General features: G+C 40.0%; 1 protein-coding gene across 3 annotated transcripts; it reads left to right on the forward strand.

The window, feature by feature from the left end:
* Positions 1 to 1192: 1192 nt before the first annotated feature.
* LOC135775983 (protein spire homolog 2) lies at positions 1193 to 106688 on the forward strand. Of its 3 annotated transcripts, XM_065286602.2 has the most exons (16): positions 1194 to 1570; positions 60427 to 60458; positions 60540 to 60713; positions 60864 to 60989; positions 78127 to 78189; positions 78465 to 78632; positions 78726 to 78806; positions 79167 to 79293; positions 79400 to 79476; positions 79574 to 79622; positions 95521 to 95585; positions 96782 to 96898; positions 96975 to 97042; positions 97118 to 97145; positions 97809 to 97933; positions 106394 to 106688. In XM_065286602.2, the coding sequence occupies exons 1-16, from the start codon at positions 1312 to 1314 to the stop codon at positions 106560 to 106562; spliced, it is 1728 nt and encodes a 575-aa protein (XP_065142674.1). In that variant the 5' UTR covers positions 1194 to 1311; the 3' UTR covers positions 106563 to 106688. The 3 variants fall into 3 exon arrangements, with proteins under 3 accessions (XP_065142675.1, XP_065142676.1, XP_065142674.1); XM_065286603.2 differs by lacking the exon at positions 60864 to 60989 and having other exon boundaries at positions 1193 to 1570; XM_065286604.2 differs by lacking the exons at positions 60864 to 60989; positions 78127 to 78189 and having other exon boundaries at positions 1193 to 1570.
* The last annotated feature ends 13872 nt before the right edge of the window (positions 106689 to 120560 follow it).

Genomic DNA, 120560 nt, shown 5'->3' on the forward strand with positions numbered 1-120560 from the left:
TACCGCCACCTACTGGACTGGGTGTAGTGCATTTAAAAGTCAGTGGGGGAATTTTTTGTTATATACTGTGTTCTTTGGGCTATTAAAATTGAGCAAATGAAAATTAAAGTTCATTCAAATTTCACACGATTTTTTTCTATAACACTTTACATAATTATATGCAAGTTTGCTAGACAAACACTACTAAGAGATATAAAAGCAACAAAAATAATGTTAGGTTATTTATTTCATAACTTTACCAATCCCTGCAAAAAATAAAATGAAATAATAAAATAAAAGAATAAAATAAAAATTATAATGACATTGATTTGTGATTATTAATAATATCAGTTTTGACTTTAGATTGTTGTTTGTTAATATACACTTAGTTGGCAGTTTTCTGACGATGGTAAACTAAGGCATTTCTTTCTAAGGCATTTAAGTCATTTTTGTTAAACGTATTTAAAATAGCTGTTGATTCCCCAAAATGAACGTACATTTGAAATCTTCTTGAACACTCACATATTTAGAGATGATCTGACCAGATAATTTTTACTTGCTGTATAAAAGCAAAAAACTTGTCTGATGGTGGACCTGGCCCACTGCGCAAAGTGACGTCGGAATTAGGTCTTTTTCATGTAATTTTTGGACGTCCGAATCCAGGTCCATAAAAGGGGTTGTTTTGTAACGCCAGGCGACGTCTTTTTTCGACGTGTTCTGCACGTCTAAAAATGTTGACAACCGTAGGACCGCCGTGTAAGGAAAAGAGACATGAAAAAAGCAAAAAGACACGATTGCCTCTGCACTCACCCATCTGCCGCACCGAAACCTTTCAGACATTTCCTGCCGGCTGTGGGATTCGAACTCCCGATCTCCAGGTTACAAACAAGTCTCTCTAACCACTCGGCCTCTTAATATGAGAATATTTTCATGTTAAATTGTTAGTATGGTCATATACTTTTAATATAACGAACTACACATGTAATCACATATTTTTAATGGTACATTTAGATGAATTTTGTATGTAATAATATAGTAACAATGTGGATTAATTTAGCCTCCCTTCATGCAACCGAGTTAGGGCTAAATTAATTCAGCCAGGTTAACTGGAAAATCCCAGCTAAATCCTTATCTTGCTTTTGTGCAATTGCGCTGCCTGCTCGTTTTTGAACTGAACGTCTCGGTTCTCAGGTGCAGATAATTATGTAATCAGTGAGAAGAACAGCCGTATGGATTTAAAGCTGTTGTCACTGAAGCGATTTTTAAATATAAGCAGTATTTTAAATATTTTCACTGTTAATTAAAAGAGGTGTTTTGCATGCTTTAGAAAGGATGATGGAGCTGTGTTTATATGATATGAACACATGTAAGATGTCTTCATATGATCATATGTCTTTGGGTGAGATCCTCCGTATTCAGGATCAACCTGTGAGTGAAGAGCAGGCGTGGGCTTTGTGCTATCAACTTTGTACTTTACTATCACATCACTCCGGTCATCAAACATGGGACAGTGTTGTCTTACCTGCCGAAGATGGTGTTTTATTTTCCAGGGACGGAAACATCTCTCTTCGTGTGATAAATACAGACATCGGTAAGAAAATTAACCTGCATTGGATGTATAATATCCGAAATACTTTTAAAGAAATGCTGTTTTAATTTACATTTTACAGTTTCTTGCCACAATTTAAGATAAATCTGTTCATTAAAAAACGCTTTACTGGATGCGTAGCAGTGAAATTGATCTTTTAAAATGTAACCGTAAACTTGAAATCTTTAAAGACATGAAAGGATCGCGTCTTTTAATTAAAATGTTAATTAAAATTTAATTAAAATAAAAGACAAATTTTGTCTTCACTCAGTCAGTCATTCATCGTTATATCATTGTCTTTAGGCAAATAATCAACATAAATTGTAATTTAGTCTATACAATTCAAATGTAAGTGTTAGAATCTAATTCTAAGGAGTATGAGATTTTCTTTCAAGTTCGGTACTTAGGTTGTTAGGTGAGGATCTGAGGTGAGCAGCAGAGAAATCTGATATCAGAGGATCATGAAAGATACTGACACCAAATGCCGTTCAATCATAGACCAAATTTTATTAGACATCCTTCACTTTATATAGGATGCAAAAAGGAAACGTTAGTCACCTGGGTTATGTCTGGCACAATCTTGTGATCAACATATTGACGAATCCGTCTAGCCAATAATCGTATGATTAATTTACCAAACAACATAAGGGGAAGTGATACTAAAACCAGGGAAGTAGGGTCTGACACATACTCCTAAAATATCCAACCTGCAGTTAACCAAAGGATATTTTCCAAACATAGCAAATGTAAGATCATTAATCACTGGGGAAAACTTTAACTGAACAGGCCAGAAAACAAACAGTGTGTTATACAATAGAAAAACCAGACACATAGCATTTCTATAATATGCATTGTATATATTTAACCTTAAAGACAGGATGAGCTTGTCATCAAAATATATGATGAGAAAATGCCACTATGAAAAGGATAGACATGCAAACATAAATGTGAAACTAAACAGGATATATAGATATATATTGGGTTTGCTTACAAGTTAACTAGTGGGTGTGGGAAAGGTACATCTTTTAGATTCTTACAGTAAGCTAATTTATACAGGTTTGCAAAACTATTTGGTATAAAAAGCATTTTTAATTTTTTAATAAACTATAGGCTTTGCTGTTTAATTAAATTATCTTTTGTGTAGGCCTATATTCTTTAAATTTCTTGTATCGGAATCGTAGTGTAATATGACAGTCTTGTCTTTTTTTTTTTAAATATGACCGTCAATTACAATTTAAGTCTTAAATCGGAGAAAGCTAAAAGCCAGTGAAAAAAGCATTGACACCGTACTGTTAACTCCGATGCTTAATGTAATTAACAGGGCTCTCAAGTCTCACGCATTCACCGCGAGACACACGCATTTCATTCAGTTCTCATGCCACACATGTATTTCTCACGCTGAGAAGTAAGAGATAAATTGTCCTGTATATACAATTAATGGGCGAGGGGGGCGCAGGAATACGTAGGGCAGTTCTGCTTCGAGTTTTTTAAATGCACCCAGGCAATCAGAATGAAATAAGTTGTTTTTGGCTAAATGATATTGTCCTGCTGCAAGCACGTTCGTGGATTTAACGTAGTGGAAGTTGGATGAGCAAGATCCGATGAATGCGGTACGTAGGTAACCCATTTTTTTAAGCATTTTGATTTTACGATTCCTGAACGAAATCATTGCCTTTGATCAAAGACAATGAGAGCTAATATTGGGGAATAAAGCCAATCTCGTGCTAAATTATTATTGATTCGGTCAAAAACTCCAACAGCTTTACAACCAAAAGCAAGTTACCTGAAACTAAGAAAAGTACTAGAGGCTATGTAATAGGGATGCATTGTAATAGAGATGCATTTCATTATTATTGCCCTTTCATCATTAAATGTTCTGCAATACTGTATGTGTACAGTAAGTAGATTGTGGAATTGTACTCTATTTTCATGTAATAAATCTGTACTAATAGCCTACACTTTTTTTCTGTCTAAAATGTTTAGGTGAACTCGGATCAGTTTTATTATGCAAGTTTATAAAACATTTATCCGATCTGACTAATGACACTATGTCTACTTTTTGTTTATAGACAGATTTAATGACAAAAATGTGCATAATTAAAAGGGTAGTTAGTTTTAATGATTTGTTTGCCCCAAATAAAACTAAAAACACAATACACTTTTAACTATGTCTTAATTAAGTTAAATATTTTTTAAACATATTTTAATAAAAATCTTGCTATTTGTAACATCTGGGTGGACGTCCACTGGAGGTCTCTTCAGTCTGGGTCGTTAACGGTTTCATGCTGTGACCCTAGAATGAGTTTTGTCACTAGGTCTGCTCGGACGCTTTCATCAGAAGATCCTAATCTCCTGATAACACACATTTCCAGACCTATTGACTCTCTCTCTGGCTGTTTTATTGTGCCAATCTAAGCAAATTAACACCTCAAAGCAAACTTCAAACCGTGAGCAGAGACGAAGCAGCCATGACACAAACATGTGTCTGTCTCACAGCTAAGACCAAAATAAATTGGTTTAAATTGTATATATTATATATCCTTGTATTGCATGTTTGTATCTGTAATGAACCACTTTCTTGTAACACTATAGGGATGCTTTGTTCATCTTAGCATGTCTCATAATTCACATTCATGAGATTACTATTTGATGTGTGTTTCAAACCATACCTTGTTTACACTCTTAATAATCCCCTTTTCCTTTCCTGATCAATGATGTGCATCATCTGACCATGACTGATATCAAACTTGTTAAATATTAATCAAAATTATTATTTAACAAAAACTTTAGCATAGTCCATCTATGCAAATGAGTCTGGTAAAACAAAGACAAAGTTTTCCTACTCTATCAACACCCTTTTGGATTGGTCATCTGAACTTCAAGGGGTTGGTCTAAACTCAGGTTAAGAGGCCTGCACCCCAATTCATCAACGCTCACAGCACACAGTTCACGCACAGCACGCCACACGGCTGCTCAACAGCGAGGCAGCGGCGCCCAGCCGGGCTCGCTGTGAGACCTGTCCCTCTCTCGGATAGTTTTCACGGGCACCCTGACACTTGGACAAACTTTAACAAACTGGACAAATTAATCGCCACAGTAATCTATCAGTAAACCAGACCGACGGATTAACCCAAAAAGGAACAACTCCTACGGACACCTCCAAGGACTCCGTCACGTGACCACAAACTCAGGAACTCTCTTCCTCGCATACGCGCCCATACAGCTGGACGTACACACGTGCCTCACAAAAGCCAAACGCAAGTATCGCTTGTTCATTCGCTGTAAAAAGTTATTGCCCCTTTTAATTAAGGTGATTCTTAGAGTTCTGATGATTTGTGCAGAAGTTAAGTCTATAGTGATATTGCCCTTCCTTTACTCTCTCTCTTAATTTTCCATTCTTTCTCTTTCATATGTTTCTTGTTTGTTGTTTGTATGTATAGTTAGTCTTGTGTGTTTTTGTAGTGTAACGTAGTTTAATAAACCGGTTTTGCATTTCACAATTGAATTGTTTCTGTGTTCAATGCTCATGAAATAAATGTCACTTAATCTGCCGTTAAGATCTTAAAGCTACATGCTTAAAAATACTTTATAGCAGTAAGAATGTTATTTTCTAAAGGCCACAGAATTAACTTCTTAAATGAACAATTATGAGTATTTGCTGGACAAATACATTAATTAATTGTTATTATTATTCTGCTAAATCAGTTTAAAATCTTAATAATTTGTATAATTAATTAGTTAATTGTACTTATTATTCCATTTGAGCTAAATATGGGAATTACCCCAAATTCCCTTCAATTCCCGTAGTGTTTCGGTCGGAGGTTTATAGTGTTTTAAATAACACCGTTCTCCTCCTCCCGCTGATTCGCTACATATTAATGGTGGAGAATGCGCGGGCAGATTTAAACATTATTTCTGAGCAAAAACAGTTAACAGGTCAAATGTGTTTTGCATTGTGTGAATGAAAAGAACTATCAGCTATAACTGTGTTCTTTCTTATATTGGTATGAATGAAAATGTAATTTCCTGTATCATTTTCAGGACATAACAGACTCGCGCCCTATAGTTAACTGCAGTCTTTAAGGTAACCGCATTACCGTCTGATTCCGCCTGATAAAGAGTAGAATTCCTTTATTTAGAGCGAAGCGGTGGTGGAGTGAGTACTCCCATCTGATAAGGCCTTTTTGTTATCTCCAGGAAATTATTTACAATTTGAGAAGCTGTCTATTGTATTTTTCCATTTTATTCACGTACGTGGATTTTTTTTTTAATTGTAAGCACCGAGGGTAAGACTTTTCAATTTTAAAGGAGATAAACCTTGATCAAGTAACTTATGTCATCGGAGAAGAAAGCCCGTTAGACTTTTATTTATTGTGTGTCCCGGTAACGTAAGCCAAAACTGGCACCGGACGAACACAGCTCAAATTACATCCGTCGTCTTAGCAACGCAGCAGTCGCCGATGTAATTATTGTATGGAAGCGAATCTTTGTCAGTTTAAAGCGTACTACCTAGTTCTAACACTAGATGTCAGTCTTGAGTGTCTAACACTTCTCCTTCTCTCTCACTTTACGCCTGACTTCCGCTGTCTTTGTTTGTTGGGCGAAATATCGCCATCTGGTGGGGAAAGCTCGTTTGGTCCTCGCATAAACTCTTTTGGGAGTGTATGACAGGAGTCAAACTGGGATTTTTGACCTTACTTTGATAACTAGGTTATTCTACTACTTTGTAGTTTTATTTCCTACATATTGAATGTTATGGTCTTAAATTATAAATAATAATTAATATTGCTATGCCTTTATTAAGTTATTATTTCTTTATTTAATTTTTATTTTATTTTGATTTATTTTATTTCATTTTTGCTGTTCTCTCCCGCTCCTTACTTTCCTATTCTCTTTTCTATTGTAGAGATTGTATTTTAATTAAGTTTAAATTTAAATTTAATGCAGTTTGATTTATTTTAAATTTTAATTGAATTAATTCTTTACTGTGAATAGAATCTAGCCCCATAAGTCCCATTCTCAGTGAATTCATTTATGTTTTAACTGGTGCAATAGGATAAGCCCCCTGTCCCTCGCAAGTTGGGCCTAGCCCAGCCACTCTAGCTAAGCCACTCCCCTAGCTCGCATGACTACATAGTGCCCTCTCCCTGTAAGGCCCTGTCATTAAATCTAGGGTAGAGAACCTGCTAAGCTAAAACAGGGACTTCCTTCTCATAACTATTTTCATCTCTTATCCTTTTCATTTCTCAGCCTTTTTACTTTGTCTGTTTGGCTGTCTTATTTTATTTTCAGTTTTTTTATTTTTAATCTCTTTTTTCTTATTTTTATTTTATTTTTTATCCATTTTATTGTATTTGTTTTGTTTTATTTTCAGTAATTTATCTTTCTCACCTTCTATTTGCTTTTTATTTAATTTAATTTTATCATTATAATTAATTAATTTTAATTATTTTGATCTTATTTTATTTTGGGCTGAAAAACCATATCTGCACAAACCATGAGAAAATGTATTGGTAATGCGACCAATTAACCAAATGTCTGAAGCGACCAATAGGTTAAAACACATCGTCCATTCACTAATTTTTTTTTCCTTTTTACCCACACTTATTATCTGTGCCGCCGAAGCAAGGCCCCGATAATAGTTTTATTTGTGCCACTAGCTGATCACGTCAGTTAGACCCACATAGCCCATATTTTTTTATTCATTTTAGCTCGTTAAAATTCTGCGGACTTTTATTGGCTCTTTGTGTTTTGTCATCCACCAGTGCGCCAACGTGTCCAGATCACCCAGCCCTGCCAACCACTGTGACCAGCTGGAGGCATGGCTCAACGATCCGACATCTGACCTCCTGCCCAATGTCGCCAACGATCTGCAGCGCCGAGACCGAGAGCAACGGGATGGCAACCTGGACGAGATCATAGCCCGTGATTCAACACAGAGCTACAGCCACAAGGAGATGGCAAGGATCACAGGTGCCATCGCTCACAACCTCATCATCCAGCTAAAGCGGGACGAAAGGAACGTCGCCTACCTGGAACAGGATGCAGCAACGCTAAAGCTCCAAGCAAAGGAAGCCTGGAGGAATCAGGAGGACGCGCAGACTCGTCTAGATCGGCTGACACAGGAATCCAAGGATCAGCAGCAGCTAATTGAGGAGGAACACAAGAGGATAAAGAATGAGGCGGGACAACTTCACAAGGCCATCTCGCAACTCCACACAGACACCGAGCACAGAGGGCAGCAGGAAAAGAACGCCAAAGAGGAGCTGGGAAAGCTCCTGCAGGCCAAAAGTCTTCTGGTAAGAGCCAAGGCAGAACAGAAAAAACGTGATGCCAAGTCCAAGGCCTACGAAAACCACCTGCAAGCTGCTCAAGCTGAAATTCAAGTTCTTGTTCAGCAACATCACCAACCTAAGGACGAACGTGATTCCGTCCAAAAATAACTTTTATATGGTTTCAGAATGCAAGCTGAACCATTGAGAGAGAAAGCATCATTCTCCTCTCATCCAATCAGTGTCTCTGCACTCCCCCACCAAAGTTTCCTGCTGAAAAAGAGGGGGGTGAGAGCCCACTGTTAAGAACTTTGCCAGCCAGCGTCCACAACCCTCTCACAAGAACACAAGGGGGGTGGGGCCAACACCTTTCCCAATGATGTCTACAGACACATGGCGTGGCCCAAAGACCTTGACAAGCTGGCTAGAAACAGTCCAACATTTAGTCCAAACACTGCAGGTGTCCATGACATCCACGCTTACCTGCAAAACATTGACTTTTATGTGCACACGCTGCCGAATGTAACCACGAGAGACCAGCTGTATCTGCTATGGATTACTTCCAGCCATTAGGTGAGGAGCTTCCTGGACCGGCAGTCAGAAAGTGTCAAGTTGGATTATAAGGAGCTGCAAATGGCCTTGATAGAAGAGTTTTCAGATCCAGAATCACAATGAGGACTAATCGCTGCAATGGACTTAAAACAAAGCAGAAATGAAACTCCACAGGCCTACTACTACAACTGACTTTCAGTCTACTCCAGCTCACAAAACGAGCCAAGAATGGAGGAAACATCAAGATCCTCCCCCTGCAAAGCTTTATTTTACCGTAATGCAACACTTAGGATTTATGGCCTACCCTCACCTGACGACAACCAGACAGCCGCAGGACTTCGTCCATAAAGCCTACGGTAAACAAAAGCCACCTCTGAAAAGACTGTCATCCTTTCTTTCTCTGAAAATTACCAAAAACGGCAACTGGAGGTCGAACAACAGCGCCACAGTGAAGGACATTTCAGCAGAGAGCCAAGAGGATCGAAGGACTTCAAAGCCAAGATCATCAGACAGCCAGAGGACAACGTCCATGGAAACCATCCTGCACCTGTCAGAATGAGAAGTCCAAACAGTCAACAGATGGACCAGGTTCGACACACAGTGAACAAAGCTAAGTCTGAACTGTCACAAAAGCAAAGCGACACATACACATCTGAGTCAGCAGAGATTTTGAAAATAGTGAAGAAGTCAAATCCAAAAGGAGGCCTCACAAGGAGAACCGCGAGGATTAACCGAACTATTTATCACTAGCAGCAGCACTGGAATACAGCAAGAACTTTCCAGAAAACCCTCCTGCAAGCAACACTTAAATCTCTGCCACTCATCACGTTACCATCGATCCAGTCATCGCAAAAATCAGAGACTTTGGCACACAAACTGTATTTCAAACATCAACCAGTCAGATTCAGCAGGTACTAGAAAAGTGCTGTGTTAGACATCTGTTTCCCTACAGAATCACTGAAGACCAGCCTTAACTGCCTTCCAGTTACCACACAAAACCTGGTACTAAGGCCCTGGGAAACCTGAATGAGAGAGGAGTAGCTAAAAGACTCTATTTAGCAACCACCGTGAAACACAAGGTCAGATTGGAAACCCTCGCCAACACTGGAGCTGATCTAATGCTGATGTCATTCCAGCTTTTCACAAGACTCCAGAACAATGAAGCACAAGATCTGACCCTCAACCCACAAAGGTGTATGCTGAATATGCAGTCTCACAGCCAAACTGCAACAGGTGCTTTCCATCCACCTGACCATCGGTCCTATGAGACTTCTACACCCTGTGTAAATCTCACCAGTGGACACATATCCTCTTTTCATTGGCAAAGACTTGTTAGATAGTTTTGAGCCTTTAACAGACTTTAAAAAGTAAAAATTAGGGCTCAGGTAAGAGAACTTCTACCTTTTCACTCAGAAAATCATCTGAAGTACATTGCCAAGTCACAAAGTTATGGATTACCCAGCAGCCAGTCGCGAGAACATCGTTTCAGACCAAAAGTTCAAGTTCACTGTTGTGCACATTACAAACAGCCCACCCACCCGCCCAACTGTGATTGCACTGACCTGCGGCCAACACACGCCCACCACCACAGTGCCCATCACATAGCCACTTACACTGGCTCCACATATCTCAAACAGTGACATAGCTGCATTACATGCCTCCGACACCACCATACAAGCTATGTCAACCACCTCTCAGTCCCCTCCACCTGCCCTATCATGAACTCTGACCTCATTGCTACACCAGCCCTTAAATGTCTTAACGACATGTAACACCTGCTGCATATACAACACCGTATCCTCTTATATGTCCCTGACGACCGCACTACACCTAAGCATGTGGTTCTTCATTGACATAGGGGGGTCCTACAGATGTATGCGCATGACACAGCATGTGCCAGACACCAAGTCGCAAGAGCCACATGCAAACCACTGAAACAGCTGGCATACTGGCCCTGGATGCAGCAGGACTTAGCAGAATGCATCAAAGGATGCCTGGTTTGCTGCTAACTACAATCGGCTAACCCAAACCACAGAGCACCACTGCAAAGAACAGGTGCTAATTTTGGTCAGACTTTAAGACTTTTAGGCTGGGTAAACTGCTACCCAGGTCGACGAGGGGCAACAAACATTTACTCATGGTTATTTGCCAATTCACACAGTGGGTCGAGCCTCCCAGCACCCAATGACACTGCTCAAAACACAGCACCTCTACACATGATCCACATCTTCGCCAGGTTCGAACTGCCACTGAGAGTCAACTCAGATAGAGGTACCCATTTCACCGCTGAAATTATTAAAGATGTGTGGAAACCCCTAGGCGCACACGCCCAACTCCACATCAGCATCATCCCTCCTCATCGGACCAAGTGAAAGAACCAAGCAGACTGTGGCTAGCATGTCAAAGAAATGTGTCTCAGCAAATCAGATGGACTGGGATCAGAAACTCCCCTTTAGTGTTATGGCTATCAGATCGACCCCAAATTAATTTACTGGTATGTCTCCCTTCAAACCATTGACGGGACGGCAGATGACACTGCCAGTACACCTGTTGTACCAACCTTGAGATTCCAATATCATCACAGCCAACACCACTCACCAGAATCCCAATGAACTTCACAGGCATCTGGAACCCTTCACTTCTGCCCGGGAACAGCTACAGAAGATGGCTGAGGGCTAGAAGGCATACTACGACTGGAAGTCATCATGAGAGGAACTGGACGTGGATGACGATGTTTGGTACAACAGCTTTGCACAGCCACTTCACACAACTCACCAGTGACTGTCAAAGGAAGTTCTGCCACGCTGGACAGGACCCCATCAGATTGTGGACAAAATCTCTGCTGTTGCATACCAGACCAGGATGGACAGGGAGCAGAAAGAAACAATCTTCAGATGGGTCCATCATAACACAACCAACACACTAAACATTGAGGCATAACAGAAAAGGGGGGACTAGTTCCAACTAGACCAAATCGCCTCCTTACTGCCTCACCACCAAACAAGCAGCTGCATCTTGCATCAAACCCGCGCAGGTGCAGCCGCACTAAAACATTCACTATCTCAGCCCAAACATTCCTTCTCCTCGGGACAACACTGATGACATCTGTGGGCTGCAGCCCATGAATATCGACTCCCAGTGTTCCGCTTCGGTTAAACCACTAGCCGATGCCACTAACGCTCATAGGTGACTGATGGCTGTTCAACACCCCAGCCTACACAAACACGTTAACCTACAAACCACCCACATCAGTCTGCACAACCAGACAAAGTGGATTCAAACTCCAAAGGATGTGATTCTCCACATTGATGACCTGGCACTTGATCACCTTCCCAGTGAGTAGTACCACATCAAACTGGAAATCTCAACTTTCTTCAGGGACCACCACTTCATCGTAAACCCTGAACTGGAAATCAGGATATCGTAAGGGAGGACCCAAACTAATTGATGTCACAGACTTCAACACTGTCCTCCAGAGACTCGCTCGGATGCCCGCTACAGACAGCCTTTGTGTTGTCTGATCTTGGACCGCCCCTGACACGGTACTGTGCCTCTCCGCAGGAATAGGATACGTCCTTACTCTCAGCCTAGCCTTCATCCCATAACGAAGATTTAACGGGATGCAAGAGTTCAGTGAACAGGTGCACAGCTGTCCTCCTGTTGGACATTCAAATGGAACCGTGGAAGGCAGCACACCCAGGCAGAGCCAGAGCCCAATCTCATTCAAATCACCCTTTGCCTGTTTGACAGAATGCTGCAGACAATTAAGATACACCTGCCATCCAGACTTCATGACCTACCTGATCATCGCCCGCCAAAGTCTCCCTGGACTTTAACGGTCGTGAAGGGGGGAATATGTAACATCTGGGTGGACGTCCACTGGAGGTCTCTTCAGTCTGGGTCGTTAACGGTTTCATGCTGTGACCCTAGAATGAGTTTTGTCACTAGGTCTGCTCGGACGCTTTCATCAAAAGATCCTAATCTCCTGATAACACACATTTCCAGACCTATTGACTCTCTCTCTGGCTGTTTTATTGTGCCAATCTAAGCAAATTAACACCTCAAAGCAAACTTCAAACCGTGAGCAGAGACGAAGCAGCCATGACACAAACATGTGTCTGTCTCACAGCTAAGACCAAAATAAATTGGTTTAAATTGTATATATTATATATCCTTGTATTGCATGTTTGTATCTGTAATGAACCACTTTCTTGTAACACTATAGGGATGCTTTGTTCATCTTAGCATGTCTCATAATTCACATTCATGAGATTACTATTTGATGTGTGTTTCAAACCATACCTTGTTTACACTCTTAATAATCCCCTTTTCCTTTCCTGATCAATGATGTGCATCATCTGACCATGACTGATATCAAACTTGTTAAATATTAATCAAAATTATTATTTAACAAAAACTTTAGCATAGTCCATCTATGCAAATGAGTCTGGTAAAACAAAGACAAAGTTTTCCTACTCTATCAACACCCTTTTGGATTGGTCATCTGAACTTCAAGGGGTTGGTCTAAACTCAGGTTAAGAGGCCTGCACCCCAATTCATCAACGCTCACAGCACACAGTTCACGCACAGCACGCCACACGGCTGCTCAACAGCGAGGCAGCGGCGCCCAGCCGGGCTCGCTGTGAGACCTGTCCCTCTCTCGGATAGTTTTCACGGGCACCCTGACACTTGGACAAACTTTAACAAACTGGACAAATTAATCGCCACAGTAATCTATCAGTAAACCAGACCGACGGATTAACCCAAAAAGGAACAACTCCTACGGACACCTCCAAGGACTCCGTCACGTGACCACAAACTCAGGAACTCTCTTCCTCGCATACGCGCCCATACAGCTGGACGTACACACGTGCCTCACAAAAGCCAAACGCAAGTATCGCTTGTTCATTCGCTGTAAAAAGTTATTGCCCCTTTTAATTAAGGTGATTCTTAGAGTTCTGATGATTTGTGCAGAAGTTAAGTCTATAGTGATATTGCCCTTCCTTTACTCTCTCTCTTAATTTTCCATTCTTTCTCTTTCATATGTTTCTTGTTTGTTGTTTGTATGTATAGTTAGTCTTGTGTGTTTTTGTAGTGTAACGTAGTTTAATAAACCGGTTTTGCATTTCACAATCTGTGTTCAATGCTCATGAAATAAATGTCACTTAATCTGCCGTTAAGATCTTAAAGCTACATGCTTAAAAATACTTTATAGCAGTAAGAATGTTATTTTCTAAAGGCCACAGAATTAACTTCTTAAATGAACAATTATGAGTATTTGCTGGACAAATACATTAATTAATTGTTATTATTATTCTGCTAAATCAGTTTAAAATCTTAATAATTTGTATAATTAATTAGTTAATTGTACTTATTATTCCATTTGAGCTAAATATGGGAATTACCCCAAATTCCCTTCAATTCCCGTAGTGTTTCGGTCGGAGGTTTATAGTGTTTTAAATAACACCGTTCTCCTCCTCCCGCTGATTCGCTACATTTTGTAAAAAAAAAGTGTAAAATGTTTGGACATATCTGCTTTTACACCCTTTTGACCAGCAGGGGTCGCCAGCGTGTGTGGTGTTTCAAACTGCATTGAAAAACTGAATCAATTTTCGAAGCAATTCATTCAATTGATCCGAAGCTTCGAAAAGCTTCGTTTCTCCCATCACTATGCATACACGGACATCAAACGAAATATTTTAGAGCTTTCAGTCTTTTCCATGGCACTATTTTGAGCCTTCCTGCCTTGATGACAAAAAAATATTAGAGGAACGGATTTTTGCATTCAACTTTGCCTCATATGTGAACGTGTGATTCCGTGCCCCCGTGAACTCTGGCGAACTTTGGCGTTGTACCAAGAAGATGAATCTAGAAATCTCTACTTATATAACGTTGAGACGGTCACATTTTAAACCATACATTTTCTACACATAGGAGGTTAACTGCACATTACCGTACTGGGGTTTGGAAATGTTGTGAGCGTTTCTTACGTTTTAATTCCTCAGATAGCAAAATGCAGCAGCAAAGAGCTCGTGAGCACGCTCAGACGTTGATGATGCAAGCGACTGTGCCGAATGCAGCGCCTGCTGCCAGAAGTAATGTAACACGATCAAAACACTATCAAAATGGCGAAAATTACCGAAAAGTGACAAGGATGCAGCACAGAATTAATAATATTGTGCATAGTAAACAGATTAAAAGACAAATAACAGATTTTAATAACAGTATAACAGAATAACAGTGATTTTTGAGGCTCATAAAACCAAGGGGGCAACTGCCCCCTCAGTTTGAATGGGCATGACGCCTCTGTACATGTTTGTAATATGAGAGAGTATGTTAAATGCATTTCATTTCATATTCATGACATCTTAAAATAACACCGACTAGGACACCTATGTTTTTAAGATTATCTTAAAGCTCCACTGTGTAAGATCTACTCCCATCTAGCGGTGAAATTCTAATATGACAACCAACTGAATATTACTTTCTAGCCCCCCCATTCTGAACGCGTTTTAACTCGTACGGTGGCCGTGTCATGCCAAGGTTAACATGGCTTCCAGTAGCTACAAAACTAAAGCAATGAAAAAAATGAACAATTTGCAATGTCCTTTGCCTGTGATCCATCAAAGCACACAGATTTATGTAAAACACGGAAAAAGTCTGATTTTCATGATATGTCCGCTTAAAATCACATACATCCATAAACGTAGCTTAGACACTCCTTTTTCATCGAAGCGAGGAAGAATATCCCAGGGGCTGTTACACTTGGTATTAAGATGTGTTTTCGTTGATCGGATCACAAGTGGACAAGAGAGACGCATCACGTTTACACTTTGTGTTTAAATCCGTCTCTTTTTGTCCATTTTCGAATTTCGACCGCTTCTCTCCAGATTACTGAGGGGATGGTCTGTGGACGAGTCCCTCTCCTGTCATTTAATCATGAGCGGGAGTAATGACGGGTTTAAATGGACGCAAACTAATATTATGTCAGAGTCCAATGCTTATGTTTTAAGTAAACATGTTACATGTCCGTGTATATGTAAGAGCTTTCTCTGATATTGGTGAAATAAGATCGCTCAACTTTCACACGCTTGTAAGATGAAACGAAAGACGCGCAGATCACTTTTATCAATGAAAGGCTAAAAATAGGGCTGTCACCGTGTGTTTGTGCTAGAGGTCAGAGAAGATGAAAAACATTTCTCAGTACCTCAGATTACATAAATGGGCGGAGAGACGGCGTGTGGCTGTTTGAACACATTAAACCACATGCATGTTTACACTAACAGTCTTGTGCACATGGCCGGACTTACCATTGGGCTTGATTGGGCTTGAGCCCAGGGGCCCCGGCCAATAGGGGCCTCCGTGCTTGCTTGCTTGCGTTCATTTGATTTGTTCAGTCGTTTTCATTTTTTATTTTATAGCCTTAGCCTATTTGGTTGGTGCGGAATTGTTTGGTGCTGCATTTAATTCGTTAATAAATATATGTCAGTCATCTTGGTGCTGAATATGATGCGCTGAGTTTACCGCTTTTGAAAACCATAGAGGCTAGTATAATAGCGAATACGCGAAATGCGAGTCATGAATGAGCTTTACAGATAATGAGAAGGAGCAACGCAAAAATAAAGCGCTAAGTATGAATAAGATTACTAGAGTAGTCTATTGTCTTGTAACTCTGTTTTTCTTGTTTGTTTGTAATCTAACGTGATATGCCGTTATACGCAATTTACCCACTAATGGTCAAGGATTTCCTTATACCCATTTAAAAAAGCGTAAAAATACTTAACAGTGTGTGACAAACCTTTGACAGTTTCATTCATAAATTGACATCTGAATCACTCACCATTCGCATGCTCCACTTGCTACTTTGGGGGGTTTAACCTCCTATACAGTCGGGTATTTGGTATTTGGTGCATTTGACTTCATGCGGCACTGCGCGATCCGATCATCATATGAAATCAAATTAAAAGGGCGCAAAAGTGACTGTAAAGCAGACGGGTGTATTCATGTTGTTCAACAAAAGCCAAAAGAATGACATCAGAGTACCGCGAGAGCGATTCAGAAATCACACAGAGAAGTCTGCTTTCTAATCGCTCTCGCGGTACTTTGACATCACCAAGCGGTCTGCGTAGCGCCAAATGAAATCCAATCTGCAGCTCACACGACACCAAACAGTCCCTGTGGAGAAATAAACGAGTGAAGCAGAGCTACGAAACATAACAAAATCCGGAGAGTTAACAACGCACATGATTATGTCAACATTTATATCATCAGTCCAGTTTATTACTTCATCTGGAGGTGAGGATTCACTAAATTATGGCCATGTTGATGTCCTGATGGTTTTTGATATAATCCACTAGCTAGCCTAACTTTCCTGTAGTTTCTCTTTCAGCATGTTTGCTAACAGAATCAGTTTAAACTTCTGAAAAGTGTTCATTTTTATATCTACGTTCAAGGTTTTAATGTATTACGTTCATATCAGACGCAAAAATTAATTAATGATCATCTTCTCCACTTTGGTTTTTGGTGTCTAATATTACATGATGGTCTTGTCATTATTATTAAGTAACATCCTAAAATCTTTTGTTTTTCATTGTTAAACACTGCACCACTTAGGCTATATGCACAAAATACACTTGTTGATTATGTTTATAACATTATATGGTGTGTATTAAGGTGAATGTTTATCAAGACATTTCATTCTTTTCTTAAGCTAAGTCTTACACAATGATTTTAAATGTTGTTATAGGGTATTTTTTAATGTGCATGATTAATTTGGATTTGTGACATCCCTAAAAATACATGATTTAATTTTAGACTGGGCTTATGTTCTGCTATAGAGACATAGGGGCAGTTTCCTAGACAGGTCTTATCCTAGTCCCAGACTAAAATGCATGTTTGACGCACACCAGTAATATTTTTGTAAGGTTTGTTTGTAAAAACTACTTGAATGCCCTAATATAACCTATAGCAATAGGCCTAGTTCTGGATTAATCTAAACCCTGTCGGGAAACTTCCCTAAAATGTAGTTCTATGATATATTTTTTATTTTAGGTTGTTTACTGTATGTGCGCACTCTCAGAAGATAATTTACACAAGCTGTCACTGGGGTGATACCCTTCCAAGTAGTACACCTTTGTACCTAAAGAGTGCATATAATGGGTACAAATGTGCCTATATCTGTACCTAAATGGTCAATTTTAGGAACCATTTAAAGGGTACCGTCCCAGTGACAGCTTTTGTTCTGATAGTGTAGGGCCCAAAATTTATTCAAGCCCAGGGGCCTCCACCCTGTTAAGTCCTGCCCTGCTTGTGCATAATCATGCTATAGTTAGCCAAGGAACTATAAAACTTTAAGTTTACAACATAAACTGTATAGATGTAAACGAATATGCTGAATTTCCTGTGGAGAAGATATAAAGTGCAACTTCTGTCTCCCTTGAGTCCCATATTGGAAAACTAACATTACTCCAATATTGACTTTGGTCTTGTTGTTTTTCCTGTCGCGTTGTCGTTTTAAATCCCCTTTTCGCTTCCTTGGCGACGTGTTTTAATGTCCTCGAAAATAGGTCTTCAACAGGCTTTTAAATCAAAGCATTAGATCGCGGGATCATCACGGTTTGCAGCTGTTGCAGCCGAAGGATTAAAGGACAAGTTCGGTATTTTAGACTTAAAGCCCTGTTTTCAGATTGTTTATGGTGAAATAGAATGGTTTTGACTGAAATTTCGACATTTGCGGGTGCCCTGAGAATTTTCGCGTGTTTGTGTTTCAGCTCAGACCTCTGCAATGAGTTTAATAGTGCACTGGAACAATCCTTCCTAAAATGCATTAAACTTTCGTTTATAAAGATGTGAAACTCACCGAGTGGTCAGGGGTGTTCACTGATATGCTCACACAAAAATCGCTGCAAAAGATGCTTTCCAACAGCTGTTTTAGCATTCGTTGTTAACTTGTGGACCTATTTTTCCAAACGCCTCACACCCGTACATTCTTCCGCTTAGAGCTTGAATAATAAACACTCCAGCCCAGGTGGTGGCGCTAATCCGCCTTTGCCTATTGCAAGAATAGAAACAAAGTTCCCGGCTCGGAGTAATACCGTACCTCACAGGACATCTAATACAAGTCCATGGGGCTGGTAAAAACTACGATAAAACCTGTTGGAATGCGTCTTTTGGAGCGATTTTTGTGTGAGCATACCAGTGAACACCCCTGACCACTCGGTGAGTTTCACGTCTTTGTAAACGAAAGTTTAATGCATTTTAGGAAGGATTGTTCCAGTGCACCATTAAATCCATTATAGAGGTCTGAGCTGAAACACAAACACGCGAATATTCTCAGGGCAGCCGAAAATGTCGAAATTTCAGTCAAAACCATTCTATTTGACCATAAACAATCTGAAAACAGGGCTTTAAGTCTAAAATACCGAACTTGTCCTTTAAGTCTACACAGGTCGCATATGTGGGCTGCATACGTCATCAAACCTGGTTTATTTAAATTAACTGAGCATTACATTCACAAGTCATAAGAATATTACATAAAGTTACAATTAACTAACCGTGTGTCTCAATCAGCTCCCTTGTTCAGTAGTCAGGGCACTGATCAGGGAGTCGGCCATTTTAAGGGCTGTCTCAATCGCAAAATCCGTTCAGTGCACTGGAACGTTCGTTCCCTAAAAATTCCCACAATGCAACGCAAAAACCAGTGAGCATCGATGTTCCCTATGTTCCCTAACCGGAAATCACGTGACCTTTTTCTGACGCTCGCCACCCGAACATCACGTGATCCAACTCAATAAACTTTATGAAATGTTACAGAACTTTTATAAAGACAAACGTTTGTTTTAGTTGTAAATATAAACACACATTGCTACACAGTAAGGGACCACAATCTACTCAATATTTAAAATAATAATATTTATTTAAAATTGTAAATATATTTATTACATTTAAAATGTAATTATATGCCTCCAATTTTATGCACAGATATGTAAGAGAATAATGACAGCATTTTCCACAATGTACTGTTTTTTTTAAAATTAAGTCAGAGAGATGTTGGTTTTGCCGGTTGTTGATGAGTAACAGCTGTGAATAATCACAACGCGCTAAGCAGCCACGTGACAGAAAAATAAGTGAACATTGTCCCAATGTGAAGTGAGCTAGGGTCCTTACCAGTGCCCGAACCTGTGTACACGATATACTGATTCACGACCTCGGGAGCTAGGGAACGAATTGAGACACACGGCAAGAATAATTGTCAGCTTTATAATTGTTAATATTCTGAAATAAGACTGTCTTGATGACGTATACAGCCTACACATGCAACATGCAACAAAGTTTTTGCTAAGAATTAACTCAAAAAAGTACACAGTGGAGCTTTAAGTACTAAAAATAGTTTTTGGTTTATGTAGTGTATGAAAATAGGGCACTTTAAAGGGATAGTTCACCCAAAAATAAAAATTGTCATTTTCTCACTATCATGTTGTTACAAACCTGTATAAATGTATTTGTTCTGAAGAACATGAAGGATAATATTTTGAGGAATTTTTGTAACCAAACCTTTAAAGAGCCCTGTAAGGTGGTGCCAAACCCTGACAAAAGGTATTTCAAAAGCCAGCAGCAAATGGCTGAATCCACAGGGAACTAATTAGGGCCCGAGCACCAAGGAGCAGGCCAGAATGGCCTGCACCGAAAGGTGCGAAGCCCTATTGTTTTTGCTCGGATTTATTAGGGCTCGAGCACCGAGGAGCAGGCCAGAATGGCCTGGACCGAATGGTGCGAAGCCCTATTGTTTTCCTTAGGATTATTTTTTTTTTTTTTTAGGGCCCGAGCACCGAGGAGCAGGCCAGAATGGCCTGCACCGAAAGGTGCGAAGCCCTATTGTTTTTGCTCGGATTTATTAGGGCTCGAGCACCGAGGAGCAGGCCAGAATGGCCTGCACCGAAAGGTGCGAAGCCCTATTGTTTTTGCTCGGATTTATTATTATTTATTTTTTTTTTTTTTTACGTTTCAGGGCAATTTGGGGGCCTTAACATACTCAAAAACTCTTGAAAATTGGCAGAGATGTCAGAGTCGTCGGCCATTAGGATCCGGCAAAGGCTGTAATTCGGGCGTGGTAAGGGAGCTCTGTAGCGCCCCCTGTAATGCAAAAACAAAAATTGGGTCACAGATCGGGCAAAAATTTATGCACATGTACGAGAGTTGGTACGCATATAGATCTCATCGACCCGAACAACTTTCGCCCTCTAACATTTAAGCTCCGCCCAACAGGAAGTCGGCTATTTTGGATTGTTTAAAAAATGCATGCATTGAACTTTTAAATACTCCTCCTAGAGGATGCATGCACTGTAAAAAATTTCTGTAGAAATTACAGTATTACTGGGTATTACTGGCAACTAGCTGCCAGTAACCTACTGTAGATTTTACATTTATATTATTTACTACCATCAGTTTGTTCAAATTTAAATGAACATAAAACATTTTCAGTCTTTATTATCTACAGTAAGTTACTGGCAACCAGCTGCATAATTACAGCAAATTTTTTACAGTGTGCGATTGACACCAAACGTGGTGAACATGATGTCGAGACATTGGACTTGCTAAATTGCGAAGGGATTTTTGATATCTCGAACGGTGTTGCCATGGCGAGGCGACAAATTTATGGCGAATTCAGAGAAACAGGAAGTGTCTAATATCTAAGGCAAAAAATGTCTTATTGTGATGACACGCAAGGTGTTTGTTCGTCTGAAGATTCCGATCGCATCAATGTGCCTATTGTGACTCCCGGGTATAGCGCCACCACCAGGCGCCAGGAAGTGTGTCAGTCATAAAGCTGGATTTTTTTGACAGTTCCATGCGATGTTCTTTTAAATACTCCTCCTAGGATTTTCATGCGATTGACACGAGAATTGGTCAACATGATGCCAAGACATTGTAGATGATAAATTGCGAAGGGATTTTTGATATCTCAAACGCTGTTCCCATGGCAACCTGTCAAACTTTACTTTCATTTTGAAGGCATATTTAAACCTTACAGTTCCATGCGATGCTCTTTTAAATACTCCTTCTAGGATTTTCGTGCAATTGACTCCAGAAGTTGTCAACATGATGCTGAGACATTGTAGATGATAAATTGCGAAGGGATTTTTGATATCTCAAACGCTGTTCCCATGGCAACCTGTCAAACTTTACTTTCATTTTGAAGGCATATTTAAACCTTACATCTGCGTGTGGTAAACTTTTAAATACTCCTCCTGAGGAAATAATGTGATTGACTCCAGAAGTGGTCAACATAATGCTGAGACATTGTAGATGATGAATTGTGAAGGGATTTTTGATATCTCAAACACTGTTCCCATGGCAATGCGTCAAACTTTACTTTCATTTTAAAGGCATTTTTAAGCTTTTCAGTTGATGCCGATGTTCTTTTAAATACTCCTTCTAGAATAATCATGCAATTGACACCAAAAGTGGTCAACATAATGCCGAGACATAGTAGATGATAAATTGCGAAGGGATTTTTGATATCTCGAACGGTTCTGCCAAGGCGAGCTGACAAATTTATGGCGAAATCAGAGAAACAGGAAGTGTCTAATATCTAAGGCAAAAAATATCTTATTGTGATGCCATGCGGGGTGTTTGTTCGTCTGAAGATTCCGATCGCATCGATGTGCCTATTGTGACTCCCGGGTATAGCGCCACCACCAGGCGCCAGGAAGTGTGTCAGTCACAAAGCTGGATTTTTTTGACAGTTCCATGCAATGTTCTTTTAAATACTCCTTCTAGGATTTTCATGCGATTGACACAAGAAGTGGTCAACATGATGCAGAGACATTGTAGATGATAAATTGCGAAGAGATTTTTGATATCTCGAACGCTGTTCCCATGGCAACCTGTCAAACTTTACTTTCATTTTAAAGGCATATTTAAGCCTTACAGTTCCATGCGATGCTCTTTTAAATACTCCTTCTAGGATTTTCATGCAATTGACTCCAGAAGTTGTCAACATGATGCTGAGACATTGTAGATGATAAATTGCGAAGGGATTTTTGATATCTCAAACGCTGTTCCCATGGCAACCTGTCAAACTTTACTTTCATTTTGAAGGCATATTTAAACCTTACATCTGCGTGTGGTAAACTTTTAAATACTCCTTCTAGGATTTTCATGCAATTGACTCCAGAAGTTGTCAACATGATGTTGAGACATTGAAGATGTTAAATTGCAAAGGAATTTTTGACACATCGAACGCTGTTCCCATGGCAACGCGTCAAACTTACTTTTATTTCAGGCATATTTCAGGCTCTTGGCAGCGTAGATTAAGTTTAAATTTGGCACACACATCTGATTTGTCGGCTGTTAAGTGTTGACAAAAACGTCAGATAAAGGCGTGTCTATTTAGTGACTGACTAGCGCCCCCGTTTGCTTAAAAATTTTTTTTTTTTTTTAACCTACTGTACCTAAATGGGTCAGTAGCAACATGAAATAGTACACTGATATATACCCACTTGATGCACATGCCCACCGTGCATCGTTTTCTCGGAGGCACCGGGTAGCGGTAAACAAACGTGCGAGGGCCCGCCATCGCTGCTTGCAGCTATATTTATTATTATTATTTTTTTTTTTTTTTTTTTTACGTTTCAGGGCAATTTGGGGGCCTTAACATACTCAAAAACTCTTGAAAATTGGCAGAGATGTCAGAGTCGTCGGCCATTAGGACCCGGCAAAGGCTGGAATTCGGGCGTGGTAAGGGAGCTCTGTAGCGCCCCCTGTAATGCAAAAACAAACATTGGGGCACAGATCGGGCAAAAATTTACGCACATGTACGAGACTTGGTACGCATATAGATCTCATCGACCCGAACAACTTTCACCCTCTAACATTTAAGCTCCGCCCAACAGGAAGTCGGCTATTTTGGATTGTTTAAAAAATGCATGCATTGAACTTTTAAATACTCCTCCTAGAGGATGCATGCGATTGACACCAAACGTGGTAAACATGATGCTGAGACATTGTACTTGCTAAATTGCGAAGGGATTTTTGATATCTCGAACGGTTCTGCCATGGCGAGGCGACGAATTTATGGCGAATTCAGAGAAACAGGAAGTGTCTAATATCTAAGGCAAAAAATATCTTATTGTAATGCCATGCAGGGTGTTTGTTCGTCTGAAGATTCCGATCGCATCGATGTGTCCATTGTGACTCCCGGGTATAGCGCCACCACCAGGCGCCAGGAAGTGTGTCAGTCACAAAGCTGGATTTTTTTGACCGTTCCATGCGATGTTCTTTTAAATACTCCTTCTAGGATTTTCATGCGATTGACACCAAAAGTGGTCAACATGATGCCGAGACATTGTAGATGATAAATTGCGAAGGGATTTTTGATATCTCGAACGCTGTTCCCATGGCAACCTGTCAAACTTTACTTTCATTTTAAAGGCATATTTAAGCCTTACAGTTCCATGCGATGTTCTTTTAAATACTCCTTCTAGGATTTTCATGCGATTGACACCAAAAGTGGTCAACATGATGCCGAGACATTGTAGATGATAAATTGCGAAGGGATTTTTGATATCTCGAACGTTGTTTCTATGGCAACGCGTCAAATTTTACTTTCATTTTAAAGGCTTATTTAAACCTGACAGTTGCATGCGATGTTCTTTTATATACTCCTTCTAGGGAAATAATGTGATTCACCCCAGAAGTGGTCAACATGATGCCGAGATATTGTAGATGATAAATTGCGAAGGGATTTTTAAATCTCAGACGCTGTTCCCATGGCAACGCGTCAAACTTTACTTTCATTTTTAAGGCATATTTAAACCTTACAGCTGCATGCGGTAAACTTTTAAATACTCCTCCTGGGGAAATAATGTGATTGACTCCAGAAGTGGTCAACATAATGCTGAGACATTGTAGATGATAAATTGCGAAGGGATTTTTGATATCTCAAACGCTGTTCCCATGGCAACGCGTCTAACTTTACTTTCATTTTAAAGGCTTATTTAAGCCTTTAAGTTGACGCCGATGTTCTTTTAAATACTCCTTCTAGAATATTCATGCGATTGACTCCAGAAGTGGTCAACATGATGCCGAGACATTGTAGATGATAAATTGCGAAGGGATTTTTGATATCTCGAACGCTGTTCCCATGGCAACGCGTCAAACTTTACATTTATTTCAGGCATATTTAGGACTCTTGGCGTGCTTAGATTAACCTAAAAGTCGTCACAAACATCAGAGTTGTCGGCTGTTAAGTGTGCACAAACAGGTCACACATAGGCGTGTCTCTTAAGTGGCTCACTAGCGCCCCCGTTTGTCTAAAATGTGGGGTTTCTTTTACCTACAGTCCCCAAATGGCTCAGTAACAACATTAAATAGCCCACTGATATTTACCCACTTGATGCCCTTGCCCACCGTGCATAGTTTTCTCGGACGCACCGTGTAGCGGTAAAAAAACGTGCGAGGGCCCGCCATTGCTGCTTGCAGCTATATTTAGGGCTCGAGCACCGAGGAGCAGGCCAGAATGGCCTGCACCGTAGGTGCGAAGCCCTATTGTTTTTGCTCGGATTTATTATTAGGGCTCGAGCACCGAGGAGCAGGCCAGAATGGCCTGCACCGAATGGTGCGAAGCCCTATTGGTTTTGTTAGAATTTATTATTATTATTTTTTTTTTTTTTTTTAACACTTTTGGACTTTTTGGGGGCCTTAACATACTCGAAAACTCTTGAAAATTGGCACAGACGTCAGAGTCGTCCGTCATCGCAGAAATCCAAAGGCTGGAACACGGGCGTAGCACGGGGGCTCTGTAGCGCCCCCTGTAATGCAAAAAAAAACATTGATGCACAGATTGGGCAAAAATGTACGCACATGTACGAGACTTGGTACGCTTATAGATCTCATCGACCCGAACAACTTTCGCCCTCTAACATTTAAGCTCCGCCCAACAGGAAGTCGGCTATTTTGGACTGTTTAAAAAATGCATGCGTTGAACTTTTAAATACTCCTCCTAGGGGATTCGTGCGAATGACACCAAATGTGGTGATCATGATGTCGAGACATTGTACTTGCTAAATTGCGAAGGGATTTTTGATATCTCGAACGGTTCTGCCATGGCGAGGCGACAAAGTTGTGGCGAAATCAGAGAAACAGGAAGTGTTTAATATCTAAGGTAAAAAATGTCTTATTGTGATGCCATGCGGGGTGTTTGTTCGTCTGAAGATTCCGATCGCATCGATGTGCCTATTGTGACTCCCGGGTATAGCGCCACCACCAGGCGCCAGGAAGTGTGTCAGTCATGAACTTTTAAATACTTCTCCTAGGGAATTCATACGATTGACACCAAACGTGGTGAACATGATGCTGAGACATTGGACTTGCTAAATTGCGAAGGGATTTTTGATATCTCAAACGGTGTTGCCATGACGAGGCGACAAATTTATGGTGAATTCAATGAAACAGGAAGTGTCTAATATCTAAAGCAAAAAATGTCTTATTGGGATGAAACGCAGTGTGTATGTTCGGCCAAGGATTCCGATCGCATCGATGTGCCTATTTTGAGTCTCGGGTATAGCGCCACCACCAGGCGCCAGGAAGTGTGTCAGTCACAAAGCTGGATTTTTTTTGACAGTTCCATGCGATGTTCTTTTAAATACTCCTTCTAGGATTTTCATGCGATTGACTCCAGAAGTTGTCAACATGATGCTGAGACATTGTAGATGATAAATTGTGAAGGGATATTTGATATCTCAAACGTTGTTCCCATGGCAACGAGTCAAACTTTGCTTTCATTTTCCAGCATATTTAAGGCTGACATTTACATGCTGTGAACTTTTGAATACTCCTCGTATGGGATTCATGCGATTGACACCAGAAGTGGTCAACATGATGCTGAGACATTGAAGATGTTAAATTGCAAAGGAATTTTTGACACATCGAACGCTGTTCCCATGGCAACGCGTCAAACTTACTTTTATTTCAGGCATATTTCAGGCTCTTGGCAGCGTAGATTAAGTTTAAATTTGGCACACACATCTGATTTGTCGGCTGTTAAGTGTTGACAAAAACGTCAGATAAAGGCGTGTCTATTTAGTGACTGACTAGCGCCCCCGTTTGTCTAAAATATGGGGTTTCTTTTACCTACTGTACCTAAATGGGTCAGTAGCAACATGAAAGAGTACACTGATATATACCCACTTGATGCACATGCCCACCGTGCATCGTTTTCTCGGAGGCACCGTGTAGCGGTAAACAAACGTGCGAGGGCCCGCCATCGCTGCTTGCAGCTATATTTTTTATTATTATTTTTTTTTTATTTTTTTTTATTTTTTTTAACACTTTTGGACTTTTTGGGGGCCTTAACATACTCGAAAACTCTTGAAAATTGGCACAGACGTCAGAGTCGTCCGTCATCGCAGAAATCCAAAGGCTGGAACACGGGCGTGGCACAGGGGCTCTGTAGCGCCCCCTGTAATGCAAAAAAAAACATTGATGCACAGATCGGGCAAAAATGTACGCACATGTACGAGACTTGGTACGCTTATAGATCTCATCGACCCGAACAACTTTCGCCCTCTAACATTTAAGCTCCGCCCAACAGGAAGTCGGCTATTTTGGATTGTTTAAAAAATGCATGCGTTGAACTTTTATATACTCCTCCCAGGGGATTCATGCGATTGACACCAAACGTGGTGAACATGATGTCGAGACATTGGACTTGCTAAATTGCGAAGGGATTTTTGATATCTCGAACGGTTCTGCCATGGCGAGGCGACAAAGTTGTGGCGAAATCAGAGAAACAGGAAGTGTCTAATATCTAGGGCAAAAAATGTCTTATTGTGATGACACGCGGGGTGTTTGTTCGTCTGAAGATTCTGATCGCATTGATGTGCCTATTGTGACTCTCGGGTATAGCGCCACCACCAGGCGCCAGGAAGTGTGTCAGTCACAAAGCTGGATTTTTTTGACAGTTCCATGCAATGTTCTTTTAAATACTCCTTCTAGGATTTTCATGAGATTGACACCAGAAGTGGTCAACATGATGCCGAGACATTGTAGATGATAAATTGCGAAGGGATTTTTGATATCTCAAACGCTGTTCCCATGGCAACGCGTCAAACTTTACTTTCATTTTAAAGGCTTATTTAAGCCTTTCAGTTGACGCCGATATTCTTTTAAATACTCCTTCTAGAATATTAATGAGATTGACACCAAAAGCGGTCAACATGATGCCGAGACATAGTAGATGATAAATTGCGAAGGGATTTTTGATATCTCAAACGCTGTTCCCATGGCAACGCCCCAAACTTTACATTTATTTCAGGCATATTTAGGACTCTTGGCGTGCTTAGATTAACCTAAAAGTCGGTACAAACATCAGAGTTGTCGGCTGTTCAGAGTGGACAAATAGGTCAGACAAAGGCGTGTCTCTTTAGTGGCTCACTAGCGCCCCCGTTTGTCTAAAATGTGGGGTTTTTCTTTTACCTACAGTCCCCAAATGGCTCAGTAACAACATTAAATAGCCCACTGATGTTTACCCACTTGATGCCCTTGCCCGCCGTGCATCGTTTTCTCGGACGCATCGTGTAGCGGTAAAAAAACGTGCGAGGGCCCGCCATTGCTGCTTGCAGCTATATTTATTAGGGCCCGAGCACCGAGGAGCAGGCCAGAATGGCCTGCACCGAAAGGTGCGAAGCCCTATTGTTTTTGCTCGGATTTATTATTATTTTTTTTTTTTTTATTTTTTTTTTACGTTTCGGGGCAATTTGGGGGCCTTAACATACTCAAAAACTCTTGAAAATTGGCAGAGATGTCAGAGTCGTCGGCCATTAGGACCCGGCAAAGGCTGGAACTTGGGCGTGGTAAGGGAGCTCTGTAGCGCCCCCTGTAATGCAAAAACAAACATTGGGGCACAGATCGGGCAAAAATTTACGCACATGTACGAGACTTGGTACGCATATAGATCTCATCGACCCGAACAACTTTCACCCTCTAACATTTTAGCTCCGCCCAACAGGAAGTCGGCTATTTTGGATTGTTTAAAAAATGCATGCATTGAACTTTTAAATACTCCTCCTAGAGGATGCATGCGATTGACACCAAACGTGGTAAACATGATGCTGAGACATTGTAGATGATAAATTGCGAAGGGATTTTTGATATCTCCAACGCTGTTCCCATGGCAACCTGTCAAACTTTACTTTCATTTTAAAGGCATATTTAAGCCTTACAGTTCCATCCGATGTTCTTTTAAATACTCCTTCTAGGATTTTCATGCGATTGACACAAGAAGTGGTCAACATGATGCCGAGACATTGTAGATGATAAATTGCGAAGGGATTTTTGATATCTCGAACGCTGTTCCCATGGCAACCTGTCAAACTTTACTTTCATTTTAAAGGCATATTTAAGCCTTACAGTTCCATCCGATGTTCTTTTAAATACTCCTTCTAGGATTTTCATGCGATTGACACCAAAAGTGGTCAACATGATGCCGAGACATTGTAGATGATAAATTGCGAAGGGATTTTTGATATCTCGAACGGTGTTCCCATGGCAACCTGTCAAACTTTACTTTCATTTTAAAGGCATATTTAAGCCTTACAGTTCCATGCGATGTTCTTTTAAATACTCCTTCTAGGATTTTCATGCGATTGACACCAAAAGTGGTCAACATGATGCCGAGACATTGTAGATGATAAATTGCGAAGGGATTTTTGATATCTCAAACGTTGTTTCTATGGCAACGTGTCAAATTTTACTTTCATTTTAAAGGCTTATTTAAACCTGACAGTTGCATGCGATGTTCTTTTATATACTCCTTCTAGGGAAATAATGTGATTCACCCCAGAAGTGGTCAACATGATGCCGAGATATTGTAGATGATAAATTGCGAAGGGATTTTTGATATCTCAAACGCTGTTCCCATGGCAATGCGTCAAAGTTTACTTTCATTTTAAAGGCATATTTAAGCCTTTCAGTTGACGCCGATGTTCTTTTAAATACTCCTTCTAGGACATTCATGCGATTAACACCAGAAGTGGTCAACGTGATGCCGAGACATTGTAGATGATAAATTGCGAAGGGATTTTTGATATCTCGAACGCTGTTCCCATGGCAACGTGTCAAACTTTACTTTTATTTTGAAGGCATATTTAAGCCTTACAGTTGCATGCAGTTAACTTTTATATATTCCTTCTAGAATAATCATGCAATTGACACCAAAAGTGGTCAACATGATGCCGAGACATAGTAGATGATAAATTGCGAAGGGATTTTTTATATCTCAAACGCTGTTCCCATGGCAATGCGTCAAAGTTTACTTTCATTTTAAAGTCATATTTAAGCCTTTCAGTTGACGCCGATGTTCCTTTAAATACTCCTTCTAGGACATTCATGCGATTAACACCAGAAGTGGTCAACATGATGCCGAGACATTGTAGATGATAAATTGCGAAGGGATTTTCGATATCTCGAAAGCTGTTCCCATGGCAACGCCCCAAACTTTACATTTATTTCAGGCATATTTAGGGCTCTTGGCCTGCTTAGATTAACCTAAAAGTCGGCACACACATCAGAGTTGTCGGCTGTTAAGTGTGCACAAACAGGTCACACATAGGCGTGTCTCTTAAGTGGCTCACTAGCGCCCCCGTTTGTCTAAAATGTGGGGTTTCTTCTACCTACAGTCCCCAAATGGCTCAGTAACAACATTAAATAGCCCACTGATATTTACCCACTTGATGCCCTTGCCCACCGTGCATCAATTTCTCGGACGCACCGTGTAGCGGTAAAAAAACGTGCGAGGGCCCGCCATTGCTGCTTGCAGCTATATTTATTTATTTTTTTTTTTTTTTAACACTTTTGGACTTTTTGGGGGCCTTAACATACTCGAAAACTCTTGAAATTTGGCACAGACGTCAGAGTCGTCCGTCATCGCAGAAATCCAAAGGCTGGAACACGGGCGTGGCACGGGGGCTCTGTAGCGCCCCCTGTAATGCAAAAAAAAACATTGATGCACAGATCGGGCAAAAATGTACGCACATGTACGAGAATTGGTACGCTTATAGATCTCATCGACCCGAACAACTTTCGCCCTCTAACATTTAAGCTCCGCCCAACAGGAAGTCTGTTATTTTGGATTGTTTAAAAAATGCATGCGGTGAACTTTTAAATACTCCTCCTAGGGGATTCATGCGAATGACACCAAACGTGGTGATCATGATGTCGAGACATTGTACTTGCTAAATTGCGAAGGGATTTTTGATATCTCGAACGGTTCTGCCATGGCGAGGCGACAAATTTGTGGCGAAATCAGAGAAACAGGAAGTGTTTCATATCTAAGGTAAAAAATGTCTTATTGTGATGCCATGCGGGGTGTTTGTACGTCTGAAGATTCCGATCGCATCGATGTGCCTATTGTGACTCCCGGGTATAGCGCCACCACCAGGCGCCAAGAAGTGTGTCAGTCATGAACTTTTAAATACTACTCCTAGGTAATTCATACGATTGACACCAAACGTGGTGAACATGATACTGAGACATTGGACTTGCTAAATTGCGAAGGGATTTTTGATATCTCAAACGGTGTTGCCATGACGAGGCGACAAATTTATTGCGAATTCAATGAAACAGGAAGTGTCTAATATCTAAAGCAAAAAATGTCTTATTGGGATGAAACGCAGTGTGTATGTTCGGCCAAAGATTCCGATCGCATCGATGTGCCTATTTTGAGTCTCGAGTATAACGCCACCAACAGGCACCAGGAAGTGTGGCAGTCACAAAAGGTGGATTTCTTGACAGTTGCATGTGGTGAACTTTTAAATACTCCTCCTAGGATTTTCATGCGATTGACACCAAAAGTGGTCAACATGATGCTGAGACATTGTAGATGATAAATTGCGAAGGGATTTTTGATATCTCGAACGCTGTTCCCATGGCAACACGTCAAACTTTACTTTCATTTTCAGGCATATTTAAGCTCTTGGCGTGCACTTTGGGTGCCTTAGCATGCTCGAAAACAACGGACATTTGGCACAGATGTCAAAGTCACGTGCCACTAGGCTCATGCAAAGGCTGGAATATGGGCGTGGCAAGGGAGCTCTGTAGCGCCCCCTGTAATGCAAAAACAAACATTGGGGCACAGATCGAGCAAACATGTACGCACATGTACGAGAGTTGGTACGCATATAGATCGCATCGACCAAAACAACTTTCACACTCAAACATTTTAGCTCCGCCCAACAGGAAGTCGGCTATTTTGGATTGTTTAAAAAATGCATGCGGTGAACTTTTAAATACTCCTCCTAGGGGTTTCGTGCGAATGACACCTAACGTGGTGAACATGATGCCGAGACCTTGTAGATGATAAATTGTGAAGGGATTTTTGATATCTCGAACGGTTCTGCCATGGCATGGCGACAAAATTGTGGCGAAATCAGAAAAACAGGAAGTGTCTTATATCTAAGGCAAAAAATGTCGTCTTGTGATGACACGCGGGGTGTTTGTTCGTCTGAAGATTCCGATCGCATCGATGTGCCTATTGTGACTCCCGGGTATAACGCCACCACCAGGCGACAGGAAGTGTGTCAGTCACAAAGGTGGATTTTTTTGCCAGTTCCATGCGATGTTCTCTTAAATACTCCTCCTAGGATTTTCATACAATTGACACGAGAAGTGGTCAACATGATGCTGAGACATTGTAGATGATAAATTGCGAAGGGATTTTTGATATCTCAAACGCTGTTCCCATGGCAACCTGTCAAACTTTACTTTCATTTTTAAGGCATATTTAAGCCTTTCAGTTGACGCCGATGTTCTTTTAAATACTCCTTCTAGAATATTCATGCGATTGACTCCAGAAGTGGTGTACATGATGTCGAGACATTGTAGATGATAAATTGTGAAGGGATTTTTGATATCTCGAACGCTGTTCCCATGGCAACGCGTCAAACTTTACTTTCATATTAAAGGCATATTTAAGCCTTTCAGTTGACGCCGATGTTCTTTTAAATACTCCTCCTAGAATTTTCATGCGATTGACACGAGAAGTGGTCAACATGATGCCAAGACATTGTAGATGATAAATTGCGAAGGGATTTTTGATATCTCGAACGCTGTTCCCGTGGCAACGCGTCAAACTTTACTTTCATTTTAAAGGCATATTTAAGCCTTTCAGTTGACGCCGATGTTCTTTAAAATACTCCTTCTAGGATATTCATGCGATTGACACCAAACGTGGTGATTATGATGCCAAGACATTGTAGATGATAAATTAGGAAGGGATTTTTGATATCTCAAACGCTGTTCCCATGGCAACGCGTCAAACTTTACTTTCATTTTAAAGGCATATTTAAGCCTTTCAGTTGACGCCGATGTTCTTTTAAATACTCCTTCTAGAATATTCATGCGATTGACTCCAGAAGTGGGGTACATGATGCCGAGACATTGTAGATGATAAATTGCAAAGGGATTTTTGATATCTCGAACGCTGTTCCCATGGCAACGCGTCAAACTTTGCTTTCATTTTCCAGCATATTTAAGGCTGACAGTTACATTCTGTGAACTTTTGAATACTCCTCGTATGGGATTCATGCGATTGACACCAGAAGTGGTCAACATGATGCTGGGACATTGAAGACGTTAAATTGCAAAGGAATTTTTGACACATCGAACGCTGTTCCCATGGCAACGCGTCAAACTTACTTTTATTTCAGGCATATTTTAGGCTCTTGGCAGCGTAGATTAAGTTTAAATTTGGCACACACATCTGATTTGTCGGCTGTTAACTGTTGACAAAAAACGTCAGATAAAGGCGTGTCTATTTAGTGACTGACTAGCGCCCCCGTTTGTCTAAAATATGGGGTTTCTTTTACCTACTGTACCTAAATGGGTCAGTAGCAACATGAAATAGTACACTGATATATACCCACTTGATGCACATGCCCACCGTGCATCGTTTTCTCGGAGGCACCGTGTAGCGGTAAACAAACGTGCGAGGGCCCGCCATCGCTGCTTGCAGCTATATTTAGGGCCCGAGCACCGAGGAGCAGGCCAGAATGGCCTGCACCGAATGGTGCGAAGCCCTATTGTTTTTGCTCGGATTATTAGGGCCCGAGCACCGAGGAGCAGGCCAGAATGGCCTGCACCGTAGGTGCGAAGCCCTATTGTTTTTGCTCGGATTATTATTTTTATTTATTTATTTATTTATTTATTCATTTTTTTTATTTTTTTTAACACTTTTGGACTTTTTGGGAGCCTTAACATACTCGAAAACTCTTGAAATTTGGCACAGACGTCAGAGTCGCTCCTCATCGCAGAAATCCAAAGGCTGGAACACGGGCGTGGCACGGGGGCTCTATAGCGCCCCCTGTAATGCAAAAAAAAACATTGATGCACAGATCGGGCAAAAATTTACGCACATGTATGAGAGTTGGTACGCATATAGATCTCATCGACCCGAACAACTTTCGTCCTCTAACATTTAAGCTCCGCCCAACAGGAAGTCCGCTATTTTGGATTGTTTAAAAAATGCATTTGTTGAACTTTTAAATACTCCTCCTAGTGGATTCATGGGATTGACACCAAACGTGGTGATCATGATGCCGAGACATTGTACTTGTTAAATTGCGAAGGGATTTTTCATATCTCGAACGGTTCTGACATGGCGAGGCGAAGAATTTATGGCGAATTCAGAGAAACAGGAAGTGTCTAATATCTAAGGCAAAAAATATCTTATTGTGATGCCATGCGGGGGGTTTGTTTGTCTGAAGATTCCGATCGCATCGATGTGCCTATTGTGACTCCCGGATATAGCGCCACCACCAGGCGCCAGGAAGTGTGTCAGTCAAAAAGCTGGATTTTTTTGACAGTTCCATGCTATGTTCTTTTAAATACTCCTTCTAGAAAAATAATGCAATTGACACCAAAAGTGGTCAACATGATGCCGAGAGATTGTAGATGATAAATTGCAAAGGGATTTTTGATATCTCAAAAGTTGTTCCCATGGCAACGCGTCAAACTTTACTTTCATTTTAAAGGCATATTTAAGCCTTTCAGTTGACGCCAATGTTCTTTTAAATACTCCTTCTAGAATATTCATGCGATTGACACCAGAAGTGGTCAACATGATGCCGAGACATTGTAGATGATACATTGTGAAGGGATTTTTCATATCTCGAACGCTGTTCCCATGGCAACGCCCCAAACTTTACTTTTATTTCAGGCATATTTAGGACTCTTGGCGTGCTTAGATTAACCAAAACGTTGGCACACACATCAGAGTTGTCGGCTGTTCAGAGTGGACAAATAGGTCAGACAAAAGCGTGTCTCTTAAGTGGCTCACTAGCGCCCCCGTTTGTCTAAAATGTGGGGTTTCTTTTACCTACAGTCCCCAAATGGCTCAGTAACAACATTAAATAGCCCACTGATGTTTACCCACTTGATGCCCTTGCCCACCGTGCATCGTTTTCTCGGACGCATCATGTAGCGGTAAAAAAACGTGCGAGGGCCCGCCATTGCTGCTTGCAGCTATATTTATTATTTTTTTTTTTTTTTTTTTTTTTTTTTTAACACTTTTGGCCATTTTGGGTGCCTAAACATACTCGAAAACTCTTGCAATTTGGCACACACGTCAAAGTCGTCCGTCATTGCGACCGGGCAAAGGCTGGAACACGGGCGTGGCACGGGGGCTCTGTAGCGCCCCCTGTAATGCAAAAACAAACATTGTTGCGCAGTTCGGGCAAACATGTACGCACATGTACGAGAGTTGGTACGCATATAGATCTCATCGACCCGAACAACTTTCGCCCTCTAACATTTAAGCTCCGCCCAACAGGAAGTCGGCTATTTTGGATTGTTTAAAAAATGCATGCGTTGAACTTTTAAATACTCCTCCTAGAGGATGCATGCGATTGACACCAAACGTGGTGAACATGATGTCGAGACATTAGACTTGCTAAATTGCGAAGGGATTTTTGATATCTCGAACGGTGTTGCCATGGCGAGGCGACAAATTTATGGCGACATCAGAGAAACAGGAAGTGTCTAATATCAAAGGCAAAAAATGTCTTATTGTGATGACACGCGGTGTGTTTGTTCGTCTGAAGATTCCAATCGCATCGATGTGCCTATTGTGACTCCCGGGTATAGCGCCACCACCAGGCGCCAGGAAGTGTGTCAGTCACAAAGGTGGATTTTTTTTTACAGTTCCATGCGATGTTCTTTTAAATACTCCTCCTACAATGTTTATGCGATTGACACCAAAAGTGGTCAACATGATGCCAAGACATTGTAGATGATAAATTGCGAAGGGATTTTTGATATCTCGAACGCTGTTCCCATGGCCACCTGTCAAACTTTACTTTCATTTTTAAGGAATATTTAAACCTTACAGCTGCATGCGGTAAACTTTTAAATACTCCTCCTGGAGAAATAATGTGATTGACTCCAGAAGTGGTCAACATAATGCTGAGACATTGTAGATGATAAATTGCGAAGGGATTTTTGATATCTCGAACGCTGTTCCCATGGCAACGCGTCAGATTTTACTTTCATTTTAAAGGCATATTTAAGCCTTTCAGTTGACGCCAATGTTCTTTTAAATACTCCTTCTAGAATATTCATGCGATTGACGCCAGAAGTGGTCAACATGATGCCGAGACATTGTAGATGATAAATTGCGAAGGGATTTTTGATATCTCAAACGCTGTTCCCATGGCAACGCGTCAAACTTTACTTTCATTTGAAAGGCTTATTTAAGCCTTTAAGTTGATGCCGATGTTCTTTAAAATACTCCTTCTAGGATATTCATGCGATTAACACCAAAAGTGGTCAACATGATGCTGAGGCATAGTAGATGATAAATTGTGAAGGGATTTTTGATATCTCAAACGCTGTTCCCATGGCAACGTGTCAAACTTTACTTTCATTTTAAAGGCATATTTAAGCCTTACAGTTGTATGCAGTTAACTTTTAAATACTCCTTCTAGAATAATCATGCAATTGACACCAAAAGTGTTCAACATGAAACCGAGATATTGTAGATGATAAATTGCGAAGGGATTTTTGATATCTCGAACGCTGTTCCCATGGCAACGCCGCAAACTACTTTTATTTCAGGCATATTTAAGGCTCTTGGCGTGATTAGATTAACCTTAAAGTTGGCACACACATCAGAGTTGTCGGCTGTTAAGTGTGCACAAACAGGTCAGACATAGGTGTGTCTCTTAAGTGGCTCACTAGCGCCCCTGTTTGTCTAAAATGTGGGGTTTTTGTTTTACCTACAGTCCCCAAATGGCTCAGTAAAAACATTAAAAATAGCCCACTGATGTTTACCCACTTGATGCCCTTGCCCACCGGGCATCATTTTCTCGGACGCATCGTGTAGCGGTAAAAAAACGTGCGAGGGCCCGCCATTGCTGCTTGCAGCTATATTTAGGGCCCGAGCACCGAGGAGCAGGCCAGAATGGCCTGCACCGAAAGGTGCGAAGCCCTATTGTTTTTGCTCGGATTATTTTTTTTTTATTAGGGCCCGAGCACCGAGGAGCAGGCCAGAATGGCCTGCACCGAAAGGTGCGAAGCCCTATTGTTTTTGCTCGGATTTATTATTTTTTTTTTTTTTTTTTTTTACGTTTCAGGGCAATTTGGGGGCCTTAACATACTCAAAAACTCTTGAAAATTGGCAGAGATGTCAGAGTCGTCGGCCATTAGGACCCGGCAAAGGCTGTAATTCGGGCGTGGTAAGGGAGCTCTGTAGCGCCCCCTGTAATGCAAAAACAAAAATTGGGTCACAGATCGGGCAAAAATTTATGCACATGTACGAGAGTTGGTACGCATATAGATCTCATCGACCCGAACAACTTTCGCCCTCTAACATTTAAGCTCCGCCCAACAGGAAGTCGGCTATTTTGGATTGTTTAAAAAATGCATGCATTGAACTTTTAAATACTCCTCCTAGAGGATGCATGCGATTGACACCAAACGTGGTGAACATGATGTCGAGACATTGGACTTGCTAAATTGCGAAGGGATTTTTGATATCTCGAACGGTTCTGCCATGGCGAGGCGACAAAGTTGTGGCGAAATCAGAGAAACAGGAAGTGTTTAATATCTAAGGTAAAAAATGTCTTATTGTGATGCCATGCGGGGTGTTTGTTCGTCTGAAGATTCCGATCGCATCGATGTGCCTATTGTGACTCCCGGGTATAGCGCCACCACCAGGCGCCAGGAAGTGTATCAGTCATAAAGCTGGATTTTTTTGACAGTTCCATGCGATGTTCTTTAAAATACTCCTCCTAGGATTTTCATGCGATTGACACGAGAATTGGTCAACATGATGCCAAGACATTGTAGATGATAAATTGCGAAGGGATTTTTGATATCTCAAACGCTGTTCCCATGGCAACCTGTCAAACTTTACTTTCATTTTGAAGGCATATTTAAACCTTACATCTGCGTGTGGTAAACTTTTAAATACTCCTCCTGAGGAAATAATGTGATTGACTCCAGAAGTGGTCAACATAATGCTGAGACATTGTAGATGATGAATTGTGAAGGGATTTTTGATATCTCAAACGCTGTTCCCATGGCAATGCGTCAAACTTTACTTTCATATTTAAGGCATATTTAAGCCTTTCAGTTGATGCCGATGTTCTTTTAAATACTCCTTCTAGAATAATCATGCAATTGACACCAAAAGTGGTGTACATGATGCCGAGACATTGTAGATGATAAATTGCGAAGGGATTTTTGATATCTCGAACGGTTCTGCCAAGGCGAGCTGACAAATTTATGGCGAAATCAGAGAAACAGGAAGTGTCTAATATCTAAGGCAAAAAATATCTTATTGTGATGCCATGCGGGGTGTTTGTTCGTCTGAAGATTCCGATCGCATCGATGTGCCTATTGTGACTCCCGGGTATAGCGCCACCACCAGGCGCCAGGAAGTGTGTCAGTCACAAAGCTGGATTTTTTTGACAGTTCCATGCAATGTTCTTTTAAATACTCCTTCTAGGATTTTCATGCGATTGACACAAGAAGTGGTCAACATGATGCAGAGACATTGTAGATGATAAATTGCGAAGGGATTTTTGATATCTCGAACGCTGTTCCCATGGCAACCTGTCAAACTTTACTTTCATTTTAAAGGCATATTTAAGCCTTACAGTTCCATGCGATGCTCTTTTAAATACTCCTTCTAGGATTTTCATGCAATTGACTCCAGAAGTGGTCAACATGATGCCAAGACATTGTAGATGATAAATTGCGAAGGGATTTTTTATATCTCAAACGTTGTTCCCATGGCAACCTGTCAAACTTTACTTTCATTTTGAAGGCATATTTAAACCTTACATCTGCGTGTGGTAAACTTTTAAATACTCCTCCAGAGGAAATAATGTGATTGACTCCAGAAGTGGTCAACATAATGCTGAGACATTGTAGACGATGAATTGTGAAGGGATTTTTGATATCTCAAACGCTGTTCCCATGGCAATGCGTCAAACTTTACTTTCATATTAAAGGCATATTTAAGCCTTTCAGTTGATGCCGATGTTCTTTTAAATACTCCTTCTAGAATAATCATGCAATTGACACCAAAAGTGGTCAACATAATGCCGAGACATAGTAGATGATAAATTGCGAAGGGATTTTTGATATCTCGAACGGTTCTGCCAAGGCGAGCTGACAAATTTATGGCGAAATCAGAGAAACAGGAAGTGTCTAATATCTAAGGCAAAAAATATCTTATTGTGATGCCATGCGGGGTGTTTGTTCGTCTGAAGATTCCGATCGCATCGATGTGCCTATTGTGACTCCCGGGTATAGCGCCACCACCAGGCGCCAGGAAGTGTGTCAGTCACAAAGCTGGATTTTTTTGACAGTTCCATGCGATGCTCTTTTAAATACTCCTTCTAGGATTTTCATGCAATTGACTCCAGAAGTTGTCAACATGATGCTGAGACATTGTAGATGATAAATTGCGAAGGGATTTTTGATATCTCAAACGCTGTTCCCATGGCAATGCGTCAAACTTTGCTTTCATTTTCCAGCATATTTAAGGCTGACAGTTACATGCTGTGAACTTTTGAATACTCCTCGTATGGGATTCATGCGATTGACACCAGAAGTGGTCAACATGATGCTGAGACATTGAAGATGTTAAATTGCAAAGGAATTTTTGACACATCGAACGCTGTTCCCATGGCAACGCGTCAAACTTACTTTTATTTCAGGCATATTTCAGGCTCTTGGCAGCGTAGATTAAGTTTAAATTTGGCACACACATCTGATTTGTCGGCTGTTAAGTGTTGACAAAAACGTCAGATAAAGGCGTGTCTATTTAGTGACTGACTAGCGCCCCCGTTTGTCTAAAATATGGGGTTTCTTAAACCTACTGTACCTAAATGGGTCAGTAGCAACATGAAATAGTACACTGATATATACCCACTTGATGCACATGCCCACCGTGCATCGTTTTCTCGGAGGCACCGGGTAATGGTAAACAAACGTGCGAGGGCCCGCCATCGCTGCTTGCAGCTATATTTTTTTTTATTTTTTTAACACTTTTGGGCACTTTGGGTGCCTTAACATACTCGAAAACTCTTCAAACTTGGCACAGACGTCAGAGTCGTCGGCCATCAGGGCCGGGTAAAGGCTGGAACACGGGCGTGGCAAGGGAGCTCTGTAGCGCCCCCTGTAATGCAAAAACAAACATTGGGGCACAGATTCGACAAAAATTTACGCACATATACGGGAGTTGGTACGCATATAGATCTCATCGACCCAAACAACTTTCGCCCTCTAACATTTAAGCTCCGCCCAACAGGAAGTCGGCTATTTTGGATTGTTTAAAAAATGCATGCGTTGAACTTTTAAATACTCCTCCTAGAGGATGCATGCGATTGACACCAAACGTGGTGAACATGATGTCGAGTCATTGGACTTGCTAAATTGCGAAGGGATTTTTGATATCTCGAACGGTTCTGCCATGGCGAGCTGACAAATTTATGGCGAAATCAGAGAAACAGGAAGTGTCTAATATCTAAGGCAAAAAATGTCTTATTGTGATGACACGCGGGGTGTTTGTTCGTCTGAAGATTCCGATCGCATCGATGTGCCTATTGTGACTCCCGGGTATAGCGCCACCACCAGGCGCCAGGAAGTGTGTCAGTCACAAAGGTGGATTTTTTTGACAGTTCCATCCGATGTTCTTTTAAATACTCCTTCTAGAATATTCATGCGATTGACACCAAAAGCGGTCAACATGATGCCGAGACATTGTAGATGATAAATTGCGAAGGGATTTTTGATATCTCGAACGCTGTTCCCATGGCAACCTGTCAAACTTTACTTTCATTTTTAAGGCATATTTAAACCTTACAGCTGCATGCGGTAAACTTTTAAATACTCCTCCTGGGGAAATAATGTGATTGACTCCAGAAGTGGTCAACATAATGCTGAGACATTGTAGATGATAAATTGCGAAGGGATTTTTGATATCTCAAACGCTGTTCCCATGGCAACGCGTCAGATTTTACTTTCATTTTAAAGGCTTATTTAAGCCTTTAAGTTGACGCCGATGTTCTTTTAAATACTCCTTCTAGAATATTCATGCAATTGACACCAAAAGTGGTCACCATGATGCTGAGGCATAGTAGATGATAAATTGCAAAGGGATTTTTGATATCTCGAACGCTGTTCCCATGGCAACGCCGCAAACTTTACTTTTATTTCAGGCATATTTAAGGCTCTTGACGTGCTTAGATTAACCTTAAAGTTGGCACACACATCAGAGTTGTCGGCTTTTAAGTGTGCACAAAAAGATCAGACATAGGCGTGTCTCTTAAGTGGCTCACTAGTGCCCCCGTTTGTCTAAAATGTGGGGTTTCTTTTACCTACAGTCCCCAAATGGGTCAGTAACAACATTAAATAGCCCACTGATATTTACCCACTTGATGCCCTTGCCCACCGTGCATCGTTTTCTCGGACGCACCGTGTAGCGGTAAAAAAACGTGCGAGGGCCCGCCATTGCTGCTTGCAGCTATATTTATTTTTTATTTTAATTTTTTTTATTTTTTTTTACATTTTGGGGCATTTTGGGTGCCTTAACATACTCGAAAACTCTTGGAATTTGGCACAGACGTTAGAGTCGTCGGCCATTAGGACCTGGCAAAGGCTGGAACTCGGCGTGGCAGGGGGGCTCTGTAGCGCCCCCTGTAATGCAAAAACAAACATTGTTGCACAGATCGGGCAAACATGTACGCACATGTACGAGAATTGGGACGTTTATAGATCTCATCGACCCGAACAACTTTCGCCCTCTAACATTTAAGCTCCGCCCAACAGGAAGTTAGCTATTTTGGATTGTTTAAAAAATGCATGCGATGAACTTTTAAATACTCCTCCTAGTGGATTCATGTAAATGACACCAAACGTGGTGATCATGATGCCGAGACATTGTACTTGCTAAATTGCGAAGGGATTTTTGATATCTCAAACGGTTCTGCCATGGCGAGGCGACAAATTTATGGCGACATCAGAGAAACAGGAAGTGTCTAATATCAAAGGCAAAAAATGTCTTATTGTGATGACACGTGGTGTGTTTGTTCGTCTGAAGATTCCGATCGCATCGATGTGCCTATTGTGACTCCCGGGTATAGCGCCACCACGAGGCGCCAGGAAGTGTGTCAGTCACAAAGTTGGATTTTTTTACAGTTCCATGCGATGTTCTTTTAAATACTCCTCCTAGGATTTTCATGCGATTGACACGAGAAGTGGTCAACATGATGCCGAGACATTGTAGATGATAAATTGCGAAGGGATTTTTGATATCTCAAACGCTGTTCCCATGGCAACGCGTCAAACTTTACTTTCATTTTTAAGGCATATTTACACCTTACAGCTGCATGCGGAAAACTTTTAAATACTCCTCCAGAGGAAATAATGTGATTGACTCCAGAAGTGGTCAACATAATGCTGAGACATTGTAGATGATAAATTGCGAAGGGATTTTTGATATCTCAAACGCTGTTCCCATGGCAACGCGTCAGACTTCACTTTCAATTTAAAGGCATATTTAAGCCTTTCAGTTGACAACGATGTTCTTTTAAATACTCCTTCTAGAATATTCATGCGATTGACTTCAGAAGTGGTGTACATGATGCCGAGACATTGTAGATGATAAATTGCGAAGGGATTTTTGATATCTCAAACGTTGTTCCCATGGCAACGCGTCAAACTTTACTTTCATTTTGAAGGCATATTTAAGCCTTACAGTTGTATGCAGTTAACTTTTAAATACTCCTTCTAGAATAATCATGCAATTGACACCAAAAGTGGTCAAGATGATGCCGAGACATTGTAGATGATAAATTGCGAAGGGATTTTTGATATCTCAAACGCTGTTCCCATGGCAACGCGTCAAACTTTACTTTCATTTTGAAGGCATATTTAAGCCTTACAGTTGTATGCAGTTAACTTTTAAATACTCCTTCTAGAATAATCATGCAATTGACACCAAAAGTGGTCAACATGATGCTGAGACATTGTAGATGATAAATTGCGAAGGGATTTTTGATATCTCAAACGCTGTTCCCATGGCAACGTGTCAAACTTTACTTTCATTTTAAAGGCTTATTTAAGCCTTTAAGTTGACGCCGATGCTCTTTTAAATACTCCTTCTAGAATATTCATGTGATTGACACCAGAAGTGGTCAACATGATGCCGAGACATTGTAGATGATAAATTGCGAAGGGATTTTTGATATCTCAAACGCTGTTCCCATGGCAACGTGTCAAACTTTACTTTCATTTTAAAGGCTTGTTTAAGCCTTTAAGTTGACGCCGATGTTCTTTTAAATACTCCTTCTAGAATATTCATGAGATTGACACCAGAAGTGGTCAACATGATGCCGAAACATAGTAGATAATAAATTGCAAAGGGATTTTTGATATCTCGAACGCTGTTCCCATGGCAACGCCCCAAACTTTACATTTATTTCAGGCATATTTAGGACTCTTGGCGTGCTTAGATTAACCTAAAAGTCGGCACACACATCAGAGTTGTCGGCTATTAAGTGTGCACAAACAGGTCACACATAGGCGTGTCTCTTAAGTGGCTCACTAGCGCCCCGTTTGTCTAAAATGCGGGGTTTCTTTTACCTACAGTCCCCAAATGGCTAAGTAACAACATTAAATAGCCCACTGATATTTACCCACTTGATGCCCTTGCCCACCGTGCATCGTTTTCTCGGACGCACCGTGTAGCGGTAAAAAAACGTGCGAGGGCCCGCCATTGCTGCTTGCAGCTATATTTCCTATTGAATTATCATCTGAAACCTCTCTCAAAGAATTCACATCTACCCACCAAGACAGTTACCCCATGGGGTGATACAGAAGAGTCAAACACCTTACCACACTTTCTCGTCCCCCTCTCCTCATGTTCTAAAAGGAAATTGTATATGGAATGCTACATTCTACATGCACAAAGAATCTGAAACTGGTTTTGTTTGGTGTTATATGAAGTGTTTTAATGCAAGTGGTACATTTGGGTTTATTAATATGACAACAGGATTTAATGTTAATCTGTGACAATAAATAAGTAAATTTAACCAAATGTTGGGAGACAACTCCCACCTAAGACATGTTGACCAATCACCCACTGTATGTATATTAGGCAACACCCCTGGTCTTACAAGAACCAATCAGTATATCATATCACAATGCTTTGTTCTCTGGATATTTAAGGAAAATGTCAAAAGATTCAGGCGGGACTTTCAATATCGAGAAATCCACCCCCATGATGCTGTCCTGGCACAGCATCATGCATTTTTATTTTACTTTGAGGAATCTGTAACCAGATCTTCATCTCATTACCAGGTATGCAATGGTTTTTCGTTTGATTTTCGTATTCGAATTGGAATGTAAATTGGCTTCTGAATTATGTTTTACCTACCTGGTCAAATTCTCAAGTTTGTATTCTTTCTAATTTGCTCTGTGTTATTGACTCTCCTTTCCTTTGTTACCACATATCTTTGATCGGGGTTAATTCATGTTAATTAAGTTCTACCTCTAACTAAGTTGTTACGCAGTAGTGTTGATATGTGGGCCATCAAGGTGATGAGTCATAACCTCTAATCATTGCTTTTACGTTGATTAAGTTGTATATAGTAATATGATTTAACTATATTCGGCTAGATGGTGCTATGCCCGAACCTCTGATCATTGTTAGTTGTTGAATTAAGTTGTGTATATAACATATTGTGTGAGGCTATATGGATACGTTTTAATGAGAGTCCGTACACATGAAGCGGTATTGTTAAAATTGCTTTAGTCATGAACCTCTAGTTATTGCATGGTAGATTAATTATTTAACCTTCACTAAGTTGTTAATAATAACATCGTATTTGTATGTGGGCTATCGGAGTGATAAGTCATAACCGCTGGTCATTATTTCTGCTATAATTAAGTTGTATATAGTAATATGATTTAACTATATTCGGCTAGATGGTGCTAAGCCCGAACCTCTGGTTATAGTGTGAATTTTGTACTAAGTTGTATACAAACGATTGCATGAGGCTATTTTGGGACATTAGCAAGAGATCGCGGGAGCGGCATTGTTAAATTGTGTTAGTCATAACTTCTAGTACGGTCAAATATGTGTTCGGAATCTGCATAACGGCCGATGTGGACCGATACGACATGGGTAATCAAATGAATAAGTTCAATGTTAACATGAGTTAAATAGAATGATCAAACGTTTATCCAAATTCTATATTTACATCAATTTGATTCATATTACAATACGTTTCATATCTTTGGAGTCAGATACTAAGTTGCGTAATGTTAAAACATCATCTACAAGCACCGGAAAAGACAGAACACGCTATAATCCTCGGCCATGCCGTTTGAATTCTGTCGTTGGGCCAAACGGATGGATGGGGTCATATGTGGACCCCTTACAGCCCCATTTACTTCAATAGTAGGAAAAAGAATATTATGGAAGTCCATGGGGCTCATTAACGATTTGTTTACAAAACATTAGGTAAAATTAAACCGTTAGCAAAAACTTGAGAATTGGGTTTGGCTGAGGGGTCGCTGTCGCAAATACCCCCTTCCCTGACTGATGTAATCTCACTCCAAACTTTGGTAAAACTTGAGAGCCAGGTGTAATTATTACATTAAGTTTACATTATTAATCTATATAAAGAAAACTCAACTGTAACATTTTTGCCTTTAAGCTTTTAAAAACTGATTGTATTTAATTATTTTGAACTAAGTCAAAAAAGTTAATCAAAGTTGTCCTTAACAACTTTGAAGACAACTTTTATGTAAGCTAATGTTTACTAGTGTATTTGCTGGTTACACATGACTCGTGTGTGTGCTGGTTACACATGACGTATGTGTAATTTTACTGTACTTATTTCTGTTTGTTGCAAAAGAAATGTGCCACGATGTAAGACTGGCTCACGGCTCCCACGTGTGGTTGAAAAGCGCAACTGGCTGTTATCAGTGTTGTAAATACTGTTGTTGTATAGCTTCGCCGTGGGCAGGGCAATCCACGTAAATGCAAAAAGTCATTTGGAAACCATGTCAACTGAGCAGGTAAAGTAGCCCGTGGGTCTGTAGGAGGTTTAAAAAAAATTTAGGACCCTTGCTATGTTGAATGGTACCAAGACAGCATTGTATGCCACAACACCAGTTGTAGAAATTGTGTCACAGAGAATGAAGTCGCCTCCTCGTTGTCCAGGGACTTTGAATGTAGCCCGTTGGCAAATCACATTTCTCCCTCTTCTCCTTTTTTGTGACGATGCAATCAAGCCTGCTTCATCAATTTACAGGAACTCATTATGAGATGCACTGCTATCCAACTCCAAGATTCTCTAGAGTAAAAAGAACACAGCAAGTACAATACAGTAAGTTAGTGTTTTACAGTAATTGCATTGATTGCAGTCAATACTACTGAGAAACTATTGCTAAAGTTTGAGTTCACACTTTGAAGCAGCAGGATCCACCTTTTTCTCGAACACGAAATTAAAGGGGACATTCCATGAAAATCAGACTTTTTCCATGTTTAAGTGCTATAATCGGGTCCCCAGTGCTTCTACCAACCCAGAAAACATGAAAAATAGCAACCCTGTAACTTTGTTTTGGTAAGGCTCTCTCTGCAAGCATGTGAATAAATGGGTCATTTGAATTTCGCTCCCCCCATGACGTATTAAGGGGCTCTTGTTATAATGATACCACCCCTTCAACTGCGCTATCCAACCATGAACGGCCTCACAGGTGCGATAGACCGAGAGAAAGAATGACTGACAGCACGACGCGTTTGTATTCCCTCAAACAGGAGCCTACAATCTTATAACTTGTAGTTTTAATAATCTTTCTAAAGATTGAATTAACGTTCTAAAGGATTAACCGTACCTTAGTGCAACAGAGAGAGAGTGCGAGTGGGTGAGAGAGTGCGAGTGGGTGAGAGAGTGCGAGTGGGTGAGAGAGTGCGAGTGGGGGAGAGAGTGCGAGTGGGGGAGAGAGTGCGAGTGGGTGAGAGAGTGCGAGTGGGTGAGAGAGTGCGAGTGGGTGAGAGAGTGCGAGTGGGGGAGAGAGTGCGAGTGGGTGAGAGAGTGCGAGTGGGGGAGAGAGTGCGAGTGGGGGAGAGAGTGCGAGTGGGGGAGAGAGTGCGAGTGGGGGAGAGAGTGCGAGTGGGGGAGAGAGTGCGAGTGGGGGAGAGAGTGCGAGTGGGGGAGAGAGTGCGAGTGGGGGAGAGAGTGCGAGTGGGGGAGAGAGTGCGAGTGGGGGAGAGAGTGCGAGTGGGGGAGAGAGTGCGAGTGGGGGAGAGAGTGCGAGTAGGTGAGAGAGTGCGAGTGATCCCACGGTTTCTGCCTGCATCTCGGTATGCCTGAGGGACATCTCACTATGGATGAAGGATCACAATCTCCAGCTTAACCTCTACATTCAGCTAGGTTCCTCGACCAACACACCTTCCAGGATGGCCAAAAACCTGGGAGTGGTCATTAATGATCTGCTTAGCTTCACGGAGCATGTTGCCAGTACCGCTCGCTCTTGTAGATTCATCCTCTACAATATTAGGAAAATTAGACCTTTCCTAGATGAGCATGCTACGCTGGTCCTGGTCCAAGCTCTTGTCCTGTCCAGGCTGGACTACTGCAATGCGCTACTGGCAGGGCTTCCAGCCTGCACGTCCAAACCCCTACAGATGATTCAGAATGCAGTGGCAAGAGTGGTCTTCAATGAGCCAAAGAGGGCGCACGTGACTCCTCTCTTTGTCAAGTTACACTGGCTTCCTATAGCAGCTCGCATCAAATGTAAGGCTCTGCTCCTGGCCTTAAAACCACCACTGGGTCAGCACCCCCTTTACCTTCGCTTACTTATAGAGCCTTATTTACCCTCTCGATCACTGCGCTCTGCCACCGAGCGACGGCTTGTGGTGCCATCTCAAAAAGGGAAGAAAGCACTAGTATGTACCTTCTCAGGAACTGTTCCACAACTGTGGAATGATCTGCCGGTCGTGACAAGATCTGCTGACACTGTTGCTGTCTTTAAGACTCTGCTAAAAAACCATCTCTTCCGCCATTACCTCACTTCCTTATAACAGACTTACTATCTTTCTTTAGTTACCTTTCTCTATCTCTTTCTCTATTTACCTTCCTCTTTATCTATAAAAAAAATTACTAACAAACCCTTGGTTATGTATATTGTGTTGGACTTGATGAGACTATTTCCAGTGCACTTATGTATTGCTGTTCTTGTGTTGCCATAATTGCTTCTATTGCTTACCTCACTTGTAAGTAGCTTTAGACAGAATTTCTGCTAAATGACAAAATGTAAATGTAGTGACACGTCAAGCTTCACGGGGTTCAACACATTCAGCACAGTAGTATCTTTCTCATTCTACGCAATGCAACTTATTTGAACAAACTTTAACAAACACATTAAACTACTCCATGTATTAAGTATTGTTTTAGTTTTATGAAAATATTTTTACATTGCTTCTTACGCACTAGGGAAAGACATGAGCTTATGAAATTATTTGCTTGCTTTTTTTAAAGTATTTGCTTTTTCATTTTAAACAAAAGTACACGCAAACGCATTACGAACTATTATAAACATTAACTAAGCAGATTTTGTTGTATTCTGTACTGTAATCGCATTTTTGTTATATATATATATTTCCCGTGGAACTGCAAAAGTGTGCTTGCTCTGGTGCGGTCACTAATGTGATTTGTGAAATGTACAATTTTAAATGTTTTTTTATCTTGTGCATCCTCGCATTGGAGTCCCAAATAAGCATATTTTTTTCAGCATAATATTAGTTGTTTTTAAACAAATATTAAATTGTTTACTGACAGTTTCTATGAAAGGTTTTACTGGATGGATTTGTAAATACAGATATAGAATTAATGTGTGCCACATACACATTTAGTTCTTGTGCATGGTTTATTGGTTAAAACAAATGTTTTGTAGAGATTTACTGCGTTTGTATTAGCTATTATGGCAACCCCTAACTGCACAAATGATGTCGGTCTTCCTGGGTTTCATAATAAACCTTAAAAAGCCAGTCAAAACAGCACAATTGTGTCCTTCGCAGTCCCAACAAAAACTACAAAGCGTCAAATTTTACACATTGTCCAGTTTACTTAGTTGCACAAGTTAATTCAACCTTTTTATATTTTTTTGTCACTAACTTGAATAATTTGGGACTGAGTTGGGACTGCATAAATGATTTTTTTGCTATGTCCCAAATTATATAGCCCAGTGGTTCTTAACCTTATTTACTGGAGGCCCACTGCTCTGCACATTTTGTATGTCTCCCTTATTTAATGCACCTAATTCAAATCATCAGCTCATTAAAAGAGATCTCCATGAACTGAACTGAGTCTGTCAGATAAAAGAAACTTACAAAATGTGCAGAGCAGTGGGCCTCCAGGAATAACGTTAAGAACACTTAACATCCTTTTTATTGAATTTGATTAACAACAGACATCAATAAAAACTTGACAGTAACAATACAAATACCAAGTATGCTCGCGGAATTTATAATAAAATATTAAATAAAGTCCAGATTTTTAAAAGTTTTCAGTGCCTTTTGCTTTAAAGAGAGAATCTTATAGAGTCAATATAAAGTTCCATTTCTTTTTTTTTAAATGATATAACACAGTAGCCTGGGAAAACCCAGACAACTTCCAGCAAATTTAGTTTGGCAAAGAGCCCATTCAAGCCAATTTCTAATCCGTCGAAATCGCGGCACCAATCATAAACGTTTGTGTGGGCTTTATAGCGCAGCAACGGTGAAGCAGATTTTGTAGATGGAGACCGCCGTGGAACATCACTCTTTCGAATCAGCTATCCGGTCTGTTTTAAGCTTTTTTTTCATTAAAACCCAAGCAAAGAACAACACTAGAAGCCTTCATATCTAAAAAAAGATGTTATCGCTAGGTGTTTTTCAATGTCAAGGAAGGGTAATCGAAAGCCAGAATTTCGAGGATGCTACGTCATTGACTTCCGTCGAAGGATTGTTCCAATGTAGAGGATCCTCGGAACTTCAACCTTCATCCTTCGTTTGAAAAATATCCCATCTGCAGGACACGATGCATATATGTAGCCTTTACACTAGAGCTGGGCAAAATATCGCCTGCGATTCTCATGCGTGTCTCATCGGTAAAGCCATAAATCACTATCACCTGCTTCCAGATGGAGCTGCATTTACTACACAGAGCTGTGTTTTACCAAGAAGTTATGCAAAATCGAAGTTGTTTAATCGAAGGCGATCTTCCACGATTATGAACACGATTTGGCCTTGCTTTCGGTGAAATACTGCTCTGTGTAGTAAATGCAGCTACATCTGAAAGCAGGTGATAGTGGTTTACTACTAATCACTGAACCGGCTTTACTGATGAGACACGTATGAGAATCAGAGAATCACAGACGATTTTTTTCGCCAGCTCTACTTCGCGCACCCAAATCACCCACAATCCTATGTGCGCAGCACCAAATAGCACACCTTTTCACTGACGCAATGACATGCACTTGCTAGCCTGTTCCATTTAAAGGGACACTTCACCCATTTGCATAAAGCTTTGTATAGTTAGAACCCCAGTCATGTTTTTGAATGGTCATGCATAATTTTCTCAGTTGCCGCTGAGACAGGAGAAATACAGATTTCAGTGTTGCACTTCCTTCTTTCAATGATGTAAAAATCATCATATTGCATCATTGAAAGAAGGAAGTCCAATATCTTTGAGGGAGTGAGACTACAAACCCCTCTTTTTTTTCGGTCAAATAGGCACCAAATTCAAAATGTATGTTACATTTGGACTACAAATATGACACACTTTCAATAAAGATTAATGTTTCTACGGGTGAAATGCTCCTTTAAGTGTTCTCGGAATGCTTAAGAGGAGCCTCACCTAACCTCTGAAGGAAGTGACTTGGAAGGACCAGTCCTGCCAAGAAAGTGTCCTTGACATTGAGAAACACCTGCTGTCTTACTCTGCATACTTCATCGCTCTGATTGGTTTAAGATCCAATTGCGCCCAGAGGCATTTGTGCGACATCTGTTGGTGACACCCCTTTGGAAATGATTAGTCTATGAAGCTTTGCCAGACCGTAACTCAGTTACTACTGAGACTGGTCTGGTTTTAAACTGGCTAATAGCACAGGGTTTTTTTTCCAGAAAAATGTATATTTGTGAATAATATGGAATTTTGCTAACAGAAGAATCAGATTTATTTTTTAAATACTTTTGGTAGTATGGTCGTTTCTGATTCTTCAAAATACCAATATAAGTCAACAACAGTTAGAAACTGTTATTACAAAGAGTACAATGTGTCTATATCGCTATTAAATTTCACAAGAAAATGTTGTGCTGGGTAGGTCCTATTAATAAGTTTAAATTAAACTTCCTTTATTTTATTTGTAATTGAATACGGATTTGGAAGTAGCCAAACCTTTTTCCAAACAATATTATTTGTAAACCGGTCCCGGAATGAATTTTCATAAGGGAAAGATACAATATTTCAAAGGACAGTTAAAGGACAAACATATTCTACCATCATAGGTATTTACAATATAACGTAGGGACCAAAGTTGAGTATTTAAATATCTAACAAGAATAAATAGTCCAAATTTTATGCATCAAAAACTTTTGCATATTCCTTTGTGTTACAGGGATTTTGTAAAAAGCCCAAAATTTGCCAAAAATGAAAAGCTAACCATTTGAATTAAACAACTGATCTACCAGAATTATGCAATTTATAAACCAATACTCGAGAAAAAGAGATTTACGCTTATACACAATGTCCTTATTATTCCAGATTTGATACCTATGCGGTGAGAAATTGTACTTGTTTAAAAACCACGAAAGAAAAGCCTGGTGATGAACCATTCAGACCATTGCCTTGTTTCATACACTGTACTTCTAGATAGGATCACTTGGTCCACAACATGCTACAGACTAGCCAGGACAAAAATTTCCACCACTAAAGATAGCTTTATTAGCACTCTTCCAGACCTGTCCCAAATGAAACATGCAGCAGATAATCGTGAAGATCTTAATGTTGTAATAGAAAACCTGAACAACATTTGTCTAGCACGCTGGATGTCATTGCTCCAATTCGAAAAAGGAGAATCAAAGAAAAAACGCCAGCTCCATGGTATGACCATCATACTGCAACCCTTAAAAAGGCAGCTAGATAAATGGAACTACAGAATCACAAAGTTAGAGGTATGGCGTTCAGCATGGAAAGAGAGTGTTCAACACTACAGACAGGCTATAAAAACCGCCAGATCTACCTATCTCAGCAAGCTGATTAAAGAAAATCATAACCCTCATTTCCTCTTTAGAACAGTTGTGAAACTGACTAGAAACAAATAACAAACAGAAACCAATAGCAAACTCCAACACAATAGTAACGACTTCATGAACTTCTTTACTAACAAAATTACGGTTATTAGGGAAAACACCGAAGCTACGCAAGCAGCCACCACTCTACCCAATAGTACTTTTAACACTAGATTTCCTACTACAATAGAAAAGCTCTCTAAATTAGTAACATCATCCAAATCATCGTCCTGTGTATATTAGACCCCGTTCTCACAAAACTACTTGGAGGTATTCCCTGTAGTGTCAGACCCAGTACTAAATAAATATCTTTAACTCATCGCTAGAATTAGGATATGTTCCAAAAGCTTTCAAACCAGCAGTTATTAGACCGCTAATAAAAACACACATTGACCAGGGAGATCTTACAAAAAGTATCACTGCCATGAAAAATTCAAAAGCCCCCGATGTATTTGGTTTTAGTACCGTAAAACTTCAAATAATAGCCTGGGCTTTTATTTTCCCAAACCTATCGTCACACCAGGCGTCTAAAAGAGACAGGCGTCTATAAGAGAGAGGCTTTTCATTTAATTGTTCCAGCATGACAGCAGGAGGTTACCACATATTACATTTTATTTATAATTTAAATGTGTTTAACAAATTAGTTTGTGTAAGAATAACAGTCTTAAATTATTGGCAGCATAAATAAAGCAAACGAGGATTGTTGCGTAAAATCTTACCCAGATACAACAGTGCTATTTTCTGATTGGCTATTGTGTAAACTTTTTTTTTTTTTTTGCTCGCTCAACTAGAACTCCAGGGGAGACGGGCTTGATAGAGAGAGAAAGAGCAGTGCGGCCAGATACATTTTGGGCGCTGCAGCATATTAAATATGATTAAATAGTGTTTCCGCGTGAGAAATACAACGTGTGCCTGGAGTGCATGGATGACAAAAGACTGAAAGCCCGGCTATTATCAGCGGCCTCAAAACACTACCGGCCCACCGGGAAAGTCCTGACTCGCCCGATTGCCACTTCGCTACTGTCGTCTTCACTTCAATCCTGAACCTTGTTGTGTTGTCATAGTGGCGAGTAATGGAACGACTGCGTCTGTCATGTGACATCTACCGGTAATCACAGTGCCGCTGCTAGCCATTTTGGTGCCCTAAGCATAATTCCTTTATAATGCCCCGCGACCCTGAGAAAAAAAAAACTTTGTTTTTGCCAGTTTAATTTTTTATTGCCAAACATATAACTTAATAGCAGAAAGTAAAATCTTCACAGCTTTAGCCAACACACACTACACATTTGAAAGTGCAAACTTTTATAGAATAGCAAAACAGAAAAAATATTACCAAACTTAAATTATCAAAATAATCCAGACATGTTTTTCCCAAGTACAATGTCACTTTAAATAAATTACATTAAATAAACATCAATAAGTAAACAAGAATACTCAATATTCTTAAATAAAACAAAGATTCAGATAAGTGTCACGTAATGTTTGCTTCATATCATGACGTTTTATATTTATATATATGAGTCATGAATTGTTAGCCTAACATGTGCACTGACTGCTAATGTTAACTTTTACTGAGAAAATATTAACCACCGTCAGGTCAAAATAAACCACAAAATAAAACACTGCTCAATATCTAAAGAAACGTACTAAAGAAAGAAACAGCTGCGTCAGTTATTTGTAAAATGCATATGCATACCGTATGTAATGTTTCACAGTAATGTTTCTCAATTTAGCTTGCACTGAATAACAACATAGTTTGCTAAACATTAATATCAGCACAGCAAGTTCGAGGCGCATTACGATTAGCAGCAGCTGCAGCCCATGCGCATTTCCCTTATTCAGGAATGATTAAACATGATGGACTTACCTGCAAGTGATGCACGGGAATCATCCCGCAGTTTCTTCTTTTTTCCAATCCTGACTCCTTTTGTGTTTTCGGGGACATTTACAAAAGTTGCCTTCTGACTGGCCGTTTCTCAATCCGAAAGCTGCAGCCTGCGCGAGGTTGCATATGCAGGCTGCATACGTCATCAAGCCTGGTTTATTTCAGTTAACTGAACATTACATTAGCAAGTCATAAGCATATTACAACAATTTACGATTAACTAAGAATAATAGGCAACTTTATAATTGTTAATATTACGAAATAAGAAAGTTTTGATGACGTATGCAGCCTATAAATGCGACCTCTGGAGGCTGCAGCCTTCGGATTGAGAAACGGCCTCTGTCAAACTTCGTCAGGCGCCCGCGCGATCAACCGGCACGGACCATCAAAGGCTGGGGGGCATACTTTCTAGACTAGAGCAATTAAATTATCTCGTTCACCATTTTTTTTGTAACATACATGGATAAAAAGTGCCTAATAATATTTCTATAGGCTAATGAAATAATTTCAGCATTATAATTTTTTTTCATTAGGCTATTATTTTTGGTGCCCCCTCAGCACGTGGTGCCCTACGCACATTGCGTGATGCGCGTTATGGGAGCGGCGGGGCTGGGTAATCAAAACTTTAGCGTGTGCAATCTGCACCATAGAACTGGCTTAAACAGACGATCTGACGGGTTTTAGAAGATTAAATACAACCAGAAACTAAAAAACAGACCAGGCCTTTATTTGAGACAGGCGTTTATTTACCCAAACCTGTCATCACACCAGACGTCTAAAAGAGACAGGCGTCTATTTGGGACTCGGCTATTATATATTTGAAATTTTACGGTACATATCTTTTGAAAGAGTACAAGGATCCTCTCATACGTCCAATTACGGATCTTCTTAATATGTCCTTTAACCATTCTATAGTTCCAGCAGATTGGAAAGTGGCTGATTCAAGATTCAAATATCTTTATTAGTCCCCAAGGGGCAATTCAGTTTTACAGCCAACCCATCCAATAGGTCAATTATCACACAATACATATAAAATGTGTAAGTTAAAATGTATACAAAACAATCATACACACACACAACACAACACACACATTCACCTGCCATTGACAGAATAGAGCAGTGTGATACAACATCCAATTGTAATTCTTGTTTCTCATTTAACAGTCTTATAGCAGAGGGAATGAATGAGTTTGCATAGCGGTTCGTTTTTCGTATTGGCACATGATACCTCCGGCCGGACTGCATAAGAACGAATCCATTCCTGAGTACACGAGCTGGTTGACACAGTATTTTATCTGCTTTTTGGACCACTCTCTTATAGAACCGAGATCATATAATTGAGCACCAGTAATTTTTGAACATACTTTAACAATGTCATTCAGGCTCTCTTTGCCTTTCACACCTAGACCATTAAACCAACAAACAAAAGAAAAAGTTAATAGACTCTCAATAAATACCTGATAGAATGTGCATAGAATTCTTTTACATACCCCAAAAGAATTCAACTTCCTCAGTAGGTATATTCTTTGGTTTGCTCGCTTAATAATACTATCAGTGTTCTCTTTGAATTTCAGTTCTGAGTCGAACACTGTGCCCAAATACTTGTATATTTGTTCGACTTGAACACCTTCATTATGTATTACACTCTGTTTTGGTTCGTCACTGGACTTCCTAAAATCTATAATCAGTTCTTTAGTCTTTGACACATTTAAATCAAGGAAGCTGTCATCACAGCATCTAACAAACTCTTCAAGGGCACTACTTTGATCACATTGATTGCCCTGTAAAAGGGACAAGAGTGCCAAGAGTTCATCTGAAAACTTTACTAAGTGGCAGTTCTCCCAGGATGACCTGCAGTTGTTAGTATATAATATAAAATGCAGGGGGGAGAGCACACAGCCCTGAGGAGAGCCTGTGTTTGATACAATAACTGATGACATTTTTCCATTTACATACACCTGCTGCCTTCTATTTGTTAGAAAGTTTAAAATGAGCAATAGAATCTGTTCAGGTAAATTAAAATATGAGGCTAATCTTTCAATCAAAATGTGAGGCTGCATTTTATTAAAAGCTGAACTGAAGTCAGCAAATAAAATTCTCTCGTGATGCAGGTTTCTCAAGATGTTTATAGTGGCAACTCGCCATTGTCTGTATCATTAATTTTTATCAGTTGCCTTGTTCTACATACCGGCTGATTAATAGATGCCATCGTTTTAATGCCTTGCCAGGCTGCCTTTAAATCCCCACTGTTATATTGATTTTCAATTTTATTCTTATACTGAAAACCTCAGTATTTCGTTTTTGACTTCTCTTGAAACAGCTTTTTTCTCTACCAAGTCCCCTAAGTAAAATGTCTTTTTTTCCGGTTGATAACACTTTTCAATTCTTTTGTTACCCAAGGCTTATTGTTAGGATAAATGACCACTTTTTTAGATGGGATAATCATATCAACACCGTATTTGACATAGGCGGACGTTGTTTCCGTTAGTTCGCTAATGTCATTACACGTATCATGAAAACAAGACCAGTCAGTACATTCCAGACACCCCTGTAGAGAGGAAATACTGTCTTCTGTCCAGAGTTTTATAATTTTTTCCTCACGCTCAAGACGTCTGAATGCGGGCTTATACACAGGTATCAAATAAATACTTTTATGATAGGAGGCACCAAGTGGCGGCATAGCCATTGATCTATAGGCTCCATGTAATAAACCATAACATAAATCTAAAATGGGGTTCCTCTGCGTTGTAGAACAAGTTATATACTGTTCATGTGGTCTTGTTTAAAGTACAATGATTAAAATCTCCTATAAAAATCTTGGGGGGCCTCTGGGCAAATAGAGTCCAGTCTATGAGTGACATCAGCAATCACTTGCGCTGCAATTGAAGCATTAGCACGCGGGTGGATATACACAAGCGTATAGAACAGCTGTTGGAATTCTCGGGGTTAATAGAATGGCCTGTGGGACACAGATAACAGTTCAATATCCGAAGTGCATATTCTTTCTCTCACTACCACAGTATTACAGTACCTTTTATTTACGTAGAAGCACACTCCTCCTCCCTTCCTTTTACCAGATGTAATCGGGTCTCAGTCCAGGCGAATCAGGCTACCGAACCCGCTCATAATTAAGTCCTCGTCTCGGTCTGACTCCTTTAGCCAGGTTTCCGAAAAGGCGAGAAGACAAGTGTCTCTTATGCCGGGTTTAATCTTGATCCAGGCTTCCAGCTCATCTGTTTTATTTCTTAATGACTGCACGTTAGACAACAGGATAGTGGGGAGTGGTGGTAGCTTACGGCGATTATCGAGCCTGAGGTTTTTGAGTCTTCGATGCAGGCCTCCTCTTCTCCCTCTTTTCCGATGTTTACTCCGTGCATGCAATCTGCACAATTCCGTTGGAATTTCCGGTATAATACCCGCAGACGTTGTTTGTAGGGAGATAAGAAACAGATAAGAAACCTATAGCTTGTTTAGATTTTCTCTCTCTCTCACAGGAAACAGTACATGATAGTAGATCAGTAGATGTGTCAAATCTCCTTGTTTAGACACTGAAGTTGGTGTTCCACAGGGGTCTGTCCTTGGGCCAGTTCTGTTTTCACTTTTTATTAATAACTTGCCAAATTCATGTCCAAATGTCTTCTCGCAGATGTACGCGGATGACGCAGTAATTTACACCCACGCAAAAGCAATTCAACAAGCAGTTGGTGATCTTACAGCTGCCCTACTTCATCTGCAGGACTGGCTCAGGGACTCATGCCTCATGTTGAACACAAAAAAAAAACAGTGTGTATGTACTTCTCCAAACGTCAGGTCGAAGTAATTAGATCAAATGTTTTCCTGAATGGAGTGGAACTTGATGTGGTCTCAGAATTTTTATATCTCGGGGTAGTTCTTGATTCAACATTTAGTTTCAAAAGTCATGTTAAAAAAGAGCACAGATAGTTAAATTCAATATTCAAAATTTTTCGACATATTCGAAATAATTTAAACATGGATGCTGCCAAAACGTCTTTTTATTATATGATTATTTCTCACTTTGACTATTGCTTGACCACCTGATCTCTTGCTTGCCCCACAACTCTTGCAAAAATGAAAAGTCTTTATAAAAAGTCTTTAAAAATTCTAGATAAAAATGCTATCATATCACTATTGTCATGTTATAAAAAAACATAGACTATTGGATTTTGATAATGATCAAATAGAAAATGGCCTGCTTGAGATATATATATATATATATATATATATATATATGTATATGTATATATGTGTATGTGTATGTGTATGTGTATGTGTATGTGTATGTGTGTATATATATGTATGGTTTTAAACTCTTTAGCCCCACCACCATTTAGGGCGCACTCACATTATCCAAACCAAACCATGCCCCAGCACGATTGTCACCCCTCCCTACTCCCCCAGGTGCACGCACTCACACTGTACTTTTTTATCGATCCGAGTCCGGGCGCGCTTTCGTCATTTAAGATGCGATTGTTTAGAAAAAAGCAGGAAGTAAAGCGCTCTCTTAACACTGGAACCCACCGTAATAAGTCTGTTTTTTTTATTCGGAGTCGTTTGGTGCGCGATTACAGACAGCCCTCTCACAGGTCATCATATTGCTTAGTTGATCTGTCACGTGCGCAGCTCGGACATTCACGTAACCCCGCTGCGCGCATCAAAAGGTTCTTACGGAGGCAGATGAAGGTGAGCGGTCGCGCAACTGACGTCTTCACCTTTTGAATCGCGCCTGCGCTCACACCACAGCCTTCTGCGCCTGAGCCCAAGTGAACCGCGCTCCGGCCCACCTCTGCAACCCGGCCGCGGCGCGAGTTAATCAATCCACGCCCGGGCACGGATCAGAGCGATCACACTAGTCAATCAAACCAGGCTTTGGGGGTCAAACGTGCCCGAGCGCGGTTTGGTTTGGATAGTGTGAGTGCGCCCTAATAGACTTTATTAAGTCTAAAGACAATATGCAGAGAACCACTCGTGCTTCTACTAGAGGAGATTTGTTAATACCCCACAGGCGCACCACCTTTGGTCAGACGGTTCTGTCTGTCCGTGGTGGGAAGCTATGGAATAGTCTGCCATTAACACTGAGAGAATGCCCCACATATAGCTTGTTTAAGGCCCAGTTGAAAAAAATGGTTGTGGGAAAACCAAAGTTGTACACATTAGTGGGTATGATGTATATGTATTGAAGTCTCTATCTTTTTAATTTTTTCCTTTTTCTTATGTCTCTACAATCCGGCATGTTTACATGTATGATTGTCATGCTTGTTCATTAACATGCACTGTCCCAATCAAATAAATACATTTCTTATTACCATAGCACAGAGACAGCACTGCTTCGAGTTACAAATGCCCTCCTTTTAACATCCAATCGTGGTGAAATCTCAATTCTTATATTACTAGACTTTAGTGCAGCCTTTGACACAATAGACCACACAATCTTAATCCATAGACTAGAAAACTATGTTGGTATCAGTGGTCAGGCGTTAGCCTGGTTTAGATCGTATCTTACCAATCGCTACCACTTTTTTATGTAAATGAGGAAGGATCATATCACTCCCTGGTTAAATACTGTGTACCACAGGGTTCAGTTTAGGTCCAATCCTATTCTCATTATATGTTACCTCTAGGAGACATTATCAGTAAACATAACATAAGTTTTCACTGCTATGTGGACGATACCCAGCTTTAACTCTCGTCACATCCTAGCGAAATCCACCAGTTTTCTAAGCTAACAGACTGCATTAGCGATATTAGGGTCTGGATGGCACATAACTTATGCTAAACTCCAATAAGACAGAGATGCTAATTATTGAACCAAATCGCTCCAAACATAATATGACAGATTACAAGTTGCCCATAGATGGCTGCACGGTGGTGCCATCTTCCACGGTTAAGAACTTGGGTGTGGTGCTCGACAGCAATTTATCCTTCGACAGTCATATCTCAAACGTCTGGCGCACAGCATTCTTCCATCTTAGAAATATCTCAAAAATGCGCCATATGCTGTCGACATCTGACGCAGAGAAGCTTATCCACGCTTTTATGACCTCTAGAATAGACTATTGTAACTCGCTACTCGGGGGATGTCATGCAAATCAGGTAAACAAGCTTCAGCTAGTTCAAAACGCCGCTGCAAGAGTGCTTACTCGATCTAAAAAGTAAACTATATCATGAACTAGAATTAGGACTGCACAGTATTGTGTTAAAACTGACATTGCTATGACATTTCACTGTTATTAATACAATGGATACAATGCCTAGATTCTTTCTTTCTTTTATTCTTTCACTGTAGGTACAAATTTTATAATGGAGACAGAGGAACAGGTAGGCAACAGTTCATTTATATTTAATTTCTTTGTCACATTATTAAATACCATAATCTAAAATCTTTTAATGTTTCACTAGGCAGTAGAGTTTGTGGGGCGTCTTGTCTACTCATGTCTGGACTGGGGTCTGGAGACGCAGGTTGAGCGTGAATTGAGTGAGAGGTTAGAGATCCTAGTGTGTCAGATGACCAAAGTGAGCCATTGTGCTGGTGACTCCTTTCAGCCCATATGCACCATCTCTGATGTCATCCAGGTATTGATGTTATCACATATTTCAGATTGTTTCTCCGCTATACAGTTACTTAAACAGTGATTGTTGCATAAACCAAAAATACATTTGACAATGTATTAAACATAGCTTGAAGCTGGCATCTGTTTGATTGGTGGCGTTTGTGTCTGATAGGTTTGTAAGCTTCGCCTGTATGATCCCAGTCATGCATCACAGCATTACAAGAGTGTGTGTTCCACTCTGTTTTTGCACACCCTTGATTTGTGTCATTATCTCCAGATTGTTCAACAATCCAGGGAGGTGAGAATTTTAATCTCTCAATGCATCCTGATGCAGATCTACATACTGAATATTGATGTAAAGTAGCACTGCACAGCAAACTCACCAGTGTTAAAGGAACATGCCCATATTTTGGGAATTTAGTTATTCACCGTATCCCCCAGAGTTAGATAAGTCCATACATCCCTTTCTCATCTCTGTGCATGCTGTAACTCTGTCTGACGCAGCCCCCGCTAGCTTAGCTTAGCACAAAGACTGGAAGTGAATGGCTCCAGCTAGCAAACGGCTCCCAGTAAGTGACAAAATAATGCGGACATTTTTTCTATTTTTCCTATTTATGTGTTGTGATTTGTATAGTCACACCGTGTACAAATAACAAGGTCATATGAGACACAGCCATCTTTAAATCGTAAACATACTGGGAACTATATTCTCAGAAGGCGAAGCACTGCTACTTGGGTGGAGTGATTAGCAGTGTAGCAGTGCAGTGCTTCGCCTTCGAGAATATAGTTCCCAGTATTTATACTGTTAAAAGATGGCTGTGTCTCATATGACATTGTTATTTGTACACGGTGTGACTATACCAATCGCAACACAGAAATGGGAAAATGTCAGCGTTATTTTGTCACTTATTGGGAGCGGTTTGCTAGCTGAAGCCATTCACTTCCAGTCTTTTTTGGCGCAGCCCCCGCTAGCTTAGCACAAACTTTAACAATGCGACGTATTGGTTTAAAAACTGTGCATCGGATACATGTTAGCATTTGTATTGCGATGCATCATTTCTAACATATTTTGCATTGGTAAAAAACAGGTTTATGTAAAATTATTAGTAGATGCACAATACTTTTAATTTTAGTGACCAATATTGTAAGATTGCTTTCTCCTCTCTTAACTGTTGCTACGTCCTGCTGACTTATCACCTGCAGGTGTATCACAACACTACGAAAACAGAGGTGTGTCTTGAAAGTCACACAGAGCATAACATGGCAGAGGTAGAGCTATCCTTCACCAAGTAATTATAAACCCATCCCCGCTGGAAGCAAAAAAAATGTGGGTGGGTCCAAAGCATTTACTTGTAGTAGATGGTGCCTGGTGCCTTTTTAATTAAACAATTGCTTTTATAGCCTTATAGACGCAGGAGTATCTCGTTGGCAAAGGAGTGAAAACACTAAATGGTGTTTAATTTATATGGACTCTAAATGAGTCAAGTGGAATTGGATTTGAGGAACATAAGAAAGTCAAGGCTGTAGCAAAAATGCAGAACAGTTCAATTTATTAGGGCATTTCTCTAGAAGCTTATCAAGGTCTTCATGATCACTAGAAAATCACAGGTGGGTAATTTGGGGTTGGAGGTTAACAGGTTTGATTAGGGTTGGAGCTAAAGTCTGCAGTGCTTCGGACCTCCAGGGTAAGATTTGAGGAACCCTGCTGTAGTGGAATGGATTTGACTGACGGCACTCTGACAAGTGAACAGACATATGCCCTAAATTGGAGAGAAGTCCATATCAGATATCATTAATAGGGCTGTAACGATTCCTCTAAGTCGAGTAACTTAAATACAAAAATCATAAAGGCAAATTATTAGATAGGCTTTGAGGATTCAAAAATGTAGGCATAAGTTGTGATATGGATTAAAGTCTGCTTTTTAAAATGTCTCATCTGCTCGTGCTGCGTATTTCCTCAGTGAATACGTTTTGCGGTTTAACATGCTACATGTGTGACACTCAGGGATTTATCATATGAGCAGGTGAACATATAAACCTAATCTCCAGAGCTGGCTTTAGAAATCTGGCGTCTGTCCGGCAAAGTGTCAAAATAAAAAAAGTCTGTCTTTTTAAACATCAGAATGAAAAACATTATTTACCAAAGTAAACTATTAAAATCTAGTGTTAAGTAATAGCATACGGTCTATTTGTATAATGAACATAACCTCTGTAGTACCAGTGCAATGATTTAGATACATTTCTATTGACTGAAAAGAATGGGGTTGTGCTTAAGAGTTAAGCAGTCTGTATAAATGAAGTTTTAGCAATAAAAATATTGTTTAAAATAATTAAACACATTTGTTCATTTTAAGTATTATTTTCTCTTGTATAGTGAGGATTGTTCTTTATTAAAGACATTTTATTTTTATCCGATTACTCGATTTATGGAAAAATCTGTAGAATCCTTGATTACTAAAATAATAGATACCTGCAGCCCTAATTATTTAAAAAAGTGGTCTTATAAAGGTTCCGACGCCCATGTACAAATCCAACGTGTGGAAACTGTACCATATTAATAGAATCATATTTTTTGATTGCATTGGTAGCTGCTTCATATGTATCTTTAATGTATTGTACCGTAGGCTATGCATCGAGATGTGTATCGCATCAGACTCCGTTATAGAGGGGCTGTTTACACTTGGTATTAAGATGTGTTTTCATCAATCGGATCACAAGTGGACGAGAAAGACACATTACTGTACGTTTACACCTGGTATTATAATCCGTCTCTTTTGTCCACTTTCGACCACTTCTGTCCTGAATACTGTGAGGGGGTGGTCTGTGAGATGGTGGGGGAAGTCTCTCTGCTGTCATTCAAACGCGAGGGGGAATAATTATACGTTTATATGGACGCAAACTAATATTATTGTTGGAGCCATCTCGTTTTATGTTTTATTGTTTGTTTTTAATTGGGACAATAGGTGTCGCTCTAACCTTACTGGGTTCACACAATATAGGTAGGAACATTCATTTGGGTACCAGGTGTTGCTTGACGGAGGGGGAGCACACATAGCTTTTTGACCGCTTTTGATATATGTGACCCGTCACGGAAACCAGGGACTCAAGTCGGCAGCACAAGTTTCGAGAAAATGAGAAACAAAGTTTTTTTTTCGAAATTTGTGATTTTCGTTTTATTGCAGAATCTGTTAGTTGAGATCACGAAGAAGCCTCTCCATGTTTGAGATAGCAGTTTTTGTATATTTAAAAGCGTACATTTTGCGGTTAAAATAGGCTTGTTTTTCCGGAGATTCTAGCGTGCAGCGGGGGGCGTCATTGTCTGTGTGTATATTTACATACTGTATAAGCTTGTGTTTTCGCCTCCGCCCACAAAGGGAACAGCGTGACTACTAAATAAGGATAGTTCGCCCAAAAATGAAAATAATGTAATTAATGACTCACCCTTATGTCGTTCTAAACTCGGAAGACCTCCGTTCATCTTCGGAACACAGTTTAAGATGTTTTATCGTTAGATTTAGTCCGAGAGCTTTCCCCTTCATTGAAAATCTATGTATGGTTTCCATGTCCAGAAAGTTAATAAAAACATCATCAAAGTAGTCCATGTGACATCAGTGGGTCAGTTAGATTGTGTTGATGCATCGAAAATACAGTTTGGTCCAAAAATAGCAGAATTACGACTTTATTCAGCATTGTCTTCTCTTCCGGCTCGAGCGTGAAGTCACGTGACTGTAGTGACGCGCTGCCCTGTTCCTCAGACATGTTTTCTAAGTTTTTTTTTTTTTTCAAACTTATAGCCTGCGTCTCCCCAGACTGTAAAGCTCGGGCGCACAAAACAAAAGAAAAATAAAAGAAGCTGGGGCGGAACAAATAACAGTCAGCCGCATCGTACGTCAGCCGCGTCACTGACTTTATGCGGCGCCGCAGTCGGATGACGTCAAAGTACCGCGAGAGCTCTTCAAGAAATCTTACGGAGTAGTTTAATTTCAACTCGCTCTCGCGGTACTTTGACGTCATCTGTATGTCAGTTCTTGCAGCGCAGCATGAGTCCAAACACACAGAAGTTACACAGATATCGTTGTATTCTTCATATAATTGGCTACATGTTTTGTCTATCAATATTTTCCATGAAGTCATTGGCTGATGGAGGAACGAGCGAGCCATTGGTAACCTCTCTAAAGGATGTCACGTTTTCGACGGCGCTGTTTGGATGATCTATTATACTACTTCCCTATTTTAAATACAAACTGTGAAGGCGGGTTCATGTGTTTAACGGAATGTAAGCTCATATACCCTTACATGTTACGATTTAAATAGTCTTCAGATTATATATTATATTGTATTACCAGACATTCATGCGAAATCTGATCTAAACAATCTATATTTCACGGATTATACGCATTTGTGGACAAATATGGACATTGGATAATCTGAAACAGACTGGATTCGACTTGTGATCCCCACAAAGGTAAAAGAGTCATGTTTATTTTTGCGGGTTGTCATTTGGTCATAAAATACTACATATGATGCTAGAACATCTCAAAAAGGGTTTTACAGGGGGCATGGCTTAGCTAAATGAGATGTAAATGAGCCCTATTGTCTCCCCCAGCTGAAAAGAAGAGTCCCTTTCGTCTCGATTTTCTCGGTTTGAGTATTTCTGAGTTCCTATATTCAAATGGCCACAACTTCTCCAAATCTTATCAGATTTCCATGTGTTACACATCGTTGGAAAGCTTAGAAACTGCACTTTCAGAATCTGTGAATAACTCAAAATGCCCAGATCCGACTTGTGTCCCTACTTTCCGTGACTGGTCACATATTTCTGAAGTGTGTTACATTGGGTAACCTTGGCACCTATTGTGTGTTTGGACATTATTAATGGGTGTATGTGTACTTCTTTTATGGATTATTGGAACAATATGATGAGAATAAAGTATCAACCGTGAATAAGCAGTGAACTTCTTTTCGTATGTATGGACAACAAATGCGCGTCAACAAAGTGCCCAGTCTAGCAATCACCGCGGGCTGTAAGTAAAGATTTAGCCCCTACACAATTCAAGAAGCTTATGCTTCAGGATATCGATACAATGGATTAGTTAAGGCTACTGCCGCATTCGTTTAAATTACGCTGAGGACACCGCAGTGGATTGTAGCTGAAGTACTGACAATTGGACGGCGCTTTCATCGAGCTGAGCCGTGGACAGCGGGAGGACGACGTTTACACCAGAGTCAACGATCACGTTTTCGTGGATTCAAAGGCCATCTACTAGCAGCACAGTTGAAATCAACACTGCACTTCGAGAGCTGACAGAAATCCACTTCGCCCGATGCAAGGTATGTAGCGCTACAATATTGAATGGCCATTCAGGTTTATTTGTTTGGTTTGTGTGCACACATTTCGGGGTAAAAAAATCCAATGCATTGGTGATAGTTGGGTCGGGCGGACTATTGAACCTTAAGTTGCTAACGTTACTGTGTTGCGAACTTTTGCGGACATTCAAATGAGTTATGGAGACACTTGACATTGCAGACAAGCCCACCGGGCCGCCGCCAACTGTTCTTAAAAGTGTTGTAAATGGTGCTGATGCGCAAAGGGAAAAAGACAAACGTGTTGTAAAATTAACTGCTAAAGCCTTTGCTGAAAAACTCGAACGATTGCAAAAGGATAGAAAGGCTATATTAAATAAAGCAAGTAATTTGAAATTAGAAATGAGGGAGCTCATACTAAAGGGAGAGAAATCACAAGTTCAGTGTGCTTTTAATAATCTGCTTAAGTTATGTGATGAAGTTAAAGGTGTTCAAACTTCTGTAATGAGAATGTTACCAGAAGTTGAACAAGAGAAACGTGTGGTTTAAAGCAAAAATGTTGAACAATGATGAATTTATCTCTAAGGTGCAATTATGGCTTTCAAGTACTGAACAAAGTGTCATTAATGGTCGTGAACAAAATGTTATCAATGTTACTAATGTCAATATTATTGATGATGGTACTAATCCAGAGGATAGCATTTCAAATGTAGCCAGTCAACATTCAAGCAGAAAGAGTGCATATAGCAGTAGATCAAGCACCACTTCCTCTGCAAGAATTCAAGCAGAGGCAGACAAGGCAGCATTAAATGAAAAGCATTCATTGGAGGAGCAAGAACAGCAAATAAGGAGACAAAAGGAACGACAGGAATTGGAAACTATGCTTGCGGAGTCTGCAGCTAAGCTGGCGGCGCTCCAGGCCTCTGACAGCCGTTCGAAGGTATCCAATGCAATGAATTCTTATTTGGAGAGAGAATCTAGGAGCAGATTGAAGCCATCAGCAAATGCGATCAATGTTATACCTCAGAGTCAAATCCAGCAGTGGTTGGTACTGTAAGGGTGGATTCACTACAGTGGTTCAGTCTGTAGGAACGCCGAAATGACTGAGAAATGTTAACAGTAAGATGTTATAAAACTGTGTATTTCTGGTCAATTTTCACCCTTCTGCAACCTATACCAACGACGGAAATAAGTGCAGTTATAATAGCAAAATATGTGGGAGAGCATTGCTAGAATATAAATATATTGAATTGCAATATGTAGCGTTTAAGTATTAACACTAAATCAAAACTAAACAACAGATTTGTAAATGAAAAGGTTTAATAACAGTACTGACTTAAAGTTACAATTGAAATGGTTACACTATAAATGCATGAAATGGTACTTAATACAAACAATTGACTGTTTCCAATGTATGTGAGATATTACCTGCTAAGATAGAGAACAGAGAAAGAAAGAAAGTTTAGAAGAAACAGAATCACCATTAAGAACTGGAATCTTGGCCTAAAGGCCTAAACCCAAGAACTCAGGTAAAGAAGAAAAGCAGAGGGCAGAAAGCAAATGGCAAATGCCAAAAGGCAAAAGCCCAGAGCTCATGAAAACCAAGACCTTTATTCTCTATCCCTTGACCATGTGACCAAACCTAACATGATACATTCAAACTGACCAATCAGAAGACCACACCTTTAACCCCCACTGTATTGAACAAACAGCTGTAACAATAGTCTTTGTAAGCACAGGAATGCAGATGGTAAGCACAGGAATGCAGATGGTACAGTATGGAAATGGGGGTTGTGACAAATGGTGACGAAGTAATAAATTCCTATATTTTTAATATTACAAATCCCTATATTTTCAATCCTACAAATCCGCCCTTGGCACCGTGGGCCACACGTAAGAAGACCCATGGTGACATAGTTCATAAGATTATGCTTTCAATTGTGTGCAGTTGTCATCTTCAGACATATTGTCCAAACTTGTTGCTGATGAGTCTTGAAGAGATCCTTCTCCTTACAGCCCTGCATGAAAGGCTTCATCGAATGGAATTGCACCTTTCATAGTTATGCAGATTTCCATCGATACTTCACACTTTCACAAGAACAGGCCCTGAAGGGGGACTTCACTTTTGTCCTTCTCTTTGAGGCAACACCCAAGATGTAAAACAGCAGGAATTCTGTGATTTAAGCAAATGGCACAACAAACAGCAAAGCATATGGCATTTGTTACTCAACTTTTAAATGGTCAGATTGGTCTTCAGCCTTAAATCCCTGTCAAATACATTAAAACATGGTCAAGGTGAGAATAAAAGAAAAACTAATAAAAGCTCTTGCATTGGTTTTAGAAACATGTAAATGAAATGCTTCTTTTTAAACTTAACCAATGTTAGTTTTAACAAACCACTTTGTCATAAGAAGCAATAACAACAATATATTCAGTGTAACCACATGATATTTAAAGATCTTAGTTTTCCAGTATAACCATTATAAATGAAATGAACAAAAATAAAAACAAAGAACATGATAGTTTTAAATGTCTTACATAAAAAGCAAATTAAATGTCAAAATAATAGCAAAATTAATGAAATTATTAAACATAAAAAACTCTTTATCAAATTTCAATACTTGAGACATAAAACTAATCAAACTTTTTGAAAAGAAACCAAACAGATGCTTGACATCAGAAAGTTTAAAATAATAACTGATGTGAAGCAAATTTTGTTTGCTATGGGATTGAATTTAACTGAGGCTATGTGTGAATACCATGCTGCAATAAATGTGAGGAAGATAAAATTGTGATGCAAATTTGGTCCTGTTGTTAAAACAGGGAGCCAGTTTGATATTATAAGTATGAGATTGTAATCTGGCTCTGTAAATCTTCTCACACCCATATTTTTAGTTAGGAAGCATGGTAAAAGTGCTACTGGATCCTGTTGTGAGGTAAAACATTTTCATTAATGCAATTAAATAACACAATGTAGCCACATGGCATTTTTGTGCTCCTCTTTAGGGTCTTACTGCAGCTATACAAGGAATAGCAGAGTTTACCACTTAGGAGACAAATCTTTCAACATAGAAACACATACAACTTGAAACTGGTAGACAATTTCAAGAGCAAAAGTTAATCCATTAACACAAGACGACTGGTCTAGAATACATGTAGCTTCAACAACCTCTAACTTAAATGTTTTGTCAAACACTTACAGTGGAAACGGTCAAGTGTTTTAAGAAATTAACTTCATTAGCCTATGTGTACATATAGTACAACAAACAACTAGAATTTGTGTTCTATAGAAACAACAATGCATTACAAGCAATTACAAATCAGAAAATGCTAACAGGATCATCAATGAGAATGTTAAACACATGCTAACTGGCTGCTAAGCCACTAGCAAGTGAGGTTAACAGCTGGAGTCCTTGCATGAACAATGCAGTCAACTCAGAAAGAGTTTTACCAGCAAAACCAGATTGTTTACATCTGCCCTTAGAAAGTGATTTCCTACATTTCAAATAATAAGGTGGAGGTCTGCCCCTGCCCAGTGACCAGCATTTCTCCTCTGTATGGCCTATTTTATGACAGGAACTACAAAGCCTGTTAATTTTGCCACCGGGTTTGTAGCTTGGTTCTACTGGAGCTTCAGGAGGTCTGTGACTCTCTAATGCTTCATTTACACCATGCGGTTCAGCATGTTGATGCATCACCCCAATCACTGAGATAGGAACACTTTTCTGGGTTCTGGAATATACATTCTCTTTAGTACAAGTAGCATCTTTTTTAGTCCCATCGCTGTTAAGCATTTGAGGATACTTAGTCTCTCGCACTATTAGTTTAGCCCTTACATCTGCAATAATGTCTTTATACTTCTCACACTGTTTAGCCAGGGCTAACTGCTCAGATGATAGTTGATCTATCTGAGTTTGAAGATTTCGGATCTTTGCCTCTGACTTTTGTAATTCAGCGTTTTTGGTTCTTAATTCATCACCTTTATCATTCAGGATTGACTCAAAAATTCCATTATTTTTACGTAGCTGTTTGCACGTCATGAAATTCAAAGCCTCAATTGTTTCAGCATGTTTGGATTTTCTTTGTTCACTACCAACTGTGAGCCACCATGTAAGAATATCATCAGTGGTAGCATTGTAATTCAAACCCTTTTTATATAATTTAGAAAGTGTAGGTTCAACTTTCTCGCTCCATAAAGCAAACAATATATCCTTACTTAAATTAATCCCTTCCATCCCTGAGGAGATAATCTGAAATAATCTCTAACTGTACAACAGATAGGATATTTAAGGTCCTTCTTATTTCTGTTTCATACAATTCATGCAAATGGAGATTTCATTAACCATGCCATGAAACAATGAAAAACAGACTTACCCACTGTGTGGTCAGAAGGCCTTTAACACATTCACAGGATAAACTGTGATAAAGTCCTCATTTAGTTGATCAAACAAAGTAAAACTCAGAAAACTCACTGCAAGGGATCCCGGGTTTCGGCACCAAAACTGTAAGGGTGGATTCACTACAGTGGTTCAGTCTGTAGGAACGCTGAAATGACTGAGAAATGTTAACAGTAAGATGTTATAAAACTGTGTATTTCTGGTCAATTTTCACCCTTCTGCAACCTATACCAACGACGGAAATAAGTGCAGTTATAATAGCAAAATATGTGGGAGAGCATTGCTAGAATATAAATATATTGAATTGCAATATGTAGCGTTTAAGTATTAACACTAAATCAAAACTAAACAACAGATTTGTAAATGAAAAGGTTTAATAACAGTACTGACTTAAAGTTACAATTGAAATGGTTACACTATAAATGCATGAAATGGTACTTAATACAAACAATTGACTGTTTCCAATGTATGTGAGATATTACCTGCTAAGATAGAGAACAGAGAAAGAAAGAAAGTTTAGAAGAAACAGAATCACCATTAAGAACTGGAATCTTGGCCTAAAGGCCTAAACCCAAGAACTCAGGTAAAGAAGAAAAGCAGAGGGCAGAAAGCAAATGGCAAATGCCAAAAGGCAAAAGCCCAGAGCTCATGAAAACCAAGACCTTTATTCTCTATCCCTTGACCATGTGACCAAACCTAACATGATACATTCAAACTGACCAATCAGAAGACCACACCTTTAACCCCCACTGTATTGAACAAACAGCTGTAACAATAGTCTTTGTAAGCACAGGAATGCAGATGGTAAGCACAGGAATGCAGATGGTACAGTATGGAAATGGGGGTTGTGACAAATGGTGACGAAGTAATAAATTCCTATATTTTTAATATTACAAATCCCTATATTTTCAATCCTACAGTACCGCCAGCTAACAACCCATTACCAACTATAAGGATGCCACAGGTAGTTAACCAAAATCTTGTAACTAGACCTAAAGAGTGGACATCTCCAAAAAGACAAAGCCATTATACACTGGAAAGTGAAGATTCAGATTCAGGAATTTAATACTCAATCAACAGACATGAGGCAGTCGGAAGTCCTCCTTACAGTTATGCAAAGGCAAAATGACATTACATCAGCTCTTGTCCAACAACAATGTTTATCATCATTGCCAGTTAGAGATATTCCTTTATTCGATGGAGATCCGCTGCAATATATATCCTTTATGGGAGCATTTGAACAAGGAGTGCAGGAGAAGGCAGTTAACAGTGACTGTCTATACTACCTTGAGCAGTTCACTAGGGGTCAGCCAAGGGAGCTGGTCCGTAGCTGCCTTCACATGACACCTGAGTATGGCTATGCTAAAGCAAAACAGCTGCTACAAGAACATTTTGGCTGTAAGTACAAAATAGCTGCTGCATACATGGAAAGGGCTCTGACCTGGCCTATTATAAAGACTGAGGACGTTGGTGCTCTGCAGGCTTATTTTCTTTTTCTGCGTAGCTGTTGAAATATGATGGAGGAGTTAGAGTACATGCAGGAATTGGATATGCCAAGCAACATCAGGGCAGTTATTGGGAAATTGCCATTTAAGCTCAGAGAGCGATGGAGAACTCTAGCATTTGACACATCAGACACAACCGAACGTAGAGCCTCGTTCGTAGATCTGGTGAAATGATAGAAAGACATGTCAGAATACTATCTGATCCTTTGTATGGCGACATTAGCGACTTAGCATCTGGAATAACTGGATCTAAGGTCATTAATAGACCAAAGTTACATCAAGGAAATAGATTTAGAGGAAACCGCTTTGCAACAACTACTGCACCCATTGAATCAATGGAAAATGAAAGCGAATGGAGGAATGCACCACAAGAACGTGATTCATTAGTGATTCAAGGTAGTGTATATTGCACTCAAGGTCACTCCTTGGAGTATTGTCAACAGTTCAAACAGATGAGACACAAAGACAAGTTGAGTTTTCTCAAGGATTAAGAACTTTGCTTTGGCTGCCTACGCTCCGGGCACAGGAGTCGGAACTGTGAACAGATTTGTAGCACTTGTGGGCAAAGACACCCTACTTTACTGCACATCAATAGGAGAGAGACTGCCAATGTGTCTATTGAGACCTTAAATGAATCAGGGGCCCAAGCGCCAATAGCATTTCAAAAAACATGTGGTCAGACAGGCACTGGAGGAGATCGTTGTTTGCTTCCCATCTTGCCAGCCAAGTTAAGTCCATTAAAGGAGATAAAATAATTCAAACATATGCATTCCTTGATCCTGGAAGCTCGGCCACATTCTGCTCAGAGCAGCTTATGCTCGTGGGGAGACGTTCACATTTTCTCTTACAAACCATGGGGCAAGAAAGAGTGGTACCAGCTTACTCAATCTCAGGCTTGGAGGTTTCTGGGATCGAACACCTCTTTTATAGTCTTCCAGAAACTCTTACACAATGCAAAATGCCTGTAAATGCAGACAATATATTGACTGAGGGAGATTTGGTGAAGTGGCTATACCTAGCAAAGATTACAATCCCTAGCATAAAGGCTAACGTGGACCTGCTAATTGGAAGCAATGCATCCAAAAATGCTGGAGCCCTGGGAGGTTGTTAACAGCAGTGGAGATGGTCCATACGCCTTGAGGACAGCCTTAGGCTGGGTTATTAATGGCCCATTGCAAGGAAACAACAGTCCCGGTACAGAGTGTATGACAGCCATGGTTAATAGGATTTCTGTGTGTAATTTGGAAGAAATGCTAAACAACCAGTATAACCATGACTTTAATGAAAGCGCCACAGAGGAAAAAGGACTTTCAAGAGAAGACATCAAATTCATGGAAATTATGAAAAGGTCTTCAATTCTTGAGCACGGCCACTATTGCCTGAATTTGCCCTTCAGGAAGAAAGAATTGTCTCTGCCTAACAACTTCTCTGTTGCAAAGCAAAGGGCACTTAGTTTAAGGAGGACATTTCTGAAAAATGAGCTCTTTTTTTAAGGAGTACAGTTCATGTATCAGCGATATGGTTGCCAAAGGATTCACAGAGGAGGTACCTACCCAGCAGCTGAGTGGTGGCAACAGCAATGTGTGGTATAACCCACACCATGGGGTACACCACCCAAGGAAGAAAACTATATGAGTGGTGTTTGACTGTGCTGCAACGTTTAAGGCAGGGGTCTTCAATTAAAATAGCTTGAGGTCCAGAAATGAACCCTCCTCCAAGCCAAGGTCCGGACAATTATGTACTGCACGTAAAAACATAAATTGATGGCTTTCACCAGACTAAAGAAATTAGTGTAAATATTTGCTTTTATTGAACAAAATGTAATGTTATCATGTATTCTGAATAATCTCTCTTAATTCATTTGGATTTTCTTACATTTTTATAGACTTAAAGGAACAGTAAAAATTAAATAAGCTCAAATGAAATAAATGAGGTTAAACTGAATTTAACTTAAAGATGGAAGCATAATCTTCCTAGTTTAAAAAAAAAATCACATTACATTTATGTTAACTTGCATACATTAATCTGACTGATAACTTTAGTGGGAGAAATTGCTTTGTCATTTCCAGCTAACATTTTAAATATTATTTTCCTCACTTCATGTCTGTCTTTTCCATCTAAAAATGTTTCACGCAGCATCCATGCACTATTTCCCCATCTGTAACGGGCTTGTTATGCTTTCCTAAAATCCACTGTATCCACTGTAAAGACTCTGTCACAGTGGCCGTAGTCATGTGTTGCCACATTGAGGAGACTGTATTGGATTACTGGTGCTAATGCAGCTGTGAGGAAAATCATAACGGAATGTTGTTTCTGTAGAAGACACAATGCTAAGATGATGGAACAGAAAATGGCAGATTTGCCAAAGGAAAGGATCCTTCCCAATCCTCCACCATTTACCAACGTGGGGGTCGACTACTTTGGACCGATAGATGTGAAAAGAGGACGGGGTACAGTCAAACGCTACGGTGTGATTTTTACCTGTTTGTCCAGCAGAGCAGTCCATTTAGAAGTAGCTACCTCCTTGGAATACAGACGCATGTATAAATGTGCCGAGGCGATTTGTATGCAGAAGGGGTCACGTTTCTCATATTCAATCTGATAATGGGACCAACTTTATAGGAACAGAGAGAGAGCTAAGGGAATCACTGGAAAATTTAAATCAGGCACAGATAGAAGGAATGCTACGACAGGGGGGAATTAAGTGGAGCTTCAATCCTCCAGCAGGGTCACATTTTGGCGGTGTTTGGGAGCGTGTGATCCGCATGGTGAGGAGAATCCTTAACGCAGTGCTTCGTCAGCAAAGGCTGGACGATGATGGACTTCATACAGTCATGTGTGAGGCTGAAGCCATCTTAAACGATCGACCCATCACCAAACTGTTTGACGATCCAAATGATCTCGAACCCCGGTCTCCTAACCATATTTTGCTCATGAAAGGAAATCCATCTTTACCACCTGGACTGTTTCAGCAACATGATCTGTACAGTAGACGCAGATGGAAACAGGTCCAGTATATCTCAGATCTCTTCTGGAAGAGATGGATATGTGAATATTTGCCTTTATTACAAGAACGACAGAAATGGAATCAAAGGAGGAATAATCTTAAAACTGGAGATATTGTGATCATCATGGACCCTGCTGCCCCACGAGGTTCTTGGCCGCTTGGAAAAGTCTTGGAGGCCTTTTGTGATAAAAGGGGGCTTGCGCGATCAGTACATCTGCAGACAAAGACAAACACTATTGAAAGGCCTGTACCAAAACTCTGTCTGCTGCAAGAATCATAGATTGGCCATTTAAACTTCATTGTTTGAACGCTTGTTACATGTTTAAACCTGTGTTGTGCTTATGTGTGAGGTAAATCTTGTATATTGTGATGCCCTCTTTATGGCTCCTCCCTTGTTATGTAATGGAATTGTTTGACTGTTAGCCATCACAATTAGGGGTCAGGATGTTGGAGCCATCTGGTTTTATGTTTTATTGTTTGTTTTTAATTGGGACAATAGGTGTTGCTCTAACCTAACTGGGTTCACACAATATAGGACCAGGTGTTGCTTGACGGAGGGGGAGCACACATAGCTTTTTGACCGCTTTTGATATATTTCTGAAAGTGTGTTACATTGGGTAACCTTGGCACTTATTGTGTGTTTGGACATTATTAATGGGTGTATGTGTACTTTTATGGATTATTGGAACAATATGATGAGAATAAAGTATCAACCGTGAATAAGCAATGAACTTCTTTTCAAATGTATGGACAACAAATGCGCGTCAACAAAGTGCCCAGTCTAGCAATCACCGCGGGCTGTAAGTAAAGATTTAGCCCCTACAATTAGGTTGGAGTCCGCTGCTTGTTTAGCAAGTATACATGCTGCACTGTTTTGTACGTTTATATGTTGGAGCTTTCTCTGAATTTTCAGCGCAATTGATGAAATAGGAACGCACAACTTTCACGCTTTCAAAACGAAACTACGGAGAACACCCGCAGTAGTTTTATCAATGAAAGGCTAAAAATAGCGCTGTTCACCGTATGTTCACGCCAGACAGGGCCGGGTCTACAGGGGGGCTGGGGGGGCATTGCCCCCCCAGATTTTCCTTGTGCCCCCCCCAGATTTTCCTTGTGCCCCCCCAAAAATGTCCAACCAACCTTAAAATAACGGAGTCTCTTTACACAAAAACATCTTCTTTAGGCAAGCGCTAGCGTTTACAGCTCCCGCCCACTACCGTCTGATTAGCTTATTCAAACCTTAGTGGTCTTTTCAGCAGTATTTAAGTCACAGGAAAAGTACTACTGTTCTCTATGACGGTAACTAAAAAAAACGCATCTTTAAAATATATATCAAAAACAATGCAATTTAGTATTACATAAACGTAATAACCCAACACATATTAAATTAAAACTTTTTTTATAGTAAAACATGCCCAAAATAGCCCCTTATCCTTTCTTAGACTCACCTCATTATTTATTCATGCAAATACAACAGCCAATGGCAAGTCTCTAGCAGCATTTAATGTGTTTGTTTTAGACGTAGTTCTGTTTATTAAAATTAGAATATGCAGTTTGGTTGTGGCATACTATATAGTAAATAAAAATGATATAAGATGGTTATACAGTAAATATACAGTATTGTAACAGCTGAGCATCGTGTGCAGTGCAGTTTTAAAATCAAATCAGTTTTGTCATCGTCATTCATCAGCTCATTCAGCTCACGTTTGAGAAAAACTTCACACGCAAAAATCTACAGACTTTTAAGTTCAAGAGGAGCTTTCACTCCGCAAGGTCATCTTAAGGTAAAACGTTGTATTTTATAATGTTGCGTTGTATTATAATATCTAATTTGCTGTGTTATAAACAAAGCAGTGTGATTTATCTTTGGTCTCGTCGCAAATCACACTTCAGTATTTTAGGGCTTGTGCTTTTGTCTGGTGCTGTTATAGGCAAACAGTATAACCTTTGACGAATTTGTCATGCATGTCAAATTGCTTACATGATGCAACAATATATTATTTAAAGCATTGTGCTTTGTTGTGATATATGAGGTTGCTGCAGCAGCAATGATAGGGTCAGGAATTAATGACAATACAGCTTATCACATTGAAAATACATTATTTTACATGAAGAAAATGTTTGAGAAGTGGAAATAAAGTTCCTAACAAGTGTTTATTTAGAATAAAGGCATATGTTGGGTAGGGTAGGTATAAGAATGGCTTTAATTTATCTATAAGTAAAATAATAGATTAAATGCAGTGTAAACATTAATAAAATATAGCTATATGTACAGCTTTATATTTATATCACCTGCTTGCCTGAAATGTGTCAAACTAGTGTAATCATTATAACATTATAAATCATTAATCTAATTGCATCTACTTTTAAAATGTGAACGTTCAAAATGACATATAAATTGCTTTTTATTATAACACATGCAAAGTAATATTGGATTGAAACATCCATAATTTTAGTGTATGAATCATTTTAGTCGAGAAATGGCTGCCCACCCAAAAATCCTGACTGCCCCCCCAGTCCAGCAAGCCTAGTACCGGGCCTGACGCCAGAAGTAAAAAAATTACGTAAAACGTGTGTTTAATACATCAGATTAGATAAATGGGTGGAGAGAAGGCGGTCGCGTGTGGCTGTTTGAACACATTCAACCACATTTGCGTTCTGCAACTCCAAAAGCGATCCGATCGAAAGTGGTTTCGACTACCTCTGGATGTGGTCGAAAGTGGACGCGTTCAAAACTTTTTAAACACCGTTTACACCTGGCACTGACGTCGTCCACTTGTGATCCGATCAACGAAAACGCATGTTAATGCCAAGTGTAAACCGCCTCAGAGATGCACATCCCTAGCAGATGCCATTGCTTCTGTGTTTCAAAAGGTGGGGTGAGCGACTGGGCTGTTGGTTGCAATTCGCAGTCTCACCACTAGACGCTGCTAAAATCTACACACAGCACCTTTACATTTATTCATTTAGCTGACGCTTTTTATCCAAAGCGACTTACAATTGCCATATATGTATGGAGCAACTAGGGGTTAAGTGTCTTGCTCAGGGACACAATGGTGTGTCACAGTGGATTTGAACCCGGGTCTTTCACACCAAAGGCTTGGGTCTTATCCACTGCACCATCACCACCCACACCCTTTAAGTGATTTTTCAAGTAAATGTTGGGTCCTTTTTGCTCATTGATATAACAGATCCGGTTTCTTTTTCCTCTAATCCTATAAGAGTCTCCAGAAACTTTTTATTGAATCAGAGACCAAGCTAGTTGCAGACATGACAGCAGATTGGGTAAGTTTAAAATGTAAAGTGCTTTTTATAAGTTGATGACCATACAATTAAGTTTGAGGTCATTGAGTGTGTTAACATGCACAGTCTTACACCGATTATGATTAATAAACTAATAATGTGCCACATGATAAATGTCACATGTGGAAGTAAGCACGAAGTCATGCATAAAAGTCTCAGTTGGGAGAGAAATGGTTTCATTCTCATGCATTTAATTTTTTTATTGACCTTTTCACAAGGGTTAATTTTACAATTAAAATATTGATGGCACACTGTAGGGATCTGAATGGAAGGATCTAGTGGATGAACTGAGAAGGGGTGTAGAGCTGCGGCCATTAGCAAAGAGCCTGAATGTAACCAAATGTCCATTGCCAGTGGAGACCACTGCATTTAAGCAGCTTCTGCTAGACATCCAGTATAGGAGATACACACTTCGTAAAGTTCAGGTATGTGTTCAGGGAGTCTGTTACTCATTTACTTTTGGTGTCATGTCCGTGTATTTTAATCATATAGCTTTCTATATATTGTTTCATTTACAGAGCGTTAATAATGGCCCAAAAAAGCAAGACCCTTACCATACCCTCTTAGAATCCATCCGCTCACAGCCAAAACTGCGACCGGTAAAATATTTGCCATTTATAAGTATATTAGGCTCTATATATTTATAACTTCATGTCAAGCCAAGTTTTATGACCATTTTTATTTTTAAACAATTATTTGCAAAATTAAATACCAGTGTATTTTTCTCCCAAAAAAGTTTGGAATATTTTTTTATGTATTGCTTTTAACTTTTATCTGAATCCTCCATTCAATATCCTCCCATATACATAGAGACTGTCACTCTTTGAATTTTCCTCTGATTTACTAAGAAATCCCACACGTTTCCAAATTAAACTGGATTGTTAAAGATCGGTTTACTTGAAGTAAGAGTTTCATTGTTTGACTAATTTGTTTTATTTTTATCCCGTGTTTTCCTTCAGGCCTCTGAGCGCAAGATTGGATCAAAGCCCGAAGAGCTAACCTGTCTGCATGAATTGCTTATGCAGGAGATTCGCTCTACCAACCACTGGAAGCGCCTGACACACAACAGAAGGCAGCCCTATAAATGTACACAAGTCTCTTTCTTCAAACACCGCGGTCTAATTTGTTTGCAAAAGAGTGACAAATTTTCTTGAGCAATTATGTTAATGCTGTTGATGTTTACTCCAAGCAGCAAAAGACTTGACTATTAATGAAGAAGATGAGAATACCTTTCATATGAAGCCAGCTCAACAGAAAGAGTATTTAAATGTACAAGTTCTAGATTTATTGTAGCATTTTGACAAATGCAAACTAGCAACAAGTGACCTGGCAATTTATAGCCAAGACCTTATGTCTTATTTTGTAGGAAGCTCAAAATTCAGGAAATCCTCATCGGCACAAAACCGCCAATACAGGTGAGAGCTGGATGCAGTAGAGAATCTGAAGAGCTCCTGTGGTTGAAGTCACACAGTCTAACTCCCCCATTTTGGCAGGCAATAAGGAGAGCGCTAGAGTGGCTGTAGCAATGGCTTTGATAGTGTTTGAACCATAATTTAATATCAAACTGTTTAGAGACCTTACAAACCTTACTATTTTAACATGATGGACAGCTGCTATACATGTTGTATAAGGGGGCATTATTCAATTCAATTAAATTAAATTTTATTTATATAGCGCTTTTCACAATTGTTCATTGTTTCAAAGCAGCTTTACATGAGTAGATGTAGGTGAAAACACAGAAAATCAATAGATAATATAAGAAGTAGAATATAGCAGCTAAGGATAATCCGTACAAGCGAGCGTAGTAATAATGTAAAGTATACAGTAAAGTGCTAAGTTAAGCCAAAGTTGACTGACTCTCCTGGGGACGAAAAACCCCCTAGGAGAAAACCCATTGGGAAAAACTCCTAGAAGCACAAAAATCCTTGGGAGAGATTAATATATATATATATATATATATATATATATATATATATATATATAAAATAGGGCTGTTCCGAATATCATTTTTTTTTGAGCCTCGAAGCTCTAGTAGAAATCAAATCGAATATTCGAAGCTTCGGAAAGAGGGGCTGAACATATTTTTCTCTTTAATAAAGGCAGGAATCTGTGTGTGTGTGTGTCTATGCATGTGTGTCCGTCTGTCTGTCTACATTTTTATTATGTGGAGGATGTGTTGCTGCGGATCCAAGGGAGTGTAGTGTGTTTTTTTTTTTGTGCAATATGGACATGTGACACGTTTAGAATTAATAAACTAAAAATACTACAGAACAGCGCAAGCCGGAAGCGGCGTGCCTGTCACGCGTCCTGCGAGAACAGCATTAGTGAAACAAAACACGATCAAAACGAGCAATACTTTTAATAAGGTAGCCTAACATTTTTCTAACAAACAAACACTCCTGTATCAGAAATTAGCAGCACAGTAATTACTAACAACGTAAAGGGTAGGTGTGCATTATTTTCGAATAATTCAATGGCTTGTAGTCAATTATTTTCTTTTGGGTTTGACCTGATGATCTGACGACATCCGGTTTGTGACGTCACGCTGAACAGATCGTGCATCGTAGCTCCGTCGAGTTCATCATATAAAATCCTTTTTTTACCATCTTATTCCTATTTATATAATTTAACTTATTAGTTTTACATAGGAATACTTTACCGTGATGATTATTGAGCAGTACTACCACGTGAAACTATTTATCACTAATAAACACCCAGTGTTAGCATATAGCCCGCTAGCATCCACAAATGGTGGAGGCTGAAGCTAGCATTTCCCGATCTAATGGCGGATTCATCTGAGATATGCTTTTCTGACCTGTCCTCACCTGAGCGGGAAGCTGTGGAGGAGTTGTTTCCCGGTTTTAGCAGATCCAACGCGAGGTACAGCGCCCACTTCACCCTGCCTTCCGACGTCCACAAGCGAACGAGGCGCGCAACAAACGAGCATTCCACGCGATGCAGCTTCACGGACCGTGAACGACTGAACGGAGACGCCATCGCCCAACATGAAAGCGATCGGGAAGCTTCGCAGATTCAGCAAGCCCCACATCACCCTGGCCCCAGACGTTCGCAGGCGACCGAGGCGTTTCACAACCGAACAGCCCACGCGATGCAGCTCCGGGGACCGCGTTCGGGTAAACGAAGACGCCATCGCCCAGCATGAAAGCGGTAAGACTCCGCTTGTTATTGTAACATGTACTACTTGCCACATGTATAGTTTAGCTTCTGCTGTTAGCATAGAGGGGTTTACATGCACTAAGTGTATTGAAGTATTAAGGTTAACTGAGAAGGTTGCTGAACTAGAATCGCGCATCCGAACGCTAGTTGAGGATAGCAAAACCGCTAATGTTACTGTTGCAAATAATCTATAGAGCGAAAAGACTAATGGCTCGGTTCCGACATCAGATGCTAATGTAAATATTACAAATACTGTATCGAGCGCGCATAGTGTTTATCAAAATACACATGGCTCGGTTCCGACATCAGAGTCAAGTCGGCGGTCAAACTGGGTGACTGTCAGGCAGCATAGTCATATAAGGCGTCCTTCTAAGACCCATAACGTTACGGCAATTTCTAACAGATTCGATCCCCTAAGGAGTACACCAGCTGAAACACCTTTTAAAAGTGCCCTGGTCATTGGAGATTCTATACTCAGGAACACTAACATTGAGGCACCAAACACCATAGTCGACTGTATACCGGGAGCCAGAACGTCTGACACTAGATCCAAACTTAAAGTGCTGGCTAATGCTAAGCGGAAGTTTTCTAAGATTGTTTTTCACGCCGGCACGAATGACACCAGGCTCCGCCAGTCGGAAATCACCAAAGATACTATTAAGGAGATGTGTGAAATTGCAAAAACAATGTCAGACAATGTTATATGCTCTGGTCCCCTCCCCGCCTACCGGGGAGATGAAACACATAGTAGATTAGTGTCTCTCAATGGATGGATGTCAAAGTGGTGCCCTCAGCATAACGTAGGGTTTATAGACAATTGGAAGCATTTCTGGGGAAGACCATTCCTCCTAACCCGAGATGGCCTTCATCCGTCATCGGAAGGAAGTGCTATACTCACTAGAAATCTGATCAATAGTCTTAATTCTGATATAGTCTGACTATCCAGGGCCCAGGTCAGGAAACAGACGGATCGGCTTAACCGTCCATCTGTTAGCTGCCGTGATATGTCAAGACCACTTATATCCCAGCACTTCGAGTCAATCTTACCGAAATATCAGCACATTTCAACTGTATCTGTTCCCGGAACAAATAAATACAGGGCACCGCTTGTTACATCAGGTACAAATCTGATTAATATAAAATTAGAAAACAATACATTAACAGAGGAATCTCGAATGTTAAAATTCGGCCTTCTTAACATTAGATCGCTTGCCAATAAAGAACCTATTGTCAATGAAATAATTACAGACCAAAACTTAGATGCACTCTGTTTAACAGAAACCTGGCTTAAAGCAGACGACTACATTAGTTTAAATGAATCCACCCCACAAGACTATTATTATAAACACGAACCTCGATTAAAGGGGAGAGGGGGTGGTGTAGCTACAATATACAACACAATTTTTAAAGTAAACCAAAAATCTGAGCTAAAATTTAAATCATTTGAACTAATGTTGTTAAATATGGAAATAACTGATCGTAAGCACAAACAGCTTTCTTTTGCCTTAGCGACAATCTATAGACCAGTGGTTCTCAAATGGGGGTACGCGTACCCCTAGGGGTACCTTGGGGTACTGCAGGGGGTACGTGAGAGAAAGTGGAAACTGACATTTAGGAATAAATTAATAAAATCAGTAATTCATGATGATAGTATTTTTATATGACATTAGGACTACACAAAGATGCATTAAAAAAATCATAAATTTAAAGCACATTCTACAAAATGCATGTGCGAGTTCAACCTGTTGACCTTGTCTGGCGCATGCACAAGGTTTCAGTTCAGCAGCTTCAGCAACGGAGATACACGGAGTCGGCTCCTGTTATCATTTCATACTTAAAGTTTACTTTCTTTTGTGGTGTTGTTGTGCGTGTATATATATATATATATATATGTATATGTATATATATATATATATATATATATATATATATATATATATATATATATATATATATATATATATATATATATATTCAAGTGACATCTGTCAGTGTTGTAAATATGTTAGAGTTTTATTTAAATGTACCTCATTAAATCTTCCGTAATAACCTTGGGAAAGCAGCTGTATTCCACACAAATTCCTACAGGTAGCTCGCGTCTTAATTGAAGGTAGCTCGCTCGTGGGTTTATTTATTTTCTGTGGTTATGGCGCATTTGGATGTCTGGTTACAAGCGCCTGTGGTAAAGACTGGGTACGTGTTTGACGTCGCGTTGAGCTGTGTAAACCGGCGTATCATATGACATCAGTAATAAACATGTATGATTCAAAAAGATAAGTCGGCGCGGACGATCCGCGCAACGCTATGAAGCGGCAACCGGACGATCCGCGCACATCTCGAGTCGAGGCACTATGGTTAAAATGGATGCCGTCATTTTCGGATTCATTTTTGATAAAACGAAAATACAGTCGTCACAAGTTCAATATCATCTCATATTTAAACATCAAATGTCAAGAGATACCAGAGAGCCATACGTGACATACATGCACATCCCTATTATGAATCCAAAAGCAGTAAATACTCTATGTTTGGATCATCTTTCTAAATCTGATCTTTAATAATTTATTTTTTTATTCAAAATGTGGTATTTTTGGACGAATCCTACCCATATAAGAGGTGATAAAAAGTATAAATAAAGACAACATGAAAGTTTTTTTGTTTTTTAAAAGGATCTGTTCTTTCATTTGATGTATTGTATGTGTGGTGTAATCTCAACAGTATGTTTATGTTTAAAGAAAAGCATTTTCTGGAAGGTATTACAATTTTGTGAAAAATAAAAAAAATGCTTGCACTGGCTGTTTTAGGTATATTAATTATTAACACTAATTTAGGTATAAGGTGACACAAGTAGCTCTCGACCACTTTTATTTTTTAGAAAGTAGCTCTCCGATAAAAAAGGTTGGAGACCCCTGATATATGTTCAGTACTGAGATCATTAACAGTATTTATTGAGACCTGAATCCAAAATCAGGAGCAGGGTCTGCGTGAAATAATAAAAGTTATGAGAGGTGGCTTCTTAAAAGAGGATGCTAAAAAGAAAAAACAAACCAGAGCCTCAAAAATACCACCAGTTTCGTGATGAATACTGATAAGCAATAAACCTGCTCTGGGGCATCAGATATAATAACCGTCTCACTCTCATTTGGCTGTATCTCAAAATCAAATGTTGTTGACTGGTTAAGGGGTACTTGGCTTGAAAAAATCATAAAAAGGGGTACTTCAGCCAAAAAAGTTTGAGAACCACTGCTATAGACCACCGGGCCACCATGCAGATTTCCTTAAAGAAATAGCAGATTTCCTATCTGAGCTTGTAGTCACTGTAGATAAAGCTCTTATTGTTGGTGATTTTAATGTCCATGTGGATAACCCAAAAGACGCATTAGGACGTGCGTTTATAGATGTTCTAAATTCTCTCAATATTAGACAAAACGTGACAGGGCCAACGCATACTCGTAAGCACACATTAGACTTAATTCTGTCACTCGGACTCAATATTAATGACGTCGAAATAGAGTGATGCAGTTTCTGACCATTACCTTGTGTCATACACTGTACTTCTAGATAGGATCACTCAATCCACAACATGCTGCCAGAACAATAATTTCCACCACTAAAGATAGCTTTATTAGCACTCTTCCAGACCTGTCCCAGATGAAACATGTAGCAGATAACTGTGACGATCTAGATATTGTAATGGAAAACCTAAACAATGTCTGTTCTAACACATTGGATGCCGTTGCTCCCATTCGAAAAAAGAGATTCAAAGAAAAACCGCCAGCTCCATGGTATGACCATCCCACCTCAGCCCTTAAAAAGGCAGCTAGAAAAATGGAAAGAAATTATAGAAGCACAAAGTTAGAAGTATGGCGTGCAGCATGGAAACAGAGTGTTAAACACTACAGACAGGCTATTAAAACAGCCAGATCTACATATCTTAGCAAGCTTATAAATGAGAATCATAATAACCCTCGTTTCCTCTTTAGCACAGTTGCAAAACTGACTAGAAACAAAGAACAAACAGAAACCAATAGTAAACTTCAACACAATAGTAACGACTTCATGAACTTCTTTTCTAACAAAATTTCGGCTATTAGGGAAAACATCGTAGCTACCCAGGCAGCCACCACTCTACCCATTAGTTCACTTAACACTAGACTACCATACGAACATCTTGATTCATGTAAACCTACTACAATAGATGAGCTCTCTAAACTAGTCACATCATCCAAATCATCGTCCTGTATATTAGACCCCGTTCCCACAAAACTACTTAAATAGGGATTCCCTGTAGTGTCAACCCCGGTTCTAAATATCTTTAACTTATCGTTAGAAATAGGATACGTTCCAACAGCTTTCAAACTAGCAGTTATTAAACCGCTGATTAAAAAAACCACAGCTTGACCAAGGAGAACTTAATAACTTTAGACCAATCTCAAATCTCCCTTTTCTTTCGAAAATATTAGAAAAGGTAGTGGCAAGCCAGTTACGCACATTCTTGACAAATAATAGTACATATGAAAAGTTCCAATCAGGATTCAGGACCCATCATAGCACAGAGACAGCGTTGCTTAGAGTTACAAATGACCTCCTATTAACATCCGATCGTGGTGAAATCTCAATTCTTATATTACTAGACCTTAGTGCAGCCTTTGTCACAATAGATCATACAATCTTACTCAATAGCCTAGAAAACTATGTTGGTATCAGTGTCAGGCGCTAGCCTGGTTTAGGTCATATCTAACCAATCGCTATCACTTTGTTTATGTAAATGAGGAAGAGTCATATCACTCCCTGGGTAAATACGGTGTACCGCAGGGATCAGTTTTAGGTCCTATCCTGTTCTCGTTATACATGTTACCCCTAGGAGACATTATCAGGAAACATAACATAAGTTTTCACTGCTATGCGGATGATACCCAGCTTTACATCTCCTCACATCCCAGCGAAACACACACACGTTTTCTAAGCTAAAAGACTGCATTGGCGATGTTAGTGACTGGATGGCACATAACTTAAGCTCAACTCCAATAAGACAGAGATACTTATTATTGAACCAATTCGCTACAAACATAATATGTCAGATTACAAATTGCATATAGATGGCTGTACTGTGGTGCCATCTTCCACGGTTAGGAACTTAGGTGTGATGTTCGACAGCAACTTATCCTTTGATAGTCATATCGCCAACGTCTGCCGCACAGCATTCTTCCATCTTAGAAATATCTCAAAAATACGCCATATACTGTCTACATCTGCCACAGAGAAGCTTATTCATGCTTTTATGACCTCTAGAATAGACTATTGTAACTAGCTACTCGGGGGATGCCATTCAAATCAGGTCAACAAGCTTCAGCTAGTTCAAAACGCTTCTGCAAGGGTACTTACTCGATCTAAGAAGTATGACCACATAAGCCCAATTCTGGCTTCTTTAGACTGGCTACCAGTTAAATATCGCATCCAATTTAAAATATCACTAATCACCTACAAAGCTTTAAATGGCTTAGCACCCTCATATCTTAGAGAATTACTATCAGAATACAATCCATCATGCACACTACGGTCGCAAAATTCTGGTCTATTGATTATCCCTAGACTATCAAAAGTGTCTAAAAGTGGAAGATCCTTTTCCTACTTAGCCCCTAAGCTCTGGAATGATTTATCAACCGATGTCCGAGAATCAGACACAGTCGATCATTTTAAATCTAGACTTAAAACTTTTCTCTTCAACAAAGCATTTGCGTAATTTGTCTAGTAAAGGTTCTTAACTCGCAATAGTTATTTTCACGGAACAAAGCACTCACGGTCATAACACAGACCAACCAAATAAATAAATAAAAACCTTTTCTGCATGAACACTTAAAATGAATTGCATTAAATAGTTTGCCACCGTTTGCCACTGAACCTGCATTAACTCTTTCACCGCCAGCATTTTTAAAAAAAGTTGCCAGCCAGCGCCAGCGTTTTTCATGATTTTCACCAAAGTTTAATGCCTTCCAGAAAATGTTCTTCTTTAAATATATAAACATACAATATACCAAATGAAAGACAAAAAAACAAACTTTCAAACAAAAAAATCCGTTTCATCCTACCTTTAGTGGTTCTTTTGCAATCAGCTTTTGAATATGGGTAGGTTTTTGCAAAAACCCCATATTTTGAGCAAAAAGCAGAGATAATAAAATTTTTATGACGGACTTTTCATAGAGATCCAATTCAGAGCGATCTTTAAAACAGACACGGACATGCAGCCGCTTGCCATAGGGCAATACTTCCGGTTTTAAAAAGTTGCGGAAGGGCGCCACCTGGTGGATAATAGCGGTATTGCGGAAAGACGGAAAATCTCGTCATTGGCGGGGAAGCGTTTTCTCTTAATTGACGAGATATCTCGTCAATGGTGGGGAAAGAGTTAACGACGACAGTGGGGCTTCCGGCCTTAGTCAAACGGGTTGGCACATATGGTCGGGTTGCGATTTTGGCGCTATTGTAAGTCTTGTGAATAGTATGCCATACAGACCAGTTTGCCACTGATCCTGCATTAACGACGACAGTGGGGCCTCCAGCCTTAGTCAAACGGGTTGGCACGTATGGTCGGGTTGCGATTTTGGCGCTATCGTAAGTCTTGTGAATAGTATGCCATACAGACCCGTTTGCCACTGAACCTGCATTAACGACGACAGTGGGGCCTCCAGCCTTAGTCAAACGGGTTGGCACGTATGGTCGGGTTGCGTTTTTCGCGCTTTCGTGTGTCTTGTGAATAGTATGCCATACATACCCGTTTGCCACTGAACCTGTATTAACGACAACAGTGGGGCTTCCGGCCTTAGTCAAACGGGTTAGCACGTATGGTCGGGTTGCGATGTTTTTGGAGTTTTCTCCTGGTCCTGTAAATTGTATACAATATAGACCCGTTTGCCACTGAACCTGCATTAACGACGACAGTGGGGCTTTAGGCCTTAGTCAAACGGGTTGTCAGGTTTCATTTTCTCTTAAAGATCGGAAGGTGACCCTTATTTACCATATATACCCTCGCATTGGGCCCCCAATTTGCTAAATCCTCAACTGTGGATAATATAATTATGCCGCAATAGTTAGTCTGTCTGGAACTAAGCTGAGTTAAACCACATCACTGTGTGACACTTCAATACATATGAACGGCCGCTACGCTAATACGATTTTGTTTTTCTCTTCCTGTCTCGTCCTCGACCCGAGGACAACGAGACAAACAGACCCAGTCCCGGTTGATGTGAAAGTCGGCACACCTCTGATCTACTGGCCGTCCTTCAACGTGATGCCCAGCTGATGCCTGACCAACGATCACCGGCAGAACAGCTTAATCTCTGCTAAATCTCCTTATCCGTTCTCCCAAGGGTTTTTCCCTCCTAGGACTTATTTTTCCTCGGATAAAAGCCCAGGTTTTTTTCTCCTAGGGGGTTTTTCACCCCGGGGAGGCAGCCTTTTTGGGCTTTACCTAGCTTCCTCTTCTAGACGTTGCTTTAGTAATACGTGCACTTATAATATTGAGTCATAGCCGCAGCAAATTTAACTGCTCATGCTATCATGTATTTTGTTGTGCTATCTGTCGTTTTTCTGTGCTTTTCACTGCTTCTATTTATGTAAAGCTGCTTTGAAACAATTGACTTTTGTGAAAAGTGCTATATAAATAAAATTGAATTGAATTGAATAGGCTATTTAAATAAAACAACGAAAATAAATGAACGAAGTTCAACAAACTGTAATTAAACGGTAGCATACTTTCAAAATCAAGTTTATTTATAACACTTACACCATCCAATATGTTTTTTTCATCAGTAAAACAATAAAGAAGATATTTTGCAGAAACCCCAGTGCTCTGTCATGCAAGTCAACTGATCCGCACACTTTAAGAGCTAAAGCATATATATCCAATACAAAAGTAATCCCCCATAACTCCGTGTGACATATTGACATCTTGTGAAGCAAATCAATTAGTTTTTGCAAGAAACTGAATGTTATTTACAACACTATTAGCGGAACAAATATTCAAATATTCTGGTCCAGCCCTAATATATAAACACGGTAGGGATAGGAAGTGGGTAAGCGGATTAAACTGGTAGTCGTTGGTCACGCATCGACTGGGCATCACATTGAAGGACAGCCAGTAGATCAGTGGTGTGATGACCTTCACAGCAGCAGGAACTGGGTCTGTTTGTCTCATTGTCCTCGGGGTCGAGGACAAGACAGGGAGAGAAAAACAGAATTCTATTAGCGTAGGGGCCGTTGGCATGTAATACAGTATTGTGGTTTAAAATCCGCTCTGTTCCAGACAGGCTACCTATTGCGGCATAAGTATATTACCCATATGAGGTATGTGAGTGCTTTGTTCTAGACAAACTAACTATTGCGGGATAAGTACATTTACTGGACATTTTATGTGAATGCTTTGTTAAAGAAGAATGTCTTAAGTTTAACTTTAAATTGATCGACTGTGTCTGATACTCGAACATTATTTGGTAAATCATTCCAGAGCTTAGGGGCTAAGTACACTGTAAAAACTATTACTATGATCTACTCAATATTTTTGGTAAAGCATTTTTACACTTAAAAAAAATTGAGTACATTTGAAATCTGTAAAATCGAGTAAATTTCAATAATTACATTAATTTCCTATCACAAATTAAATTGAGGAGATGGAATCAGAATTTTTTATTGATTTGCTTTAATATTTTTAAGCAAAGTCTACTAAAAATTGAGTTGATGCATTTAAAAATGTTACTTAGATGTAGCTGAAAATTTTGTGAATATTATTTAACTAAAATAAATTAGTTTTATTTACTTAACAATCTGGGGTCCGCTGCGGCGCGGGCGCTGCAAACTCTTTGTTTTTCAATCACTCCCCAAAGAGACTTCGATAACTCTGCTGATTTTGAACATACAGATATGATTTATACATCATTTAAAACGTTAAATTGTCTAGTTTTTTTCTATCCACTCCCAATAAAAACAGCATGTTGTGCTTTTCGCAAAATTAAGAAAATAAACATGATTTGCATTTTGTTCTCTCTCCCTCAGTGAAGTCCTTTCAGAAACACGTCAGAAAAATGAACTGTAACTTAACGAATATTTGTCATAGAAACAAAAGATAAATGTCTACATAATGCTTGGAATGTCTGCTTTTGGAAGATGCAAGTGAAATCGAAAACAAATATAGTAATTCGTTGTTAACTGTATTAGAAGAGAGAGATGTACCGTCTTTCTTCTGTTGCTTCATTATCTATAATGAGCCACGCCCCGCTCCATTGAAGAGAAGAGCAGAGATCATCCATATTCATCAGTCAACCCCACAGTCAATGGACATTCCGTCTCTGCAGCCATTTACTGCTGTGTTGAGTTTTAATCCGAGTGCTGGAAACATGACATCTACTTGTTTACTCGTGACTGTAACTAAAGTTATCTCCAGACGCGAGTGTGACTCGATCGACGTCCAAACGCACACACAAACACACAATGCCTCATATTTGAAGCGCTTTGTGGTATCATTATAAAAGATGCGATTGCACACATCTCATAACTGTTTACTCGCGCCTAAATCTCCAGACAAACAAACACGTAACAATAATGGCGTCTTCACATTCCTGCCTAAAGGCTCATTATGCAGCTCATTATGCAATTGTTTTGTTCTTCAGCTGTCAATCACAGATTATTCAAGAGCTTCCAGCATAAACATTTTTCTCTCAAAAATACAAACATGTACATTAGTGTTGCTTTCGTCAACGAAAAGTATGACGAAATATCCTCGTCAACGAACCTTTATCACGTGACGAAAACGAGACGAGACGTAACGTAAATGCTGGTCATGTGACGAAAACTATAATAAAATGTATAATACAATATTGTTGACGAATAAAAACGAGACTAAAAGTGGTTTACTAAATAAAAACTATGCTAAAATGTGTCTTCATTTTCGTTGACCAAAACGAGACGAGACGAAATGTTATAACGTTATTTCGTCTAGCCACCTCCTGGCACCCCGCCACGGCGCCACCTGACTGCAAATGATCATGTGTGTTCAATGGCGCTCTGCAAATCGATCCGCAAAAATGCGTAAACATACCGCGAGAGCGATTAGAAAGCATGCAGAGCAGTCTGTTCTCGCGATGCTTTGATATCATACGCAATGCGTTTGCGCAGTAACACGCGACACGTCACGTTTGATGGCCAGCTGCGCCCGCGAATACACTGCCGCATCAAGTCTTCAAATGGAAATGAAAAGTCCAAAATGAAACCTGTGCATCGTTTTCAGGTGAGTTCACAAGCCTGTTAATATGTATAGCGTTGACTGCTGGCACCGCAAACTTATCTGTGTGATTTAAATAATATAACAATGTACCAGTTTGCATCTTCAATCGTTTAAATGACATGTGCTGCGTTGTGTTTTGAAGCAAGGTAAATATATATATATATATATATATATATGCTAAAGACGTTGTTTTATAACTTATATGCTAACAACAAGGGTCTGTGTCCTTATTTATTATTTGAATTAACTAAACTTGCTTAACTGAATGCTTGAGTGTTAAATCAATCAAACAGCTGGATTATTTAGAACATAACCATACATACAAACTTTTGCTTTTGTTAATAGACATCTGATGTTTCTTAAAGCTGGCTTTTAATTTATTTACAAGAAAGATATTTAGTAATTCTCCAAAACTGCTTGGATTTATACTGACACGTAAAATTAGCTTTGTCACATTATAGTGCCATTAGCTACACAAATACAGATATACTATATTGCATATTTGTATAATTGTAGTTTGTGTTGCTGTCAAAATACAATTATAAATGATAACAATAGCATTTTAATAAAGTGCTATAGCATTTTAATAAAGTGCTATTCTCACACACAGCCTACTATAGTTGTGATTTTGTTGTTGTTTTTTAACTAAAGGTGGCACCACCGTAAAAGTCAGCTTATGGCACCCATCTGACCAGCAGTGGCCCTGTGTGTGTGTTTCTGCTTAGACTACTCTGTTTTGATTATGTAGACTTTAATGTAGACTCTTTACCTACAGTCAAGTCACTCACTCAGAGGTTAAATAAAATTAAGTAAAATATATAGCTTCAAATCAAGTAAATTCCAATCAGAGCATCTTCAATGTCTGAAATGGATGTATTCTTATATCTATAAGGTATAATATAACAAGATAACTTTTTTTTTATGGGTTTGGCTAAAAGAAAATTTTGGTTTTGTCTATACTACTGCTAGGTACTTATACTATATTGACTGGTTTAAATAGAATTCCATTACTAAAAAGAGACTAAAATACAATTTTCATTGACTAAAACTAGACTAAAAATGTCACCAGTTTTCGTCGACTAAAACTAGACAAAAATATTCAAGGATAATTCTGACTAAAATAAGACTAAAATGCCCAGACTTTTAGTCGACTAAAACTTGACTAGACTAAAAAGAGTATGAACTGACTAAAACTAATAAAAACTAAAATGTCAGCTTGACACAAAGACTAGACTAAAACTAAAATTAAAACAGGCCGCCAAAAACAACACTAATGTATATACATGTTAATCATATAATATAGTAGCCCAGTTTGTGCTGAACACAGTGTTATGAGACTTTTGCCATTATTATGTTTTTAAGCAACTGAAAAAAGCACAAATGTCAGGGCAGGTCAAAACTTCTCCAGGGCCCTAAAAACCCCTTAGACCCCAGAGGGTTAATGTTATACATTTATTTCATTTACTGAACCATCAATTATCAATGATTAACAAAGCAATTTGTACACGTACAATGTTTGCCATTTTCAATAAAATAACATGTTACAAAAACAATCAGCTGAATAAACTCTGAGAGGTCTCTCAAATTCACAGCATGCAGAATCACCTCTTTAACCCAGACAGGTTGACCACCAGCACTTGTACCTGCAACAAAGATAACTTTATTTAAACGGCTGTACGCTGTGACTCTGGACGTTGCCACAGAGCGCCACTTAGTTTAACATTAAATAACATATCTGTCTCAAATATTTAACAATTAACATGTAAAATATGCTGTAAATGCATATTTTACATCTGGAAGTAAACTTTGTCTGACTAAACTCACGCTATTTAATGCGAACATCCGGTGTGGTGTCAGAAACAGTGAGTTGTCCTACACAAGACGCGGGTATTTGTATCCAGTTTAAGTATGGCTCCGAAAGTATTCAGATAAATACACCTTAAGTTGTTTATGCAAGGACACATCAAATATTTCATTAAAGACAAGTGTAAATACTAATAAACTCAACACTTACCAGGATTCTTGAGGATTTTTGGGGTTGTTTGTCTTCCTGCAAGAGACGCAGTTTCTTCTGCTTCTGATTAAAAAAGCGTTGGCTTTGTGATTTTTTTTTTTTTTTTTAATTAACATCTGATTTACTTAATTTTTTTGCCAACATACAATGTAATAAATGTTTCACCAAAAATATTGAGTAAATCATAGTTAAAGTTAGGCTTGAAACTTTTAAAAACTAAAATATATAAATGTGTCATTTTCAAATATATTGATTCAAATTTACAACAAATATTAAGGATATCTATTAGAAATAATCTGTTAGTTAAATACTACTTTTATTTGATGTATACAACTAAATAATATCTGTATATTTTACACAAAAATATCTGTTTATTTTTTAGTCATTTATTTTGGTTTGTCCAACTCAAATCAACTTGGTGACAAAGAGATTTTATTAAGTTATTTTAATCATTTATTTTTTTGTGATATTTACAAATATTGCTCTAAGCACGCCAAAGTCAGCGTGCCTCACATTACCCTGGCCCCAGACGTTCGCAGGCACGTCTGGGGCCAGGGTGATGTGAGACACGCTGACTCTGCAAAGGCCGGGCAGTACCTCCTCCACAGCTTCCCGATCTGGTGTGGGCAGAAAAGCATACATCCGATAAATCCGCCATTAGATCGCCAAAGAAGGCAGGTTTACAGTAAACAGACTGTAAGAAATGCTAGCTTTAGCCGGCACCGACTGGTGATGCTAGCGGGCTATATGCTAACACTGGGTGTTACTAGTGCTAAAATCATTTTGCTTAGTAATACAATTCCGTAATCGTCAAGGTAAAGTATTCCTAAGATAAACTAAAAAGTTATATTATATAGATAGGAATAAGATAGGAATAAGATAGTAAAAAAACAGGATTTAGATGATAAGTGCCCCTCGTCTCTCAGAGGCATTGCTGTGTCCTTATAATGATCTATTATGTTCTATTATGATCTATTATCCATTAAAGGTGACAGAATGATTGACAGGGTATTTATCCTTGTTCTGTGATGTGACACATAAACAACAAAATTTTGGTTTGGTCTGTAATGCCTTTAGAAGCTTCCTAAAAACATCTCTCAGAAAGCTATAGGGTGGGGGATTTTAAACGTGTGGTTTTGCACCTATTTGGCATCCCTTAGGGCTTAACTGGCAACTTTATTATGAAATGCAAGCACTTGACACTGATTGGCTGCCTTTGCAAAAAAGAATGTAGACTTCGCCATCTTCAGACCACGGACAAACCAAAATTTTACAGATAGAAGAGCACACCTCAGAACGTGACTCGCCATTTCGCCTGGAACCTCTCCAACACTGCTGCAATTTACTTTCCGTTGAATGCGAGAGGCCGGATGTATGCAAATTATTTTGAAGAGGAGGGAATTGAATGAGAGTGGGGGGCAGTGAGATGCATTTAGCGTAACATGTTTCCATTGTTCAGATTGGGCCATTTTTTGACGACCATTTCTAAAGGAGGAATTTCTATGAAACCGAGATGTTCAGAATGTCTAGCACTTTTCGTATATTTGTGAATGCAGGTAGACTATCGTTATTTAACTTACACAAGGTGTAAATGTTTTTTTCATTCTCTGTCACCTTTAAGTTATGCTATGTACAGGTCTATGTCTCTAATCATTTCTAAGTTGCTCACGGCTGTTGTCGCCTGCCAAAATGGCCATGTAAACAGAATGGATCCCGTGACATCTGGACCTCTGTGGCTGCTCAGAATCTCATTAAACCTGTAAAAAAAATCTAAAATTCCCCCCAAATATCTGTTGCATGTAACTGGATAAGAGCTTTTGTATTTACATGTTGTCCTGTTGAATTCCAGACTTAAAAGACTGCCCTAGAAAGCGTCGTACCAGATCTTTCGCTAGCAACAGGGATCTCAAAGTGGTGCGTTATAATGTTTTGATTTTCTTTGAAAAGCAATATTGTTAAAGTATAGTTGTATACTTTATCCCATTTTGATCCGATTCACTCACAGTTAAAATTGTCTTTAGAAATTACAATATAATATTTTACTTATTATTATAATAATAATAATAATAACTTACTATAGATTTAAATTTGTTATTTACTGGCAACACACACAGTTAAAAATTCTTTGCTGCCATGTAAATCCAAGTTGATTGAACAAAAACAAGTTATTTTAACTTATCTTGACACAAGATGAATTGTTATTACTCATAACTTATAAAATATAGCTAAAATGTGTCAACTTTATTTTATAAGTAATAACAACTCATCTTGTGTCAAGATAAATAAGTTAAAATGACTTGTTTTTGTTCAATCAACTCATCAACTCAAATCAACTTTACAAGTCATTTTAACTTAATATTATTTATCTGGACTAGAGATGAGTTGTTATAACTTCTAATTTTGTGTATATATAAACTTAAATAATATAAACTTAAAATGTAGCTAAAATGTCAACTTTATTTTATAACAACTCATCTCTAGTCCAGATAAGTAATATTAAGTTAAAATGACTTGTAAAGTTGATTTGAGTGAGTTGATTGGACAAATTATTTTTACAGTGAAGAATGCTTCGCATGTGGCTGTTATTTTATAGTTTTATTCTGTAAAGACAAAGACTTGTTAATGTTTATATAACTTTGAAAAAACTGTTGCCAGTAAATAACATAACATTTAAAGTTACTGGCAAAGAGCTGTATAACTACAGCAGATGTTTTTCAGTGCTTTTTTGCAGAATAAAGTAAACATGGGTGCCAAATTGGCCTGCTGATAGGGTGTATACGGAGTGGCATTAGTTACCAAAAACTTTGCATCATACCATCACGCCAATGTCTTGTTTCCGGACAGACATATTGTTAATTGTTTTGTGATTGTATGGCGAGACCAAAGATCAATTTTCAGCTTTGGCTGAACAATAAAGTACTACTACTACTACCACCACCACCACCACCACCACCACTACCTCTACTACCGCTACCACTACCACTACCACTATTACTAGTTTTCTTGGTGTGCCTTAAAACATTAATATTGATAATCTCTTAAATATTTCTTGAGTTTTCAACGTTTAGGTTCTCATTGTATTTTCTATACTGTTGATGTTTCATTTGCAGGTTAAGGGGAGTCAAAAGGGGGCAGTTCTCAACACTATTGTTGATGTGAAGAAAAAGCTAAGTTCTTTCAAAGGAGACATGAAAAATATGATGTGTGATGAAGACAGGAACTGGCGGGTGAGAGCTACGGTATTCCTTTAATTTAATAAATGGAAGCAAGTAGCATAAAGTGCCTAATTTTTTATTACTGTAGGTTTGTTCATGTTGTGTAACGAGAAGCCTGTATTTCACATGGCATAACGTCTGCTCTTTGTGTAGTAGGTAAGCATTCACTATTTGTCAGTTTGATAAACTTGCTTTCTTAAGGTGACATGCTGTTTTTTCACATCTCTGCAGGGTTATATGTCCTGGGTGTTGTGTAGAGGTAGGCTAAAGTTTTTATGAACCTACTATTTGTTTGTGAAGATGTTGTAGATTATGGTCAGAGCCGACCCTAGAATTCTGGGGGCCCTGAGCCACTTTGTGAGGGGGGGCCTGTCAACGATTTCATAAAAACTTCTTCACTGTCTTTAGTTAACCTTTTGTTTATAGCTACATTTAAGTAAAAACTTTGTATTATATCATGGGGCATAGTTTCGCATACATCATGTGATGACATATTGGGTGAGGACGCGCTGGCACATCACAGGTCCAGAGATAGTTGTTTTTTGTCAAAAATGACAATCGTTCGCTAGATAAGACCCTTATGCCTCTTTGGGATTGTTTAGAGTCCTTTGAAACTCTGTTGAAAAACTGTTAAGTGTTGGGGTCCATTAAAGTCCATTAAAATGAGAAAAATCCTGGAATATTTTCCTTAAAAAAACATAATTTGTTCTCGACTTAACAAAGAAAGACATCAATATTTTGGATGACATGGTGGTGAGTCATTTTATCTGGATTTATTTTTTAAGAAAATGGACTAATCCTTTAAAAGCAAGGGGCCCCTAGTGGTTCAGGGACATACACAGCTTGCTACCCTGCGTATAGGGAGGTTCTGATTAGGGTTGTTGCCTTCTGTTTAATTGGTCTCTCTCTTCCTGCAATGAAGATGTGTGTACCCTCCAAATGGTGTGTGAACCTTCCACTACGATTTTTTAAGCAAATTGTGATGAAAGATGGTGAGCAAAGCCAGATAAATTTTTGGACTGAACGCTGGTCTTGGGATTCAGCCTGGTAAGTAGCCAATGTTAGTTAAACACAACTAGACCTACCGTAAAACTTCAAATAATAGCCGAGTCCCAAATAGACGCCTGTCTCTTTTAGACGCCTGGTGTGACGACAGGTTTGGGTAAATAAACGCCTGTCTCAAATAAAGGCCTGGTCTATTTTTTAGTTTCGGGTTGTATTTAATCTTCTAAAACCCGTCAGATAGTCTGTTTAAGACAGTTCTATGGTGCAGATTACACACGCTAAAGTTTTGATTACCTGTAGATGTCACGTGACAGACGCAGTCGTTCCGTTACTCATCACTATGACAACACAACGAGCTTCGTCGCCAGGATTGAGGTGATGATGACAGTAGCGAAGAGGCAATCGGGAGTCGGGACTTTTCCCTGTGGGCCGGTAGTGTTTTGAGGCCGCTGATAATAGCCGGGCTTTCAGTCTTTTGTCATGCATGCACTCCCACCACACATTGTATTTCTCGCGCGGAAACACTATTTATCATATTTAATATGCTGCAGCGCCAAAATGTATCTGGCCGCACTGCTCTCTCTCTCTATCAAGCCCGTCTTCCCTAGAGTTCTTGTCGAGCGAGCCAATACAAAAAAAAGAGAAAGAGGCTACACAATAGCCAATCAGAAAATAGCACTGTTGTATCTGGGTAAGATTTCACGCAACAACCAATAAAAAAAACATATCCTTGTTTGCTATATTTATACTGCCAATAATTTAAGACTGTTGTTATTACACAAACTAATTTGTTAAACACATTCAAATTAAAAATAAAACGTAATATGTGGTAACCTCCTGCTGTCATGCTGGAACAATTAAATTAAAAGCCTGTCTCTTATAGACGCCTGTCTCTTTTAGACGCCTGGTGTGATGATAGGTTTGGGGAAATAAAAGCCCGGGCTATTATTTGAAGTTTTACGGTATTACCATATTAAATACAAATGTTTACCATATACAATAAAAGCAATCATTATTTTTCTATTTTCTCACCTTTATGCATGGGCATCAAAGCAAAAAAATGTGGGTGGGTCCAAAACATTTACTAGAGTAGATGCAATTTTCTTGTATTCTGGTGCCTTTTAACAATTGTTTTTTAGTCCAAAAACTTTTTGTTTACCTTGTTCTGTCGTGGCCCTGTGTGCAGCAGGCAATCGTAATGAAATTTTCGAAAACACGAAATTGAGTTTAACCCTTATGTAGGTATGCAAACTCCTCACCTTTCGGCGAAATTCACCATTACTTTTAACACAAATTCAAAATCAACACAAAATGACACATGTTAAAATGACACATAATGTGTTAAAAGCTTAACGCACAAAGATGTGTAAAAAATTAACACATACTTTCTAAGAGTGTATCAGGCGCAGATGCATATTAAATGGACTCTATGCACGGCGGTGCTTGACTTATTTCCGGTGAAATCTCAGGATGCTGGACTACTTCCGCCAGTCATAGAGCTCAATGATATTCAGGAACGTTGGTTGCCAAAATAGCCAAAATAACACTGCAAATTTTGTTGATGGTTGTTTAATTTACATAGAAATAACTTATACTTCACATTTAATACCATAATGACATTTAAACGTATGAAAGTATATTTTTATAGACGGGAGAACCGAACTTCTAGCCACCACTGGTGTGTGTCATAGTGTTTACAGCATTAGACTCAAGCATGACAACTTCTACACTGCTTCCCTGTATCTGCATTAACACTAGTTTTAGATAGAAATTGCACTGATAACAGTGCTATTCATCTGTTGTTGATATACTTATGAATTTTGTATAATTGTTATCATCAGTACTAGCGAAGATAACATCTGTGGTTATACAAGCAAAATGTTAGAACAGTAAAAAACGTGTATTTTGCGCATTTATGCTTTATTAATAACAAATGCAAAAGACAAATAGAAAATTCATATCAATGACAACAAGAATAACTTCAGAGAAAAATAAAACACACACACAACAAACTAAATACACGGGGTATTAAAATAAACAAACAGCACAAGAAATAAACAAATAATGGAATAGATTTCTTAAATGGACTTTACCATAGTCAATAGTTCTTTTTGCGTTGTTATTTATATCCTATAAAGTTCCAAGATATAACTAAAAAATATCCAAGTAAAAATGTTTTGACAATCGACGTGAATATACAAAAAAAGGTATTAAACGTCACATTTAATATAAGTCCTGCTGCAGTTCGTGTTGCTTTTTCCTCATATAGCAGTGAGATTTCATTTACGTCTTTTAATTTACCTGACACTTTAAGATAACATTACAAAGACATTAATCCTGAATCATAAAAACAGCACAATGTAAGCTCTGCTAGTATGATGAACATATCATAATGATTACAGAGATAAGACGACTTGCAACCTTTCTCGAGTTTGCACATCTGGACAATTCTTCACACATCACAGATTGTAAATTGTGACCCGTCACGGAAACCAGGGACTCAAGTCGGCAGCACAAGTTTCGAGAAAATGAGAAACAAAGTTTTTTTTTCCGAAATTTGTGACGCTCGAGCGTGAAGTCACGTGACTGTAGTGACGCGCTGCCCTGTTCCTCAGATATGTTTGCTAAGTTTTTTTTTTTTTTTTCAAACTTATAGCCTGCGTCTCCCCAGACTGTAAAGCTCGGGCGCACAAAACAAAAGAAAAATAAAAGAAGCTGGGGCGGAACAAATAACAGTCAGCCGCATCGTACGTCAGCCGCGTCACTGACTTTATGCGGCGCCGCAGTCGGAAGACGTCAAAGTACCGCGAGAGCACTTCAAGAAATCTTACGGAGTAGTTTAATTTCGACTCGTTCTCGCGGTACTTTGACGTCATCTGTATGTCAGTTCTTGCAGCGCAGCATGAGTCCATACACACAGAAGTTACACAGATATCGTTGTATTCTTCATATAATTGGCTACATGTTTTGTCTATCAATATTTTCCATGAAGTCATTGGCTGATGGAGGAACGAGCTGATGGATTGGTAACCTCTCTAAAGGATGTCACGTTTTCGACGGCGCTGTTTGGATGATCTATTATACTACTTCCCTATTTTAAATACAAACTTTGAAGGCGGGTTCATGTGTTTAACGGACTGTAAGCTCATATACCCTTACATGTTACGATTTAAATAGTCTTCAGATTATATATTATATTGTATTACCAGACATTCATGCGAAATCTGATGTAAACAATCTATATTTCACGGATTATACGCATTTGTGGACAAATATGGTCATTGTATAATCTGAAACAGACTGGATTCGACTTGTGATCCCCACAAAGGTAAAAGAGTCATGTTTATTTTTGCGGGTTGTCATTTGGTCATAAAATACTACATATGATGCTAGAACATCTCAAAAAGGGTTTTACAGGGGGCATGGCTTAGCTAAATGAGATGTAAATGAGCCCTATTGTCTCCCCCAGCTGAAAAGAAGAGTCCCTTTCGTGTCGATTTTCTCGGTTTGAGTATTTCTGAGTTCCTATATTCAAATGGCCACAACTTCTCCAAATCTTATCAGATTTCCATGTGTTACACATCGTTGGAAAGCTTAGAAACTGCACTTTCAGAATCTGTGAATAACTCAAAATGCCCAGATCCGACTTGTGTCCCTACTTTCCGTGACTGGTCACAATTTGGGTAAATCCAGCAAACAACGAGTAAATTTAGCGATTCTGCCGTCACTCCGCTTTAAATCTCCCGTACCGGAAACTGAAGAGCAGCCTTGAGTCAAACGCGGAAGTTAAGCGTGCATAGAGTCCATTGTGTTGTAACTTGTCAGAGCCCCGTGCGTGAATGTAGCCCCGATGTGTTTATAAAACATGCACAGACTTTACCCGCCACTTATAGGCTACGTGAGCTCTATGTACCTCACCAATTACAACTAATGTTACAGCAATCTATTCATTCAGTCTCTGCCTTCGAATCGACATGGGAGAAGCAGCAAGTTCAGACGCTGGAAAGCAAACCTGACGTGACATACAAATGAACCATCTTGGTGACATTATTGTATCTAACAGGAGAGGACACTCATTGCAGAGATCTGAACAAAACTTTAGTTACAAAAAACTTTTAGTAACCAAAATTAGTTTACTTTGTAAATGTTGGGATGTATAAATCTAAGTCTAACGGTAATTCAAATTGTTTTCTGTTGTGTGAAATAATATAAACGGCTCACAGTACAAATAATTAATCACCAATACAAAAGTTTAAAGGAATTCATAAAAATATAAATGTCACAAGTCAAGAACAAGTTGAATAAATATAAAAACTATTACAGGAAGTGTTTTTAGAATTAAGAAGTCATCAGCTGACATCCCCAGGCCAATGAGCATTAAGCTGTGTCATCGGCAAGTATTTTCCCATTGTGCTTTTGGTCAACGCATTCGATAGAGAGACACTCCGCCCGACTGCAGAATCTGATGAGCCCGCCTCCCATCGCAAGAGTTTTTTAGCACACGTCAGCGTGACATCAGAGCAAGTCAGATGTAACTCGGACACTTTTCTTACCAGCATGCATCTCGCGATGATCGATTCTGCGCAGAATTTGCTCATCTCAAACAAGCCTACACAGAGGAGACTGCTATCAAAATGCTCTTGCGGTACTTTGATGTGATCCACCAGTCGGTTCCAGCACCGCTGCACAAAGTCGAACCAACAGCAACTGATCACGAGACATGATGATTATCACCGACACCTGTCATTCAATCACCCCCTCACGTGTACATTAAAGGGGGTGATGTAATACGATTTCATATTTTCTTTTGCTTGTTTCTTCTGAAACTACAGACTTCTATAAAACCAATGAAACTGTAGTACAAACATTTAATGATTGAATCGTACTCAGAACATGTTTGTCTTCCATTCTACAAAGTTTGGTCATGCTAAGAATAATACCTTTTTAAGATTTAAATGTCCAAACATGGCCTCCAAGATAAGGCCTTTTAGAGAGTGTAAATAATCAAGAACAAAAAGACTATGAAAACAATAGAATTAAACAAAAATATTTTATATGTGGAACCTAAACATTGTGTAGACCAATTCTGAGGAAAATCTGAGTCGGTGCTGCAACAATTTTCCTGGATTTTGTCTGATTTGACACGGAATGACTCGTATGTGAAGTTCTTGCTCCTTTCTCAAAATACCATATAGATAATTTATAGCATGTTAAAATTGCCACTTTGTAGGTGTAGGAGCAAAAATATGCCGTTTTTGGTGTGTCCTTTAAAATTCAAACGAACTAATCTCTGCACTAAATGGCAGTGCCGTGGTTGGTTGGTGCAGATTAAGGGGAACCTTGTGATGAAACAGAAAACTGACAACAAATTGACTAATTTTTCCAATTTAAATCTCTTGTTTTGGGCCATTTCATTCTTTATGGAAGCTATGCACAATTGTTTCGCTATGAAATGGCCATTTCCCTCTTCACGCACTCTTCTCACCTTTTCACCCCTGACCAGTTTGCATGTATATGGGTTGTTGGGGATAAAATCATGGAATTTTTGTAAACGTTTGGTAGTTTTGATCAGAACTGAGGTTGATTTAAAGCTGACATAACACAAGATGTTTTTGCCAACGTAATGTTAATCTTGCTTGTATTAGTATTTCATCATATGTCCAAAGAGTCTTTCGTTTAGTCAGATTTATAAAAGAAAAAACAACGTATTCCGTATTTTGGCGTAAAAGGTCGAACACTTGAAGGCGTGCGGTAGGCGGAGCTGAAGAGTTACGAGTATGCGCAGCTTCGGATACTACTTTTGGATTTACAGCCGACATGGATGGAAAATCAAACTTAAAAAAAAAACGTTTTTTTTTTTAAATAACCAGCCTTATATTATAAATATGATCCAGAATCGGATACTTAGTCAGTAATGGATGAACAATAGCAGCAACGATTACACCAGGACGTCTCTATCAGGTAATTAATCCTTGCTTGTTTATCCGCTATTTTAATAAAAAAGCAACATAATCCAGTTTTTAACTGCATTTGCCCGTTTTAAAAGGTGTAAATGTTGTAAATGCAGTACAAAGTGCTGTTGTTGTTGTTGTTTACATTACATGCACGTATGCACGATTGCAAACAAAACACGTGAGATTTTGAATTACTTACGCCTGTGGTTGTGACTCTTAAACGGGGTCCTTTAAAAGTTTTGACCACTCCAATAGTTGTAAAAAAGTGGATAATCTGGCGTCAAACTGAGCCTTGTTTGTATAGCAGTCCTCTCTGAAATGCAGCCAGGGAACAAACAAACTCATTCGCAATTACGTTGCTGTCCGGGAAAAATGAACTGCATCCACTGTTGTCTTACGACAGGGAAAGCTAAATAAGGTTCATTTCTCCTTACATCCAAAAACACACTTCTTTTGTCAAACTATGTTGCTAAAACAAAGTCGTTGCGTGCTGTGCAATGATACTGGTGACTTCTATTCGACAGAGCAATGCTAATGCGCGTTCGCGCTCTCACTTGACGTGCAGGGCGTGCTTTTCTGGGGGTAAAGGCCCATAAAAGGAATATGGGGTCAATCAGTCGTAACGGATACCCCCCATTTGAAAAACACTTTCCGAAACTTGTAGGAAAAAGGAGGCGTGAGTTTGGCTCAGAAATACTCTGTTACAAGCTCAACTGCTTTTTTGACACTTTGCTAATGTTTAGCATGAGGACTACAACTCTTAAACTGTGTTAATAAGTAACAAGTCAGCCAACTGAATAGCATCTATAAACAACATTACTCACCATAGCACAACGTTGTGCATTCATCAACAGGAACACCAATGCGACTCTCCCGTTAAACGTCTGTTTGAAACATATCTCTTCACTTTGTATGCCTACAAGCAATTCAGGAGAACCAAACTTTTTTGACTCAACTAACTGCCTCAAGCAAAACTCTTGGACTTCTTTTAGAGAGTCTATGCAGCAAACTTTGCATATTTTTGAGAATCCAATGTTTAGCTGATCATGATAACTGGTCATTACCATCCACATGAACACGACTCATTCTCTTCCTCAATGGAACGTCAGAGCTTTGTTTTCCAGGGACCGAAACTAATCCCGACACTCGCATCTCCGTGAAATCTGGTTTATTTCTAACATTAGACATTTTGACTTTAGACATTCCCACAGGGTTTTCAGAAAAGTGTATAAAAAACATCAGACATTTAGCCAACAGTCTGTGGGCGTCATGTCTGTGGCTGAGACTAATCGACGTACAACCCGAAAGCGTAGTTAATTTTAACAATGCACAAGGGTTAAATTCAAGGGGCAACCTTCTGATCTCTCTGAAGCCAAAAGGGAAGTGACTTAATCTGCAATTCATCGACTGTCCTCTAGAGCAGGAGTGGGGAACCCTGGTCCTGGAGGGCCAGTGTCCTGCAGCGTTTAGTTCCAACCCTAATCAAACACACCTGAATTTCATTTCCAAGTAACCCTGAAGACTTTAATTAGTTTTTTCAGGTGTGTTTAATTAGGGTTGTAACAAAACTCTGCAGGACAGTGGCCCTCCAGGACCAGAGTTCCCTACCCCTGCTCTAGAGGCTGTCTTCAAAAGGCAGTCAATGCCCATAGACCTCCATGTTAAAACGGCAAACTTAACAGTAGAAAATTATGATTACAGCCTTTTTTTGTAACTCATCGGTTTAAATTAGATTAAGCGTGAAAGTTCTGCTTAATTAAGGGCTTGGCCATTTGAGTGACTGGTGAACCGCAACTGCTGCCACTAGAATCGAACTAGGCGGATGTGGATTCAGCAACCAGCCACTTCAGCTTCACCCACATCCCGCCCCCATTTTCCGATGTTGCCTACCCCTGTTATAGTGGAATGGATTTGACTGCTGGCTCTCTGACAAGTGAACAGGCATATGCCCTAAATTAGAAAAAAAGTGAGTGGGTCCAGTAGGTCTTAAAAAGTGGGTGGGTCTTGTCCCACCCACATATAATGGTTCCGATGCCCATGCCTTTATGCCTACCTGTATATGACTTTCGGCTTTTAGCTGATTTTTCAAAAAATCATACACAATTCAAGGAACATTTTATGTAGAAGACCATAAATCACAAAAAAATCTTTAGCTGATGAAAACTGTACTCGCCTGTACTGGTGTTTTTAGAACACCATCAAAAGAGCTTGAAATAACAATCATTAAAAAAAATGTATAGTGCTTTTTTACAAACATTGTTTTAAAGTGGCTTTACATGATAAAATAAATAACGGAAAATGGGAAAATTAATAATTACAAAATCAGACAAATTATTATATTTTAAACCCACTCAAAAAAAGGTGAATTGAAGCTGTTCACTTAATTTAAACAATGCATTATAATTGAACATGGTAGTGCTTATTGACAAATGCTGAAATTATTTTCAAGTTTGTTTGTCCTGAGAAATCAAGTAACAAGAAAAGAAAATAATTTTTTTTATCCGTCAACTTATTGATGATCACTTACATATGGTCTGCTTTGTTACAGGATCCCTCTGGTTTTGGTGTCTTGTACGCCTAGCTCAACATCTGTTCATAGTCTGGCTATGCGAGACTGGTACAGTCAGGACATTTGTGTGAGCTGTCAGAAGCTTTTATCGGAGGCGTGTGACAGTGTACTGTCTAGTTATCAAATCAAAGACACTCAGGAGATATGACCATTTTAATTTCTCAGCACTTATGTGTTTGTTCAGCTGCGTGTCAGCAGTGTTTTTTTATGTTGTGTTGGTTGTTCATAGTATGGCACGCTGTTTCTAAATGTTTTCATTTTTCACTGTTCTGGAAACAAGTTTTAGGATTTTTTACATTTGTAAATTAAATAAAAAAATTACAAATTTTAATAAGAAATCTGCATGTTTCTTTCATGCCAAACCAAGTGACTGTGATATTTAACTGTAATGCCTAGTTTGCCAATCAGAAGCTATTGCAGTTTCTCCTCAGCATGTCACAGGCCTAAAAAACACTAGTTTCTCCGGCTACACGACAACACTGGCAGGAGTATTTATTAAAGTTTGGTTTCAGTCAACTGTGCGATTGCATGTTAATGAACGGCCAAACCGCATAGAAAAAGGTACGGTTTTGAAAATATCAGTGTACTTTATGTGTGGGAAAGTGCCTGAGACCCTTTGCAACAACACTTGACATTGATCTCGGGTGCCTCCCATTTCTCTTAATTATTGCTGAGATGTTTTGACACCTCAATTGGAGTCCATCTGTGGTAAATTAAATTGAACTTGAACGTGCCCCTGATCATGTCCAATCAAACCGGTGCGCAACGTTTAGCCACAATTTCCGGGAACGAAATGTTGTCAACAGGGCTTGAGATGCGTTTTCTCTTGTTTGGTGGGTGTGTCAGATCAACAGCAACATGTAAATAATGCGGTACTAAAAAAAACTGCTGGCACAATGGGTTTAATGGAATGTAGTCTTTCATTCTGGATAGCAAGTCCAGCGACTGTAACATTGAGCGTATTTTACAGTATTAAACATGTATTTATAATGATTTCATCAGGCTCCAGAAACATAAAAAAAAATAACAAAAAGCTTGGCCTTCTCAGCTACCATAGTTGCAACTCTTGCGTCATCACAACAGGGTGTTCAATGCATCAGTGTTTCTGTTTAATAAATGGGGTGCAATGCGGCGCAACGCAAGTGTTTTTTGCTAGATTCCACCCTGCGCAATTATCATTTTCACGTGTAGCGCCATGTTGTTTAAATAGCAAATGCATTTGTGCCCCCTTTTGTGCCCAATGGCGTTCTGTTCTGAAAACGAGGTGTTCAGGCACATTGTTAGCGCGTTGCTATTTTGAGGCAACTAAAATAGACTACGCCATTGACCAACAAAAACCTGCTCTAAAGTGTAAAGTCAATGGCGCAATATGTTGTTTGTTGTTTTGTGTTTTTAAATGCTACACTGTAAAAAGATTCCGTAGAAATTACAGTATTACTGGCAGCTGGTTGCCAGTAACTTACTGTGAACAAACTGTTGCCAGTAAATAACAAATTTAAATCCAAAGTTAAATGAACATTCAACATTAACAAGTCGTTGTCTTTACAGAATAAAACCATAAAATAACAGCCTCATACAAAGCATTCCGGGAACCAAAAAATCCGCATCAACCTTTTTCGGTTACACTTTATTTTGATAGTCCACTTTAGTATAAATAACTTTGCAACAACATATTAACTAACTTTCAATAATTTGCAACTATACGTAAACTAACTGTCATTAGTGTATTAGTAGACTGTAAGGGTTGGGGTTAGGGAAGAGGTTTGGGTTTGTCTATAAGTATCTTTGAAGGTGCAAGTCAACTTATTCCACTATTGAATGTCTGTTGAGATATCACAAAGTGTTAGTAGATATTAAGCAGGCAGTTTACTAATTCTCTAAAGACTGGTAGTTGATAAGTAGTTGCAAAGTTACTTATAGTTAGTAAAATGTCTGAAGTGGACTATCGAAATAAAGTGTTACCCCATTTTCAGCTTTTTTCCTTTAGATTTTGTTTCCCAGAATGCTTTGCTTAATGCTGTTATTTTAGTTTTATTCTTTAAAGATAAAGACTTGCTAATGTTTAATTTTCATTTAACTCTAAACAAACTGTTGCGGGTAATTAACATAAATTTAAATATACAGTAAGTTACTGGCAATCAGCTGCCAGTAATACTGTAATTTCTACGGAATCTTTTTACAGTGTACCTTACGGATTTATTGTACATGATGGCACTGTACCTGTGGATATGGTAAGATGAGAAACATTTTAAGTAATGCTTTGTAAAAAATCCCATGGCGCTGTTCTAGTGCTGAAACTCTTCGGCTCTGCACACTTTTTAAAAATCCTTTATCTCTTGTTTGTATTTTTAGAGTACAAACCTTTTCTTGCATATTTGCTAATTATTTTATGAGATTACATTTGATTATGTAGGATATCAATACATTTACACTAGTTCAAAGCCTGCTATTTGTACTTCTATGACTGAAAGAAAAAGGCTTTTAAAGTTTTCATTCAAAAAATTTCAATAAAAATAAAACAACAAATTTTTAACATTCTTAAACTGGGGATCTTCTTCCTCCGCTTAGTTTTTCAGTTTACAAAGTCTGATTGTTTACATCTGATAGCCACAAACAATATCAATTGTAAATATGTACGCAATTTAAATATTTATGCCGGTTACCGAAAAAAATGTTGTGGATATTCTAGTTGTTTGCTTTATTTTTTTAATCATTTTGTTGATAATTCTATCTTGTGATATTGTAATTTTTGTGATTGTTGTATGATCATGTGACACTTAATTCCATTGGGGTATGTCTAAAAATAGTGGTATAGCAGCTGTGTTAATTTGATGAAGAGCCTGGGTGCTCAAACGTTACCTTGATGCCATGCACTCGTTTTTAAATAATAAATATGTTTTGATACTTTTGGAGCTTTGGTATTGCCGACTTTGCATTATTACACACTTACTTTTTTTTTCGAGCAACCAATTTAGATTGATATGCGTGCTTTAGCCTGTTTTTTTTTTTTTTTTTACAAAAAATGCATACAATTAACATAATTTTAAAATACTTTAACTTCTTTAACACTCAAGCTCAAGCAAGACCAAAACAATAGATTTTTAATGTCTAATTTACAAATGCTTAAACACATCATGTCAAAACAGATAACATTATGTGCCAAATCTAAAGTCTTCTGTTCATACTGTATGATGAATTGAAGCACAAATATATCCCCTTCATTTTATTCCATTGGGAATGACAAACAGCTGATTGAACCTATGAAAAATTTAAATCACAGCTGATTCTCATCTAGGAAATCACATCACCATATGGTAAAACAATACAATAAAGATGACCTCTTTGGGTCGATCTTGTGTGAAAAGGGAACAATATAGGGCAACACAAAAAAGTAAGATAAATGCCTGCACGAGAAAGAAAATTGGTTTCCCTCCTGGATGTAATGTACTGTACTGTACTGTACTGTATGGTGCATGCACAGACATCACAACTGAACACTGTCAGGGGTGGATAATACATGGCAAAAGTTTATTCTCAAGATGCCTTGCCTGAGAAGACTTCTCTAGCATACTTTCAAAATCAAGTTTATTTATAACACTTACACCATCCAATATGTTTTTCATCAGCAGAACAATAAAGAAGATATTTTGCAGAAACCCCAGTGCTCCGTCATGCAAGTCAACCGATCCGCACACTTTAAGAGCTAAAGCATATATATCCAATACAACAGTAATCCTCCATAACTCTGTGTGACATATTGACGTCTTGTGAAGAAAATTAATCAGTTTTTGCAAGAAACTGAACGTTATTTACAACACTATTAGCGTGAATGCCAAAGCAGGAAACGCGCTTTCCGTTCGAGGCGATCTCTTCCACTGATGGCGTTTGGTGTCTGTTGGCTATGGATGTTGGTCTCTCTGCACCACCTATAGAGGGGGAGCGTGAAGCGCACTTCCTGCTTGGCAAAAGCTCTGTAAAATATTTATATATATATATTTGAATCTCAAAACTGAAAATCGAATGTCAACCCACAGAACGAATATTCTGGTCCAGCCCTACAAATATGGGAAAAATTTCTTCTGAGAGAAACCGAGCGAAAAAACTACAACCACATTGTAAACGGACCCTTTTCTGTTTCCCGGCGGCGGAGTAATATATCAGCGAGCAATGAGTCTTCCAAGCGAAGTCAATGGAATTTTACAAAATGCCAAATAAAACACGACAGAAACTGTATTTCGCTACACAACTTGTTTTTAATCATCAACGAACACCACGCACCACTCGGTGAGTAGCACAGTTTTGAAAATGAAAGTTAAGTGTTGTTTTAATGACATGTTTGTGCATGGCCATTGACTTCCATTCTGAAGCAGTCAAGAGATGCTTCTTAACGAGTCAAAAACTCAAGACACGACCCATTGTCAAAATTTCTGTGTCCATCACTGTTGTCCATCCAAAACAAACCAGAAATGAGACCCAAAGTGTTAAATACTGGAATTATCCTTTAAACATCTTTTTCAAAGACTCCTCTCCTGATTTTCTTACTGGAATCTGGTCCATATTTGGCCACCTCAACCAGCTAAACCTTAAATATAGTGAAGTTTACTACAACCAGAACATCAATCTTATCACTTTGACATGTTCTGTATGACTTTTATTTGAATGAATAATACAGTTACTATAACATCTTACAATGTTTATACTTCTTTTTAGTTCCTGCTTAGAACTTCTCGTAAAGGACAATGCTGCAAATAAACTTGCACTAAAGCTGATTGGTTGCCTATTTGTTTACTACAAATACCATGGCTATATGCAAATACAGTAACAAAACTGTTTCTTTTCTATCATCCTTGGTAGGTTGTTATTTTCTATTTTTATCACATTAATTACATTTTTAGATTATAAATCTTGCTGTTTCCTTTTCTTCCCTAAAATGAAAGCGTGTTTTAAAAGGAATTAAAGAAATTATTTTAAATATTCTCTCTTGAATATGCAAATGAAAAATGCATTTGAAGTTTAAAGGCTTTATTTTCATATGTATAGATACCTGTACAATGACATTCTTCCTTTTTATTGCCACATTACATTAAACTGTGATTGTCATTAAAATAATAAAGTAGAAAGAAAACCTGTTATACAATATAATGTTGTCTGTGCAGTGTAAGTGTGACATGCTTGCCAAGTATGCAACCCATACTCAAAATTTGACCTCTGCATTTAACCCATCCCAGTAAGTGGTGAAAACACACGGAGCAGTGGGCAGCTATTCCTTCAGTGCCCGGGGAGCAATTGGGCTTAAGGTGCCTTGTTCAAGGACATCACAGTTGCAACGTGCCTGCAGAGACGGAAAGTCAAACTAGCAACTTTCGGGTTACAAGTCCAACCCTCTAAACAATAGGCTATGACTATGTGTATCAAAAACTGCAGTATTGAACTAATGTTTGTGTACCAAATGTACTGGTAGACCTGCAGGAAGGCAGTGGTGTTCCTCTCAGTAGTCTGTCTCCCTCTCTACAGGCTCTTGCAGTTCATTTCTATGGTGCTACCATATCACACTATGCATCTGGTCAGGGTGCTCTCAATGTAATAACAGGTCTTTTAGCTTTACTAGAAGAATAAAAAGACAAAATTCAGAATAATTATGTTAAATCTCATTTACCAGCCCAGAGAATAGGCCTATAGCAGAAGGCTGGAGACATAATCATTGTAAAAATGAACAAAACATTTACTGAATAATCTGAACAGCTACTTTCTCAGTGTTCCTATACCATGCAAAGTTAATGTACAATTCATGTCATTATGGTCCCATGACATAAGACTTTGAAAACTATTTGTAAAACACATAGCACACGATATAAATTAAACAAGTTTGAGACATAATAAAAGAGATAATATAAAACTAATAAATATGAAAAACAACTTGAATTAACACTATTGTATATAGTTATAAACAGTATGTTTGCTGCCTGAAAATAACACACACGACGTTTGGTTAGACGTTCTATAAGCTATTATTAGCACAAAAACCTCACATAGAAACGCGTGTACACACACACACACACACACACACGTTATTTTTACTTGTTTTAATGAAGAATGTGGTATTTATTGTCCTCCTAGAACACTATCTAGTGACATTTGTGTAACTAAGCCAGCTAACACAATGTTTCACAGTTTATTATGTATTTCGTCAAATTATTTAAGTCTATAGGCTAATAATAATGGAAAGGCAAAAACAAATATGCAATTAGTATATTAAAATAAACAAGAAAAACTTACATTTGATTGATGTAAACTCACAAAAGCTCCACGGACGAATTGAATGTAAACCGAAAACACTTCTCAGACTGATGCATCACTTTTTGTGATCCCCTGAAACACTTCCGTTGTCGTTTGAACTACTTACAGCGTGTTTCTGTTAATGCAGCGCGTTTCTGTTATTGGTCGTGTTTTGAGAAATTTGCAGCGTGTTTCTGTTATTGTTCGTGTTGTGAGATTTGGAAGGCGTTTCTGTTTTTGTTCGTGTAGTGATATTTGCAACGCGTTTCTGTATTTGGATGTGTTGCAATATCTGCAGCGTATGTGTTGTCAAACTGATGAAGATGTTTTCTTGATTTGCTGGTGTTTTTTCTATTTGCATGTGTTTTCTTTCGTTGCAGTGCAGCGACCCCTGTCGGCCACCGTACGAAAGCACAAGAAGACATTTTCTAGTGAGTGATATTGGTCGTTTCACTTGTGTGAAATTAAATTCCACTGTTTTTCCGCCACCACATTCCGCACACAGCCTGTAGTGACGTAACTATGATGTCTGCTCGCAAAAGGTCTATTGTATAAGGACAGAAAATGGTGCAGTTTCTGTTTTTCCATCTGATGTGTTTTTTATGACGTTGTGTTATGATTGACTTTGTGTTGGAAGGGAACATGTGTTTGTGATTTGGAATAACTACAGTAGTTGATTCTGAGACATGTTTGCAGTGTTTTGGTACACAATGTGAGAGTTTAGTTTACAATGTGTGATTTTGAATAAGAAAGTAACATTTTGAGCAAGAAATTGTGCCAGTTGTGTGTTGTAGGTATGTTGGTGTGTTAAGAGTTTAGGAAATTTGTTAAAAGTATTTAAAAAATTGTCATAGTGATTATAAAAAACTGTAATGGTATGATCACAACAGACAGATGTTGTGCTAATTGTGTTTAGAGACAGATTGGATAAATGGGTGTTAGCAATTGAAAAAAAACTGTACGATTTTGCCAAAAGACTGAATGATTTGACACAGGGGTTTATGCCACTGAGAAATTGATTCAAAATAGGGTTTAGTGTTTTAGCAATTCCGAAAAACAGTAATAATCATCAGCACATTCTACTGCATCAGTCCCTTCACAACAACTTTTTAAGTTACCTGTCATTTAGAGCCTAAAGATTACAGTCGCTTTTTCATTCTTAAAATTTGTCAAAATGTTTAGCCTTGTTATGAATATAACAAGAGTAAACAATTACGTGTCACTATGTTCTGATGTGTTTTTCTCAGTCGCTTTGGAGCATTTATTGAATCATTCTTAAAATAATGCATGCATTTCTCAGAACAATTTGAAAAAGAAAATTTTTACGTCAATTAACATGTCAGTGCATTGAAAATGGCAAGTCCTTGTGTAATTGTTCACCGTCAAAATGTTTAGCCATGTTGTCAATATAACAAGATTACTCAATAATGGGGCGGTTTCCCAGACAGGGATTAGACTAGTCCTAGACTAAAATTTTTTTAAAGCTGTCAAAGCTGAAAACAACTTTCACTGGCATATCACAAAAATACATAAGTACTCTTTGTTTTAGCCAAGGTCTGGATCCAGTCCGCTATCTACTAATTGGTTACCCCTCATCTCTGTAAATTACAGGAGAATATATAGCCTAATTTACATTATTAATATTTAAATATACTGTATTTAAAGCTCTAATGTTAGCAAACATGATCACAGTATGCTATTCCTTGTGATTTTGCAAATGTTAAATTGTGTCACAAAGGTGCAAATTATGTAAATGACACAAGGATGTAGTGAATCGTCTCGGTTACGGATGTAACCCTCGTTCCCTGAAGGAGGGAACGGAGACGTCACGTCGTGACCGACGAATTGGGAACTCGCTTAGAGAGACCAATCTGCTTCGAATACTACTAAAACGCCAATGAACTTGGCATTGAGATATTTGCATAATGCTGGCGCCGCCCCGCCAGGTGCGTATATAAGCAGCAGGTGCAAATAGGGAAATTAGCTTCTTTTTCGCTGAGAAAGCCGGAAAGTGTGACCGGCCGTAACAGCAGGTGGCAGCACCTGTGGCGACGGGACGTGATGTCTCCGTTCCCTCCTTCAGGGAACGAGGGTTACATCCGTAACCGAGACGTTCCCTTTCAGTCGGTCACTACGACGTCACGTCGTGACCGACGAATTGGGAATCCCTATCAAAACGCCACTAGGGGCTGACCTCTTCCAGTGTCTGCGTAAAGCCCTCCGGTTCCACTTAAGGAGGAGGAGATAGGTTTTAGGGCAGAAGGCCGGGCACTAGATGTTCCTTTAACCCCACAGAAGTGCCAGCGACTGGGAAGCGCCCTACCTGAGCGGGATAGGAACGCTGCGGAAGCCACCACCCATCTTAAGGGCTAATGGTGGGCGAAAGTCAACCGTAGTTGAGGAATAAAGACAGCCGTGGCTGTGTAAGCAAAGCAGTGCTCTGCTAAGGGAAACTTGGGCTGGTAGGATTAACCCCACGGAAAAATACTCACAAAGGAACCCGGTGGGACACAATGTGGAGCCCGAGCCAGACACGTAGGTTCGCGAGGATACAGCTAGTGAAAGGCTGACAGCCAATGCTCCGCAACAAAGGCTGCCAAGGCAGCGGAGGAAGAACAATTCAAACCATTACGCATTTTTGTTCTGAAGGCCTTCCATACTGACACAGTTATGAAGCATCAGTTGGAGGCTGCAAGCCGACCTGCGAGACTGTTCTCCGTGCTCCCCCTGGTGAGGAAAGAACACGAGAGGATACAGGCTCGATACGAACACTGTAAAATCTAATGAACGTATTAGGTGTCGCCCAACCAGCAGCTCTACAGATGTCTGTTAGCGAGGAACCACGAGCTAAAGACCAAGATGAGGCAACACTCCGTGTGGAGTGCGCTCTCAAATTAAAGGGGCAAGGAATACCCTGAAGATTTTAAGCCAGGGCGATAGTATCAACTATCCAATGAGACATCCTCTGCTTAGTGACAGCTTTCCCTTTCTGCTGGCCACCATAACAAACAAAGAGCTGGTCTGAGGTCCTGAGGCTTTGCGTGCGATCCACGTAAAGTCGCAGTGCGCGTACGGGGCACAACAAAGCCATGGTTGGGTCTGCGTCCTCCGGAGGCAGCGCTTGCAAGCTCACCACTTGATCTCTGAAAGGAGTGGTGGGAACTTTGGGCACGTAGCCTGGTCTGGGCCTCAATGTTACGCTTGAGGCAGCAGGACCAAACTGAAGGCACGAATCGTCAACAGAGAATGCATGTAAATCCCCTACTCTCTTCACTGAGGCCAATGCTAGCAGGGTCAGAGCTTTCATTGATAAAAGCTTCAGACTCGCAGACTGCAAAGGCTCGAACGGGGGGGCCTGAAGGGCTTTCAGCACCATGGACAGGTCCCAGGGAGGAATAGAAGGAGGGCGCGAGGGGTTTAGCCTACGAGCGCCTCTTAAAAATCTAATAACCAAATCATGCTGGCCAACTGATCTGCCGTTGATAAGTGAGTGATGAGCAGAAATAGCAGCGATATCAACTTTAATGATGGAGGGTGACAGCCTACCGTCTAACCTATGTTGAAGATATAAAAGCACGATGTTAATAGGGCATTCTCTGGGGTCCTCGCGTTGCGAAGAGCACCAGGTGACGAAAAGGTTCCATTTAAACGCGTAAGCCCGTCTTGTGGACGGAGCTCGTGCCGCGTTGATTGTGTTAGATACCGCTTGCGGTAAATCACCTAAACCTTGCGCGCGCTCAACGACCACACATGGAGATCCCACAGGTCGGGGCGCGGGTGCCATAATGTGCCCCCTCCTTGAGAAAGAAGGTCCTTCCTCAGGGGAATACGCCAGGGAGGGGCTGTCGCGAGGAGCATTAACTCTGGAAACCAATTCTTGCTCGTCCAATATGGGGCGATCAGTAAAAGGCTCTCCTCGTCCTGCCTGACTTTGCACAGTGTCTGTGCGATTAAGCTCACTGGGGGGAATGCGTATTTGCGCATCCCCCGAGGCCAGCTGTGTGCCAATGCGTCCACGCCGAGGCTGCCCTCGGTTAGTGAATAAAATAGGCGACAGTGGGTATCGTCCGGCGACGCAAACAGGTCTATCTGCGCACGACCGAACTTCTTCCAAATTAGCTGGACCGTCTGGGGGTGGAGTCGCCATTCGCCGGGGCGCGCAGCTCGAGAAAGCGCGTCCGCTGCTGTATTGAGCGAGCCCGGAATGTGAATGGCACGAAGAGACCTCAGATGCTTCTGACTCCAAAGGAGGAGATGACGAGCGAGATGCGACAGGTGACGGGAGCGCAAACCGCCTTGACGGTTGATATACGCAACGGTCGCAGTGTTGTCGGTGCGTACTAGTACATCCTTCCCTCGCAGCTCCGTAGCGAAGCGTACAAGTCCCAGATATACTGCCCACAACTCTCGGCAATTGATATGCCAGTGCAACTGGGGTGCTGTCCACACCCCTGAAGCTGTAAGCTCGTCGTACGTGGCACCCCAGCCCATGTCGGACGCATCTGTATGTACAACAGCATGCCGAGCGATCTGTCTCATGGACACACCGGACCTGAGAAACGCGGGGTCCGACCACGGGGGGAATGTTAGGCGACACGCAGGTGTAATAGCTACACGATGGATGCCGGCGCGCCACGCTCTCCTCGGGACTCGATCGTGAAGCCAACGCTGAAGCGGTCTCATATGGAGCAGCCAGAGCGGTGTCACAGCCGCTGCTGCTGCCATATGCCCCAGGAGCTTTTGAAATTGTCAGCGGGACCGCATTCTTCCCTCGAAATGAACCGAGGCAAGTCAGAATTGACTGGACGCGCTCTTCTGTCAAACGCGCCGATAAATCGATCGAGTCCAGTTCCATCCCGAGAAAAGAGATCCTCTGCGTGGGGCAGAGTTTGCTCTTTTCCCAGTTGACCCGAAGACCCAAACGGGCGAGATGCCGAAGCGTTAAATCTCTGTGTTCGCAAAGCGTCCGTCGAGAATGCGCTATTATAAGCCAATCGTCGAGGTAAGCCAATATGCGAATGCCGCTCTCTCTGAGGGGTTTTAACGCCGCCTCCACTACTTTCGTGAACACACGGGGAGAGAGGGATAGCCCGAACGGTAAAACTTTGTACTGGTATGCCCGTCCCTCGAATGCAAACCGGAGAAACGGTCTGTGACGAGGGAGAATGGACACATGAAAGTACGCGTCTTTCAGGTCTATAGCCGCAAACCAATCTTGGGGGCGAATTGAATTGAATATTTGCTTCGGTGTTATCATCCTGAAAGACCTCCTCTGCAGAGATTTGTTCAGAACGCGCAAATCCAAGATCGGTCGCAACCCCCCGCCCTTTTTGGGTACTATAAAATACGGGCTGTAGAAGCCCGATCTCATCTCGGTTGGAGGGACCGGCTCGATCGCGTCCTTCGCCAGCAGGACTTCGACCTCTGCACGCAGTACATGTGCATCGGACGCTTTCACCGTGGTGAAACGAATGCCCGAGAATTTGGGTGTGTGCCGGCTGAATTGTATTTCGTAACCGAGGCGGACAGTTCGTAAAACCCAACGAGACGGGCTGGGAAGCTGAAGCCAAGCCCCCAGGGACCGTACGAGGGGAATTAACGGCACTACCGGGGTACCCGCGGGGGGGCGGCGGAGCGGGACAGGTGGTACTGCCGGTACGTCTGCTGAGACAGCATAAGTATCTACAGTATGTGTGTGTGTGACACTGACCTGAGCCCGCTGAGGGTGACGGTCGTCTGGTCTCCTCAGCGGAGAGCACAGACTCCGATGAGGGTGCTGGTGGTCCCGTCTCCTCAGCGGAGAGCTGGAACTCCTCAGAACACCCGCTGGCGATAGAGGAGAGGGAGGAAGAGCATGTGAATGCCCGCTCACATCTCTCTCGATCCTCTGAAGACCTGGAGAAGGAATAGGAATGCACTCTTTTTGTGGTTTTGTGGGTGCCGGCTGAGAAGCCGGCGGAACAGAAACAAAACGAAACCAAGGATTCTCCATCCGGCCCTCTACCGGTGGAGGGAGCGATGCCGTCACCGTCTCCCGAAGAGTGATCCCATCCAATTCCAGGTCGCCCGTCTCAGGGCCGCTTCGATTTCCGTTTACCACGGGAAGCGGGTGGGGCGGGCGGGGCGGGCTGCCGACGGCTGTTCCCCCTCCGTGGCCTGGAAGATGTTCTAGTGGGGGGGGCGGAGGCAGCCGCCGCAGGGCGCCCTCGGCGAGGAGCAGACGGGCCCGCCGGCGCTGGAGGGCGAGATGCAGGTCGCTTGCGCCGGGGCATGATCTGAGCGATCGCCTCCGTCTGCTTCTGGGCGGCGGAGAACTGCTGGGCGAAGGACTCCACCGACTCACCACCGAAAAGGCCAGCCTGGGACACTGGAGCGTCCAAGAACTTGTTCTTCTCCGCATCCGACATGTCCGCCAGACATAGCCATAAGTGGCGTTCCTGGACCACCATCGTGGACATGGCACGACCAATCGCCTGCGCTGTCACCTTCGTAGCGCGAAGAGCCAGGTCAGTGGCAGCCCGGAGCTCCGAAAGGACAGGCGAGTCGTGTCCTCCCTCGTGCAGATCCCTCAAGGCCTTAGCTTGGTGAACCTGCAGCAACGCCATTGCGTGCAGGGCTGAAGCCGCCTCTCCACATGCCTGGTGGGCAGCGCCCGTTAAACCGGAGGACTGTCTGCAGGCACGAGAGGGGAGGGTTGGGCGGTCCTTCCAAGAGGGAGCGTGAGCCGGACACAGCTGCATCGCGACAGCACACTCCACGGGAGGGATCCCCGTGTAACCCTTAGCGGCTCCGCTGGTGAGGGAGGTGAGGGGGGAGGGCTGAAACGGCCGTAATCTCGTGGAAAACGGCGACTTCCAGGTTCTAGTCAGCTCCTCGTGCACCTCGGGGAAGAAAGGCACCGGTGGAGAGGGTTGTGACACCCGGGCAGCTCCAAAGAACCAATCATCCAGGCGGGACGGTTCGGGCTGAGGGGGGGGAACCCACTCTAACCCTACGGTCTCGCCGCTCGAGCGAGCACGGCCACCATCTCTGGATCGAACTCCGGCGTCCCAACCCGACCAGAGGGAGTGCAAATCCGACCAGAGGGAGTGCAAATCCACAAGGGACATGTTCTCGCAGTGAGAACACTTACCCCCAGCGAACGCTGCCTCAGCGTGCTCGATGCCCAAACACGAAAGACAACGCTCGTGACCGTCCTTCGGACCCATGTATCTGCCGCACCCAAGATCGCACGGACGAAAAGCCATCCTGAAAAGGACGCTGATGTCCGGATATACGAGAGAGTGGCTGCCTTTAACAAGGCACAAAGCTCTCTCGTATCACTCTTTTAGGGAAATTCACTCAGATGCTCAGTTGATGATGCGCACAGGGAAGGCAACGCACACACTACTCAAAACAACAAACAGGTGTAGAGCCGTGGAATTAAGCGAAGCGTCCGCTGTGGTACTGCTAGTCCAACCAACTTCAGCAATCGAATCCCACCAGAGTAAAGTAGCTTCTCAGTAGCAGATACTGCCGGCTTTCGAAGCGAAAAAAAGCTAATTTCCCTATTTGCACCTGCTGCTTATATACGCACCTGGCGGGGCGGCGCCAGCATTATGCAAATATCTCAATGCCAAGTTAATTGGCGTTTTAGTAGTATTCGAAGCAGATTGGTCTCTCTAAGCAAGTTCCCAATTCGTCGGTCACGACGTGACGTCGTAGTGACCGACTGAAAGGGAACATAAGTTATCCAGAGATAATGGGATAATGTTTTGTATGTGTGGCTTGGCTTGCTTGTGAATCGCTCCTCCCGCGGGGGTCGTGTTTTTCCAGAAACATTCGCTAGTGACTTAAAAAAAACACCAATGATATAATGATTTTAAAAGAG

This window comes from Paramisgurnus dabryanus, chromosome 21, assembly GCF_030506205.2.
Source record: "Paramisgurnus dabryanus chromosome 21, PD_genome_1.1, whole genome shotgun sequence".
Classification (NCBI taxonomy): Eukaryota; Metazoa; Chordata; class Actinopteri; order Cypriniformes; family Cobitidae; genus Paramisgurnus; species Paramisgurnus dabryanus.

Coding starts and splice junctions, on each gene's coding strand:
- LOC135775983 (XM_065286602.2), top strand. CDS start 1,312: ATGATGGAGCTGTGTTTATATGATATGAACACATGTAAGATGTCTTCA. Junction 78,190..78,464: donor CAGACATGACAGCAGATTGG/GTAAGTTTAAAA, acceptor GGCACACTGTAG/GGATCTGAATGGAAGGATCT. Junction 96,899..96,974: donor ATGAAGACAGGAACTGGCGG/GTGAGAGCTACG, acceptor TTATTACTGTAG/GTTTGTTCATGTTGTGTAAC.